At 42.8% G+C, this 128,503-nt stretch overlaps 2 protein-coding genes across 4 annotated transcripts; both read right to left on the bottom strand.

Annotated features, from left to right (window-relative positions):
- Positions 1–10,302: 10,302 nt before the first annotated feature.
- On the bottom strand, positions 10,303–49,163 carry CSRNP2 (cysteine and serine rich nuclear protein 2). 2 transcript variants are annotated; one of them, XM_069970318.1, is made up of 6 exons: positions 48,497–49,163; positions 35,407–35,474; positions 21,203–21,377; positions 17,766–18,025; positions 13,788–14,084; positions 10,303–12,931 (listed from the first exon to the last, which is right to left on the bottom strand). In XM_069970318.1, the coding sequence occupies exons 3-6, from the start codon at positions 21,360–21,362 to the stop codon at positions 12,089–12,091; spliced, it is 1,560 nt and encodes a 519-aa protein (XP_069826419.1). In that variant the 5' UTR covers positions 21,363–21,377; positions 35,407–35,474; positions 48,497–49,163; the 3' UTR covers positions 10,303–12,088. The 2 variants fall into 2 exon arrangements, with proteins under 2 accessions (XP_069826419.1, XP_069826418.1); XM_069970317.1 differs by lacking the exon at positions 35,407–35,474.
- Positions 49,164–53,427: 4,264 nt separating this feature from the next.
- Positions 53,428–114,901, bottom strand: TFCP2 (transcription factor CP2). 2 transcript variants are annotated; one of them, XM_069970314.1, is made up of 16 exons: positions 114,358–114,901; positions 100,736–100,887; positions 94,708–94,784; positions 92,711–92,816; positions 89,046–89,152; positions 87,342–87,494; positions 78,601–78,711; positions 77,266–77,354; positions 76,200–76,275; positions 71,013–71,063; positions 69,791–69,884; positions 67,390–67,480; positions 65,716–65,825; positions 63,750–63,892; positions 56,938–56,989; positions 53,428–54,953 (listed from the first exon to the last, which is right to left on the bottom strand). In XM_069970314.1, the coding sequence occupies exons 1-16, from the start codon at positions 114,477–114,479 to the stop codon at positions 54,916–54,918; spliced, it is 1,572 nt and encodes a 523-aa protein (XP_069826415.1). In that variant the 5' UTR covers positions 114,480–114,901; the 3' UTR covers positions 53,428–54,915. The 2 variants fall into 2 exon arrangements, with proteins under 2 accessions (XP_069826415.1, XP_069826417.1); XM_069970316.1 differs by lacking the exon at positions 71,013–71,063.
- Between the last annotated feature and the right edge of the window lie 13,602 nt (positions 114,902–128,503).

The following is a 128,503-nucleotide window of genomic DNA, read 5'->3' as shown; positions in this document are numbered from 1 at the left end:
TGGAAAACAGGGATAGAGCTTATGAATCCCTGTTTTCCAGGCGGTACTCGGGCTGTCTCCACCTTCCCCACAGAATGGGACGGCAGCGGGAATCAAATGACAAAGATTCGAGTTCAAACGAACCTGAAAATTGCTGATGTTCGATCATCTCTAATGTTAAGCATATTGGGCACTGCTCCAGGAAAAATTAAGGGGTATTTTTATGCCATCTGTTTACCTACCTTTGTTACGGGAGATGTCCTTCACTTGGTAGTAGCATATGCAGTTGCCATCTCTACTTTGTACAAAAACGTTGCACACATGTGGTTTCCTAGTATTCAGCACAGATTGAGCTAGCGTAGCAAGCATTGCTTTTTTCCTTTGCTTTCCAAAGGTCCTATTAGACCAGGGGTGGGGAACCTTTTCCATGTCGAGGGCCGATCGGGCATTAATAAAATAATTCGAGGGCCGCATACCATGCGTGGCAGTTAGTAGCGTGTTCGCAGCACCCGGGGCAAGGCAAAGTATTGTTCCCCTAGTGCCCCTGCTATTGTAGTTAACCCCAAGTGCCTGTCCCTTGTAGTCTAGTTAACCCCCCAGTCATGTACCTGGTAGCCTAGTTAACCCCCAGTGATGCCTTTGGTAGGCCTAGTTGACCCCCACCAGGCATGTTCCTGGTAGCTTAATTAAAACCCCAGTCATGTCCCTGGTAGCCTAGTTAACCCCCCCAGTCATGTCCCTGGTAGCCTAGTTAACCCCCAAATAAAAAAAATAAACATCCCACTCACCTTTCCTCCGCTTCCACGCTGTCCAGGTCCTCTTCTCTAGCCTGTGCCCTTCTTCTGTTGCAGGTGGTGCACAATGAAATGACGTCATCGCGTGTGGCCCGCAAGAGACGGAAGACGTGCGCCGCTCTAGTGGGGAAGGAGCCGGTACAGACAGCATCCTCCTGGCAGCTGTCACAGACACCGGAGGATGCTGTGTGCGCCGACTCCTTTCCCTCCAGTGCGGCGCATGTCACAGGGGAGCCGCAGGCCGCATCGGGAGGTCTCGGGGGTCGGATGCGGCCCGCGGGCCGGAGGTTCCCCACCCCTGTATTAGACAAAGCAACTTTTTGTTTTTGCTGATTAACAATCACAAATTAGCGCTTTTGGGAATGATGTGAAATTATTCAAAATAACACACAGAAAGATAAGCGTTAGTTACAGTGGTTACTAAGATCCCAGCAAAATAAGAAACGATGTGTACATACACAGAAGATTAGCAAATATTTAGCCAATCATTAACAATGATTTTAGGCTCGGCTTAAAAAAATGTGATCAACACACAAACGACTTTGATTACTGCCTACATACTCATGGAACAATTATCGCTTTAATTTAAAATATATAACTATTAGAGATGAGCGAACCGGGTTCGGGTTCGAGTCAATCTGAACCCGAACGTTCGGTATTTGATTAGCTGGAGCTGCTGAACTTGGATAAAGCTCTAAGGTTGTCTGGAAAACATGGATACAGCCAATGACTATATCCATGTTTTCCACATAACCTTAGGGCTTTATCCAAGTTCAGCAGCCACCGCTAATCAAATGCCGAACGTTCGGGTTTGGATCGACTCGAGCATGCTCGAGGTTCGCTCATCTCTAACTATTTAAACTTGATAATCGTCGTGTGTAATAGGGCTATTACACTTGCAGCCAAGCATGGGCTAAAGATGATAGATGCAACATATGTACACTTGTAAAACTGGCTGCATCACTGTCTCTCACACTGTGTTCACAGATGCAGACAAAGCTATCATTCTGCTCCTTTGTGGTTCTCCTGTTATCACTATATAAAACAGAAATTTTTTTTTAGACTGGAAAAAATACACCACATCCTGCAGGGCATACAGCAGCTGATAAGTACTGAAATACTTGTTTTTAAATGGATTTTATTTTTATTTTCTCCAGAGTACTCCTTTAATGTTTTTGTCCAATACATAACAGTTAAATCTCTTTGTGCTTTAGCTCTAATCATGGGTCTCCAAACTGTGGCCCTCCAGCTGTTGCAATACTAAATTTCATACATCATGCCTGGACAGTCAAATCCAGAGCTTTAGCTGGCCGGGCTTGATGGGAATTGTGGTTTTGCAACAGCTGGAGGGCCGCAGTTTGGAGACCCATGCTCTAGACTTTCCTGGCCATAGCCACGTTTAGCGGAAACAATGACAAATTGTAAAGTACAACCAGACAAAGCTGCTAGAGTTTGATCATAATTTTATTTTTACATTTAAATATTCTCTTAAATACAGAATTGTCACAATTCAGAAATCCTAAAAACGCAAATGAGAACGCGGGAAAAACATGGCAAGCTTTGGATTTTACATTGAAATGAAAAAAATGTGTACAGTTTAAAAAAAAAAAAAGCAAATTAGAGGAATGAAGAATGAGTTACACAAGTAAACAGGAGAGCCGGGGGTTTAGACTAAGCTAACACTACAAAATTAAATAGTTGTGACCTCATGTAAACAGAGTGAGTTTTACGCTAGATGCATTTAATAATGTCTCCCACAATGTGATGGCATGGGACATGCCCCATCATCTCAGACTACTGTAAGATCAGCAGGTGATCCCACTATGCAGACACCCGATGAGTAATAACCACAAATAAAAAAAAAAAAAAAAAAAAAAAAAAAAACATGAATCCCATGTGAAATTCTATGGATGTAGTTTGTACATTTCTGACCACCCTGCCCTTCTGTTCCGAGCTCACAGCACCAAGATAGAAGCCTCATAGAGTGGTCACATAAAATAATGTATTGATTTTCCAAGTATACATTTGTCTTTATATCTCATTCCTGCAATACATAGCAAAGTCTATACAGTATAATAGGATTCTTGCACGCTGCCCTAGCAACATAACATTCTTGTGTGCAAGTCATTTATCAATCCTTTACAGCACATTAAGGAGAACTTTGTTGTTTAATTCATCTTTTTCTTTTATTAAACAAATAGAGAGAACTTTAGTAACAGCTATTTCAAGTATAAGTCAGGCACACTGCATCACATACTGCCCGGACTGGTAGGTAGATGCCAGCAGGGGAGGTGTGATTTCACCCAAGTTTTTTTTTTTGCCAGGGTGGAGATTTATGTGGACAGTTCTTTCAACCCATGCTGATTAGTGTTGAGCCAACCTGCCAAACCCTCAGCATCTGACTCCTGCTGCCTAGAGAAAATGGATGTAGCCCAAGTGCTGACAGGAACCATCCAGCTTCTCTAGGCAGTGGGAGTCAAATGCCAAGTGTTCGGCCAAACCCAAACTTTCGGCAAGTTGACTCAACACTAATGCCGATATCTGATGCCTGCTTAAGGTGGCACCAGGGTGTCTCCTGTGCCATAAACCATTTTGGCTTGATCAAGGTGTGATCATTTATTGGATTGTCATCCATAAAGCAATGCAAATCTAGTCTACGGACAAAACTTCCCATTATATTACCACCCATTTCTTTCCATTTAAATTGCTATATAGAAAATTATTTACAGCCACCTTACGTAGCGATGGATTCACACCACGAATGTGAGTTCTGAGGCATGGATATGTCTGCATACGGTCAAATTCAGGTGTCAACATATCTGTGCACAAACCTGATTTTCTTCTATGTCCTGAACATAGCCAGTGCCTACATTCATTTCCCCTCATGTATAAAAGGTTTTTACATAAGCGAGTCTGAGTGGAAACTTGTATGTGTGTGGGAAATGACCCAAAAATAGTCACTAGGTGACTATATTCAGGACCCAGAAGTAAATAGGGTCCGTACCAGTTGGTGCACAGATAATTCAGTACCTGATTTTAACTGGATACCATCCATGCCTCAGATGCACATTGTAGTACAAACCCTGCCTAATAAAAAAAAAAAAAAAAAAGGGTTAATTTAAACCTAACATCACACGATGGCAATTAGTGTCTTGTTACATGTAAGTACAATTCTGCCAGGTCACAGATCCAACAGGATGCTTTGCAAGTGTTGCAGCTGGCACAGACAACAACCAGACCAATATTTTGCACCTTCCATTTATTTTATTTTTTTTAAAGGCTAAAGTAGTGCTGATGGGTTGTTACAGGTTTTTTCTGCCTGTCCACCTGCCCAGTTAATGCTTTAGAAGCTAGTAAAATATTTGTATAGAATTACACTTTGTAGTCTACTTGTTATCAACCCTATCTCCGCAAATAAAGTGTCCTAATGCCAGTACCGGCCAAATTAAATAAAGGGCTATGGCCAACAGCAAAACTCTTAGATGGGTTTGTAGCTGAGCGCACAGTATGTTGTCTTATAAAAAGCTAGGGAAAAGAAATAGCAGCTAAAAACTCTAAAAATACCAACTTTTCTCTATTTAATTGCTGTTGTAGAAGACCTGGTATCTACAAAACAGACCACATTATAGAGCCTATTTACAAACATGGTGTAAAGTAGACCCGACTCAGTTGCCCCTAGCAACCAATCACATTCCATTTTTTATTCCTCACAGACTCTTTAGAAAATGAAAGGTGGAATCTGATTGGTTGCTAGGGGCAACTGAGCCAGTTTCGCTTTACACCATGTTTAATAAATCTCCCCCGTGGAGCTTTCACCTCTGTCCAACACCTAAACTGAACAGCAGTACAAGCAGGACCCTGAGGCCTAATCTATAAATGGTATATCTAGTACCAAAATCAGGTAATTGTGTGTGGTGGTGCTAGGGCTGTGCTCTCTAGCCCAAGATGAAATATCACTGCTTTTTCTTTTATTAAAATAAGTGACTAGAGATGAGGGAATTTTCAGTACAAAAGAAGCAAATTGCCTTGTTGCTCAGCAATCTTAATTCGCTCATCTCTAGAAGTGACCAGTCTTTATGAATATTGCCTTGGCATAAATATCATTTATCTCAATCTGTTTGTGTAAAACATAGAACCCTAGAAACTAGAGATGAGCGAATTGACAGCATTACCAAAGCAAAGCGCTTCATTAGCTCTTCCAGTTTCCTAGGATTGGATTCAGCTTTTCCAGGCACCCGGACTGGAGCGGCACAGAGTTCAAAGGCAACAGGTGACTGCTCAGCTAATACTGTAAATTCATTCATGTCTACTAGAAACCCATAGCCAGACCCAAACCCAGAGCCATCACGCTATACCAAATCTAACCTTCATGCTTATTTTAATTACATATCAAGGAAGGTTTTTTTTTTTTTTTTAAAAGTGGACATTCTAAATCATAACTGGTCAATGCAGCAGGTGGCAGTACAATTAGATGCCTCTTACAGTGTTAAATTCGAGGTTGTTCTCTATGGTTGTCTTTTCAACTGGCCATAGAGCAAACTTCTTAACACTTTAGCCATATATAGTATACTACTTTGTATGCAGTTTAAATAGTACATCTATACCTAGATTATTAGACAGTACTAAGAACTTGTGATATCACTCAGGCACTTAGTAAGTTTGTAGCTCCTAGGGAGTAAATACTGTACGCTCAGTCTCCAACTTCAAAGGGACATAATCATTCTTATTACATGAAACAGAGCTGTGTTTGGTTAGGCCTTTACTACATTAGGATAATGTAACTAGTTTACCCACAGTCCCACCACATTGGGATCTCAGAATTTCTTTGTAGAACGTCAAGCAGCTCTGATATGCCTGTATCATACTACAGCTTTTACAATTGGAATCTACCATATATAAATCAAAAATAGATCTGAAACCTCTAGGGAATTCTAATAAAATGGGTTCTAGCCATAAGACAGCTATTTATGAGGTTTACAAGGAGCTGGTGCAATGTTATATAGTGGTCAGTTCAGTCTGTTCACCATCCAGTTCGACTAGTGAACTGGTTACACTTCATACTCATAGGACACTTCCATAACTGACCACAAGTTCCCTGCTCATTCCTCGGTCCCATTGAGACAAGAATGCCATACATGTAGTGCAGGAGCTCGCATTAGCTTTACCTAGTGCTGACTCATTCCTTCTTATACAGTCCACCATAGGCTGCAATTACTAGAATTCATGTAGCAATTCTATATTTTAACACCAACCTAGGGTGACCTGTGTCTGAATTGTCTAACTTTAGTAAGGAACCTCCCTTAAATAACAGTTCCAGTACCAGGAATGCTGAGCTGTTACTGTGCATATACTATAGCTCTTTTACTGTATGAGAGGCTGGGTTGTTTATAATACTATGTGAAATAGACCTATGACATGTAATTGGTAACATCCCGCATCACCATGGCACTAACAGTTCTACATATGTCCACGTCCTGGACTCGGCACTTCCATAGTCATAGGGCCCTATTCCACCAGACGATTATCGTTTGCATAATTGTTAACGATAAACGATCTCAAACGACCACTATTGCGAAAGACCTGAAATCGTTGACTCATTTCCATGGAACGATAATCGTTACTTATGATCGTATTTACGATTGTTTTTTCTTCGCTATTGCGTTCGTATCTACTGCGAACGACCGATGTCATATTCAATGCGAACGAGCAACAATAAAAATAGGTCCAGGTCTTATTAAGCGATCAACGATTTCTCGTTCGGTCGTTAGTCCTTAACTGCTATTCAAACGAACGATTATCGTTTAGAATCGAACGATTTAACGATAATCTGAACAATAATCGTTTGGTGGAATAGGGCCCATAGTTTAGGTCTCTTTCAAATGAGCATAATACAGTTGCATTTTGCCTCCTTATTACCACTGCAAGCATCATAGAGAACCATGCTGATATCAGTTTGAGTCCTTAGACCAGAGATTAGGTTAAGACTTGTGGCTATAATACGGAAGCAAACATGTGACCTTATTACATCAGTATGAAACAGACCTAATTCATAACCACCAAGAGCCTATAAAAACAAGATATAGGGGCTAGTTGAGGCAATATGCATTTCCCCCCAGAAATTGCAGCTTTACTAGTATATAGGGATCATATACCGACTCATACTGGAGTCCCATCAGGTTTCCAAACTTCTGGCAGCTAAAGAAGGGCGGTAGACTGCAATATCCTTGCCTTAAAAATACCAAGACCTATGACAGAAACCAAAACTGAAAATGGGTCCTAGTTACTGTAAAAATTGAAGCCATTGAAAAGTTACTCCCGACTAGAGAGATTAGTTGTATGCTTTGCCAAACCAAATTACAGTATTATGGGCCTAACCTCCAACTATACAGATCATCACTGCACACAGGGATCATGTGAAATACCTTCAAAGGATTTAACCCCTGATGGGCTCTTCTGTAACATAATTCAGAACTTGAGACCACTGAACAACCCTCTGGAGCAATGAAAGTAAAGGGGTTTTTCAATTTCAGATATTGATGGTGCTTTTAGTGCAGTTCTATGAACCAAAGTCAAAAGTGGATCCAACTGGAAAGAGTAGTACAAGTACTTTCTTTAAACTTCTTTTCACGCTTTTATCTATCTATTCTTGGCTTTGGATAAACAAGAAAAAAAAACTGCTGAGTAGTTAAAAAAAAAAATGCTGTATGAGATATTACCCAAAAAGACCACAGCCCTAGAGGATGGGTCCTGCCTACTGTCTGACAGTACAGCTGAAATAATTTTTTGTACATCAACATGACAATCTATACTGGTTACTAAAGTAAAGTTGGTAGCTGTAGACAGCTATATAAAAAGAGAAACCTCCAGATCAATAGCTCCCAGCTGCTAATACTTACACTCCCAGCTATGTCTTCTGCATCACAGATCAGGAGAGCTCACCTCCAGTCCCAAGTCCTGGAAACATACCAACTTTATCTCCTTCAGTAGTTAAGTGCATGAATTAAATCATCATTGTGACTGCCAAATCTGTGAATTATGCATACCTATAAAATAATGGCATGTGAAATACACCTCTGGACTACAGCCATAAGAAAATAGATACAGGGTGTACGGGTATATGATGCAGAATATGCCCTTGTACTAGAGGCCGAATAAATGGAGGACATTTGTATTTGCTTCCTTTTTAAAGGTCCTAATCTGACTTGCCTCCCCCACACAAAGAAAATAAAAATAGCCGCCTTCAAAAGCTACAATTAAGCTTTCCAGAACCTCCTCGCGGAATACATTAAAAAGATCATTTAAGGTCTGTTCTTGCCTAATCCCCCAAATGTTAAATAAATACATCTCAGACTGTGACACTCTTATTATGTTTTATGGTCTATTTGTGAAAGTTTTCTCTATGCAAGCCAAGCATAGGTGTCTTGTATAAATGGGCAGAGAGAACCCTATGAAAAAAAAACTACCATAGTCATAGTCAATGATGCAATATGCGACCACTGAGCAATACACAAAGCGCATTGAGACTTCAAATATGTTAGACATGGCACAAAACCATGGGCAGAACCCACACAGTAGCTGAGCACAATTAAAGGAACACTCAAAAAAATAATTGCAAGGCTCAAAGCTGCAAAGAACAGAGAGAAGGTGCACACTGCGTCCTCGTGCCCTGCACAAACTATCACACAGGGCATCCATTTTCCCTGGAGTGTTCCTTTAACAGACAATACTACCTAACAAAAGCATTTATTAATATACCACTTCTATCAACGGGAGTGCACATTAAGGGAATACTTCATGCTCTTTATTAACACTCTTTTCTTTATGTGACTACCAAACCCATTCTCTAGTTCCAGTTATTTTTCACATCTCTTTGGGAAGATGGACTGATTATTATTTAGTATAAGGCAAATAGGCAGGAAGCATAGACCCAAGGGGGGAATATAGATAGGAAATGATGCACCGGCAAAGAAATAAGACCTTGGGGTCTCCTGTTTTATAGGGGATCCTGAAGATGCCTAAAACTGTTTAAAGTATACATTATTTATTTTGTAGTGTGTATATATCTTGATATGACAAATGTGCATGTCTCTACTTAGAAAAGAAGGGATAAATAAGCTGTACCCATAGAAACATTAGCGTGACATTCAACACCTTAGAAGCCAATTTTCTACATCCACGCCTGCTTATGTCATAGGATGTGTTAGTGGAGTGTCATGTATATAAATGCTGCAGTGATCATGCTGGTTAAAGTCACAATGAAAACAAATAAATCCCTATTATAATACTTTATTCACGTACGTCACACATCCTACCCTGGTAACAGTGTAGTAGGAATATAGCAGTGTGCATCTGACTACTGAGGCATAGAGGGAGGGGGGTAGCGTGTGATATGATTGGGGGCATTATGGGTTTATTTTATTGGTGACTGAAGTTTTCCTTTAAAGGGAGCCCCTCATCACTGCCATGCTGCCTGAATATCAAGTCATCAGGATGGTCCTGGTTGGCTTTTCCCCACCCTGTCAGGCCTTGATTGTTAGAGCTTTCTCTATACCAAACAGACACCAATGTAGGCGAGCGGGGCAAAAAAAAGCCACAGGGGACTTTCCTGATAACTTGCAGTTTGGCCACAGCGAGAAAGTGATGACGGGTTCCCGTTAAAGGGGTTTTCCCACAAAGTATATATATATCTATATCTATATATATATATATATATATATATATATATATATATATATATATATATACACACACACATACATACACATATATATACACATGCACATATATTCTATATATATATATATATATATATATATATATATATATATATATATATATATATATATATATATATATATATATATCCATACTGTGCTTCTTCCCCTATGAATCTGATCACTTCCTGGTTTTAGCTCTCCAAACTGTGATCCTGCTGTTGCCATGCAATGGAGCACACACTTTTCAACAGTCGTACTTGCTTGCATAAACATGAGAAACAAGCAAGCAAGATGCAACTGAACAGAACATGTTTGGCCAACTTAGTGGGTGCCCTAAGACTGTCATAACTGATGCCTGAACAAGCAAGAGACATATGAACAAGTGACCTAGCTCAACGAAAACTCATGGTTTAGTTACATAATGTTTATATATGTATTGTAATTCCTAAGAGTTCATCTAACACTCTAGTACTGCTTCACTGTAGTGATATTTTTGAAAACGCACCGAACCCCCCTTGGCAATCCACAAGTTTGAAATAAGCTTAAAAATGATAAAATGTAACCTAAAAAAGAAATTAAAAACACAGAACGACCGAATTCTGAACCATCCTAGCTGTAGGTGGCAAGGTTTTATTAGCCAGTTTTAAACCGACCTAATAGGCTCATATAGATTCTATAACGTCAATTCTTAGATTTTGCCAATAAAGCTAGGACCATATGTTGGACTGACCAAAGAAACCCAATGCTTGGCTACTTGATTTTAAAAGTTTGCCAAAGTAAATAGAACAGGTCAATTACACTGTACAACAACATAAAAAAACAAATGCCAGTGGCACTTTATTTTGACAAGCAAATTCTCAAAATACCAGATTTGCTGTGTGACTCACCAATTTCAGGTAAATCCATTTTTTTTTTCAAAATAGCTGTCAGCTCAACACAAAGCAATACATTTCAAAATTTATGTAATTCATGTAATTTGGTTAAATTTGATGTGTCACTTTGTTGTAAAGATTTCTTTACTAGAACTATATATTTGTTGTAGAATGGCATTCTGTAAATGGCCTGCATAAATAAGTTACATCATGTGGTTATAGATTGATAGAACGAATCTCAAAAACTGGGCTGCAACATGTCACTTAAGCTCCACTTCCTCCATTCTCATCTTTCCTTTTTCCCAGAGAATGGAGGTGTCAGTGATATACAGTACACAGTAAGCGTTTTCACCAGAGTATTGCCAGAATGGAAAACGCATACAAGGGAAAGTGGAGCCCTGCCATGTTTGAGGACTTCTGCTGGAATTTACAGCATGATAAACCGCTTCATACAAAGGAAAGGCTAATTACAATTAAATTGCTATAAATTATATCTTCTGATTGTTAAACATCCATTGTAATCATCTGTGGGATCTATGATATTATGGTATATTTAGTGATTAGATGTGACTTGACGTTAAACATGTTTAGCAGGCCTTGTTAGTATGCATCAGATAATACCATAGTTCTTCATACAAGTTACAAAAAAGTAATGTGTTACAGCAAAACTAAATATAGATTTGGAATCAGCACGTTTCATTTAACAAAGAGAACCATAATCGGTCACAGTTTTTTTCCCCCCCCAAACTTAAAATTTGTTGTACAGTGTTATTAATACCTGGAAATAAATATTTTGTATCAATCAGTCTCTGATTTCATAATTTAACACAATTAAAAGTAAAAACCTATTTTCTTTAAAAAAAAAAAAAAAAAAAAAAAACGGACTCTACACATACTGCTTGTTTTACACATATGTTCCAACCCCTTTGTGAAATGGGGTCATTGCTTGAAATATATACGGCAAATCCATGTAGATAAAAGACAAGCACGTTAGAGAGCACAAAAAGTACAACTGTCCCCTTACATTGTCCAGGTGGAAAGATTAGCAGCTTCATTAAGTAGAAGAGAGTCTTGTAAGTTAGTTCTGTTTTAAAGACTTGCCTTAAAGTTAAAGTGCATCTGCACCGGGACTTGAAATTGTCAAAACTTTAAAACTGAAAAAAAAAGGCAGCTGAGCTCTCCATACAGTGAGACTTCTAACCCTACTCAATAGCACCATACTACCTGGGCATGTTTACTTCATTTACATATTAGGTTCCAATTATTATAATAGACATCAAAGGGTTGGATAGATTAGTTTATCCTAGAAGTCTGAAACAGGTAGACATTTCAAACTATTTTGGAACATAGATCTACATCTGCACAGCTGTTAATCTTAAAAAAAAAAAAAAAAAAGTTTACATTTATGGCAACCAGGTTTAATGTACCCAGAATAAATGGGTGAGAAACCAATGGGAAAATATTGCAACAAAACCCTATTAACCAAACCTATTCAAGGCCACGTATGCCGAAGCCTTTTACTGGTTTGGACAACAGGTTTCTTGAGTGTTACTTTTAAGTCATATTCAGTCTTGTGGAAGAAAATAAAAGAGGACCTTAGTAAAGGAGGCCTAATAAATAGATTTTTTTCACAGGTGCGCATAGGGTAGTAAGACAAGGGAGCAATGGGATTATAAGTGGAGGGGGAAACTTGGGAGTGGCTTGTGCAAAATGTTTGCCAAAAGTGTCAGGCGGTCAGGTTATTCTCTGCAGAAAAAGGCTGGCCTGACCAGGAGTTTTGGCTCACAGAATCTTCTCGCAGCTTCCCCCCTTCACTTATGCAGGTGACTATTGGCCTGTTAGTCTGAGATGCCAAGTCAGAGGAAATGCCCCCAGACTCAGAGGCTGGGTCCATCTCCTTAGAACAGGGAGTCATTATAGTGCAAACCTCAGTATTAACCTTTACAATGCCACTTGGTTCAGTGGCCTCTGAGTGAACAGATTCTGTCACATCGGACCCTGTGTCTAATCCTGTTGAATTATGATCATAAATGGACACCTCACTTCCATCAGTGTAATCCGGTGGTGTGGCTGGTCTCCCAGAGTCCTCATCAGTATAACAGAGGACAGAAGAGCTAGAAGATAACAAAACAGGATTCAAGGAGGAATGGCAGGTGGACGGAGGCAGTGAGATAGGAGTCTCCAAAAGACACACATCTAGAGACTCCACACTGGAATCCAGACTGAGACTAGAACCACTAGAAGCCTCATCACCCTCATCCAGGAGCCTCTGGCGCTCCTCCGCACTTTGCAGGTGTCTGACAGCAGCCTCATTTTCCAAGTGATAGTTCTCAGCAATAAATTCATGGAAGTCCTGTGTCTCCTGGTGAGGATGGACAGCAAGAGACGCATGAGGAAGCTCCTCTTCAAGGGGTTGAGGTCGTGGCTGCTGGCGCTTATTTTCCAGCTCAAGTTTCATGATAGTGTGTAGATAATGGGTCCGTACTCGTATAGGGTTAAATTCTATCCTGCCAGCTATATTACTGCAGCCATCCCGAGAACACCCACATGGAAAGGACATACGATCCACCTATTAGTGTAAGAACACCAGAGAAGAAACAAATGAAGGAACTGTATGAAAAAGCCTTTACGTTGATAAACAATTGTTTTAAAGCATATAACAAGAAATAAAACAAATAATGTATAATTAGTAGTAATTCTTTATGTTAAACATTACAAAATCTAAATGCAAGATAAACTAAAAATACTGGATTAAAGGGATACTCTGGCACTTAAACTTATAGAAAACAAATATTTTGTTCTCATCTCTGCATATTTCCCCAGTGTCGTCCTGCAGCATCTCCAGGTACCCCGCTGACCGCTGCTGCTACTTCCGAATCAAATTTGTCTCGGCAGTAAGAGTACCGTGGCCAGCGATCGTCTGAATGGGCTGTCACTGCCGAAATAAGTTTGCCTTGTACATGTCGGCTGACTGTTGTCTTCTATTACACCAAGAGATTATTGGCCGTAACAAGCGATAATTGCTTTATGTAATAGGGCCTTTAGGACTTACTTAAAAGGGAAAAATCTGCAAAAAAACATACCTGTAGACAGCATCAATGCCCGGTATAATGCCAAAATGACTTTGAAAAATCCCTGCTCTGTATGTAAACGCGGACCAACTAGTCATCTGAGTGTTGTCTATGTGCCAAGCAGTCACAGTTTTTCAAAGTACTTTTGCGGGTTGTACCAGGCAGGGACGCTGGCTACATGTATTTGCTTGGCTGTATACCCATTTTTTGCTGACTGAATCCCTTTAAGGCTCGTATGTGAAATTCAGCTTTTGTATCAGTTTTGAAGATGATGTGTGATTAGTTGTCATTGGCAAATCAAGAAACTTCCTGAGCACCAGAAAAAAACCACAAACACATAATGGTATTCCTCACCTGACATTTGATCCCAGCCTGACTGCATGGACAAGCTTCTGGGTCACAGAAGAGTCGACAATCACAGCCGCATTCCTCTCGGGAGAGACGGATGGCTCGGAGTTCCTGCTTCTCTTCAGCATCTATGCGATGGACACCAGCTGCTCGAAGCAGAGCTCTACGCCTCTTTGTTGGTAAAGGCTGAAGAAAGAAGTAATCGTCTACTTCGACATTGTCTACATCTATATCTTCATCCGAAACATCCTCCAAGGTGAGTCCTTCAGCTTCTTCTGACTCCACCGTACCATTTTTTGTCAGCTAAAAAGGAGAAGAAAATACCAGTCAAGTAGAGAAACAGTGAATAAAAAGCATTAACGTAACATTCCCACTTTAGAGCAGTTAGTTACTCTCACATATTCTATACATACTCACATAACTGATGCCAAACCTGTGGCCATAAGCCTTGAGGATGTAGCAGCAAATGTTCAAAGTTATAAGAAAGGTGGAAAAAGAAGAGTATTAAGGTATGTTCACACATGGGGTCGCAACACAAAAAGCAAGCCTACTCAGCTGGTTCTGCAAAGTCACAATGACTTCAATGCAGACGAGCACGTCTTTGCTCTCCCCCTCATCCCCAACTTTTAATGGCTGTCTTAGCTTGCAAAATGGTGGTGATCAGGGAGTATGGTGGATGGTGCTGAAAACATTTAAAGTGTCCCTGTCGTTAAAATTTTTATTGCAAAAATCAATAATACAAGCGATTTTAAGAAACTTTGTAATTGGATTTATTAGCCGAAAAATGAATTTTTATAATGAAAAAGCAGTTTGAAGCTCTCCCCCCCTGTCTTCATGGTTTTCCTATGGAGAAAGTAAAAGCAGCAAAACAGCAAAAGAGTTAATTTACATTCACATCCTGGGCTCTCTCCTTTGACAGGCACCATGGACCTCTCTAACCTCTAATTAGGGCTCTGAATAGCTCCCCCGCTGAGCAATCCTTTGTTCTCTGCTCTCTGCTGCCCGCTAATCTCACTCCTTCCCCCTCCCCTTTTCATAGACCAGACAGATCCGACTGATGAAAAAACAGTCGAGATTTCCTGATTCTGAGGAGTGGATGACAGAAAGGAGAGGAGGGGGGGCCTGGGAAAAAGCTTTTTACATGCAGGTAATGGCATATTTGGCTAATAAACCCAATTACAAAGTTTCTTAAAATCACCTGGACTATTGATTTCTGCAAAAATAATTTTAACGACAGTGAGCAAACACACTTTTACTGAACCTTTGCCTACAATTTCTGCACGCTGTAATGGTGATGCTTGAGTGATGCTCCTTTTTGTGTATTCTGCTTCCTTTAAGAAACTTGCAGATAAAATAAGAGACCTATTATTTCCACCCTAAGTGCTCGCAGACATTTCCACACCTTAAAGTTAAAAATAAGAAAATACATAACCTTCCTATACAATCAAACAGCCTGAATGGCTCCATGACATTTAAATGGTGTAGTGTACAGGGCGAGGATGATTACAAGAGACAAAGCAGGATTCTCCATGGGAAGGTTTCATCATGCAGGCCTTAGGGAATGAAGAGAACATTGAAGTAGTGGAGGAGCATGATGCAAGTGTAAAGCTTATACAGTAAAGGCAACCTAAAGCCATGACCAAGTGGCACAGCTAAATTTAGAGGTAAAGTCTGTAAAGTAATACGCTGTTAGACTGCAATTTCAGTGTGGTAAATGACCATGACCACATTCTTCCACAGTTATTCTGTTCTGCTGGACAGCACTAGTATATACATGAAATTATCACATTCCATAATCTGGTTATGAAAGTAGCCAAGCTATAAAAATTAATGGGGGTCCAAATCCTAGCACCCCAATCATTTGAAGAGACTGCAGCTCCTGTGTGCTGCTAGTTCAGGTACTTCCAATATTGCTCTAAGACCACAACTCTACTCTACCACAAAAGTAAAGGTCAGAAAAAGGTGGTCTTCTTTTGACTTTCTGTAGTAAAATAACAGAAAATTAAAAAAACTTCAAGACAAATGTAAAGCCAAAATGGAGTAAAGCATCACTAATTTTACTTGTGATAATACCTTAATGCTGAACGTTATCTCATTAACAAAAAGCAATAATTATTTGTAATTCAAAAACACTGACTGGCATTGACCTCGATAGGCTCCTACTTCATTTCAAACTGTGGTGGTGATATTAATGTTAAGAGGTTATTTATTAGGAGCCCTCACATTGTAGAGACATCACAGCGGCTCCCTGTACCTGCCTGTGGCATCAAGGAATACTATGTTTATTGTCTTTATTAAACCACACTAATAAAACAACAATACATTAACTTATTGCCCTCCATGTTACATAGACAAGCGCAGCTAAAGATGCCGTAATCTGTGAATAAATATAGGAACTAAAGGTGGTCATACACTTTTAATGATTGTTCAGCCATCAGTTATCAATCCCATCCTGTCCCAGTCCTCCCCTCCCAGGGGCGGAGGAGGAAATCAATCCTGTGCTCTCTATGGGGAGGGGTTGGTTGCAGCCAGAAAGCCTGTCAGCCCCACAAAAGTATGGGAGGCAGATACGGCCGACAAAAGTATAAGGTGTATGGGCACCTTAGACTGCCTGATGCTCGCTGTAAATTAGCACAAATCCTGTACACTGGCACTTGTTTATAAAGCCTATTGCAAGGTACAAGCAGTATGTGAGAAGGGCTGCACAAACAATCCCTAGAACGTTTGTGTGGCCCTTTGTTGTCAACATCCCCTATTACAAAGTAAGATGTGCTGCTGAAGAGCGGGTCGTTTTAACCTGTCAAAAAATCATTAGCCAACAACCATTTGCTTTTCTGTTGGCCCTGTTACACAGGTATTACATCACATCCATTCAAATTTATGAGCTGTGTGTGTAATGTAGGAAAGGTCCCCTAGAGAGATTATCTTGAGGTTCAAGACAAGTCACCACCATGCATCAACTCAGAATTCTCTAACAGAGTATATGACATAGGGTAGGTAAGTTCCGGCGGATTCCGTCGCTTGTACCCGCTTACAGTGGCGCACATATTCGCCCGTGCCATAGACACCATTTTATGGCTGGGCGGATTCCGGCCGCCGCCCAAAAAATTGCCATGTCAATTCTTTCGTTTGGTGGACGTCGGAATCCGCCCGGCCATAGATATGGTGTCTATAGCACGGGCAGATATGCGCGCTGCCATTAGCGGGTATGAGCGACGGAATCCACCGGAACTTATCCGCACAGATTCCGTAGTGTGAACCAACCCTTAGGCTATGTTCACACTACGTAAAGAGACCGGCTGTTCCGTGACCCGGCCGGGTCACGGAACGGCCCGTCTCTGCCCAGATCATCCCGGCCGGTACTTAAGTACTGGCCAGATGATCTTTCCGGCAGCAGTGTTCTGATGCGGGTGCATGAGCGCGCGCCGTATCAGAACTTCACTCGCTTCATTGTGTGAACTGATAGGTCAGTTATTTGCGGGTCCGCATGGGATTCCAGCCGGAGCGTATACGATGTGTATACGCTTCGGCCGGGATCCCATAGAACAAGAGGCAATGTTCACAGGCGCACTTTTACGTAGTGTGAACATAGCCTTAAAGTGTAAAACTCTTCAAAAACGTGAAGATGTTCTATTGCAGTGGTTCTCAACCTGAAGCCCTCTGGCTATTCCAAAACTACAATTCCCATCAAGCACAAAAAAACAAAAAATGCCAGGACACGATGGGAATTGTAGTTTTGCAACAGCTGGAGGGCTACAGGTTGTGCACGACTGGTCTAGAAATATATCTTACGGTCAGCTGAGGTTCTGTAATCTTTTTTTCAACTACAGTTTTTCTTTTCAGATGGTCTAAATGTCTTATGCCCATAATTCGGCCTACCAATTTACCAGGAAACATGGCACCACTTAGTCTTTTTTTCATACAACACCGCATTGTTTCTACCTTTTCAGTGAAGGTAGAAGCAATGAATAGTCAGTGACTCACCTTCATCTTCCTAGTGTGAAGTTTCTCCTCCTTCAGGTGCTCACGTAGTATTTCCCGATGTGTCACCTCTTGCTCCTGGGCAAACTCACACAGTGTGTACTTTCGCACAGAGTTGTGGTGCTGCGCCATTCCTAAGGAGCTACCACCCTGGCTTGGCACACTGGTGAATCCTTGGCGACGTGAAAAGTAATAGACGGTGACCTGGTCAAAACGGACATTCTTTTGTCTCAGAAGTTTCTGCCGCTTTAGGATGGATGTAGCTAAATGCAAAAAAAAAACAGCATAAATTTTAAGTCAACATTTTTAAATATTAAAATCAACTACAAGGGGTAGTCCACTCAAGAGCTAAAAAATTAAATGCTCCCGAAACCTAGCTGGTCCTTCTCATTAAGCCCCCTGGGTATTTTGAGCCATCTCCAGTGTTTCTAGCTGCCGCCATTCCTCAGGTCTATGATCCAGGAAACTACATCTTCCAGCATGCACTGCACCTCAGAGTGAAGTTTAAAGCGTCACTGTCGTGAATTTTTTTTTTTCAGAAATCAATAGTCCAGGCGATTTTAAGAAACTTTGTAATTGGGTTTATTAGCTGAAAAATGCATTTTTATCATGAAAAAGCAGTTTGAAGCTCTCCCTCCTGTCTTAATTGTTCTCCTACGGAGAGAGCTAAATAAAAGACCAAAACAGGACAACAAAGAGTTAATCTACAAATACCTCATCTCCTCTAACCATCAGCACTGACCTCTCTGACCTCTGATTACAGCTGTCACCCAGCTCAGTGCCTGTAATCCTTTGTTCTCAGCTTTCTGCTGTCCGCTTACTCCCTCCTCCCCCCTCCCCTCTCTATAGACCAGACTGGGTACGTCTGATGCAACAAGTCACAATTTCCTGATTTTTTGCAGTGGATGGACATCAGTGATGAAATGCTTCCAAGCACCCACACAGTCTGACATCAGTGATGAAATGCTTCCAAGCACCCACAGAGTCTGGATGCTTCTAACAGGGGGGATTCGTTTACAGGTAACAGAGTTTCACCAGTCCTATCTTGTAATCCAGGGGTGTCAAACTCTGGCCCTCCAGCTGTTAGAAAACTACAATTCCCATCATGCCTGGACAGCCAATGCTTTAGCTGTTCAGGCATGCTGGGAATTGTAGTTTTCTAACAGCTGGAGGGCCAGAGTTTGGCACCTATGCTGTAATCCTTCTGATTCCCACAGGGATGAATTCTCTCCCCATGTGGCAAATCTAGCTCCTGTGCTGTTTTCACATATATCTGTCTCTTCCTGTTTCTACCTCACACACAACAGGACCTTGCTTTCTTACTTTTACCTCACACACAACAGGACCTTGCTTCCTTTTATTTCACACAACACTGACTGGACTTCCTTTCTGATTCTTATTTGCCCCTTCTCTCCCAGCATGCACAGTTCTTACTGTTAACTCCCTTCTGCTGGACAACTGGCAATGTTGTGTGCTGGCACTACTGGCATTCTCTAACTGCCAGACAGAGGTAATTAACCCCTGACAGTGACAGCCACATATCTATCTACAAAGATAGATGAGAGAGAGAGAGAGGTGAAACAACTGTTTCCTTTCCCCTAGGATGCTTTTGAGTCTGTCACTGTTCTGTTGTTTGCCCACCCCTTGGCCAGGTGCTCACCGATTGGTGTGATGTCAGTGGTGGGCAGGATTAGAGATGGTGTTACTGCTTGCAGTTATAGAAGAGACTGAGTTAATGTGACTTTGGTCTCAGAAGGGAGGGGGAGGACAGAGGAGCAGAGACCATGTGGACCAGGAAGTGAGGATTTTCTGCAGCTTCAGGGTGTGAGTCAGGATGTGCTGCAGACAAACAGTCCAATTCATGTAATAGAACCCTATTACAAACAATCTTAGATTATGGGTAGGAATTCAACAGGTAAAATTTTCTTAAGTGGAGTACCCCTTTAATGTGAAAATCATCTTTTACTTTTAGATGAGATAGCTGGAAACAACAATTTACAAATGATAACTGATATACACTGGGACAAGGGGACAGGAAAGAAATCTGGATCTGGGAACTTTTAAGGTGTTGTACCAGAGCAGACATTTATGGCATATTGTTACCTTATCACCTCAGGGGGCCGATCTACTGAGGTCTGCATAGGCCAAATTGTTGACCAGCAATAATAACTGGCTCTCTATATGACCTTAGAAAAAAGCCATCAGGAGACTGTGGCACACTGCTGCCCCAGCAGTCATGAGAAGTGACATCAGTTGGACTATACAGACTCTGATGCTCTATGCCCGACAACCTCCTAATTGTCTCACACTGGTACAACCCTTAGCAAAAATGGAATCACCAATTTTTAGTTTTTTTATTTTCAGCAAATACATAAATCACAGCTATGAAAATGCTTGTTTAGTGTCACTTTCACATGGCAATATTATGTATTTGTAAGCCAAAAGCAGGAGTGGAATAAACAAAAAAAAAATAAAGATGAAGGTAAGATTTTCATCCTGATCGCACATGGGAGCCGACATTCCATTGATTTTCTGTGCCGTTTTAGTGCAACATAATTTTTTTACATTAATTAAGGAAGTTTGGTGTGCCCCTCCTCATGAATATGCAGAGGGCTGATGAATATTCATAAGAAGCTAATACAGCCCCTGGTGGGAGAGGAGGGGTAAAGTAACCACTCCCCAATTTTTAACTGCAGACTAATAAGCACCAAGCAATTCAGTACCTAATCTGGAAAAACAGATACCATTCAACCCAGATCATTTTCTTTCATTTGTATTGTGTCACAAATACAGTAGCTTAACATATAAGGGCAGAGATTCAATCATTTTCCTACCGGTTATGGGAACTTCCTGTTCTAATTACAGAAGAAAAGCCACTCAGGAACACAAACAGCTACTGGCAAGAGAAGCATGTGAAAGTTTTAATATTTGATGTGGTTAAAGGGGTTGTTCAGCTAAACAGTTTTTGTTTAAAATCAATTGGTTTCAGAACGTTATATAAATTTGTAAAGTACATCTTTTTAAAAATCTCCAGTCTTCTAGTACTTCTCAGCTGCTGTATGTCCTGCAGTAAGTGGTATATTCTTTCTAGTCTGACACGGTGCTCTCTGCTGCCACCTCTGTTCAAGACAGGAACTGTCCAGAGCAGTAGCAAATCCGCATAGAAAACCTCTTCTGCTCTGGCAGTTTCTGTCTTGGACAGAGGTGGCAGCAGAGAAACTGTCAGACTGGAAATAATACACCACTTCCTGCAGGACATACAGCAACTGATAAGTACTGGAAGACTTGAGATTTTTAAATAGATGTAAATGACTAATCTATATAACTTTCTGAAACCAGTTGATTTGAAAGAATATTTTTTTCCAGAGTACCCCTTTAATCATCATCCCAAAGACAAGCTGGTTATTTCACACAATAGAGAATTCTTCAGAACAACTTACGGATAAGTTCAGTGGTCGTAGGTGCATTAATGCTGTCACAGCTGTCTGCACTGTCGCTGTTTGAGATCTCATCGTCAGAATCTTTTGATGTAGAAATTGGCGAACCAGGATCTACTTCTTCAAACTTTCTTTTCAGGCTTCTGCTCGTCACAGCATCCATTTGTTTCGGGGTTGCCTTTTAGAAAGAAAAAAAAACAGTTTAAAACAGTTCAGAATTTAACGTCAGTAAACTACACGGTTACTTGTACACATTAAACTTCTATTTTGCTCTCTTTTTTCCCCTTTTTTCCCCCAGTTAATTTGTAATTCCGTGGCAGCGTTGCTAGGCAGCTTTACAAATTGGTTCTTTGTAAACATCAAAGTCAGGTCTCGCAGCAGCAGCAGCTTACAATAAAGGATTTTTATCAAGCTCGCTGACAAATTGCAATTAACAGCTGGTGCACATAATGTCAGGAAACTGAAGGCACATGATAGATTTCCTGCTCTATGTATGGACATAATCTGGATAACACTTCAGTGAAGTCTTAGTAGCATATATTTAAGTCAAGAGGGGGGATAAGTGAAATCACCAAAGGGCCCAGTCCTTCGTAGCTGTTAGACATAATGCTATAATTACTGCAGTCTGCTTAGATATAAAACACATTCAGAAAGCCTTTAGACCCTTCCACTTTTTTTTAGATTTAATGCTGAGGCTTTGTGGTAAAATAATGAGAATGTGGAAACAAAATTATAGACGTTTTACTAATTTATTAAAAACAAAAAAAATTCTAATATTTCATGGACATAAGTATTGAGACCCTTTTTCTATGACACTTGTAACGGCTCACAGCTGATAATCTATATTTAAACAAAAAAGGTACAAAAAATTCTGCTTTACTGAAAGATCCTAACAGCACAGTGGCCTCCATAAATTGGTACAACCAGGACACTTACTGAATAATGGGAAAGAATGTAGTAAGAGAGGTGACCAAGAACCCAATGGTCTTTCCAGCTGAGCTCCAAAGATACTGTGCGCAGATGAGGGAAAATTCCAGATGGTCAACCATCACTTCAGTATTTAATATAGGTTTTATGGCAGAGTCCCTCCTCAGATACATGAAAGCTCACCTGGAGTTTGCAAAACAAAAGGTCACCTGGCACTGCTCTTCACCTGCCCAATATAATCACTACAGAGAAGCATGATGGTGGCACTTTTTTTTTTTTTTTTGCACACTTTTTTTTGTTGCACAAGGCTGCAACATAAAATCTGAAAAAAAAGGGAAAAGGGACTAAAGGGTATAGTCAATCAACCTATAGGCCTATAGGCTAGCCTGTTAAAAGGCTTTGTGCATTATCTGGAAAGCAAGTACATTATCTGCTTATTATGAAAAAGCTGGGGTTGCTAGGCAGTAAATGGAAAGCTACCTGCTGTTCGACCATGAGGACTGGAAGCCAAGACAACCTCTCAGTGGGGGACAAATGCTGTGCTTGGCATTACCTCTGCCTAACTACTTACTAAATTAACATTTTTAAAAGAACAGTTCAGATAAGGTGGTGACTAGGCGGCCATTTTAATATTCCACTAGGTTCACAGTACTCCTAAACCCCACTCAATGGGATGGCCCACTAACAGAATATATAATCTGTACACAGGGTAAATATTGGATGTGTCTTTGCTAGAGGTCCTACTGCCACCAATTACAGGAACTGCTGTCCCAGAGTGCCCCTTGTGAATAAAGAACTGCATTCCCCGAGTGCGTTAGAGAACTGTGCTCCTCTAACGCCATTTGTAAAGTGAGCTGTAGTGCTCTTGTGGGAATCTTCTTTTCCACTCACCCACGTGAACACCAGCCGTGTTGCCTTTTTTACCTGTTTAATCTTTGTTGACAGAGTTGGCTTTCCTTCTCCCTTTACTTGTTATTTGATGCACTTTAGACCCTTTATGTAGTTCATCTTTTTTTTGTATATGTTATGTATTTACAGATATACATAATTATTATCAGATGTGCAATAATGATACGGCTATGTGTTCCCCTTTGTACCAGTAGGGGGCGAGTGGTGACACACTGTGCGGTATTTGAGCCAGGAGTGGAGTATGTGTTTTAAGTGTTTTTGAATGTTTTTGTCTCAATACAATTGTTAATAAAGCATATTGATATTTTTACATTATTGTGGTTGTGCAGTTCATATATACCTTTTTCCCTTTTGGTTGTTTGCAGCAGGTGGACTAGCACCCCCTTTTGGCTACCTGTGGTGTCCGTCTGAGCTTTTGGCGTTTGCGACTTGTGTGACCACTGTTCACTATGGGCCTGATGGAGATTGTACCGTCAGCTCCACAAACAGTGAAATGAATGGTTATCAAGCAGGTGCACGATGGCTCCATTCACACAGGAGACTCTCAGGCTACAGTTTTCTTGAACAGTGGAATCCCAGCGTGAAAAGCTGATAAATGCTGTTAGTTTCCATTATAGACAGATGCCATGACTCTAACCTAATAGTAATACACCATCAGTGATTTAGAATCTATTCATCTATGCTTGTATATGCAGAGGTTTATCACAGTCCATTATGGAGCAATTTATAGTGCATATATAATTTGCTGGAGCCTCTCTCTGCCTGCTTCATTGCAGCTATGTGTGTTATTCTCTTGCCTGCTTGCAGCTGCTTGCCTGGACCACACCTCCCCATCTAGTCATTTGGATTGGTTGCCAGGGAAACAGTCTTCCGTTTGTAAAGGCAGAATTCAGCGACCCCAGAATGGATGCGCGGGGCTGGGCCTGTCCTGACAAAAGCTCTGATAGGATTTTGTGAATCAGATATCTAGAATATAGATTTTACCTAGATATACTCTAGTCTTGAGAAATACAACTGAAGCCAAAACCTATTGAATTAACGTGACAGGCATTATCCGTGTGGCCAAATACTGATTTCATGTACATGCACAATACGTCACAGTACCAACCAAATTCCAAATAGGATATATATATATATATATATATATATATATATATATATATACACACACACATATAATATATTATATATATATATATTATATACACACATACACACACACACACACACACAGTGGTGCCTTGGATTATGAGCATAACTCGTTCCGGACCGTGCTTGTAATCCAAATCTCTCTTAAACCGAAGCAAATTTTCCCAGAAGGAATCATTGAAATGCGGATAAATGGTTCCACACTGCAAAAATAATAATTTTTAAAAAAAAAATCTAAATAACAGGTAAAACAAACATTTAGAAAGCTGGATATGTCATATGATAAGTTACTGTAGAGTACAGTATAGCCAAGAAGCATGTGGTGTATAATGTATAGTAAGGGCATAAGAATAAAAAAAGACCAGTTTGATGATACAGGATGGAACTGCAGATCCCCATAATGCAGGAGCGTAGTACAACAAGCTAGAATAGAGAAGCAGGGCTGCTGTCAGAGGTCTGTGTGGTCATATAATCACAATGAGGAAGGGGGGGGGGTGTTCAGCCTGGACCAATCAGGAAGTCAGAAACACAGAGCTGTGCAGGAGGCCAGTGACAGAAACTTTTCTATACAGCAGTGTGTATAGCTGAGTGTAAGTGCAGGGAATGGAGAGGATGGCAAACACCAGGGTTGACAGAGACTGCAAGAAGCATGAAGGAATGGGCAGCGGATATTTGGGCACATAAATGCAGCGCTCTCTGTCCAGGGAGAGAGAGATTACAGCTATGCAGAGATTACCTCCACAGTCTAGTTCCCTGATGTAAGCCCCAGCCTGAAGTTGATCTGCTATGATTTGGAAGGTGAGGGAGAGTTTCTGGGTCAGAGTACAGTGCTGTAGACCCCGCTATGCAGACCATGCCTCTCCCTGACTTTCCCTCCCACCCAGTACAGGGAGCTCTTAAACCAAAGCAATGCTCTTAAACCAAAATTTCGAAAACTGTGAGCTTCTTTTGCAAAATGCTCTCAATCCAAGTTACTCTTAAACCAATGTACCACTGTATAGCTTATCTTACCTTTCATTAGAACATGATTCATTTGATTTGATTTACAGTGGTAACTCAGATCTCGAACTTAATTGGTTCAGGAAGGCAGTTTGAGAACAGAGCAGTGTTTTCCTATAGAAAATATTGTAAATGTGTTTAATTGGTTCCAGCACCCACCAATAACTACCTACGATACTTACTTATGTATTACATTGAAAAGTGCCCAGTTTAATCACTACAGGACATTACAGAACAGCACTATATACTATACAATACTATATATACAAGAAACATTGAACAAAACCAGCAATTATAGCACATTAGTCACCAACTCCACTCATCCTTTACTGTATAGAGTCCCCCCATGCCAGCACTGTAATGTATGGGAGATGGTGGTGCACTGACTGTACTACTACTGTACTGTATAGGCACGCCAGCAGTCTTATACAGTACAGGGTGGGAGATGGTGGTGCACTGTGCTACTACTGTACTGTATATGCCCTCGAGCAGTCTTATATAGTACTGTACTGTATGTGAAGCCTCACCAGTGCTAAACTAACCAGGTACAATCCACCATCCACACTGGCAAATACGTTCACATACCGAGCAAAGTTTGAATTCTGAACGTTATTTCCAGGTAAATTTTCATTCAAATACCGTGGTATTACTGTACTTCAAGACTGGGTGCCCGAAAAAAAAAAAAAAGTGTCTGAGAATCGAGCAAGAGTTTGAGAACCAAAGCAAACTTTCCTTGAAGATACTGTTTGAATTCCGAGCAATTTGAGAAAAGAGGTAGCACTGTACTAAGAAACTGAGAAAGTCCTGATAAACTATGGCAGGGAAATATGTGTCCATTGGAACGTTCCATGTTAACACATTAAAAAAAAGTGTTTCAGACCACTGGAGTCCTTACTTGTAGCCATACCACCTAGTACACACAATGGGCATTTAATATCTCACTCTGCACAATAATCTGCTCCAAATCCACAATATTACAGTGACTTACAAGGGAAGCCCAGAAACTGAGAGGGGAAATACAGTCCTTGTATGGGTATGACCCCTGGTGGTTTCCTCTACACACCATCACACTTCTCTGCCAAGGATAAAGCATGGCTCCCAAGGGACATTGCTCCTTCTCAGCTCTATGTATGACACATGCAACACTCAAGTGGCATATATAGGGACACAAAGGCCATTTATATTTTGTTCATTTAAGACTGGGTCATATTTTCCAGTCTTTGGATTGAAAACATTTTATTCTTCTTCTGAATTTTATTTTTAAGGCAGTGACAAGCAAGACATTTTGCTTGATGATATTACAGTAGCAGTAAGGAAACCTGGCTAAGCACTCATTTGCAATTTACAGTAATTTTTTTTTTCTTTTTGTTACCATGCTTTAAAACAACGCTATACTTATCTGAAATCTAGGTCCAGTCTCCGGAAGGCAGATTTTTAGCCTTGTGCTGGTTGAAAAAAGAGACTAAATGCAAAGAGTCTCTGTCATCTGCACGCTTAGAGAGAGGGCAGTCATGTGAATGACAGACACATGAAGCCATGACTCTCTGTACTGGGCAGACTTCATGCGTTTCATCTCTTTTTGCAACCAGCACAAGACTAAAAAGCTGCCTTCATGAGACTGGACCTGGATTTCTTGTAAGTATTGATCTGTTTTATTGCATGATAACGTAAAAAAAAATTATTGCTAATTGCAAACTTGTTTTAATTCACATCCCCTGCTTGATGTAGATTTCAAAAGTTATAATGGCAGGGCTCATTTAAATTAATATAAATTATACAGTTCAATTATGAAAATGGACGAGGTTACTACAACGGCTAGGAAAATATTCCACTACAAGTAGAATCTAAAAAGGGTTTATTTTAAAGCACGACAGAGACACTCGTGCCATGTTTGTTTATTCAGCTCAGAAGTGTCTAGTACAATTTACTTAAACATTTGCATTTGTTTTTCATTTGTCCTGGTTTTCCAGTAGCCAGTTGTGAGACAGAAAACAAAAACAAATCTTGCAGTTTAATAGTGACATGGAACAAAAATTATTAATATGTTAAACTTGCTTTAAGCTATGTTCACACAACAATTCTCAACATTATTTGATACTCAAAGTATTGGCCGTTGTTTTGAGTATCAAATAACGGCTGTAGCATACTTTGGCGTCCGTTACAAAAATCTGTTTGAACAGCTTAAAATAACGGCTGCAAATTAACACAAACGTGAATTTGACAACATGAACATGAATTAAAGACATGAATATTAATTATTCAGTGCATTGTGTGAACTAACGGCCTTTGTTTCTGTAAACTTCAATGGAACTGAAGACAGAAAATGAACATTTTTAATTAAATTAGCGGACATTAACTCAATTTAAAAAAAAAAAAAAAAGTGTGTAAACATGGCCTTAACCAAGCTATTTTCTGATGGTACACTGCCTTTAACGGGGTACTCCAGTATAAGAAAAATGTATGTAAATTAGACTATCACCCCAAGATATACAACTTTCTAATATAATGTTATTACCAATAGTATTTGCTTCAGTAGTTTTTCAGCTTCTCTCCCCCATGTCAACGCATCATCTCTGATGTCACAGGAGTCTTGGCTGGATCTCCCACCCCCTGAGGGTGCCTTTACACAGAGATTTATCTGATAGATTTCTTAAGTCAAAGTCAGGAATGGATATGAAAAGTGGAGAAATCTCAGTCTTTTCTTTATGACCCTGGCTTTGGCTTAAAAAATCTGTCAGATAAATCTCTCTGTGTAAAGGCACCCTAGAACCAGATGTTGCAACTTCACTGAGTGAAATTAGGGCTATGTCCACACACATAGTTTCATTGCAGCACTGTGGCAATACTGCGTCTTTAAAAAAAATATGTAGTACTGCCACTACCAATCCCATTGGCACAAAAAATGACACATAAACAGTATATCTATGTTATAGGTAGCACTGGATAAAGACAAAAGATACTTCATCATAATACATAAGTGAAGAGGGGGGGGGGGAACAGAAAAAAATAAGTTCATTTTTTTTTTTTTGTACTTCATTCCAATATCAGCACAGGTAGTGAATACAGTGTGCTGTGTGGGACCACAAAGACGTGATGCAGTACACAATAAATCTGTAAAGTGTGCACAGAGCCTAGATGTTCTGCAACAGATTTGGGCGGTGAATGGGCAGGGTGGGGGAATGTGATGAATAGCTGAGGGAAAGCAATGCATTCTGGAACCTGTAGTACTGTGTACAACTGCTCAACCAAGTACAACCAGAAAATACAGAACTAAAACACCTAAAACAAATGGATTTTTTGGGGATCACACATTGTTATTACTGTATGGGCATCCCATCACTAGCTGACTTCTTTCAGTTATTATTATTATACTTATTATACTGATGTATACCTGGGACGCACAGCAATACGGTTGTGTGGACCCCTTCTAAGTTACATTAAGAAAGATTTAATAACCAATAACTCAATAAAATGGTGGCTATTGCCTGTAAAGCAGTATATTTGTTATACTTTTCTTGGATTTCCACAATACTAAAGTTATTTGGAGAAAATACAGCATTCACAGTATAAAGCTGGATTTCTTAAATTATACTGCCAAATGTATAAAATAAATTACATCCATGTGTGCATCATACAGCCATGAAACTAGGACTATAACCTGCAGGTGGTATATAGGGACAAATGGTTTCCAATATGTATCTAAATCTGATGAGGAATGGCCATCTACTTACACTGCCTGAGGGACGCACATGCTTCCCAATAAAGATGGAGTCCAGAATCCAGCTCATTAGGCAAACCAGATAGTTACACTATACAGTACTCTTCCAGAATTTCAATAGCTTACTGGAGAGCAAGAGCTACTTGACAAAATTAAAACACACACATATATGTTGCTAGTCAAGTTTGAAGGTTGTTTCATATTGCAGGTAACTGACTTATACATGTGTTTGGAATAGTGTATGATAGTATGCACCAACCTAATTGTTGCCCAAAGGCCTTTATCCATAAAACATATCTTGGATATTTAAGTCCAGGAATATCTTGGTGGCTACACTATTATAAATCCTATTTGTTTAATGTGGATAAGAAATACAAGGCTTTCAAAGATGACAAGCACACGTTTGCCAACACATGGCTTTAGGGGTTTCCACAGATCCCGAATTACATGTATTGTACTTGGTTGCTTCCTCTTTACTGAATGACCGTGGCTCGGGCTCCACTGTACTTCTGGCACGGAAGGTCATGAACCAGGAAGGTCAAAATGAAGAGAGCTACTGGCCCAACCCAGATGGGAAAGCAAACAGTCATAAGGCATTCTCCTATTATAGTTTCCCTAGTTACTCTATAAAAGACACTTGAGGCAAAAGAGCGTATATGCAAGGATAATACAACAATACATTATACACGCTCACTAGTTTATCGGGGTAAAATTAGATTTGATAAAATAATAGGAAAGCGGAGAGCCCTGGAGTATACACGACAACCTGCATGTGTGTACTCTCGTGATGCCAGCAGCTATAGCAGATGGGGAGAATTAACAAATTATGTAACGGCATCCAGCAAAAACAGCCAGGTCTGGCACCAGCAGCAACAGATTATCCTGTAGGTGGACGACAGATCCCAGCACAGCTTTCTTACTACATGTGCTGTCATTTCATTTTAAGTCAATCTAGGGGGTCCTGCCTAATCCCAAAGGAAGACATTGCTGACATCAGGATACAATGAAACTACCGATGGCTCATACGTGAATAAGGTGGGTATAGTAAAGGAAATCGGACACAGACATAACTATACAGCCTCTACATAATGTTGTATCACTCACGTGTTGCTAGGCAACATGGAGCTGGTGACTGGATGTATCTTCAGAAGGTTTGTGCAAGGACCTGGCACAGAAAGCTGTCAAGAGGATTCGTGACTGCGCATTTCATATACTAATGGCAAGACTGTTTTTTGTAAATTAACCCCTTAAAGGACATCGACAATTTTGCACTTATGTTTTTTCCCCCTTGAGTTTAAAAGGCCATAGTGCTTTCACTTTTTCACCTACAGACCCACGTGAGCTCCTATTTTTTGCAACATCAACTATATATATATATATATATAATTTTTTTTGAATAATATTTTATTCCAATAACAAGTAAACAGTGACAGCAGGACAAGTGGTCATAAGTAAAATATACAAAGATATGCACAGGTAGGTTCCAACAGAGAGGAAATATAAGTATAACATGCATTTTACCAAGAAATAGATCCTGAGATGGTACATTATCGTGTTGTCAGACTACTCAGGATGCAGCAAAAGAGGGGCATCTATAAACGACAATTAGAGAAGAGTCTCTGTAGTAAAATAGAGGCTATCTGTAGTTTTCGTTAGTATTAGTTTTGATCACTTTTTATTTAATTTTTTTCTGGGATGTGATAAAAAAAAAAACAGCAATTTTGTAAATTGCCAGGTTTTTGCACTTAGGCCAATTACCATGCCAGATCAGGAATGTGATAATTTCATAGCTCAGGCTGTGGGAGGACTGATCCAGCCACCGGACCACCAATGAATGGTAATCTAGGCCATTTAAATGGTCCGTGCTGGCTACTAGCAGCAATCCCCAATTGCTGATAGCAGCCGGGGGCCACCCAATATAGAGAGGAGTCATGTTGTGACCCCCCTCCCCCCAATATACCACCTTAACGGCACAAAGATGCAACTGTACATAAGGGTGCTGAATAGGGTTATTCAGTCTTAGGGGGGGAAAAATGGCCGATTTCTTCCAAAACCAGCAGTTTCCTGTCCACAGTTTGGGTGTAGTTTTACAGCTCAATTCCATTGATTTCAATGCCATTGAACTGTACTACTATACACAACTTGCAAGAAAGTAGCTGTGCTTTTTCTAATCCTGGTTAACTCTTGTTATTATTCGAATTTGCATTAAAGGTCTAGGAGAAATGTTTCTACATATAAAACTGTTCAGGGTGGTAAATAAAAAACAAAGAAAACCTGTACAGGAACTGCTCAGCCTGTCATTCCCAGACTGAGGCAGGTCACCTCTGTGGCAAGGGAGTAGCCAGGCAGGTATTTCCTATGTGTCAGGATAGAGCAATGGAAGGATGATATATGTGACTGGCACTAAACGAAGGTGAGAACAGGGTTTTTTGAACAACAATAAGAGTCCAGCCTGACTAACTACTGCAGTAAACATTCAGCTTGGAGTTACAGACCCATGGCTTATGGGGTATTACTAACTCCCCTATCCAGAGGATCGAAGATAATAAGCTGACTGGTGGGTGTGTGACCACCAAGACCCAAACTGAGGACAACTGTATAAAAAAAAAAAAAAAAAAGTGTAACAAGAAAGACAAAGATGAACAGCAAAGCCTTGGTGTATTGAGCCAGACTTACCTGCTTGTGTCTGAGAAACTGAACATACATTAGAGTCTGACAGAAAGGCACAATGCTGAACCCTTTTTTCACTGTCAAACTCCAGGCCGCCTGCACAGATCTCACATGAACTCATATCACCTCCATGTAGGAATGGATTGCTCACACCAAGAATCCCGGCTGTGCAAACTGTCACCAGATGGCACTTGTAAAAGCGGACCAAGTGAACCATAGCTTAACATAAAGGTTCAAAGTTCTTGCATGGATAATATATTGTTAAAAGTAAAACACTGAAATTTATATCCAATACAGACACTTTCCATTGCGGTTCTGCTTTTGTCAGAACAATATCCTATAGACAAAATCTCATGAACAAAGAAAAAACTCAGCTCACCATAGGTGGTTTGTTGTGTGATGGTGGACGTTCAGGCAGGAGCAAGTGGAGTAGTAGCGGGCCGCACCCGGTGATAATAGTAAGAAGGAGGAGAAGATCCACAGCGTCCAAAAAAAGTTTTGTTGTCTTTATTATGAGGCATATAAAAAGTTACAAAAGATAAAAACGTAGGCCTACGTTTTTATCTTTTGTAACTTTTTATATGCCTCATAATAAAGACAACAAAACTTTTTTTGGACGCTGTGGATCTTCTCCTCCTTCTTACTAATATCCTATAGACCATAAACTAAGCATTAAATGGGTATTCCAGAAACTAAAAGCTTGTATATATTCCAGGGAAAGCAAAGATATTTTTAAAATGCCATACTTGCCTATCACACCCTCTCAGGGCCCTCCTGTCACATCTATGGTTTTCTGGCTAAATGCTTAGGCCCCTACTTCCGAGATGTCTCATCCCCAAATGCACAGCCACTGCCTCTTTCCCCCCACTACCACATCATTCCCCACCCTTCCCTTAAGGTGTTGTCTACATCAACTCTCTCCACTCCATTACATTTCTCCCTACACCCCTGCAGCAAAAGAAGGTAAATAGAAGCCAGCAAAGGTACAATGTCCTGGTACCAGAAATCCCAGCTACTTTTTGTAAAAAGTTGTCCTGTGGCTGAGAAATTATAATTTTTTTAAATAAATAGATCGGAGCGGAGATGGCGGTGCCACGTTTTTTTTTTCTGAACAACCGCCCAAATCCCACGCACAGCACTGGTTTATACTAATCTGGCATGAAGCACTGGAGGTGGGCCCGCCGGCCCCCAGTGTGACCATTTCCCTCCCTCTGTGGGGGTTTCGCCACACCAGTGCTTCATGCCGGGTCGGCGCTTAGGAATAAATCAGTGCTGTGTGTGGGAATCTGGCAGCAGTTCCAAAAAAAAAAAAAAAAGACCGCAGCACCGGCATCCCCGCTAGATGTATCTAGTGGTACATTCGCTTAAACACTTTGAAAAGGGGTTGTCCTGTACTAAAAACCGAATCATTTGTACCAAAGTACCTAAGAGCACCATTCTCTCGCCAGTTAATCTGCTATTTGCAGTATCGCTAAAAGGTACATAGACAAACTACTCTTACGTGTGTAAAAGCTGAGGCTGTATGATAGTTGAAGAACTGTTAAAGGAGAAGTCTGTCAAAAATTTTTGTATTAAAGTATTGTATTCCCCCCCCCCCCAAAAAAAAAAAATTATATATATATATATATGCACAAATCACCAATATACACTTATTACGGGAAATGCTTATAAAATGTTTTTTTTCCCTGCACTTCCTAATGCATCAAGGCTTCACTTCCTGGACACTGAGGGACACAGGGCACTGGAGGGACAGTGAGCATTCCTCTGCCATCATCCTCTCCAGCAGCCACAGCCCGCACAGCTCTGGGAGTCGGGTCGTGACATCACCATTTTATCCAGGAAGTGACATCACCATTTTATCTAAGAAGTGAAGCCTTGGTGCAGTAGTAAGTGCAGGGAAAGAAACACTATGTGCATTTCCCGTAATAAGTGTATATTGGTGATTTGTAAAACTTTTGAAGGGCAATACAATACTTTAATAAAAAGTTTCACCAGACTTCTCCCTTAAGTTACAGTTGTTGCACAGAATCCTATTGTCAGATGTCAAACACCAGGAAGTATGTTCTAGCTGCTGTCATATTTCTGAGAAGGACCTTGTCATGTCACATTGTATGATGAAAGAGACTGCCCTCTGAGCAGCATTACCCGGACAGATTATTGACATTGAAGCCCCTTACACAACAATCATTTAGGCTGCACCCAAAGGTTCACCTAGTTTTATTGTGTAGTAAATTGTAGAATATGAGATAATCAGAGGGCGTATTGTTCCCCGAGATAATAAAAATGTCACAGGAAGACAAATTTACTGCAATCTAATTGCCTAGAAAGTATCAGCTCTATTATGTATGCATATAAGGGGGGCATGTCACTATTTATATCTATGTTATATCAAATACAGGCAATGGTGTAACTAGAAGGGTTACATGGGCACATTTGTGACCAGGGACATAGTTAAGGTAGCTTGGGAAAGCTTATCCATTTTGGCACTATTGTTGCATATTTTCTCTCAGGGAAACTTAGTACAGGAAAAATTAAAAGTAGATCTGCCATGTGTGGCTGTACCATTAAAGGGGAACTATCAGCAGGTTAGACTAATCTAACCTGACGGATAGCCTCTTATAGCATCGGGGAAGCTGTGGACCAGCGCTGAGGTGGAAAATAAGAAATATACCTTCATCCTCAGTCCCGGCGTTATAGGGAGCTATCAGCAGGTTAGATTGTTTTAACCTGCTGATAGTTCCACTTTATAGAGTATGAAAGGTGAAGGCTGACAATACCCCTTTGCTCACATATATTAGCACTGTATCACCTCAGGATGTAAAATAAATAAATAAAAACACACTTGTCATTAATAGTCATCACAAGTACATATTCATACATCTCTGATCCAGTATTTGTTGGAACATTCCAGAACATCAGCTCCTATAACTCATTTGCATAGTGTTGACTTGTAAACGCGTCAACAGCTTCCTCAGTGCCAAATCCCATTTAATTAGCCATCTCCTCATCTATTCTAAGCAAGTGCATCCAACTCTTTGATCCGGATACTCATTGTGACCAGGAAATTATCTGCCAAGGGGATGACTCTGCAGGGCTGCTCATCAGTGCATTGTGCCAAATATGACATCAGCAGTCAGTGACCAAGGAGAAGAAATCATTGCCGCTGCACTATAAGCACTGTCTGTTTAGGTCAATGAGAATTACCTTGCTATAAATTTATGACTACAAATGGGACTTTTTATGGATCATAAATTTTAATGGAATCTGTCAGTAGATTTTAACCTATGAAACCAGGGACAATGACAGATAAGTCACATGAAAACAGGTTGAAACATACCTTGGGTGCTGTTCATAGAGATCAGATGGCTCCAAATATGATCTATTGTCTGGTCATGTCAAGTGTCCTTAAAATATGGCCAATCCCCTGTAGTGCAACAGCTTCTCTTCTATAACTTTTGACAGGTTGGGTATTGCCTACATCATTGTGCATGCTACTGATATTACACAATAGATCAGACAGTAAAATTGCAAGGGGAAGGCACTGTTGTTCTGACGGAAGGAAATGCTCATTCAGTCCATTACTAGGGTGCCGACATTTTCATGCATTTCCTGAGAGACAAGGCCAGAAAGTGGTGACCAGCAGGGACTTGGTAAGTCTGAAATGCTGGCCCAATTATAGATGTCTGACAGCCCCTGCCAGTCTTACCAGCCCTCCTGACACATCTGTTTTGATAAATTATGTTCACTATAAAATAATTCCGGAACATTAACTCTTAGAATGCTACATTGTATCATAATTTTGTTAGTTCTCCTAGATATATATGAATAAACTCACATCAGGTAGTCTCCATTCTCCTTGTCAGCATTAGCATTCCCATCACATTGGATGTATATATTGAAAATCTGTCAAAAAAAGGTATGTCTATGTATAATCATTGGGTACAGGCAGCAGGAGTTTAATGTGTTGTACAGAGGCCCATTAAAACAAATGAGCCAGGCTGCCAGTCTGCCACAGTATATGTAGACAAGTTGTATACCTCCAATGTACCCTTGAAGCTTGGTGAGAACCAGGGGGGGGGGATTTGATAGGGGGGGTTGATAGGGGGGGGAAGTTGATAAGGGGGTGGGGGTCATTGCGACAAGGCGTGGCCTTCTCCTGCGCTTTCAGAGCAGGTGTAGAATTTTGTGCAATTCCTGCTCTAGGTACAGGGTCGTACTAAGATGTGTACCTCTAATTCTGCGTTTACACAGAGCGATAATTCGCCCAATCGAATGATTAACGATTTCGAAGGAACAATGTGTTTTTTATAACGATCAGCATTTAGATGGAACAATATATCGTTTGGAAAATTCGTTATTGCGATTGTTTTAAGATCGCTTAAGCCTATCTCACACGTAGGGTAAATCGTTGGAAGACTGTTTACACGAAGAGATCTGCAGATTTTTAGCGAACGACCAACAACGATTTGAGAACATGTTGACAGATTAAAAATGAACGATTTCTCGCTCATCGCTTGATCGTTCGCTGTGTTTACGCGAGCCGATTATCGCTCAATTGCGATCGTTATTGCGAAAATTCTAACGATAATCGCTCTGTGTAAACGCAGCATTAGTGTCCATTTACACAGAAAGATTATCTGCCAGGTTATCTGCCAAAGATTTGAAGCCAAAGCCAGAAACAGACTATAAACATAGATCAGGTCATAAAGGAAAGCCTGAGATTTCTACTCTCTTTGGCAGATAATCTTTCTGTGTAAATGGACCCTTAGTAAATCCGGTCAGGGAAAAGGGGCGGGGCTTTATTTAAAACCTGTACATCAGTCTTGATAAATGTCCCCCACAATGTCAGAAGGTGTGGAGACACATGCCAATGAATGAGAAGTACAACCCATGTGTAAGTTATTTCAAGCATTTACAGTAAAATAATAATTCTTTTGATCATATAGCGCCAATATTCTGCAGTGCTGTACAGAGCTTATCACTCATATTGTTCCCTGCCCCCTCACAATCTAAATTTAACTACCAGTATATTTTGGAGTGTGGGAGGAAACATGAAAAAAAACACACAAACTCCCCGAACCTCCACTGTGCATAATGTAACATGTAATAAAACAACCACCAAGTCAGGAGATCTGCAGAGTGGATCAGCAACAGATCTGATGAACTATGGGGCAAAACAGCGCAAAAAGGATTATGCCATTTGGAGAATAGTTAGGAAGTACACAGAGGATAGTTAAGAGCAGTTGTCAATCACTAATAAAAGGGTCAGCCAAAGTTCTAATCCAATAATGATAACTTTATATTATTATAAAGAGCTGTAATAATGTGATTTAATTAGTAATAACATTTCCATGAAAGTCCAACGCTTCCTGAGGGTGGGTTCACACTACGGAATCCGGGTGGATAAATTCCATCGTTCATACCCGCTCACGGCGGTGCGCCTTTCCGCCTGTGCCATAGACACCATTCTATGGCCGGGTGGATTCCACCTTCCACCGAAGAAACTGATATTCTTTCGGCGGACACCGGAATCGGCCCGGCCATAGAATGGTGTCTATGGAGCAGTGGTATATGAGCACCGCTGTGAGTGGGTACAAGCAATATAATCTGCCGAAATTTATCTGCACTGATTCCGTAGTGTGAACCCACCCTTAGTTGAGATGACACAGCCAGGCTCAGACTGTTCCACAACAGAAAAAGTTGAAGCCAACAGCATCCAAAGTTGAGAGAAATCTTCAATCACGCATTGTGAGTCAAAACGTCATATTTTTACTTGTGAGCCAATAAAGATCAACAAATCTTTATTGGCTCACAAGTAAAAATATGACGTTTCGACTCACAATGCCTGTTTGAAGATTTCTCTCAACTTTGGATGCTGTTTTTCCACTCTACATACCAGGCAGAGATAGTGGGTTACAGCGTGCATCCTCATTCGTTCATATCAAGGGACCGTCTAGTGCTGCTGGACTCTACACATATACTGAGTCCTTTGGTAGGCACTGGATTGCAGAGGACAACTGCATCCACTCCTATTGAGATCTATGAGGTTTGACTGTAGATTCATCCACTTGATCTAGTTTTCTCCAGAATTAACTTTGTTTCATTGCCTATGTGGGCAATGATATACATACATGTAGGGCTGGGCGATTAATCGAATTAATTCGATTAATCGTCCAGAACGTTGAAATCGATTTGATTTTTTGTGAAAATCGTAAATTCGATTTTCACAAAAAATCATTTCGGGCTGCGGTGCCGGGGAGGAGCTGAGAGAAGGGGGGTTGCAGTGCAGGCCGGCGGGAGAGCCGTAGAGGGGCGGTGTGGGTGAGCGGGGAGAAGATGCTGGGTGGCCAGGCTGGAGAGGGGCGGTGCAGTGCCGGCGGCCTCCAGCCACTGACAGCGCCGCCGCTGACCTGCCCCCGCCCCTTCCACTGAGCGTCCCACTCCCCTCCCGGCCAGATATGGAGGTCCCGGGTCTGTGGAGGAGGAGGCCGCAGGGACTACAGTAGGTGGTGATCGCGGCGCTGCTCGTCCTGGAGCTATACAGCGGGAACGGGGGGCTCGCTGCAGACCCCCGTTCCCGCTGTATAGCTCCGTGACCCGCAGCTATGCGATCACCACCTACTGTAGTCCCTGCGGCCTCCTCCTCCACAGACCCGGGACCTCCATATCTGGCCGGGAGGGGAGCGTGTGTGTGGAGGTGAGAGGAGGAGGAGATGTATGTGCCCTCCTGCTCCAATCACCTCCAGCTGCACCAGTCACCCCCCAGTCCCCTCAGTGTCCCCCCAATCCCCTCATTGTTCCCTCAGTGTCCCCCCCCAGTCCCCTTCAGTGTCCCCTCATTGTTCCCTCAGTGTCCCCCCCGTCCCCTTCAGTGTGTCAACCCCCAGTCCCCTTCAGTGTGTCCCCCCCAGTCCCCTCATTGTTCCCTCAGTGTCCCCCCCCGTCCCCTTCAGTGTGTCAACCCCCAGTCCCCTTCAGTGTCCCCCCCAGTCCCCTTCAGTGTCCCCTCATTGTTCCCTCAGTGTCCCCCCCCCCCGTCCCCTTCAGTGTGTCCCCCCCAGTCCCCTCAGTGTCCCCCCCCCCCGTCCCCTTCAGTGTGTCAACCCCCAGTCCCCTTCAGTGTCCCCCCCAGTCCCCTTCAGTGTGTCCCCCCAGTCCCCTCATTGTTCCCTCAGTGTCCCCCCCAATCCCCTCAGTGTTCCCTCAGTGTCCCCCCCAGTCCCCTTTAGTGTCCCCCCAGTCCCCTTTAGTGTCCCCCATTGTCCCTCCAGTCCCCTCAGTGTCCCCCCCAGTCCCCTCAGTGTCCCCCCAGTCCCCTCAGTGTCCCCCCAGTGTCCCCCCAGTCCCCTTTAGTGTCCCCCAGTGTCACCCCAGTCCCCTTTAGTGTCACCCCAGTCCCCTTTAGTGTCACCCCAGTCCCCTTTAGTGTCACCCCAGTCCCCTTTAGTGTCCCCCAGTGTCACCCCAGTCCCCTTTAGTGTCACCCCAGTGCCCTTTAGTGTCCCCCAGTGTCACCCCAGTCCCCTTTAGTGTCACCCCAGTCCCCTTTAGTGTCCCCCAGTGTCACCCCAGTCCCCTTTAGTGTCCCCCATTGTCCCTCCAGTCCCCCAGGGTCACCCCAGTCCCCTTTAGTGTCCCCCAGTCCCCTTTAGTGTCCCCCAGTGTCACCCCAGTCCCCTTTAGTGTCCCCCAGTCCCCTTTAGTGTCACCCCAGTCCCCTTCAGTTTTACCCCAGTCACCCCTCATCTATACCTGTACTACTACACCCCTTATCCACTATACCTCCACTCCTACACCCCCTATCCACTATACCTCCACTACTACACCCTACGTAGATGGAGGCACAAACATGATTTCCTATACTATATGGGGCCTCTGTTACACTGGAAATCAATACAGTTGTTGTCTAAAATATTAAAATAGTATCTGATGCTGCAGGGAGAAAATGTTCTGTTTATTTAGCAAAAAAGGAAAAAAAATCGAGATTTAAATCGAGAATCGTCAAAAATTTTTTTAAAAAAATCGAGATTTTATTTTTTGCCCATATCGCCCAGCCCTACATACATGTGTAGATGGTGGAGGGGCCCATAATATTCCATTCAACACTATGTAATTAAATATAGACTTCACTGGAAACAAATGTTCTGAGGGATATTGTTTTCCAGCACTTCTACTCAGGCCTCTAAAGGTTACATTACAACACTGTTCATGCATTGCTCCAGAAGTGCACAGGGAGCTTTTTGAAGTAAGGGTTAACCAAGGACATGTGCGCAATAACCTGCTGCAGAAATACGCTCCACTATTCCACAGCCAAGGATCCAGTTTCACTCCTGACTCAATAACATCCTGTCTTTTTATCCCTTTTGTGGCCTCCATGACACATAACTTCTCCTTTCTCCTGCTTTCCAAGCTCCAAAAGCAAAAACACAACCGCAATGATGGCCCTTATACACAGAAAAGCCGCAAAGAAAAATAAAACTAAACACAAATAGTTAAAATGGGACAGGTTTATTAAAGCAACTCCTGTAGTTTTATGTAACTGCATTAGAAAGAACATTCATGAACATTTATATATATCAGACTTCAGACATTGATAATACGGCCTGAGGGCCCTGCCTGACTACAGGTCTAATGACCAAAAACTGACAGAAACATAGATCCTAAAGATGTCATCTGTCAATTAAAGGGGTTGTCCAGCAAAAATCTTTTTCTTTCAAATCAACTGGTTACAGAAAATTATATAGATTTGTAATTTACTTCTATTTAAAAATCTCCAGTCTTCCAGTACTTACCAGCTGCTATATGTCCTGCAGGAAGTGGTGTTTTCTTTTCCGTCTGACACAGCGCTCTCTGCTGCCACCTCTGTGAGAGAGCAGAAGAGGTGTTCTATTAGGGATTTACTACTGCTCTGGACAGTTCCTGACATGGACAGAGATGTCAGCAAAGAGCACTGTGTCAGACTGAAAAGGAAACACCACTTCCTGCAGGAAGTTAATAAATATGGGAAGAGTTGAGATTTTTCAAAGAAAGTAAATTACAAACCTATATAAAACTTTCTAAAATCAGCCGATTTGAAAGAAAATGATTTTCACTGGATATCTCCTTTAAATTTTGGGCAGGCTGGGTGTTACTGCAAAGGGGTTATTAAAAAAAAATAAAAATAATCATACAATGTGATTTTCTGGAATTTCTTTTTTATAGATTCAGTCTCACAGATACTTGTGCAAAATTGGTAGCGTATCAAATATATATATATATATATATATTTTATATGTATATATCTCATGAGCAAGGCTCGGCCACAACCCTGAAACTCCATAGACAACTCTACAATGTATGCACCAACGCACATATCCGTTTACTAATAATGTGTTAATGATGGTTTCCTAATGAAACAACCATGCTAATAGGCAAATGCGTCACTGTCTAGGAGGCTGCTCAGCAGTTACTCATGACTCCTATGCCATGTTCTGCCCACATGATGACCTGGTTAGCATATCTCAAACCCTATTGACGAGTCATCAGCAAAAAAGGCTTCGGAAAGATAAAGAACTATTTATGTTAGCTTTTACCACAAGTTCAATTAGAAAGTTTTTAAGTATTACTTTTAAAAGGACAATACATTGAGCTGGCCTGACGATATGGCAAAGATCACTTTGCCAAGCTTCTAAAGTAGAGTTTTAGTAGTCTCGTTGTTTCTAGGTCAATGAGACTGCTGAAAGTCAGTACAACACTAGGCATTCATGTATCACGGGAAATGGAGGTAACAAAATGACGTGTATGTTTATAGATGATGAAGGCTCATTTATTAGCACTCCAAAGAACATCACTGGCCACTTCACAACTACAGCTACATCTCGCGGTCTTAAAGGGGTAGGAACACAGAGCCTGTAAGAGCGTCTCACAGGTGATGAAATGCAAGCTATAATATGAGCTGTATTTAGAAATTGGAGTCCCTAAGGCCGTTATTCTCAGTCAACATGTCAGGATGCATCTACATCACAGAAAAGCTGAGTCCATTGGAGTAGAATAGGAGTAATAGCCATCTATACATACACTGTTTGTATGAACTAGAATATTGCTGAAGGAACAGTACTGGTTTCTGACATAACAGAAATTTTTAGTGCAAAAATAACGTCTCTTATATCAGTTTTTCTCAACCGGTGGATACAAAATTGCAAAATTCTGGTGTACATGGTCATACCAATTCTGTCTGTTGGGTGGGATTTGGTCCCAGTTTTAGGCTATGTTCAGTTATGCAGACAGTGGCATCACACATTAAAGGGGTTGGCCACATTGTAGTAAAATTGTTCAGTGTACAGTATTAGTAATTGTACTCACTGTATATACTGACAGCAGCTCCCTGCTCTGTGGGGTTTCTGTTCATGAGATTGCTGACATGGAGGAGCATGTGACCAGGCCCCACCCCCAGTGTCCACCACTGAGCCTGCATATGTCTATGGAGGAAACAGGGGACAGGGCAGGGTCACATGCTCCTCCATGTCAGCCATTTTATGGACAGAAACACCACAGAGCAGGGCAGCCCAGCCTGGAGGAGGGGAGTCTGATTTTAGCTGTATGGAGTACACACAGGGAGCTGCTGTCAGTATATACAGTGAGTACACTTACTAATACTGAACACTTAACTATTCTACTATAAAATGGCCAAACTCTTTAAGTGTGACAAAATGGCATGTTCATGTAATGGTGGTTTTGCTATCTCTTTCTAGAACTGCCTTTAAATGACTTAAAGGGTAACCATAAAGTTTTGTGGCCGCACTGCTCCTTTTGCGCTACTGATGCAGACACACACCAGGTAGAGTTTTTCCAGCAGTGTTTTTGATTGCATTGCAAGTAATGCAATAAAAAGCATTGCTGGTTGAAATCCGTACCAGGCACACGGCAGCAGGATTTTTCACAGCGTAACATGCCACCCACAAGACTTTATAGTTACCCTTTAACATATGGTTTTCCTTTGGTCATTTTTTTGCCCAAGTGATATTAAAATGTTACAAAAAATGCAGGGACAGAGCACACCATAGAATGTACAGTAGCACCTTGGTTTAAGAGTAACTTGGATTGAGAGCATTTTGCAAGAGGAGCTCAAAGTTTTTCAAAATTGTGACTTGGTTTAAGAGCTCCCTGTACTGAGTGGGAGGATGAGTGGGAGAGGGGCATGGTCTGCATAGAGTGATCCACAGCACTGTACTCTTACCCAGGAAGTCTCCCTCACCTTCCAAATCATTGCAGATACACTTCAGGCTGGGGCTTACATCAGGGGACAGGACTGCGGAGGTAATCTCTTCATAGCAGTAACCCCTCTCTACAGAGAGTAGAGTGCTGCTATACTGTGCCCACATCTGCCCTGGTCATCCCTTCATGCACCCTGCAGTCTCTGTCAGCCCTTGTGTTTCCCATCCTCTCCATTACTGTACAGTAACTTATAATATCACATATTTAGCTGTTTCTAAATGTTTGTTTCATCTGTTTTACATGTTATTCAGAATAGGTGTGGAACCAATTATCTGCATTTTAATTATTTCTTATGAGAAAATTTGCTTTGCTTTAAGAGTGATTTGAATTACAAGCACGGTCCCAGAACGAATTATGCTCGCAATCCAAGGCACCACTGTATTTATGTAAGGCTTTGATTGTATATAAAATTAGACATCACAGTTTCTCGCAGATCCAAATCCCAAGGAAGCTCCTAGCAATACACTAGGGTATTTGAGTATTTTTGCCCTTTTGTCTGGAGGCTTTATTCCAAGTTTGTACTACCTTCATGGCAAACTTTGAAAAATATTTTGATTTTCCATCATGAAGCTTTTGTTTTTGTTTTGCAATGATTCTTTGTTTTATAACTTTTTGCAACATTTGTTTTATTTTACAAAGGCTTCCTTGGTTGATGTGGCATTAAACGATAAGTCTGGCGAAATGAAAAACTACAGTTCAGGCAGGGGGTGGGGGAACATAATTTATACTTACCAACCCCTGTGCCCCTGCAGTGCCGCATCACCAGCTGTCAGAACCCATTTTCTTCTGGATTCCAGCTACGTCACATCTCAGGGGAAGTACCTGACCTGGCTGATGGTTTGCCCACTCAGCCAGTCAGTGACTGCAACGGTGTCTTGCCCCAGTCAATGACAAGCTGAGCGCGCAATCCATCAGCCAGGTAGTGACGTGGCAGGAAAAAGAGCTGGAGGATGCCGGCGGGGGTCTGGAAGTGGTAATGCAGGGCCCCGTTGCCTGCACCATACTTTTTGATTTCAATACACTTCTTTAAAAGCAGCACACAAACCAATGGTAAAACCAAAACAAAAAAAGAACAAAATAAGTGACGCATGTCCGGTGTCAAGAACACTTTGTAATGCCTTGACCCCAAAACTGCATCAGCAAACTAGATTGTGTTCCTATTGTTCAGTGTACTGCGTTTACATTACATTTTATTCTCACATGCCTGGGATGCAGGATAGGATTGCTTAATACCACCTCAAAGGTCAGTTTAAAACAAGCACAAGCAATATTACATGCACCTTTTTGTGTATATATTACAGATGCAAGTTGTAGCCCGTTTGCGGGTCTGGTGTCCTGACCTGACAGCTATCAGTCTAAATAATCAGAAATGCGGTCAGGTCAGGGCTTGCATCTCTAATATGGATTCAAAAATGAGCAAGCAATACACTTGTGTGAAATCGGCCTGAGGAGCGGCATGCCCTCCAGCTGGCCCCTACACAGGTGATCATGAGGGTTTGTGAGCCTGGTTATTTTTTTTTATGGTTCTGAGTTGTAATATTGTTGTATATTTCATGTCCCATGGCTGTAGTTGTGGGTTTTTGGGACAAAAAGTGACAAAATTTAAATAAATAATAATAAATAAAAAAAAAAGGACAGACGGAATGAAATTACTCCACGGACACACCAGTACAACCCTATGGGATCCGTATTTTTGGGGTTCTCAGTCTTATTTGTAAGTCTTCAGTGCAACTTGTGTGTGGATTTGCACAAATGTATCAATGGCTGCTGCATGTAAAATCGCTAGTGCGCATGGGCCCTAGGCCTTGTTCACATCTAAAAATTCTAGTATAAAGATTTATGCCTGCAAAATTGCCACACAGATATATGGTGGCAAATCTGTAGCCAAAGGGCTAAAAAAAATTTTTAACTTTGGGGGAGATTTATTAAACATGCTGTAAAGTGAAACTGGCTCAGTTGCCCCTAGCAACCAATCAGATTCCTCCTTTCATTCCTCACAGACTCTTTGGAAATTGAAAGGTGGAATCTGATTGGTTGCTAGGGGCAACTGAGCCAGTCTCACTTTACACCATGTTTGATAAATCTCCCCCTATGATTCTCTTTGTGACCATATCTGGCCAACTTTACAACCATATCCATTTTGTCAGACAGAATAGCATGGTAAACCATACCATAAATTATACATTTTTTATAAACTCATATGTACCCACATCGTAGAACATTTTTATATGTGAATGAAAACCTTTGCAAGAAAACACAGGGGTCTTATTACTAACATTGCAATTTGGGTTTAGATGCAGTAGGGCTGCTAATGCTCTCCACAGCATCAATGCATGCACATCTAAGAATAGACTACAATTTCAAACTGACACCAATCTCAAAGTAAATTTACACACACACATATATATATATATATATATATATATATATATATATATATATATATATATATACACAAGCTGACAACAGTGCGGTTTTTGTATGCTAGCTTTCAGTGTCTTTCCTGGCACTTAACCTACCACAATTCCATTGTATAAAAAAAAATATATATAATGCATATAATATTTCTACTGCAATGTACGTTGTGTTCTTCAGTTACTATTACCAGAGTTGTACTGGCCCCAGAATTGTGGTGACATAATTCTTTCCCATGGTACTGATAGATGTAACAGTAATCGGTCTGCAATGCTGAATTTTCTATCTAAAACTAATAATTTGAGAACTTTAGAGAAGCCTTAGTGAGGGCATCTAATCAGCTAGTCTATGACCTAGCTTACATGGCACAACTGGCTTTATATTATATTTTATTATTATTCTGCATCGGCCTGGGCTGCTGTAAGGACAATACAGTTAGATGTTCGGTTATTTGCTAATGTCCACATATATTAAGTTACGTACAGGTGGATGTCATTACTCCGATGTAATGTATTTATACACAAGCCAATATACTGTGGACAAAGAATAGGAATAACTATCAGCAGAATCCATACATTCTATGAGAAAAGACACAAATCACATGGGGGCAGTGAAATTGTCCTCTTCCATCCTATACATTTAAGCCTTGGCACGCTTCCCAGACATATCTTAAATTCCAGAAGAGTATGATTTGAGGCCACATCTTAGAAGGACCACCGGTCAAGCAGAAACTGGTAACAATTGCTGCTTCCAATGCTGAAGGGGGAGGGGAACTGTTGTTTAACATAGACCAAAAACCATTACAAATATGGCAACTGGGGGGCAGCCTTCCAAGAAGTAGCTTATCTGGAGAAAAACAAATATGGGAACAACAAGTTTTGTTTCTCGATTTCCTATATACTGTGGATTGTGCTACAAAGTCACTAGGCCTCAGGAGCCCTTACAAAGCAAAAAAACTGACATACAGAGACTTGTCATAAGAAACCCCCATTTTGTAATACAGAGAATTGCTTATGCATGGCAAACCTGTCAATATTTATCAATCAGAATCCAAGAACAAAAATATTTACAATTCTACATTGTTGTTTATTAACAAATTAAACATCATCACCTTGAGGTGTCACATAAAGGTAACAGGCACCTCAGACTTTCTGATCTTCAAGATAAGCAAATGGGGGGCAGAAATGACAACACAGCTAGTGTCTGCAATAATAAGACAACAGATCTAGGAAGCTCCCAAATCAGCCCCCATCCCCATCATGTCCTGCACTTCACTGTGTCAGTCCAACTATTACTCAGGTCCCCTTGTGATCCTGGTTACACTTCAGGCAAAATACACAGAACCTTGGTGATTCATGGGAATTCTGACTCTTCTTAACCCTTGGAAACCCATATATATTACAGGTTTGTCCAGCTGTGGCAAGACTACAACTCTCAGCATGCCTGTTGGATAAAGCAATATATAATATATATATATATATTTTTTTTTTATCTCCCTACTAGGGTTCCCCAATCTGTGGCGCCTTCTAGTTGTTGCAGAACTACAGCTTCTTCCAGCATGTCCTGACTGCCACAGGTTGGAGGACATCAGGAGGTCCTTAATCACAAAGGCAGGCCCATTCCAAAGAGGTTCTGCAGTAGTTCAGATAGATATATATATATATATATATATATATATAGATAGATAGAGAGAGAGAGATATACTTCCTTTCCTAGCCTTTCCTCCACCACCAAGATCTGACAATTTATGTGTGAATTGCAGAAAAACAGCTGACAACCACCATGTCACTAGGCAGCACACTGACAACATGTGACGAATCAACCAAGTAATGTGTCATCATCCATGGAAGAATGACAGGCCAGTACAATGCACTGCTGGGGATGATAGGAGGGATGACAGGTCAGTACCATGCACTGCTGGGGATGACAGGTCAGTACCATGCACTGCTGGGGATGATAGGAGGAATGACGGGTCAGTACCATGCACTGCTGGGGATGATAGGAGGGATGACGGGTCAGTACCATGCACTGCTGGGGATGATAGGAGGGATGACGGGTCAGTACCATGCACTGCTGGGGATGATAGGAGGGATGACGGGTCAGTACCATGCACTGCTGGGGATGATAGGAGGGATGACGGGTCAGTACCATGCACTGCTGGGGATGATAGGAGGGATGACGGGTCAGTACCATGCACTGCTGGGAATGATAGGAGGGATGACGGGTCAGTACCATGCACTGCTGGGGATGATAGGAGGGATGACGGGTCAGTACCATGCACTGCTGGGGATGATAGGAGGGATGCGGGTCAGTACCATGCACTGCTGGGGATGATAGGAGGGATGACGGGTCAGTACCATGCACTGCTGGGGATGATAGGAGGGATGACGGGTCAGTACCATGCACTGCTGGGGATGATAGGAGGGATGACGGGTCAGTACCATGCACTGCTGGGGATGATAGGAGGGATGACGGGTCAGTACCATGCACTGCTGGGGATGATAGGAGGGATGACGGGTCAGTACCATGCACTGCTGGGGATGACAGGTCAGTACCATCCACTGCTGGGGATGACAGGTCAGTACCATGCACTGCTGGGGATGATAGGAGGGATGACAGGTCAGTACCATGCACTGCTGGGGATGATAGGAGGGATGACAGGTCAGTACCATGCACTGCTGGGGATGACAGGTCAGTACCATGCACTGCTGGGGATGACAGGTCAGTACCATGCACTGCTGGGGATGACAGGTCAGTACCATGCACTGCTGGGGATGACAGGTCAGTACCATGCACTGCTGGGGATGACAGGTCAGTACCATGCACTGCTGGGGATGACAGGTCAGTACCATGCACTGCTGGGGATGACAGGTCAGTACCATGCACTGCTGGGGATGACAGGTCAGTACCATGCACTGCTGGGGATGACAGGTCAGTACCATGCACTGCTGGGGATGACAGGTCGGTACCATGCACTGCTGGGGATGACAGGTCGGTACCATGCACTGCTGGGGATGACAGGTCAGTACCATGCACTGCTGGGGATGACAGGTCAGTACCATGCACTGCTGGGGATGACAGGTCAGTACCATGCACTGCTGGGGATGACAGGTCAGTACCATGCACTGCTGCTGCTATGGGGACGAGCCCAGCATTCCACACCGGGGATTTAAAGCCCCGTCCTTCCTGGTAGCCCTGCCCGTACAGAGGAGCCCGATCCCGGTTGATCGCTATATCCTGCTGCTGGGGTTACCTACTTTTTATAGGCGATCCTCCTCCTGGTCTGCTGTCCGGTGATCGCCCGATCTGATCGGCTGCCGTTTATCTCTTTTTTGAAGGGCGAGTCCTGATGATCGTACAGCAGGGGGGGCGGATGGTTGACTTTAAGGGGGGTCACGCCGCAGACGAATCACGAGCCGATGAGAGGGATCTATGGAGTGTGAGAACGGATCGGTACCGGTAGTGACAGGGAACGGATGACAAGAGCATTGGGTTATAGGGGGTTTAATCGAAGCCGGGGCGGAAGGGATCGGCTACATGCAAGCTGCGGGGGCCGGAGATGCCGCAGATCGCTGTAATGTCATCTCCCCGGCGGATGCTTACAGTCACACAGCACAGGGCGTTTATTGATTTATTTCAGTCGGGGGCATGGAGCGGCTGGTGCAGAGGACGGATGGGGAGTGTTTGGCCACGACCCGGCGTCACCTCAACAGAAAAGAACTGGGCGAAAGCGGCCTCGTCCTGCCCTGTCCGCCCCGGCTCGATACATCAGTAACAATGGGCTGAGAACGCTACAATGTATCCACTTATAGGCATTGTGACGTCACACAGCTTCCCGCGGCTCTCTGGGAAATGTAGTCCGGAGGGCGCAAGGCGTGACGGGAGATGCTGCAGTGTGTGGGAGGAGTCAAGGGTTATTAGGGAGTTGCGGGTGGATTATGGGCACTAAATTCTCTTTTGAGGGTTGAAACAGTGAGAGAAAAGTACGCGCCGCGGATACCGAGACCTTTATATAAGAAAAGCAGCACTGCCGTAAAGGATTAGCGCAGTTCTTCTACACAGGGGCGTTGCCATAACGCCAAGCTGCCAGGAAGTCTCGCGTGCTTTGGCCGCAGGCAGGCTAGGTGGTTGCTGTGGAGAAATGTTCGTCTTTTGTGTTGCGTTGAAGGCAGCGGCGGGTCACGTGACGCGCGGGGAAGCTGTGGATGTGGCGGAGGACCCCAGTCTCTGCTACCGCACAGTGTAGACGGGGCGCAAACCAGGGCAAGGTCTCTACCAAGATGGCTGATGGCTGATACTACTTCACCTGGAAGGGACTGTCAGTGCTAGAAAATGGCCCCCTAGAAATTCTCTATAATGTATGACTAGATGATGCTGTATAGCACTGCAGCCTGTATGTTATATAGGGAAAACAGCAGAAAACAGGAATTATGGCCAGAGACCACAAGTATGTAAATAAGGTGGAAGCACCAGGAGTCACCTCAGAAATACCACACTGCATTACATAGAATGGGTGGATTCATACTGAGGAATTCTCGTGGATAATGTCTGCGGAATTCCACCATCTGTCCGCACGCCTTTCCACAGGCTCCATAGACACCATTCTATAGGCCGGCATATTACGCTATACGCCGAAAGAAGTGACGTGACATGGAAGTAATACACCAGCCCATAGAATGGTGTCTATGGAGCCAGCGGAAAGGCGCGCGGACAGACAGCGAAATTCCACAGACATTATCCACAAGAATTTCTCAGTATGAACCCACCCAATGGGAGCAGCCAGTGGCATTGGAGTTTAGTTTCAAGTCACACAAAACTTTTCTTTCATAGACCAACATACAAAGTAACAACTGTAATAAAATTACACACCCAACATCATTGACTTTGAAATTCTAGAGCCAACCAAACCCCTCTTTGTACAGACACTTAAATAGAGATGAGCGAACCTGGAGCATACTCGAGCCGATCCGAACATTTGGCATGTGATTAGCAGTGGCTGCTGAACTTGGATAAAGCCCTAAGGCTACGTGGAAAACATGGATATAGTCATTGGCTGTATCCATGTTTTCTTGACAACCTTAGAGCTTTATCCAAGTTCAGCAGCCACCGCTAATCAAATACCGAACGTTCAGGTTCGGATCAACTCGAACCCGATTCGTTCATCTCTACACTTAAGTGTTACGGTCGTTTAATCAATAGTACAGGCGATTTTAAGAAACTTTGTAATTGGGCTTATTAGCCAAAAAAAGCATTTTTATCATGAAAAAAAAAAAAAACCATTTGACGCTCTCCCCCTGTCTTCATGGTTTTCTAGGGAGAGGGGAGGGGTGGAGGGAGATGAGGCACCAAAACAGGACAACAAAGAGTTAATGCACAGCTACATCACCAGCTATCTCCTCTGAAGTCAGCACTGACCTCTGAATACAGGCTTTCACACAGGTACCACTGTGTAATCCTTTGTTCTCTGCTGGTGATGTAATAGTCAAGATTACCTGATAATGAGGGGGGGGGGGGGGGGGACCTGGAAAGTCTATTTGAATGCAGATAATGGCATATTTGTCTACTAAACCCAATTACAAAGTTTCTTAAAATCGCCTGGACTATTAAAGGGGTAGTGCGGCGGTAAACAATTATTGACAGAACAACACACATTACAAAGTTATACAACTTTGTAATGTATGTTATGTCTGTGACCCCCTTCCAAACTGTGCTCAGCCAATCGTGGCTGAGCAGCCGATGACGCTGAAGAGGGCGGCCGGCACTCAGGACGCTTGGAGGGATTCGGCCCGGCCGTCCGAAGACGACATCGCAGACTGAAGATCGGAGACGAGTCGGCACGTGACAGGTATGTATAGCGCACCACACTTCCGGGTACACTGGTGGGGGTGGTGGGACACGGGGAAGGGGGCCATTCACAGACATAACATACATTACAAAGTTGTATAACTTTGTAATGTGTGTTATTCTGTGAATAATTGTTTACCGCCGCACTACCCCTTTAATTTCTGCAAGAAAAAAAAAAAAAAAAAACACGGCAATGACTCAGTATCTATGGAGAAGAAACACCAAAAAGGTAATGTGTGCCGCCTATTCCTAACAGCTACACTTTAAAGCAGGGATGGGAAACCTTCAGCCCTCTGGCTGTTACAAAACTACAATTCCCAGGCATGATGGAGGGCCAAAAGGTGTCCCATCCCTGCTTTGAAGGAAAACTAACATCGGCTTATATGACACTCACCTGCTGTTATGTTTCCTTGGACATCGAGAATGAAGGAAATTTTCTTCCCTTCATCCTCAGCACCGTTTTTATTAAATCTTCAGTTTTATTAATATAAAAATTAGGTGTTACTTCCACCCTCAGTCCGCTAAGGAGCATAGGGTCACACACTCTGCCTCAGTTTGGCAGTTTAAATGGTCAGTGTTCTATTAAAGGGGTACTCTGGCCAAGCTTACTTTGCTGTCAGACGTGTGTCGTCACAGCTATGACTATGTTCCAGCGCCACCACTCTACGCTGTGACGTCAGCTGCAGAGGGCGTCCCTTGCTTCAGGCTGTGCCACCCTCCTCTTCAGAGACAGCACTGTGCCATACTCCTGTGTACTACAAGCTAGAATGCTTCCTCCTTCCCAGCTTGACATGTGAAAGCAAAGACTCAAGCAGGCTCAGGTATGGGATGGGGAAGTAAGGATCTGTTGCAGCCTGGTGCACCTCAGGATTTTGGGAAAGCCTCTTTGACTCTATTATTAAAGAAGCAGTTCACAAAAAAAATTATTATTGACCCCCTTGGTAGGCACTGGCACGTATACTCGCCGCAGCTCATCGGTGTCCCGCGGCGCCGTTCAAATCCAGCGTGCTCTCACGTCAGCCTCTGCTGTGATTCCTCTTCTGTCTCCTGTGATAATACGCCAGAACTCGCATTTCAATGCATTCTCTATAGAAGCGTGTGAAGCGTGTGACTTCCAGCATTCAATCACAGGACAGAGAAGAAAAGTCCCTGCAGAGGCTGAAGTGAGCGCGCACCGCATTTGAACTGTGCCACGGGACTGGAACGAAGCCACGCCGCGGGACACCAATAAGCTGTGGTGAGTATACGTGCCAGCGCATACCGGAGGGGCCAATAATAATTTAAATAAAAGCATTTTTCTACATTATAGAAGCATTTATAAAAAGGTACCTTGTGTCTCCTGGCCCAAACAGCTATATAGCAGTGTAAGCAGTTTGCAATGTGAATTCACTTTACATTTTCTGAAAATGACTGCTTACACAAGGAAAAAAACCTCATTCATCCTTAAAGGCTGCATTCACACAGAGCATGGACATGGAATGCCTCTAATGGAGTACAGACAAAAAAAAAAAAACAGAAAGTGCAACAGCAACCCACAGGTGCAAGCGCTTACTGTATATACTCCCCCCAGTGTGCACACAATGTAGATATTTAAAAATGAGGACCTTAGCAAACTATTTGATCAAACAGAGTGTACCATGTCACCACGTTAATGATGGACTCAGTTACAAGCCTTCCACATCTGGGTTCTGTGTGAATGCAGCCTAAGAGTTCTGCTGCATATAGGCATGTGAATTGGTTCTATTAGAATTTCAATTAAGCTAATCCTCAATTTATTTTTCAGCACACAGATAAAATATGGAGCAGGCATTCTATACCAGGGGTGTCAAACTTGCAGCCCTCCAGCTGTTGCAAAATTACAATTTCATCAAGCCTGGACAGCAAAATCTTTGGCTGGCCAGGCATGATGGGAATTGTAGTTTTGCAGCAGCTGGAGGGCCACAGGTTTGACAACTGCGTTCAGTACAATGTTCATTCTTTAGAAAGGTTGCTGGAATCTTACAAACAGCTGTTAAATCGGCATTCGCTTACAGCTTGGCAGTCATGCATTACGTGGGGAGATGTACAGCCGTAATTTTTTTAAACCTGACAAAACGACTGGATCAGCAGATGAACCAGCACTCCTTTGTTGGCCAATTGTTGGCCCATTGCACAGGGCGATATCCTATGCAGATCTAGCTTCGTGCTGATGTCCAAGTAAAATGAAAAAAAAAAAAGGGAAGGTCACTAGATCTGCACTAGGACCCCTTCATTTTTAGATGGTGCCTGAGGACCAAATAAAGGGAATACGCCATGGACAATTCTAAACCTATACAAACAAATAATAATTGCTTTTAAGCCCAAGTTAAGTTTATCCATTTATTATGAAATACATTTCACTGTATTTAAAAGGTTAGCTGACAGGTAATAATCCGGTATTGGACTCTCTAAGCCATTCGCACTGTATTTCCATGCTTGTGATCAGTATAAGCAGATACTGGAAATAACTCACACAAAAAATACAAAGTGGCTCAAAAAAAATTGTTTGAAATAAAAGGAACACATCTTATCGCTACACTTTCATCCACACTCCACATATTCTCATGGATTTAGTCCTGATTCAGGTCCAAAGAAAGAAATGACACCTTTTATAACGCAGCAGGGTCTGGGGATTCTTGAAATGCCAGCAGTTTTTATTATAGGAGGTATTCACTGTCCCACAAGACTTGCAGAATGCCACAGATGCCTCTGGAAACAGAGGAGCAAATCTCTTGGAAATTTTATGCAACAATAACTGGAGAAAAAGTTACAAAAAGAAGGCTTAAAAAAGGAGATGAAAAAAATAAAATAAAAAAATACAATGACCAGAGGATCCAGTAGTAAGTTATCAGAAGGAAGGGAGGGGAAGATAAAAGGATACACTGACTGTTAGTTTTGTTGATCTGAGTCGCTTTGCGTTGGACTGGTCATTGGCCAAGTTTCATCAATACCTGTCCTACAAGCCGCTGCATGCAGGAACCTGGTGTATGTGTTTTGGGATAGCTGGTAGGACCGATAATGAATAAGATCACCAATACTTGAGATAATTGATCATCATTCATCTGATCAGGTACAGGAATGGTACGTGTCCTGCAGTCATAATAGACATCCTGTGGCGATTCATTAAAAAAAGGGGGGAAAAAAAAAAAAAAAAAAGTATAAAGTCAAGTAAAAATCTGAGGGCTTCAGAAGAACATGGACAGCTGGGGATGATGGCTGGTGTTACAAAAAGCATCATACAAAAAAGACACATGCTACATAAAAAAATACTAACCCCCTGACCATCTATATCAGACAGTACAGTGTGGTGGGGTAACCAATAACATACACCAATATGCTTCAAGAATATTGTATCCGCGTCTTCCAGCAGCCTGTGAGATCAGCTTAAAATGCTTGTGGGTTTTTTTTTTTTGTTTTTTTTTTAATCTTTTGTTAAGTATAAAAATGACGTTGCTAGCCAATGCATTGGTATGGCCAGTTCATATATTATCAAAGTTCATTGTTAAGGGGAACTGCTTGCCTTTGTGCAGACCAAACCTGATCCATACAAGATGTAAGCAGTTATATGCTCAATCGCTGCAATAATCTTTCTGTAATCGAATGAATGAAGGTTCGAGTCCGCACAAGCGGGCACAACTCGCCTGTCTCATTATGGAAGAAGAGAGGATGGCGTGATCTGCCAGTAATGTGGCACCACGCTGAAGAATTGTCTGTCTCTAGTGCATTCAAGTCTTGTGAGCCTATTGGAGAGCGCTGAGAGACCAGTTCTTTGTCTTCAGTGATGATTGGACAAGGTGGATCTCGTGCAGACCCTTTATTTTAAAATAATGTGGTAGCTATCGTTGGTTTCAGCTGTAACAAGAAAAATATTAAAATCAGAAGACAGAAATGCTTTAGCACTCAATATACCATTGACTATAAATACTTTGTATTAACCCCTTAGTGACTGGTCTATTTCAGGCCTTAGGGACCAAGCAATTTTCTTAGTTTTTTCATCATTGCCTTGTTGACATAGCAATATGAGAGCTTGTTTTTTTGTGAGCCAATTTATTTTTCTTTACAATGGCGTCATTTTGGGATTCATGTAGCTTATTAACTTTTATTACTCCTTTTTTTCCTTTGATAATGGAAAGATTTACACCATTAAGCTACGATTAGTGACCCCAAATCTATTTTTTTTTTCCTTTTCTTAAAGCGAATGTACCATTAGAGAAGCAATGCGGGTATTTTTTTTACACTACCAAGTTGGTGCCAGCCTCCTGGTGGCGCAGTCCTTTTTTTGAAATGCCGCCCAGTTCCCTCCCTAAATTTGTTACATAGAACAAATGTTAAAAAAATAAATAAATACAGGACACCTGTTGCCACATTTCATGAGCAATAGCTTTCTTATTTTTCTTTTGATGGGGAGCTGGGTGTGGGCTTGTTTTGCATAAAAATGACTTCTAGGACAGATACAAAATACAGCAATTATAGAACAGGTTGTGTTTTTTTATTTTTGTAGTGTTCACCACATTGTATAGATAACTTTATACATATTTGGCATCATTACATTTGTGATGACCCAAGCTATAAAAGGTTAATGTAAAATTTTTGTAAAAGGTTATCTCCTATATGATACCAACAAGTTAGTAAACCTAGGGAGGCCCAATAGTACTATGCAAACAAATGTATGAGGATTTCCGATGTTCCACAAATGCCCACTAGAGGTCTATTACTACGGTGACATTATACGCATTGCTTAAAGAGTCACTGTCGTATTTTTTTTTTTTTGCAGAAATCAATAGTCCAGGCGATTTTAAGAAACTTTGTAATTGGGTTTATTAGCCAAATCTGCCATTATCTGCATGTAAAAAGCCTTTTCCCAGGTCCCCCCCTCCTTCCTCTTTTTCATCCACTCTGAAAAATCTGAAAATTGTGACTTGTTGCATCAGACGTACCCTGTCTGCTCTAGGGAGAGGGGAGGGGGGAGGAGGAAGGAGGGAGTTAGCCGGCAGCAGAAAGCAGATAACAGGATTACAGGCACGGAGCTGGGTGACAGCTGTAATCCGAGCTCAGACAGGTCACTGGTGACTGTCACAGGAGATATCCCGTGAGGGATTTGTAGATTAACTCTTTGTTGTCCTGTTTTGGTCTTTTCTTTAGCTCTCTCCATAGGAGAACAATGAAGACAGGGGGGAGAGCTTCAAACTGCTTTTTCATGATAAAAATGCATTTTTCGGATAATAAACCCAATTACAAAGTTTCTTAAAATCGCCTGGACTATTGATTTCTGCAAAAAAAAAAAATCACGACAGTGACACTTTAACTTAGCTGTGGCAGTCTGAAAATTACAGGTAAAAATTAGTTGTCAGGCCACTAGACTGTTTAGTGGAGTATACAAGGCCCCAAAAACTTATCAAGGAATCAATACATGTTGTAAGCTGCTTTTCAACACACTTAGAAGTGGACCAGCATGGATTACGTAAAAACATTATAAATAAATGTCGAAACTTTGGAGAATCCCAGGTCCACTGTTTACAGGGGCACGAACCAACAAAAAATTTGTATTTCCACAAAATGATGAATGGATATAAACACAAAGCAGACCACCCAAGTGCAGAGTCAGGTTAGACACACTGTCCAGTCTTAACGTACAATTCGTATTCAATAATATTGGTGGGGAGGGGTGTTACAGCTAATCCGCTTTCTAATCATGTGTTCATAACTGAATAATGCTGAAATTCATAATTAAACTGACCACAAAATAATGAAAAGAGGCCCCCTAAGCACCTACATATACTGGAGGAAAGCTTCTACCTAACCAAATACACAGAACTCACAGAGGTCACTACCATACCTTTCATTGTATCCAACACAAAGCATGACTCGTCCTGAAAATTCTGAATCATCTAGTGAAGAAAGAAAACAAAATTTTAACAAAGACAAACATACAGGACTACCCCCTCCTGGGGGCAGCAATGCTTTATATACATAATATTTATTTACTCAATCAACAGGAAGCCGACCTCAATGAGATATACTAACCAGCTTTTTCAGTCCTTTATGCTTTTTTTTTTTTTTTATGGAGTTTGCGTGATTTTTTCAGAATAGCATGTTTAATGGCCATATTTCTTTGTTGCTGTTGTTAATATACCGAGTAATGTAACAGATTAAACCTTTTTTTTATTTTTTTATTTATTTAAGTGTCACTGTCATAACTTTCAAAATCTAAACAGTAGATGTGATATAAAGCAAGTCTGCAATATACATACTTTTTTAAGTTATCATGGAAAACACGGCACTTTGTTTTCTGGTGATTTTTTCTCAAAAAACAGGAAACAGTCAGAAAACAGGAAGTCCCAGGCTATCTGAGTGCTCACAGAGAGAAAGCAGTCATGTGATTGATGGACACATTGAGCCGTGACTCTGTACTGGCCGGAATTCCTGTTTTTTTCAACCAGAAAATCTGCCTTCTGGAGACCTGGACCTGGATTTCTGGTAAGTTCAGCTTTGTTTTACAGCATGATAACCAAAAAAACATAAGTGTAAATTGCAAACTTGCCTTATATCTAGGGCTGGGCGGTATAGCGTCAAAATACCGATACCGTCACTGGCGTCGGTTAACCGACCTCAACTCTGCCAGGACGGTATCTGCGGTATTCCCCCCCCCCCCCCCTCACCCGGCGGTCGCATGCTCTGCTCCCCTCAGATCTCCCTTGCTGATCCTCCGATTCACCTCCCAATTCCAGCCAGGGCGCACATATGCAAGGCAAGGTATGGAAGATCCTGCTGCGGGGGGGCTGAAGAGGAACACTCTGACCGGCTGCGCACAGGCGTGCTGTGTGCTCAGCGCTGCTGCTGCCGGGCGGCTCACTTCTCCTAGCTTCTCTGGAAGCTGCACAGTGAGCCCTGCCCCCTCCTCTCCCACACATACAGTGGCTTCAGGGGGTCAGCTATAGGTCGGCACATCCTGGCTCCCATGGGCACCGCACTCTGGCCCGCACAGGAATCCCCGACGCCCCGTTATCTTTCGATGTGTGACGCTCAGCCCGGGACACAGATATATGTGCTACAGCACTGAGTGACAGGGGCCGAGGATTCCTGTGCGGGAGACAGAGAGCGGTGCCGGTGGGAGCAAGGAGGTGCCGACCTATACCTGACCCCAACTGTATGTGCGGGAGAGGGGGGGGCAGGGCAGCATGTGACAGTGACTGGGGTAGAGAGAGATGGATATATAGGAGATAGATAAAGATGGATGGATAGATAGGAGTCCTATCTATCTATCTATCTATCTCCTATCTATCTATCTATCTATCCATCTATCTACTATCTATCTATCCAGTGTGTGTGTGTACATTATATATATATATATATATATATATAATATATTATATATATATATATATATATATATATATATATATATATATATATATATATATATATATATATAATATATATATATATATAATTAGACAGACAGGAGAGCCTAGTGCAAAACATCAGGGCGCAACTTTTCAGCGGCATCTCGCCACCATTTTCAAGGAGATAGATAGGAGATAGATAGATAGGAGATAGATAGGAGATAGAGTCCTATCTATCTCCTGTCTGTCTGTCTATCTATCTATCCTGTATAGATAGATATAGCTAACAATATAGGCAGCACACTAAACAAACTGTGGGTGCCAGCAGACGAATCCCAGACCTTTGACCAAGTCAGCTAGTAAAAAAATACTTTGCAGCACTCCGATGGTAATACAAACGTGAAAACGTGAATTTATTCCATATAACAATGTGCAGCAAACGTCACAAGTAATATATGACGTTTTGGCGTCTCCTATGCCATTTTCAAGTGCCACTTGAAAATGGCGTAGGAGATGCCAAAACATTGTGTATTACTTGTGAAGTTTGCTGCACATTGTTATATGGAATAAATTCACGTTTGTATTACCATTGGAAAATAGGGTTTTCAAAAGGGGTGTGGCTTTTAAAAGGGGCGTGTCATACTTATCGTTCAATTTATCGTTACCGCGACGACATGTATGATAAACCGCGATATTGATTTAGGCCATTATCGCCCAGCCCTACTTATATCACACCTACTGTTGATTTCGATTTTGAAAGTTATAACGACAGTGACACTTTAATATATTGACTTCAGGTGACTGGCAGCAGTAAGGCGTGACAAGGCCCCTTCTGCTGCCACCAACATTTGTGTTGGGAACTGCAAATCATTGAATCCCATGTTCAAAGAGTAGTACGATTGGTAATGGGAAAAACTTACAAAAGCAGTATACCTAAAGTGAATGTACCATCAGGTACATTTGCTTTAATTTGACCCACAGATAGATCGGCCCCAACGCGGGGAAGCTGGTGCCAGGGCCCATTTTTTGGACCGCGGCCCAGTTCCCGTGTACGGCACCGTTCTAGCCACGGGTACCGGGCCACTGGAGGTGGGCCGGCCCCAGTGGGCAGAATCCCCCATCCCTCTATGATGCGGCTCCGTTAGAATCGATGAAGCTACATAATATAGGGACCGGGGATTCCGCACACTGGGGGCCCGCCTCCAGCGCTTCAGCCCCGGCCTGATACCCATGGATGGAACGGCGCCGTACATGGGAACCGGGGCGCGGTTCAAAAAAAAAAAAAAAGGACTGTGGCATCGGCTTCCCCTCGTTGATGCCGATCTATCCGTGGGTTAAATTAAAGCGAATGTACCTGATGGTACTTTCGCTTTAAAAGAATACTTCAAAGACTAAATAATACATTGCTTTATTAAAGTTTTATTATCTTTTCTTTAATACCTTAGCCCCAGTTCCCATCCCCTGCTCTGTTCTGTTCTGTTCTAGTGCTTTTTAAATAGAGCAGGGTCCTGTTCCCCTCGTGTACTGTATATTCTTATATACAGTACCCAGGTGGGAGGCTACCCGACACAATAGCTGTCTGGCAGCCTCCACAGAGGGAGCAGTGACTGCTATCACTGATCATTCCGTTTCTAGCACAGTGAGCGATAACAGCGCAGTCACTGCACAGGAGGCAGCTGGGTACAGCAATCTTGTCGGACAGCCTCATGTTCACGTTTATTATTTGCGACCCGCATTACAAATACACTGCCTTTTGGCGCCGGAAGATGCGAGTTTACACCACTCATGTCTGTTCTCAGAGTAGGTATATTGGTACTTACATTTTCAGTGCTACAGATAATATAACAAATGCTAAATTTTTATAAATTGTGCAAAGCCACTCCCATCTGGACCACTCTTACTCATGGCAGATCATGCTGCCTTCAAAAGCTACAGCTCCATTCAACTTTGTGCTGGAATCCAGAGCTTCATGACTACATGATTCTAGTCTAATGTACCCCAAGCTGTTGCAAAACTACAAAACACAATGGGGAGATTTATCAAACATGGTGTAAAGTGAAACTGGCTCAGTTGCCCCTAGCAACCAATCAGATTCTACTTTCCATTCTTCACAGACTCTTTGGAAAATAAAAGGGGGAATCTGCGCCAGTTTCACTTTACACCATGTTTGATAAATCTCCCCCATTGTGCCATTCAGCGACGACCCTTTAGAGACAGCAGCAATGCTTCCCCTGTGAACAGGCTCTGCTTAAGATGAAAACTATTCCTGAAAACCCCTGAAACCATGGCAGGAATCTGACAGATTAGCATATAGGGTCCTGGTAAATGGCTTCAAGCTGACAAGCTGTTCCTTGAAGCCACTTGTTAAATACATATATACTCATTCAGGGGGCTAGGAATGCTAGGCAGTAGAGATGAGCGAATTTACTGTAACAAAGCATTATTTCTGTAATCCACTTATCAGCCTGCTTGCCTTCTAACTGACCGTGCTTTGCTTTATTACAGTAAATTCACTCATCTATACTAGAAAGGCGGCCATTCAGGTGTTGGGAATACTTGCCACCCAGCTTTCCCAGACTTCTGAACAGCTGCCAAGTTATTAATAGACATACATTCATACATGGCTGCACTACTAGGGAGGATGGCCATTTAAAGGTGCCTGGGAAAGCTGGGCTGTATTATTCTTGGGTACCACAACAGCTACCACCTCCAAGTTTCCCAGGCACTGAAAAGCAAGATCTGGGACACAAGAAGAATTTCTATAACAGACATTTAAAACAATTTTGATAACCCACCCCCTATGTTTTTCATGCTAAAGAGCAATACGAGAACTGAAAGCTTGGATATTAGGAAGCTGCTGACAGGTCCGCTTTAAGTGGAACAGACCACTTGCTACATTCTCCCATATTACCCACAGAGGGAGGTATACTGGTAATCAAGGTTAAAAGAGCGCCATAACCTCAGAAATAGAATTTTCTCCCTCTCTATGTGCATTTGTCATGCAGACTGTGATTTCAGAAGCGGACAGGATTATTATACAGTGGTCTGTCCATTAACAATGGCCTTAGGTTACAATATCATCAACATACATTGGTCATTCCTGGACCATTGTAACTTGAGACCAGACACAACATGCTACAAACTGCCCGGATCTGCGACAAGCGAATGGCTGAAACATTTGACTAATAAAAATGGGTATTTCACTGGTAAAACTCCTGTACTACTGAAATATATGCACAGACTGCCTGTCTAATAGCGCCTTTCTATAATTTAGCGCAGTACTACATGTTCTGTATATTTCAGGATGAGCTTCTCTTTTGGACACCAAAGACAATGTGACAATAAGACATCTCTACATAGATGTGATCTTTACATAGAGAAATAATTACAGCTTGCAACAACTCTCTATGACTTATAGGTATGGGCATGCTTTGTACATATTCTTTGTAAATTGTTCATATTTTCTCTTATTTTGGTGTCTTCAGATCCAATTACTAGTTTTCTAGAGAGTTTCAGTCTCAAGATGCAGTATTTTTAACATACAATGGTGGTCTTGGATCAGATTAATACAGTAACTTGAGAGATCACTGTAAGTGAATATAGTAATAGTATTGTTACTAAATGTTTCAATGCTTTCAGTTCTGCAGAAACCGTCAGACTTCTTACTCTGGAAATCTATTTTAAATGCATTTTTATAGTTTTTTTATGGTAAGGGTCAGAGAAACTTGCATAACACTTATGCATTCTACCTGTAGTACAGGAAAAAGGCTAACCAATAGGTGCATTACAGATGAGCGAGCGGCCCACGTAGCTTCATGTTCTCATGTAGTAACCCTAGAATTCAGACCCATTAGCAGAGTTTATGGCCATAAAATGGCTTTCAATCTAGATGGTTATTGTTTGCTCTCACAGCAGCCTCTCATGTGCTCCAAAAGGCACATATGTAATTGCTTTGTACTCTATGCACTAGTAAGGTTCATGGTCAAGAAGAATCAGATTACAGACTGCAGGGAAACAATATAAAAGTCTGTGTTTTGTCTTCTTGTAAATCCTCTTGTAAATGTACACAGATAAGACAGCAGCTTTATCTCCTAAAAGTTAAAACCCACATATCCAAGAATATCAAAAGTTTTAAACAAAAGTGGTGTGTAACCTGCTTGAAGCATGTGCTGCATTAGTCTCTAAAGGGCTCTAAAGGGACTAAATGACATGGCAGACTACATGAATGACATTTGGGATCTATAACATGCCGTGCAGACCACTATGGGGATAAATGCATGCTTATTTTCTTTGGGTATAGTGAGTTGAGTAAAGTTGCCCAAACACAAAAATTTCAGTGTGACCCACGAACTATGCTTCCTAACTCTCCCTTGACAAATGAAGTTAAAGAAAGATTTGGACATGCTGAATTTCACAGCAGATTCTTTTCTTCTCCCCACTGAAGTTGTATGGGGACCTTAAATTGATACTGTCAAAAGTTGTGATTAGTGGTGTCTCAGTGCCACCTATTACTAAATATAGCCAGGAGTGCCAAGTGCCAAGTTTTACCAAGATGGACTTCTATATAAACTCTGTGGGACCATCTCCTGTTGCAGACACAGAATGTGGAGTAGTAGTGCTGGGTGGTGTGCTTCTTCCTCCTAACAATCAGTGGGGGTCTGGTACACCAAATTTCTTTCCTTGACTGTAGAAGGGTGTTAAAGAACAATCACCCTCCAAATAAAAATGTAACATGCATTTTATTTTTACTAACAATGCAACTAAATGAGGCCTGCAAGGCCCAAAGAATAAAAAATGAAAATAAAATTGAGCAACTAAAGGATTAGCTATGTGAGCAGCCATATGTGCTAAAAGAAGCATAAAAGTTACAAACATGGTCAAGCAAAACACAAATTATAAGGGCTACATTTGCAAGGCACTGGTTGGTTTTCATTTGACAGATTGGCAGTTTCACTCCACTGAATCATCTGGTCTTACAGAAAAACTAGGAGGGCAGATTGTTACCTGCAAGGGAGAATTCACACTGGGAGGGAAAGCTGTGACTTCTACAGATCTTATCCACATGTTGTGGATTGTGGCATGGAGTTTAATTGATTCTTTGCTTAATCCCTTCTGCAGCCAGAGTAAAATCTGTACCATTATCCACATGTTATGCCTGTAGATTTTGCTGTGGATTCACTGTGAAGTCTGTTACAGAGGCTTAGCCTTAGGGTTAGGAATACAATTTTTATTTGACATGTACTGACAACTGGGAAAGGTACTGACAATCATGCGATAAGCTTTCTTCTGTGAGTGAATGACTTACCTCATCACTTATAAGAACATGTATGCCTGTGGGCCCCTGTTTGTAGATCTGATTAATTTGATGAGGAGAAATGTTGAAAAGTTGGGCAAGCTTTTCTGTTAATTCTAGAGACGTCAGCTCTTCCAGGTAGATGGCATGATACACTTTTGAGAAGAAAAAACAAACAAAAAAAAAAAACATTCAACTTAAAGTGAACCTGTTAGTTGCAATACACCTTAGCCATTAGGGCAACTAGACACATGGTACCTTTCAAATATCTGTCAGTGCTTTCAAAACATAGAAAAAGGTTTTTCTTCTTCAGTGAAATGTGTGAGAGCTCTTAATCTTATGAGGGCTGTAATATCTCCTCCCCTCCCATCTTGCAGCAAATCAGGAGCTTGGGAAAGCCTCCGACACTAAATATGTTTTTTCTATGTTCAGGAAACACAATCGGATATATGACAGATACAGGTCTTCTATTTAGCATTGTCCGCAGTTTGGAACGTGAATCGCATTTGATAAATTTACTTGGACAGTATTCTCAGCATTAAAATATAAATTATACACATAATGCCTTGGGTCACTTGTTAAAGGGAACCAATCACTTCCAAAATCGCTGTAAAGCTATTAAGCATTGCAAATACCTTATTGCACATACTGCGCAAACATATAACTATTACTTCTTGTCTCTCGAAAACATACCATCATTATCTCCCGCACTGTATGTAAATTAGGGAAAATTAGTCATTTGGGCGATCAATCTGTCCAAACTAGTCAGTCACTGGGCAAGTCTAGCTCTGTAATCATGCCTCCCTGGGCGTGATTACAGCGCCATATACTTGCGGCTTCAAAGGGAGGAGGGCTTGGACACTTGTAACTGCTGGAATACAGATGTAGGATCAGTAACAAGCGGTCCAGCTCACCTTCCTCTGATGCAGCAAGTATACAGCGCTGTAATCACGTCCAGAGAGAAGTGATTAGTCACAACCGTAACTAGTTTGGACAGGCAAACCACTCAAATGACTAGCTTGCCATAATTTCCATAGGGCGCAGGAGACTATCATAGTATGTTTTCGGGGCACCGCGACCAGGCACAGAGGGAATAGTTACGTTTAGGCAGTATGTGCAATATTGTATTAGCAATGTGTAACAGCTTTACAGCACTTTTGGACGTGACTGGTTCCTTAACCCGTTAAAGACAGAGGCAATTTCGATTTTTGCACTTCCGTTTTTTTCCTCCTTGTGCTTAAAACTCCATAGCACTTGCATTTTTTCACGTAGAAACCCACATGAGCCCTTATTTTTTGCGCCACTAATTGTACTTTGCAATGACAGGCTGAATTTTTTCATAAAGTATATTGCAAAACCAGAAAAAAAAAATAAATGTGTGGTGAAATTTGGGAAAAAAAACAAAAAAAACCGCATTGTTTATTTGGGGGGTATTTGTTTTTACGCCGTTCGCCTAAGGTAAAACTTACTTGTTATATATGCTCCTCAAGCCGTTATGATTACAATGATATGTAACATGTATAACTTTACTTTTATGTGACTTTTTGATCGCTTTTTATTACAATTTTTCTGAAATTGATGCGACCAAAAATGCGCAACTTTCCACTTTGGGATTTAATCACGCTTACGCCGTTTATCGTGCTAGATCAGGAATGAAATAAATTAATAATTTGGGCGATTACACACGCTGTGATACCAAACATGTTTATTTATTATTTATAATATGGAAAAACTTGCCCCCAAGTTATGAAAGGATGGACGGATGGACCAGGAGGCAAAGCTTCAGAAGGCTGCTGAACAAGGCAGAAGTAACCTAATGCTATAAGTGTATGTCATTTACTGTACTAAAAAAAAACAAAAAAAAAAAAACTGTCAAAATGGCTAGAAGCTATGCCATATTAACACTTGCACTGTAGCAAATAACTGACATTGGCACTTCGTCATCTCAGCACCATCATAGAATTCATTTAGTAGTTACCATAAAAAGCACCGTTTCCTTGCTCCCCATTCTCATGTTTCTGCTGCTGATGCTCCCTTAGCTGCTGTGACTCTTGGCAGACATAAATTGTGAGCCTTGGCCGTACCACCCTAGTAAGTAGAGAGAACAGAGGATTTCATGATATACAAACTAACCTGCAGTACATTTCCTCTAATCTAATGAACTGGTCATCAGTTTATTTAGCCTTGGAGAAGTCTTCAATTTTCTGGAGAATTCTGTGAAGTGACTCTGTGGTCTCCTAGGACTCTGACTCCAAACATGTCCAACAAAGTGAAAGTCTAATAGCACCTTAATGGAGTATCCAATGCTGGCCACACAATCAAATTGAAGTGGATGCACGCTGGTTGGCCCACAATCCTTGTTGTAGGCACTATAAACTTGTAGCACAAAGGGAAATCCAACAGCATATCATGAATTTACTTACATGAAAGTACAGAAGAGCATTTTGCTTCGACCCTCTTTGTCAGGTATACAATATAGGCATACAGTGAAGGTATACAGTATATGTGCAACAGAAAAACCACAAGCTATGGGGTGAGGGAATGGGAAGTAGGGAGGCGAATCATTAATTAAAAAAAAAAGTAGGTAAAAAATGGGTACAAATCTGGTTAGTACAACAGTGTATCCAGTGACACTGGTAAACAATGAAACAAAAATCAAAATATAGACATAAAGCTCTCTCGGGCCAACGACACTATGTGGAAAACCCTGTGCAGGTAAATATGTATGAGGTCAGATCAGGCCTAACGGGATCCTGTACAATACATAAATCAATCAATCAATCAATAGCATAGAACTGTATTCACCAGGGTTTACATGCATCTAGCAAGAGAGAAGGAGAAATCCCTGCAGGGGTATCCAGACACCGGAGCGGGGCTCTCTCTGTCTGTAGAGCGAGAGAGCTTGATGTCACTGGCAATGTGATGTGACCCAATAAAAAATCTGAGCGAAGAGGCCCAATAGTTGTCACAAAGATTATCTAAACAAAACCACTGCGCCATCATAGATGTACTGGTTGCGAGATGTGAATGTCAGAGCACAGTGTGTGCAGCTATAAGACCGAGCACAGAGTTTGGAGTATGTATTGTACAGGATCACATTAGGCCTGATTTGACCTCATAGATTTACCTGCACAGGGTTTTCCATGTATCACTGGATACACGGTTGTACTAAGCGGATTTGTACCTTTTTAAGACGTAAGGGTCGAAACATGGCTCTTCTGTACCCTCTTATGTCAATAAGTACACGCTGTGTTAATCATGGAAGCTGTTTGATTTCCCTTTATGCTCCAAACACGTCCAGGGAATTGGAGCACATTTTGAAAACAGAATGACTTTTTTAACACTAAATATGCCAATGGCTGACTTTAGTATGAAGAGAAAGCGGAACTTGATGACCCCTGCAATGCTAAAGAGTCCGGGCAAAAAATAAAAAATTCCTGCTAGGCAGTAACACGCTATCATTAAAAAGCTGCACTGATTTCCCAGTTACAAGGCCTTTCCAGTCCAGTTTCTTAGCACTATTTACAGATAGGTACCATATGACAAAAAGACATAGGCTCAAACCACATACTGCCAAGTACCTTAAGTTTCTGTGAAGTTATAACTATAGAAAAAAAAACACTCTAAAAAAGGTACAAGGACACCCGCTCACCTTCCTTTCAGTGCATTAAAGAGCCGGATCCCATCAGCAGGTCCACAGATCTGAATTACATCATCCCTGGTAAGCTTTAATAAATCTGCACCTGAAACAAACGGAAAATGTTATGTTGGCTTAGCATCATCTGTGGCTACAAATCTCAGTACAGGTCCTCAATTTAAGTGGTAAAAAGGTAAAGGATCCATAATGTACAACTCCTAAAATCTATACAAAAAGGTCTAAAAATCCATAAATAAACCAAGACAACCTAAAACTATGCCACTGGTTGGTTAGGTCATGAGTTTATACAACGCCACCTAGTATCCCCATGAAATGCATTTAGGATGCTGGGTTTATTAAGGATATTTTTATATATTTCAGGCATTCCACATAACAGATCCCATACCTTTATTTCTTATGTTTTATTAAAGGGGTTGTCCAGTGACTATCCCTTTTTCTTTTGTTACTTTTGTAATCTGTCAATTGTTTCCAACAGTCCCACTAACAGTCCCATTACACCAACAGATTATCTGACAGATTTTTTTGAGCCAAACCCAGGAATGGACTATACACAGAAAACAAGTAATAAAAGGAAAGACTGAGATTTCTCCTCTTTTCAAATCCATTCCTGGCTTTGGCTTAAAAAAATCTGTCAGATAATCTGCCGGTGTAATAGGGCCCTAAGGGGGGCAAAAAGGGTTGTGACAACCCCTAGGAGGATAATCTCTCACACCTAAACTCATGTATATAGAAGTCTGGCAATGTGGAGCTCTCCATCCTATTGGCTTGCTACTCTGTCCTTTGTGTAAGTACTTCCTCTGAACGATAACAGGGAAGTTAAGTATTTCCCTCATTCTAGTGACAAACAACCTCCCAAATATCTGCACCTTGATAATTAAGGTTTTGGAAGGTGGGCACACATGGAGGAGATGACCAATAATTGTGCCATGTAGAATTCCGATCATCACTTCTGATGATCAGTGGCAGGCAACATTTCTCCCAGCAGAGTTGGGACATCTCAGACATTCACTGTCCAAGAGCCATCTGTCCATGTATAGCAAGCTTAGGCCCCGTTCCCACTGAGCAAAGGTAGCGGAATTCCGCAACGGAATTGTCCACCGCGGAATGCCGTTAGACATGTTCATTCTTCAGCGCCTACAGAGCAGGAGCGCGCGCCTCCCATAGACTCCCATTATAAGCGGGAGGCTAACGGCATTCCGCGGCAAAGTGGAACTGTCCCCTCTAAACTGCATGCAACTAAATTGTAACTAGGAAAATCATATCACACTTGAAAGGATAGAGTAAGGGTGACCTCTGTGCAGCAGACGCATGTCTTCCTAGGCCTAGCTTTTCTTTCTACATAAGCGGCCTTAATGTTGCACAGGGAATTTCTCCTAACAGTAAGGAACAATTTCCAGTAGTACAACCAGAATATTATCCCTGTAGCACAACTATTGTTAACTCGCCAGCCTAAGCCCGAGGAAGAACGGACACAAAAATAGAATAAAATAAAGTGCTGTGGTTTGTGAGGCTTAACACAGAAATAAAACAAGAGAATATAAAGTCTAGAAGTGTAGAAAGAGATTTGGTTGGATCTGCTAAGCAAATGTGTATCCCAAAGCTGGATAGCTCCATGACTGTGTATACTAAGGGGGAAAAAAAGCTGAGCACAAGAAAACTATTGGGTTATTTTCTCTCAAAGCAAAGGTAGACCAAATGGATAGTCACTGGATGCTGAACTCTAGAAAGGAAAGGATAAAAAGGACTGTTCCTATTAAAATACAAAATATGCCCATCTACTGGATACAGACTGTAGGCTGTAGTAAAATGAATGAATGAATAAATAAATAAAATGTTATGCATTTGCTAATCTGTTCAGTAGATGTATTACTCTCTGTGGTTCTGGTCTTATACAAGCAGAATATGCTGTCATTGTACATATGACATGCTGCTGCCACCAGCTCAGAGCTGCAGCACAAAGCTAGAGTAAATTAAAATAGAGTGCCATTCTTATCACATGTTGTAGGATGTCCAGCATATAGGGTACAGCAAGTCCTGCTGTACCCTATATGCTGCAGGAAGTGCTGAGCATGACATTTCCTGGTGTATTCTGAAAACCAATGTCATCTGCTTTACAGTTCCCTTCAATTCTAGGTACAGGGGGAAAATGTGGCCAGTGTTCGGGCAGCTACGACCTACAGGAGTCGCCTTTGCTTACAATAGAAGCAGCCTTAGGATCATTTCAATGTTTGCCTTTCTACACAGAATGCAATATTTTTCCATGCTCAGCCATTTTCACCCATGTGGGAGATTAGTATACACTAGTATATGGAGCTGGGGAGGGAGAGAAAGTAGGTTGCAGGTTGAGGGAATGTGAAACAGCACTGCATTTACACTTTTTCTCCTAGGGAGTTACCTGAGAAATTTGTGAATAGCCGCGAGAATGCAGCAAATCTATTTCTATGTAGCCACTGTTGTGCCTCCTGAGGGGTTGATGTAGGCAAGAGGTTCTACAAGAGAAATGCATAAAGAGAGCTCCACAAAACTCCATTCTGTACATTAGGTAACAAATCAGTGTCTCACTGAGAAGGGCATTTCCTCTTCTAGAAGACTGTAACCTGCAATGAGGTTCTTGTGTGTAACACCTTTAGGCTGCAGTCTCTCACAGCATTTTTTATTTTTATACTAACACTGCAAGCTTTAAAGGAGCACTCCCCTTTTTCTTTTTTTCAAATTAACTGGTCAGAAAGTAAGAGAAATTTGTAAATTATATCCATTACAAAGTCTCAATCCTTTAAGTAGTCATCAGCTGCCATTTGCTTTAAAATTGGGGGGTGCTCTCTTTCCCGCCTGATATGGTGCTCACTGCTGCCACTGCTGTTTGTCTCAGGAACAGGAGAGGTTTTCTAGGAGGATTTGCTACACGGAGAGAGGTGGCAACAATGAGCACCATTGCTGGAAAATATACACCACTTCCTGTAGAGATAACTACTTGAAGGATTGACATTTATTAATAGAATTGACTAAATTTGTATAAATTTCTGACACCAGTTCATTTGAAAAAAATGTTTTCCCAGCGAGTACCCCTTTTAAGCCAATACTAAGGCCACATTCACATATCCGTGGTCCAGCCCATAGCAGCGGACCCTCAAGTACAGACAGGACCGCAGATGTCAGCAACCTTTTTAAGGGGGCTCGGACCCCTTCATTCAAGAAAGGGGATCGGTGCAGATGCGGGTCATATTATGGCTCACCAGCATTTTTTGTGCGGACGTGTGCATGGGACAAGGTACAGATGTGTGTATGGGGCCATAGAAATGAATGGGTCCGCATCTGTCCATATTTTTTTACGGATTTGTGAAAGAATTCAGAAGGAATGGAAAATCTAATGAAAGGACTTCTACTACATGTGCTTCTGGCTTTGAATTAAAAACTGCAGTTGTATTTAACCAACCAAAAAAAAAACACTGAGGAAAAAAATGCTGTGTGTGACAGACGCCTTACCGGTTCTTGCTGAATGTAATATGCAATATGTGTCCAATAACCTAGACTAGTATTTAAGCACAGAACTGAGCAAAGCCCCAACAGCCCCAACAATGCTGGCGTCTAAGTATACAGACACATACATAAATACATACATGTACAGTATGCGTGCCTGCTTCTCTGGACACATTCTGCCAAGCTGTGCCCTACAAGGCAGAGGAAAGATTAGCAATTCTTACACATGAACACTACTAGGGCATGGGGACTGGTATTTAGCTGCTTAAACAAAATGTTTCTGACCAGTTGGCGAAGATGAGACAAATAATAAACCCACTTTTAAAAAGGTTAAAGCGATCAGGCCCATACAGTTTTAGACTAGCGATAGGTATATTCTAGAGTTAATTTTATATTTAAAAGGGCTCAGGGCAAGATGATATAGGGGGAAAAAAAAACAAAAGCAAAAACTGTACTCCTCTGCTACTGATGCCTCAACTGTGTTGGTCTCTGGTGTCTAGCTCTTCCTGCTCTCCCCTCAAAATAAGGGAAATGCACATTCAACTGACCATTGGCTAATTGGTTGAGCAGGCATGTACTATTTATTAAGAGGAAAGCAAGAAGCGGCACTGGTGGGGGATCAAAGACAGGCGAGTACAGTTATTTCTTTTATCATCCCAGCTTTAACCCCTTTAGGGTGCCTTCACACGTACCGTATCGCTGCGTTTGTATCGCTGCGTTTGTATCGCTGCGTTTGTATCGCTGCGTTTGTATCGCTGCGTTTGTATCGCTGCGTTTGTATCGCTGCGTTTGTATCGCTGCGTTTGTATCGCTGCGTTTGTATCGCTGCGTTTGTATCGCTGCGTTTGTATCGCTGCGTTTGTATCGCTGCGTTTGTATCGCTGCGTTTGTATCGCTGCGTTTGTATCGCTGCGTTTGTATCGCTGCGTTTGTATCGCTGCGTTTGTATCGCTGCGTTTGTATCGCTGCGTTTGTATCGCTGCGTTTGTATCGCTGCGTTTGTATCGCTGCGTTTGTATCGCTGCGTTTGTATCGCTGCGTTTGTATCGCTGCGTTTGTATCGCTGCGTTTGTATCGCTGCGTTTGTATCGCTGCGTTTGTATCGCTGCGTTTGTATCGCTGCGTTTGTATCGCTGCGTTTGTATCGCTGCGTTTGTATCGCTGCGTTTGTATCGCTGCGTTTGTATCGCTGCGTTTGTATCGCTGCGTTTGTATCGCTGCGTTTGTATCGCTGCGTTTGTATCGCTGCGTTTGTATCGCTGCGTTTGTATCGCTGCGTTTGTATCGCTGCGTTTGTATCGCTGCGTTTGTATCGCTGCGTTTGTATCGCTGCGTTTGTATCGCTGCGTTTGTATCGCTGCGTTTGTATCGCTGCGTTTGTATCGCTGCGTTTGTATCGCTGCGTTTGTATCGCTGCGTTTGTATCGCTGCGTTTGTATCGCTGCGTTTGTATCGCTGCGTTTGTATCGCTGCGTTTGTATCGCTGCGTTTGTATCGCTGCGATTTTTACATGCGAGTTTTGATTTTTACATGAAAATCATGTGAAAATCAAAACTCGCATGTAAAAATCGCACCAAACACGCGGTGATAAAAACGCAGCGTTAAATACGCAGCGATACGGTACGTGTAAAGGCACCCTAAAATATAAAATTAAGTCTCTGGAATATGCTTTTAACCAAACATCAGGATTGTAATCCTGCTATAAACAGTACCTGTAAATACACAAGGGGTACTAGAATCTCTTACACATGTAAATATATTAGGGGGTGGTAGGTAGGGATGGTCCGAACCCGCCGAGGTTCGTGTTCGGCTGAACCCGAACGCTCGAAATCGGATTCCCGCTGTCTGCCCGCTCCGTGCAGCGGGCGGATACAGTGGGAGGACCGCCTGGAAAACTGGGATACAGCCTATGGCTGTATCCCAGTTTTCCAGGCGGTCCTCCCGCTGGATCCGCCCCCGGTGCACGGAGAGGGCAGACAGCGGGAATCATTGCGGAGGGTTCAGGTTCAGACCATCCCTAGTGGTAGGGGCTCAACCAATACTACATATTTGAGTTAAAGAAATAACCTACAGTACTAAACAGAAAACATTTCTTAAAAGGGAAAGTCCAGCCGTATTTAAAATCCAGTGACTGGAGCAGCGTCCCGCCCCAGTCACTGACCCGTAGAGCGCCCAGTCCAACAGCCAGGTCATGATGTGTCAGCGCCGGAGATTCTGGAGCCCGGCAATGGTCCCGAAGTTGATCCAGCCGCTCACCATGGGGAGAGGTAACTTCATACTCGTGATCAAAATTCCCCACTGCGGGCTGCCAGATTTTAAAAACGGACGGACTTCTCCTTTAACAGAAGAAAGATCTTTGTCCACATACAGTCATATGAAAAAGTTTGGGCACCCCTATTAATCTTAATTTTTAGTTATCAAAATTTGGTTTTTTGCAACAGCTATTTCAGTTTGATACATCTAATAACTGATGGACACAATATTTTAGGACTGAAATGAGGTTTATTGTACTAACAGAAAATGTGCGATATGCATTCAAACTAAATTTGACAGGTGCAAAAGTATGGGCACCTCAACAGAAAAGAGACAATATTATTTAGTAGATCCTCCTTTTGCAAAAATCACAGCCTCTAGTCACTTCCTGTAGGTTTGAATGAGTTCCTGAATCCTGGATGATGGTATTTTTGACCATTCCCCTAACAAAACAATTCCAGTTAAGTTTTATGGTCTGCCGAGCATGGACAGCCCGCTTCAAATCATCCCACCAATATTCAATGATATTCAGGTCTGGGGACTGGGAGGGCCATTCCAGAACATAGGCATTGTTCAGAGCAACAAGGACAGAGTAGATTTGGAGTGGTGTTTTGGATCATTGTCTTGCTAAAATATTCATTCCCGACATAACTTCAACTTCGTCACTGATTCTTGAACATTATTCTCAAGAATCTGCAGATACCGAGTGGAATCCATGCGACCCTCAACTTTAAGAAGATTCCCGGTGCCGGCATTGGCCACACAGCCCCTAAGCATGATGGAACCTCCACCAAATTTTTCAGTGGGTAGCAAGTGTTTTTCTTGGAATGCTGTGTGTTTTTTTTGGGCCGCCATGCATAACGCCTTTTTGTATGACCAAACAACTTAATCTTTGTTTTATCAGTCCACAGGACCTTCTTCCAAAATGACACTGGCTTGTCCAAATGTGCTTTTCCATAGCTCAGGCGACTTGTGTGGCGTGCTTGCAGAAACGGCTTATTTCTCATCACTCTCCCATACAGCTTCTCCTTGTACAAAGTGCGCTGTATTGTTGACCAATACACAGTGACACCATTTGCAGCAAGATGATGCTGCCGGTCTTTGGAGGTGGTCTGTGGATTGTCCTTGACTGTTCTCACCATTCTTCTTCTCCGTCTTTCTGATATTTTTCTTGGCCTGCCACTTCTGGGCTTAAAGGGAACCAATCACATGAAAAATCGATATGAAGGCAATAATATGTGCTTATACCCCCTCTAACACACTTCCCACACATGTATCTATAGCAGCTGTCCCTGCCCCACACACCCCAAAATCACACTTTGATCTTGTCCCCGCTGTAGCCAGCACAAGCCACAGCAGTGTTATTCTTTTGCTGGTGGCTACACAAGGGTTACAATCCTTCATTCCAGGACGCTCCTATCCCCCCTCTGGTGCCGGTCTGTCTCTCTCCCTGACATCCAGCGATGCTGTCAGAGAGGGAGATAAGAGGAGTGCCGCAGCCACACAGGAGGAGGACGGGTCATAGGAGAGGAGGGGGCCGCTGCTGTCACAGGACATGGTGCAGCACAAAAGCACATGTGGAAGGAGAGGGGAGAGGGGGGATAGGAGCGTCCCGAAATGAAGGATTGTAACCCTTGTGTAACCACCAGCAAAAGAATAACACTGCTGTGGCTTGTGCTGGCTTCAGCTGGGCTAAGATCCTTCATACAGAGAGGCTGAGTACAGCAGCAGCAGCCTGTATGAGAGGCCGGGTCACACATACACAGTGCAGGGAGGATAGGCAGCCGCTGTGCTGTATCTCAGTTACACAGTCCCAGGCCCCGCCCCCTATGATGATGCAGCAGTGACAGGGGCTGTGTATGACGCCCATAGAGGCGTGATTACAGCGATACCCCGCCCCCCGAGGCCGTGACTACTTGATCTGAACAAACGCCCACATGACTACCTTCCTGGGATTTGCATACAGCGGGGACAAGATCAAAGTGTGATTTTGGGGTGTGTGGGGCAGGGACAGCTGCTGTAGATACATGTGTGGGAAGTGTGTTAGAGGGGGTATAAGCACAGATTATTGCCTTTATATTGATTTTTCATGTAATTGGTTTCCTTTAACAAGAACTGTCCATGTGGTCTTCCATTCTCTTACTATGTTCCTCACAGTGGAAACTGACAGGTTTAATCTCTGAGACAACTTTTTGAACCCTTACCTTGAACAACAATCTTTGTTTTCAGATCATTTGAGAGTTGTTTTGAGGAGTCCATGATGCCACTCTTCAGAGGAGATTCAAATAGGAGAACAACTTGCAAATGGCCACCTTAAATACCTGTTCTCATGATTGAATACACCTGGCTATGAAGTTCAAAGCTCAATGAGGTTACCAAACCAATTTAGTGCTTCAGTAATGGTGCATTTAAACAGAAAGATTTATCTGACAGATCTTGGAAGCCAAAGCCAGGAACAGACTATAAACAGAGAACAGGTCATAAAGGAAAGACTGAGATTTCTCCTATTTTCAAATCCATTCCTGGCTTTGGCTTAAAAAAAAAACTGTCAGATAAATCGCTCTGTGTAAATGCTCCCCAAGTCAGTAATAAGTAGTTAGGAGTATTCAAATCAAGAAAATGATAAGGGTACCCATACTTTTGCACCTGTCAAATTTTGTTTGAATGCATATCGCATTTTCTGTACAATAAACCTCATTTCAATCCTGAAATATTACTGTGTCCATCAGTTATTAGATATATCAAACTGAAATAGCTGTTGCAAAAACCCAAATTTTGATAACTAAAAATGATTAATAGGGGGACCCAAACTTTTTCATATGACTATGTATTACAGTAAAAAAAACAAAGCTTCTTTATTTTATCATCAGCAAGCTAGCAGTCCTGCTGTTCTGCGTGAGCAATCCAACCTTGTAATGGCATTATATAAGGCCTACACAATGGTGCTACTGGACTACACATAGGCTTGGACAAAGGCACAGCATTAAAAGGTCTCAATTTTGAAACTACACTGTACCACTGATGCAGCGTACAAGGGTAGGAATAATAAAATAGTAGAAAAAAAAAATAAGTACCTGAACAGAGGTCATTCCCGCACTTACATCAATGATGGGGGCGGGGGGTTCAGGTTGGTGATTTGGAGAACCATTACTAGAAAACAAAAAGCTTTCCTTGTAGATTACTGAAAGTAGATCTGGCCATCACTGATAAATAACATTCCATAAGCCAACATTTAAATAAAAACGTAAAAAATAGACATTTTTTAACATGCAGCCACAGTAATTTTCTTAAAGAGAATGTACCATCAGGCTTCCCAATGCCGGCGCCGTTCGACTCATGTGCGATTTTAAAGATTGTACCTGATGGTACATTCTATTTAAGTTGTTCTATTACTGACCAAAAGTATTCCATAATTGGAGCAGGATGTGTGGTATTTGCCATAAAGCGATCATGAAACAGTATTACAGAACTCGAGAAGGCTTAAAGACCGACAATAAATAAATCTACTGGGGATGATCAATAAAACTGTACAATTCCTAAACAGTGGAAACTTAGACTAAATAGTGGCTCAGGTTGTTAGGGCTAGATCGATGCTCGCTTACTGAGCAGATTACAAAGCTCGATGATCGGGCAACAGTGGTGTGAAAGCAGACTGCTTCATCATCTATACTTGGAGACCGATCGAGGACCATGTGGCGGTGGAGCAGCATAGTTATAATAAACAGGCAAACAGTGAGGACATTCCCAGTAAGTGCCTTATCATGAACATTACTGTAAGTCTTACAAAAAGTGTGTAGAGTATGTGTACAAAAATGTGCACCAAAATGGCCACTTCCAGATATACCATGTCCCCTTGTCAAATGAGGTGTAAAAACTTCTAACACATGTGGGTCTGGCCATGTAAAACTAAAGCAAGTCTTTGGTGCAGGTAGTTTTCTCTCTAATTATTCTATGATAGCACTACAGCACATAGTAGGCATAGAGGGGAATACTGTGAACTGTGGGTATATGAATCCTACAATCCACATTGTAACTATAGGATATAGATATATATGTTTTTATATTAGCATATATTTCCAATCTAACAGTTTCTCCTTTACAGCATAGTTTTTTTTGGAAGAAAAGCAGGAGACAACTTACCCTTCGCCAATTGTAAAACTATTGTGGGAACTGTTAAATCCAGGGGAGGGAGCATTTGGGACATATGTGATCTCAGGCCACGGAGAGCACTGTAAACAACAGAGATCCAATACAATGAAAAACATTTTCACAATTGGAGCCATTCCTTTATCAATTGCTCATGGACATTTACACCCGAGGGATACAAATCCTGGGCACCATCATCACAGGACTGGGACAGATTTTTATGAAACTGAAATAAACAATGAATGACAGCAAACAGATTCTGAAGAACTGATACAGAAAGTATAACTTCATTATTAGAGATGAGCAAACCTGGAGCATGCTCGAGTCGATCCGAACCCGAACTTTCGGCATTTGATTAGCGGTGGCTGCTGAAGTTGGATACAGCCCTAAGGCTATGTGGAAAACTTGGATATAGTCATTGGCTGTATCCATGTTTTCCAGACAAGCTTAGGGCTTTATCCAAGTTCAGCAGCCCTTGCTAATCAAATGCCGATGGTTCGGGTTGGGATGGACTCGAACCCGAACCCGATTCGCTCATCTCTATTTTATTTGTAAAAAAAAAAAAAAAAAAATCTCTATGGCTGCCATTATGATAGCCCATAATTGATTGTAAAGTGGAGGGAACTGGTTATCAATTTCATGCGTGTACCAGGTGCACAGAACAACAGCATTTAGCATTTTTAACAGCATTTAGTAACATGCTTTACAGCAAGACTCAGATGACAAAAGACAGTCTGTCCTCGTAATGAGAATGTGAAACATTACAGCTAGTGCTATTGCCTCCTCTATCTACTGGTGTTACATGATGCTGTAATGCTGTACAGATTACTTTACAGCAGCCTCCTCTTATCACCACAGACAGGAAGTGGCAGCTTTGTTTTATCCCCAGTGGTGAGAGAAAAAAAATTGAAAAAATTAAAAATTAGGAAAAATGTCACCAAAGACATTAAAACAGTAAGTCATTTTCTGATGACACATTCTCCAATATGGTCAGATGGCCACAGAGACCTAACAGGGATTACCATGATAACTTGGGGTTGAGGCAATATGAAACATTGTTTGTGGGCAAATTCTGTATAGTGTTGATTATCTATGTTTCACTGTGTGGTTAGTTATAGCCTTCCCCTCAAAGTAGTTTAGGTGATTTATTAGCAAAACTTGTTCTTTGTTGAACCTAACCAATGTACCAATCTTTAGGGCCATAAAAATCCATTAGACGGCCTTTGGCTTAACACTCCCAATATCTTTCCTGTCTTTGGATGCTGAATGCTAATGAACTGGAACAGCACTGTGGCAATATTGCTGTATAGGAAACAATAGGCCATTCACCTCTGTTAAAATAGTGGTCTCGTAGGAAGGCTGATATTTCTCCTTCTCCTGTGGTGTTCGTTTTTCCATCTTTTCTCGGTCGGTTTTCTGTTTTCGGTCTGCTCCTTTAGGCTACAAGAGTGTTAAAGCAAAATACCATTAAACACTACAATTTCTTCTATTGATAGTATTGCTGTTAAGAAAACAATTGAGGACAACAACTAGATGGGGCAGCAGTGACAGCCCTCTCGGTATATACATGTAAATATAGTCTTTTATGGACTAAATAAGTATGGATGTTTACATCGGGAATTTGATTACGTCCCTGACTATTTGATAATCCAGAATACATTGATACAGTGACTGTTTATTTTTTTGTAAATTCATTTTAATGCAAAGTTAGTGATCAGGTTTGTCAGCCCTGCAGCTTAGGAAATTGTAAGTAGGCTCAATGGTTGAAATCATTTCCAAAGCTGGTTCACAGCGTTAGGATCTGTAAAGCAACTAAATTAACACACACGCTTTAAATTAATAACTCCAGGCACGCCAAATGAATTCCTCAAGGAACTGCTAACACTGTCCTTGACCCAAGGTCGCTGCAGCCCTCAGGAGTACAAATATCTTAAACTTAAGACACGCACAGAAAGTTCTTAAAGCAACAGGCACTGGTGTTAGACATGCAGCGACTGTATGAATGTAAAGTGAAAGTATAACAACTGCTACCTCATACGTGTTCTATTAAGAAGGTTGCAAAATGAAAGGTGTCCTTCACAGTGACAAAACATGGTGTGTCCATATTAAAAAAAAAAAAAATCACTGCAAGACTTCAATTCTTCCCCATAATAAAAAGTTACAATTTCCCTGACATGATACGAGGGTTGAATTATGTGGATATATAAGGAAGGCGATACAAATATGGCATACGTGACTGCAAACACACCCTAAAATGCCTTCCCTGGCCTTCTCCCCCAGGTGCCGTGACCTAATATAATAGGTATATTAAATCCCTCACTGAGACAACATTGCTCCCTGGGATTCTGACCTCAATATAGATTTATCCTTGCAACATTGGCCCCATTGCCTTGATATGGTGACTAAGGGAAGTCTCCCTTAGGCCTCACTCACACATCTGTAGTGCAACTGCAATCCATATTTTTTACAGATCAGCAAAAATGGGAAGTTGTATTTTTTGCGTTACATCCATATGTCCACAAGAAATGTAAGTCCCATAGACTTCTATTGGCTAACTGTCCTGTAATTGTGTGACCCACTAGGAGGACATGATATTATATATTTTATGTATGTATGTATGTATGTATGTATATATATATATTTTTTTTTTTTTTTTTTAGAAACTATGGATAGTGTAAATAGCTTAACAGAAATGAATGGGCCCTAAATTTTGCAGATTGCAATTATGGACAAATTAATGTAATGCAGTCAAAGTTTTACAAAGGGCTTTTGAGAGATCAGTCCCCCTGGCAGACATTTCAGACACTTTACCAAGGGGGCAGACAGTTTAGATTTTTAACCCCTTAAGGACAGAGCCTGAAATGGCCTTAATGACAGAGACAAATTTTATGAATATGACCTGTGTCACTTTAGTCATTAATAACTTCGGGATGCTTTTACCTATCCGGCTGATTCTGAGATTCTTTTCTCGTGACATATTGTACTTTACATTTCTGGTAAATTGGAGTCGATACTCATAACAAATCTTTATGAAAAAAACCCAAATAATGTGAAAAAATGTGAAAAAATGCATTTTTCCAACTTTGAAACTTTTTTGCTTATACAGAAAGTGGTTATACCACATAAATTATATATTAAATAGCATTAGCAACATGTCTACTTTATGTTGGCAGCATTTATTAAACTATCTTTCATTTTTTTTAGACAATAGGAAGCTTAAAACATTAGCAGCAAATTTCCAAATTTTCAGTAAAATTTCAAAATCAGATATTTTTAGGGACCTGTTCAGGTTTAAAGTGTATTTGAGGGGCCTGTATGTTAGAAAGCCCCACAAAGCACCCCATTTCAGAAACTGCACCCCCCAAACTCTGCAAAAGCATATCCAGAAAGTGTTTTAACCCTTTAGGGGACTCAGAAATAAAAGCTAAGTGTGTAAGGAATGTAAAAATTTTAATTTTCTGTGCAGAAATTTTATTGTAATCCAATATTTTTCATAATTATAAACCTATTACCAGAGAAATGCACCCCAATAATTATTGTCCCGTTTCTGCAGTTTATAGAAATACCCCATATGTGACCCTATTGCACTATTTGACGCAACCACAAGCCTCAGATATAAGGGAGCGCCTAGTGATTTTCAACGCCTCCGTTATATTTGGTCATTTTTGACTGTACCACTTCAGGTTGGCAGAGGCTCTGGGGTGCCAAAACCTAAAAAACACCCCTAAAGGGACACCATTTAGAAAACTACACCCCTCAAGGAATGTAACAAGGGGTGCAGTGAGCATCTGGACCCCACAGGTGCTTCACAGATTTTCCGAACAATATGGCGTGAAAAAAGAAAAATTTATTTTTTTACACTAAAACGTTGTTCTAGCCTTCAATTTTTCATTTTCTTAAAGGGATAAGAGGCAAAAAAAGACACAAAATGTGTAGCGCAGTTTCTCCCGAGTACGGAAATACCCCACATGTGGCGATAAAGTGCCAAGGGGGCGCAGGACGAGCCTCCAAAGGGAAGGAGCGCCAATTGGCTTTTGGAAGCTGAATTTCACTGAAAAGGATTTCAAGCGCCATGTCGCATTTACAGAGCCCTCGTGCTGCCAAGACACTGGAAATCCCCCACAAGTGACCCCATTCTGGAAACTACACCCCTCAAGGAATCTAACAAGGGGGGCAGTGAGCATATGGACCCCACTGGTGACGGGCACAAATGTGGAACAATGTGACGTAAAAGTAAAAAATTTCATTTTTTCACTTTCATGGCACAAATGTGCCCGTCATCAAGGGGTCCATATCCTCACTGCACCCCTTGTTAGATTCCTTGAGGGGTGCAGTTTCCAGAATGGGGTCACTTGTGGGGGGTTTCCAGTGTTTTGGCAGCACGAGGGCTCTGTAAATGCGACATGGCGTTCATCATCCATTCTAGCCAAATCCAACCTCCAAAATCCAAATGGCGCTCCTTCCCTTGGGAGGCTTGCCCTGCGCCCACATGGCGCTTTATGTTCACATGTGGGGTATTTACGGACTCGGGGGAAATTGCTCTACACATTGTTTTTTTTTCCTCTTTTAACCCCTTGTGAAAATGATAAATTCAAGGCTAAACCAACATTATAGTGTAAAAAATGTAATATTTCATTTTCACGCCACATTGTTCCACATTTGTGCCCGTCACCAGTGGGGTCCATATGCTCACTACACCCCTTGTTACATTCCCTGAGGGGTGCAGTTTCCATAATGGGGTCACTTGTGGGGGGTTTCAACTGTCTTGGCAACACAGGGGCCTTTTGAATGCAACATGGCCCCTCGAAATCCATTCCATCCAAATCCAGCCTTCAAAAACCAAATGGCGCTCCGTCCCTTCGGAGGCTTACCCTGCACCCGCATGGCGCTTTATGTACACATGTGGGGTATTTCCGTACTCAGGAGAAATTGCGCTACACATTAAATGTTTTTTTTTATCTTTTAACCCCCTTGTGAAAATGAAAAAATCATGACAAGATTAATGATTTAGAGTAAAAAATTTACAAAAATTACACTAAATGTTGGTCTAGCCTTGATTTTTTTCCATTTCCACAAGGGGTTAAAAAAGAAAATGAACACAAAACGTGTAGGGTAGTTTCCCCTGAGTACGAAAATACCCCACATGTGGGCATAATGTGCCATGTGGGCACAGGGCAAGTCACCAAAGGGACAGAGCGCCATTTAGAGGCTGGAATGGAGGATAGAGGCCATGTCGCAATTACAAAGCTCCTGTGCTGCCAGGACAGTAGAAACCCCCGACAAGTGACTCCATTCTGGGAACTACACCCCATAAGGAATCTAACAAGGGGTGCAGTGAGGATATGGACCCCACTGGTGACGGGCACTTACGTAGAACATGTGCCGAGAAAATAAAAAACACAATTTTTTTCATTTTCACGTCCCAAATGTGGCCGTCACCAGGGGGCCATATCCCTGCTGCCCCCCTTGTTAGATTCCTTATCGGGTGTAGTTTCCAGAATGGGGTCACTTGTGGGGGGTTTCTACTGTCCTGGCCGCACAGAGGCTTTGTAATTGCATCATGGCATCCTCTAATGGGAATGGGGGTCATACCTACTTAGCTGGGGAAAAGGGACAATTCGAATTTATTTGGGGGTATTAGGGCAATTATTAGTTTATAAGGTTGGAAATGACAGGTGTCCATCAAATTCAACCTGTGTTGATCCAGAGGAAGGCAAAAACCCCTCGTGAGGCAGACAGTAGCCTCATCACAGGGGAAAATTCCTTCCCGACTCCATAATGGCGATCAGAATAATCCCTGGATCAACGTGACCCCTGAAATAGGAATAAGGGACAGAATTTAGATAATGTAGAACTCCAATGACGTGTGGTGCGCCTTGGAGCGATCCAGTATGCAGAGGCCGGGGGGGATCAGGACAGGCATCACACTGGAAAATGGCGTCCTTTCTGATCCCCCTGTTACGCCACACTCTACACTTCTTCTGGGGTCTCCTGTTCTCCAGTGTGGGGGACGTCACCTGGAAAATGTTGTCCTGGTGCGATACGGGGTCCTTCATATCCAGAAGCGCTGGGTCCGCTCCATGGCTGCTAAACATTAGGGCTTTATTACTGCTTCTGATATGTTCGGATCGTGCCGGAAGCTACAGGGCAGCGAGGGACCAGAAGAGGGGGCGCTGGTATAAAAGTTATCCCCGTACAGGTGGTGACCTTTATCCAGCAGTGGGAAGATCAGTTCCCGGACGATCTTCCCACTTGTTCCGAGGATGGGGGGGGGGAGGGGGCATCTGGGGCTGGATTCGGGTGTCCCTTCCTACATATACTCTAAGGGTACGTGCACACTGCGGAATCGCGACAGATAACCCTTCGTGCATTCCGCAGCTGGCACCCGCCAGCTGACTAATGCAGGCGCACGTCTCCGTCCGTGTCAGACTCCATTCTATGCATGGGCGGATTCCGCTCTCCGTCCAACGTGTTCATTCTTTGGACGGACGATGGAATCCGCCCATGCATAACATGGAGTCTATGACACGGGTGGAGACATGCGCCCGCATCAGTCCGCCGGCGGGTGCCAGCTGCGGAATGCACAAAGAGTTATCCTTTGCCATTCCGCAGTGTGCACGTACCCTAAATCTGTAAGTGTACCCTGAGGTACGCTCACACAGTTTGTAGAATTTTACGCCATACCGTGATCTCTTATTGGGACGGTACTGGCGGAAAAGACGTGTCTGGGGGGCAGTGTACGCTACGCTACCCCCAGACACGTCACTGGATGATGAGGATGAATGGAGGAAAGAAGGATCCCCCCATTCATCCTCACTGGCTGTTTCGGTGTCGGAGGCAATAACGTATCCCCCTGACGCCGAAAACACCCTGGGGGCCATCTTTATATGGGGATTGGTATATGGGGTATGTAGTGGTGTAGTGTCAAACTTTATTCAATGTAGTGTGGTGTAATGTACTGTTTTTTTACAGTAAGTATAAAAAAAAAAACCTACGCCAACAAAGGAGTTGCTGATAAATGCCGCACTTGTGCGGCACTTATAAGCAGACCGTGGCAGTAGAATATAGAAAAAAAACACCCTACGCCAAAAAGGAGGAGTTGCTGATTAGCAGCGCACTTTCGTGCGATGCTGATCAACACTCAGCGGCGATAGGGTGCGGGAAATAGAAAAAAAAAAAATTTTGAAAAAAAAAAACAAAAAACTTTTTCTACATTCTGAACATCCCTGTAGCTGCTGATAAGTGTATTACACATATCAGCCGCTAGAGGGCAGCAGAGCGCAAAATACGGAAAAAGCCGACGCTGGAGCCGAAAATAGCCGAGAGAAGCCGAACGTGGCGTCACGGAGGAAGCCGAAGACCCGAACGAAGACGAGGACGCCGCGAACCCGGAAGACGCCGATCAGGAGCCCGGGACAGGTGCGTAATGTACAAATACCTGCTCTGGACCCCTCGGCTACCTAGCTGAGGGGTCCAGGGCAGGTATTTACTATTTTGTGGGACTCTGATCGCCGTGCCACCGGCCCGATCGCCGTGAACGGCCGGCCGGTCGTTCACGGCGATCGGGCCGGTGGCACGGTGACCACCATTACTTTTTACAGTAATGGCGGTCGGTGCAGTCCTCGGACAGCACCGACCGCCATTTTTTTCCGGGTCATCGATGACCCGGAAAGGTTCCGATCGCCGCTATTGGCTGATCTGAATTGATCAGCCTATAGCGGCGATCGTAAGCACAGGGGGTGTTAACCACGCGGGGAAACATCGGGCGTACCTATACGCCCATTTGCGTTAAAGCCCACCCTGCGGGGGCGTATGGGTACGCCCGATGTCGTTAAGGGGTTAAGGCCTGACCCTATTGTCTACAGAGATACACCACAGCTTGAGCTGTCTGGCTGTGGCTTACCCTTCCCCTCCTCACAGAGTACACATGAACATTCAGCTAACCGTGTATGGCCACCCTTACTTTCAGAGAAGACAGCTTGCAGCCTGCCAATGACTTGGATATGAGGTTGGTATTTTAATGCTGTCAGCCTAAAGAACTTCTGACAAAAATAGATAGGTATAAGCCATTACTGAGGCCTCATTCACACACCTACTTTAGTAGCATATGGTGGATCAACTGAGCTCAAAGACCTTGAAAAGGCATCAAGCCAGAATGTGAAATGGCCGTTGGCTGTAACTTCCACTATGTGTTGGCCTTTTGCCTCAATAAAGAAGCCACAAGTGTATTTGGCAAGTGCCATGCTCCTCATTTCTGCAATGGCATATGACATTTTATTGGACATTCCAATATGCTTATTCTTTTCCCTTTAATTATCATAAAAATACATCTAACATGAGAGTTTATAGCATTTTTTTCCTGTAACATCTATATGGGGCCTTGTCTACTTATTTAGTGTCTATTTGTCTACTGACAAAGGGGGGGGGCACTATCACACTTAAACCTTGAAGCAATAAAGCAATGCTAGCTCTTTCTTTCTACAGAGATCCGTATTCAAGGTCATGTCAAGGACTTTACTGCCTGAAAATTACATATTAGACAAGATTCTTCTGAACACACCCAAGAAACTTGGTAAGCCACTGCCACTTTGCTATAGCATAAATGAAGCATTGGCTGGTGGAAGATAGGCTCTTCTTACAGATTCTCGTATATAGAATCCATTTACTACAAGCCAAGAGTAGCTGAGGTTTCACAACTGGGAGAATTGCCATCTATATTTAAATGAAGGAAACTACCTGAGGCACAACAAGCTGAGGTCTGGCAAGAGGAGAGAGTCTGTAGCAGAATAGCAGTCAAACCAGTTGTTGCCATTCAGATTGCCGAAATTCCTAGAATGAGCTATTGTGTGCAGAGATAGTTGAGCCCATAAACGTGATCAGAGCAAAGGGTGACCACTTAAGTATAACATTTGTTTTCTCTTTGAATTAAATTGGATAGAAATCCACAGGGTCTTTTTGCCCACCATTCAGCAATAACACTTAAAGGATCATTCCCCAATTCTCTAAAGCATCTTAAAATCAGAGAATGGGATGTAGAATCCACATTTGCTGTTTTAGTTGTTTTACACATCTCGCTGACATCCTGCAGAACTTTACCAGTATGTCCGTTTCCGTTGCGTATTGTTTGCACATTTAATTACAGATTTTCCACATGGAAAAGCCTTCCTGTGAATAACCCAGAGACCAACCGCAAAATCTACAATTTTGCTTTACCTTTTTGCATAATGAACAGACAAGTTCATAAAATATCAAGATTTGCCTTACAGATCACCCTGCAGACTGCCTGCAGAACTTCTCTGCAGCAAATCGGCCCTGTGTGAACCTCACCTAAAAAAACACGTCAATGAAAGTAATTGCCTTAATGGGGTATAGCCATCTCATAAACCATTGGCATATTTCTAGCGGCACAAGCTTAGCAGTGCAGCCCCTTCTTTGTTTTTTATTGCACAGCAGCACTCGCAGCCCAACTGACTTGAATAGAGATGTGCTTCAGGTCCCCTGCACAGGCTGGGCACGGTAAGGGAGAAGTCTGTATTGCTGTATAAGCCCCCTGACCCTTTCTTTCTCAAGATCAGAGGTTAGACCTCCAACAATCAAAGAAATTCCATATCCTAGCAATTGTCCCTTTCAAAAGAAAAGCCCAAATTATTGTCTGGAATTTCGGCCTATTTTGAGTACAAGCAGACGTATTATCTGATCTAAGGGTGCGTTCACACAGCACATTTGAAGTTGCAGATTCAAAGCAAATCTGCATCTTCAGATCTGTGACACCGAATCTGCTACGGAACTGCACATGTGAATGCACCCTAAAGAGGGAAATAATAAATTGCTAGAATATATTGGTAGCAAAGGTGTACATCTGGCACCCTAAAAGACTTTCCCTCGATAAACAAGAGCAGAAGACACACAACACTGCCTTATTATAGCAATGTAAAGGATATGTAAATTGGATACATACAGATTTCTGCCCAAAGTTGTCATTTAAATGTTCTCAAAGCAGCAAACACGAAACACACCAAAGAGATGTAAATGTTCTCTTTAGTAGCTGCAGGGTACAAAAACTAACTTACCTTGAACACTTTGATCTGACAGCTGGCTGAGTGTAGGTGCTCTGTATACTCTCCACTCTCATTCTCTTTGAAAGTATCAATTTGGATTCGGAAAGGTACACCTTTCTCACCCCCATGCTTTCTCATAGTAAATTCTGTACTAATGCAATGAACCTATTGATACAAAAGACAGTACAATGGTAAATATCCTTAACCAGTTCACCCCCATTCATTACGAGATGCTCCAAACTGCCGACACTGTTAGATGGCTGCTAAGCCAAGGAGACACATGATACCTTTCATGTATTAGCATATATCAGTCCATGCCTCCAGAACATAGAAAAATGCTTTTTATTTTTCTATGCCAAGTGTCAAAGCCGCTGAATTGCTGGAGGCCGTAACACCTCCTTGTTTGCCCCTCTATCTTTAATTGATTGAAAGCTGGCTGGTAACAGCGCCCCAAGCTTGGTCAGGGGTGGGAGGGGAAGCTAGGAAAGATTCCAGTTTGCAGCAGTAAAGCAGCTTGAGAAAGTGTCTGACACCATGCTTCAGAAAATTTAAGTATTTTTCTACATTCTGAAAGCACAGACAGAAATATGAAATGGTACCATGTGACTCCTTACATCTAACAGTGTAAGTCAGTTTACAACTTGAAGATTCACTTTATAGTAAATACAGATTTAAAGTTTCTTTTGTTTTGTTCAGTTATTTAAATATCATTTTATCTGTTATAAATAAAGCTATTTATGTTTATATTAACATACTTTTACTTTATTGGAGGTGAAATATATATATATTTTTTTTTACAAATGTGCTATTTGTAAAAATCATGAAGCCAAAATAACTTCAAATTGTGCTCCCTTTCTGTTACTATCTTCCTTCAGCTGTTGCAAAACTACAATTTGTAGTTTTGCAGCAGCTGGAGGTCCGACGGTTCCCCATCCCTGATATAAGAGCTATGGTTGGGCCTTTTTTTTTAATTCTTTTATTTTTTTACACACACACACACACACACACACACTATATATATTTATTTATATTATTTTTGTCTTCACTTTACATGGTCTTTTATTTTACATACTGCGCCCTCCATAAGGGACATTTTAACATTACAGTAATATACTTTAATTGTCCGTTTCCCCAGTAACTGAGACTGACTTATTTGCTCTGGGGAAAATACAGTCCCAGACAGTCGCTGCAGAACCTGTCATTATGCTGCCTGAACCACTACTCATCGAGGCTGCTCTTTGCCCAAGACCTATCCCTATACCCAAAGAGGAAAAGACCTATCAAAGCTGATAGGTGAGAAGTCTTTTGGGAGCACACTCATGACTCGTAAATCAGGTAGCATAAATGCTATGATGGTTCCCTTTAAAAAGAGCGAACGAGGCAACAACTCCCTTTCTCAGGGCCTACTATAACTCTAGGATACATAGGAACACAAGTTCTGTAGAGCAACATGGTTTTGGTACCAGTTTTTGACTCAGGGTAATGGAGGCAGGAGTTCCTCTTCTACAATGTCCACATAATACATGTCCACCAATAACTCTATGACATTATGTACACCGGCTGCAAATGTTATGATCGTAAAATAAATATGCAAAAATAAGACAATGTGAATTTTGTTTGGACAGGCCGTTTTTTTCAACCTAAATTTGACATACCCACTGAGGACACTTCAGACAACCAAAAGTTCTAGACAAAATCCAATAAAATTCTCCTTACCTGTATAAAGACAGATGTCCTCTTAGCAGGATCCCACAGAAATTCAACAGTGTTCAACTGTGTCGGATTTGCTCTTGGGTCAATAATACCCACAGACATAGGGACATCTAGAAATTTTTGGAGAGAAGGGAATAAAAATACCTTTAAAGTGACACTGTCACCCCCCTTTTTGCATTCTGACTTCTCTACACAGGTGTAAAAGGTAAATTTAGCAGTTTTCATACCTTATTTTTTTATCACACATCATGGTGCTTGATCGAATAAAAAGTGATCTTTTATCAACTGCAGATTGTGCTAAATGGGCGGGGCTTCGCCGCAACAGTGCTACTTAGCCTCACCCACAGCGCCACCATTGGTCCCGCCCCTTCACGACATCATAGGCCCCGCACCCTCTGACCAACAGGCTGGAACAGGCTGGCCTAAAAGGTTTAGACCCCACCCCCTTTAGGCCGGCCAATACCGATGGGCATCTGGGGCGGAGCCTATGTGCCGATGAAGCCACGGAGGGGCGGGGCTAAGTGGCACTGATGCCATGAAGCCCCGTCCACTTAGCACAATCTGCAGTTGATAGAAGATCACTTTTTACTGGAACAAGCACCATGATGCATGATATAAAATAAGATATGACTGCTAAATGCTAAACTTACCCTTTACACCTGTGTTGCGAAGTCAGAATCCAAAAAGGTACATTCACACATACAGGATCTGATGTGGATTTGGAGATGCAGATATTAATGTAATTCACTTTCCAAACGGCAGACACTGGTAGAAAGCTGTTAGAGCAAGGAGACACCTTGTACCTTTCATATATATATCTGTCTTACATAACACATAAAAATGTTTTTAAAGAGGATGTACCATCCTCTAGAATAGAGCCGCGGTTCAGAAAACTGACCACGGCACAGGCTTCCCCGTGACGGCGCAGTTCAATCCATGGATCATATTAAAGAGGATGTACCTGATGGTACATCCTCTTTAAAAACATTTTTATGTTTTATGTAAGACAGATGTATATATGAAAGGTACAATGTGTCTCCTTGCTCTAACTGTCTAACAGCTTTCTACCAGTGTCTGCCGTTTGGAGACACATTGTACCTTTCATATATACATCTGTCTTACATAAACACATAAAAATGTTTTAAAGAGGATGTACCATCAGGTACATCCTCTTTAATATGATCTATGGATAGAACGGCGCCGTCACGGGGAAGCCTGTGCCGTGGTCATGTGACTGTGACTGCAGCCTGGCCCCCATCCCCCACAGCGTCTCCCAGCTCACAGAGGCCCATAACCCCGTCCCCTCCCCCGACGGAGACAACAGTAGTGTGATCCTCCGCTCTACCTGCTTCTCCTCATGGGCAGAGACATCCTCCACTACTACTGCAGTGTGACTGTGAGTATATCTATCTCTGTCTGTGTATGTTAGTGCTCTGTGTGGTAGGACAACAACTCCCAGCATGCTCCTTTGTGGCTCTGTGTGGTAGGACAACAACTCCCAGCATGCTCCTGTGTGACACTGTGTGGTGGGACAACAACTCCCAGCATGCTCCTTTGTGGCTCTGTGTGGTGGGACAACAACTCCCAGCATGCTCCTTTGTGGCTCTGTGTGGTAGGACAACAACCCCCAGCATACTCCTGTGTGGCAGGACAACAACTCCCAGCATACTCCTATGTGGCTCTGTGTGGTAGAACAACAACTCCCAGCATAATCCTATGTGGCTCTGTGTGGTAGGACAACAACTCCCAGCATGTTCCTGTGTGGCTCTGTGTGGTAGGACAACAACTCCCAGCATGTTCCTGTGCGGCTCAAGTAGGACAACAACAACTCCCAGTGGTGGGTATGTGTGGTGTGTATGTGTATATGTGACTGTATGTGTGTCTGTGTTTGCAGGATATATATACTGTGTGTCTGTGTAGGCAGTATATACACTGTGGGAGAGATTAATCAAACATGGTGTAAAGTGAAACTGGATCAGTTGCCCCTAGCAACCAATGAGATTCCACCTTTCATTTTCCAATGAGTCTGTGAGGAATGAAAGGTGGAATCTGATTGGTTACCGGGGGCGACTGAGCCAGTTTCACTTTACACCATGTTTGATGAATCTCCCCCGTGTGTCTGTATGTGTATATGTGACTGTATCTGTCTGTGTAAGCAGTATATACAGTGCGTGTCTCCAAGAGATAGGCTTGGGATGGGCTACAATTAGCCGGGGGGGGGGGGGGGGGGGGGGGGGGAGGCGCCAAAAGAATATTCTGCACAGGGCGCCATCTACCCTAAGGCCGGCCCTGGATGTACCCGATTGTAAATCCTCTTTAATCTCCAGTGCAAAGTGTCAAAGACGTGTTCCATAGCACCTTAAGTGCCGAGGACTAGAGCACCTCCCTGCTCCCCCTCCCATCCCTGACCCTGCCTGACTAAAGGCCCTATTCCACCAACAGATCTGACAGATTATCTGCCAAAGATTTGAAGCCAAACCCAGGAGTGGATTGAAAAGAGGAGAAATCCAGTCTTTCCTTTATGACCTGTTCTGTTTATAGTCTGTTCCTGGGTTTGGCTTCAAATCTTTGGCAGATAATCTGTCGTCAGATCTGTTGGTGGAATAGGGCCTTAACAATCAGCAGGAGGCTAAGCCCAGCTTCTAGCTTGTTCCTGCACTGGGTGTATAAACTGTGCACAGGGGTGTGATTTAGAAGCATGGATCAGTTTCCAGCATTATGATGCAACTTTTTGGTGTGGCTGCACTTAGCACACCATTGATGAATTTCCCTGTGTACATATAGAAACTTGAATGTTATTTTAAAGCTCCTTGCTCAGTAGACAATGTTACAGTTTCCAACCGTAAAATACAACTTCCTAATTCACACAGAGACCAAGGGTGGTATTACACGGGCCGAGCAGGGCCCGATAATACCTGTAAACGAGCAGCGATCTGCTAGATCGTTGCTCGTTTACTGGGCCTATTACACGGCCCGATAATCGTTTGACAAGAGCTGCAAGGACATCGTTACCGATGTCCTTGCAGCCCTTGCTAAACTGGCATACATTACCCATCCACGTTCCAGGGCTGCTCCTGCCGTCCACTTCTCCCGGGGGTCCCGCGCGCTCTCTAGCGTCACAGCAGCCTGTCAGCTGGTAGGCCGCTCAGCCAATCACAGGCCGGGACCGCCGCGGCCTGTGATTGGCTGAGCGGCCTATCAGCTGACAGGCCTCTGTGACGCTAGAGCGCGCGCGGGACGCAGGGAGAAGCGGACGGCAGGAGCAGCCCTGGAACGTGGATGGGTAATGTATATCGTTAGTCGCCGGCCACGCACCGCTATTACACGCAGCGGTGCGCGGTCGGCGCCCGACGAAAATAGGTTCTAAACTTTATCAACGATCAGCCGATGATCGTTGTCATCGGCTGATCGTTGCATTTATTACACGGAGCGATAATCGGCCGAATCGGGACAATTCGGCCGATTATCGTTCCGTGTAATACCACCCCAAGGCTGTGTTTACATCTGCGTCAAAACCTCCATTGCCAGATCTGACAGGAAGAACAGAGCTGCACATGGTTTACTCTCAAAACATCAGTAAAGTGCTAGAATAGCCCATACTAAACAAGAGTGCTTTATTAATACATTGATGCTAATATATGATATGCTGCTTGCGCATTTCTTTTTACCAATGTCAAGTATTCTGTCTCCAGGCCTGTTCCACCGCCAACCTTCCAGTTGCTGATGCTCTGTGTACTGCAGGCGCCGGTCATGAAACACCACTCTAAAGATGCTCTGCAAGAGAAAAAAGGAGGATACTAAAAAAAAAAATACAGGGCTCTCAGCATTAGGCTCACGCTAAAAAGTCCCTGTATCTGCACCTATTTCCACCCCCTCACCAACACACAGATACACGCACACACGCACATATATATTAACCCAAAAAAATCTGCCCAGGAGATCCCCGAAGCTCTCCCGGGCAGCCGAGCATCACATCGGAGAAGCTTGGAAATGCTCGGCTGCAGGGAGAGCTTCAGGAGAACGGCAGAGGCTTCGGGGACTTCAGGCACCTCTGCTATTCTCCCGAAGCTCTTCCGGCAGCAGAGCATGAACATGAGGGGAGATGAGCAGCTACCAGGAGGAGCTGCCGGAATTGGTGACAGGTGAGTTTGTTTTTTTCAGTGGGGGGCCCTGCAGCCATGGGGAGTCAGGTGGTGCAGGGGTTCCTGCCTCAGTTAACCCTTTGCTGACTGCAGCAGGGCTCCAGCTGGTAAACCCTGCTGTGGTCAGGCAGGGGTTAACATTTTCCAGCGTTTAATACGATCCCCTGAAAATCTTCTTAAAAGTAAGGGTCGTATTCCACGGGCTGAGCAGGACCCGATCAATGATGTAAACAAGCGTCGATCTGCTAGATCGCTGCTTGTTTACTGGGCCTATTTCACACCCCATTGAGAGTTGAGAGAGGGCTGCAGGGACATCGTTACCGATGTCCTTGCAGCCCATGCACCATACATTACCTAGCAGGACTTCTCCTCCGCGGGTCCCGCGGTGCAGCATCAACTCCGGTGGTCCTGGTCTGTGATTGGCTGAATGGTCTGACAGCTCAGTCAGGCCACTCTGGAGCTGCTGATGCTGTGCTGCGGGACCCGGGGAAGAAGATGGAGCGGAGGAGAAGGCCTGCCAGGTAATGTATGGTGCTTCAAATCGTTGGTCGTCCGCCACGCACCGCTATTCTACCGTAGCGATGCACAGTGGGGGACCAATGATTTTAGGTCTGGTCCTAAATAAACGATCAGCAGATGACACAATCATTGGCTGATCGTTTTCTCTATTCCACGAGCAATAATCGGCCGAATCAGACAATTATCGCTCCCGTGGAATAGGGACCTAAGAGGTAAACTTATACGCTGGAAAATACTGTATACACAGACACAATTAACCAATTATACATCAAAATCTGTCCGTCTTCAAGTCCTCTAGTTATTTTTCCAATGGTATTTTTGTATATAAATCGACACTCCACTGTATTCTAACCGTGGTGTGCTCAAGGTCAATCAATATGAAGAGAAGCAATTTAGTCAATTTAGTCATTTTTTCATGCACTTATTTACTTATGTAGCAGTTAAAATAGTAATTTAACACAGATTATTGTAACATTTGCTTTCTAAAATGAATGCCAAAGATTGAAAAATGGTGAATGAAGTAATGTGCCCATAAGCTCCATCTTAGACTGTATGGTTATATTGCTAGCAGATGAGAACTAAATGTTCAAAAAGAACTCAAGGAAGGAAATAAAAACAAATTCTTATAAAGATGTAAACTTAACAGACAATGTTCCGCATTTGTATTTCTTTATTGAATTATATTAAATAACTTTGTCCCTCTTTGTACTCACACTATTTTCCTTCCCAGGATTGTTCCTGGTGTATATCAGTTTGGGATTTATATTGTAAAATGGAAACTTATATTGTAAGATGTAAGCGTCACTTAGACATCCTACAGATGCACCAGTACAGTTAGAAAATCTGGTGCACCTTTAGACTGTCTAGTCTAGGTTTCCAACATCATTTAATTGGCTTACACTTACACAAAAACACGTGCCAAAATTTGGAGCATTTTGGTGCACTTATGCGCCAGCCCCTTTCAATGAATCCATACTTTACTCACATGTGGAGAGAATACTTACCTTAACTAGCTTGCCAGTCAATTCAGGTAATTCTCCTAGTTTTCTATTGTCCAACATCCTGATTTCATAGGACTGTCCTGTAAAGGAACACACAGTTTATAATTCGCTAAAATTTTATCTGGGAAATGACTAGAAACATTCTAAATGCAAAAATGGAAGTAACAAAGCAGTAAATGGACTCTCTTTACAAGTTATATTGGGGGCAAAATGGACAAATGCCCAGGACAAATGCCGAAAAGCTCTAGTAGGGCTGGTATCACACACAGTTTTTAAAACCAATACTAAAAGTGAATTTAACCCCTTAGCGACCCATGACGTATCTGATACGTCATGGTGCCACGGGGGGTGTTCAGAGCGGGGTCCTGCCGGGACCCCTCTCTGAACGTCGCTGATCCCGGCTGTGCCTCTATTAGCCGGGCAGTGCAGCCGGGCAGTGCCTCTATTAGCCGCAACGGCAACGGGACCTGCGCCGGCTAATAGAGGCACTGCCTGACAGCTGCACTTAGATGCTGTGCTCTCCCTGTCCCTGGTGTCTAGTGGGACGGATCTCCCCCCCGCAATGCGATCGCAGGGGGGAGATCCGTTCTTCTGCCCGTGCCGGGCCTCAGCGTCGGAATGACACTGATCCCCGCTCGGCAATAGATTGCTATGGCCTGCAGCAGGCCATAGCAATCTATGACTGATCTGATCGATCTTTGCTGTGTATATACACAGCATTGATCTCTATGAGAGATCAGTGCTGTTTATATTCAAGTCCCCCAGGGGGACTTCTAGTTAAAGTAAAAATAAAAGTAAAAGTGTTTTTTTATTAATAAAAAATCCCCTCCCCCATTAAAAGTCTAAATCACCCCCCTATTCCCATTTTATAAATATAAATAAACAAATAAACATATTTAGTATCGCCGCGCGCGTAATTGCCCGAACTATAAATTAATCACATTCCTGATCTCGTACGGTAAATGGCGTAAGCGCAAAAAATTCCAAAGTGCAAAATTGCGCATTTTTGGTCCCATCAAATCCAGAAAAAATGTAATAAAAAGCGATCAAAAAGTCGCATATGTGCAATCAAGGTACCGATAGAAAGAAAACATCATGGCGCAAAAAGTGACACCTCACACAGCCCCATAGACCAAAGGATAAAAGCGCTATAAGCCTGGGAATAGAGCGATTTTAAGGAACATATATTTGTTAACAATGGTTTGAATTTTTTACAAGCCATCAGATAATATAAAAGTTGTACATGTTACATATCGCTGTAATCTTAACGACTTGAGGAACATATATAAGAAGTCAGTTTTACCATAGGGCGAACGGCTTAAATGCAAAACTCCCCGAAATCAAAACAAATTCCTTTTATTTTTTCAAAATAATATGTTTTGGAAAAATAATGCCTGTCATTGCAAAGTACAATTGGTTTCGCAAAAAAATAAGGGCTCATGTGGGTCTCTAGGTGAAAAAGTGCAAGCGCTATGGACTTTTAAACAAAGTGGAAAAAGCAAAAGAGCAAAAACGAAAATTGGCTTTCACCTTAAAGGACAACTCCGGCGAAAAAATTTTTTGGCTTATTTAACACACATTACAAAGTTATATAACTTTGTAATGTGGTTAAATACCCGGTCTGGCCCCCTTCCCCCACTTTCCAACCCCGACCCCCCACCCCGGAAGTTAAAGAATATATACATTACCTATTACGGTCGTCACGGTCCTCTTCTCTAGTGTCGAGTGACGTCAGAGCTGGGGGGCGGTCCGGGTCTTCTTCCTCCTCGGCGTCTTCATTGAGAGTGAATGGGAGAGAAAAGGCTGCTGGTGCACATGCGCACCAGCAGCCTTTTCATTGGCGGGAGCGCATCACATGGCTTCCAGCTTGCTCAGCCCTGATTGGCTGAGCTTGTTGGAAGCCATGTGATGCGCTCCAGCCAATGAAAAGGCTGTCGGTGCGCAAGCGCACTGGCAGCCTTTTCTCTCTCATGGACCCGGAAGCAAGAGACATCGCTGGACGGCGGAGGCAGGTGCCGGTGAGGCGGACGGCGGGCTAATGGAGTGGCGATCGTCACCGGAGGGATGGTGAGTATGGTGTCTGTGTGTGTCTGTGTTTTTTTTTTGGGGGGGGTCCCGCCGGAGTTGTCCTTTAAACAAAATGAGACAACTACAAGAAGGACGTCTACATATACTTTTTGCTGAATCCATGTCTGGCGTTGACTCAAAAACTGCACATATCATTCCAGCCTAAAATGAATAAAATTAAAGGAAAGCTTCTAGCAACCCATTATATTATGTTATAATGAAAACAGACTTTTTTTTTTGCAAACTTGTTTTTATTTTCATTTCCATAAACAAAATAGGTACAGAAGGTATGGATTATGTGAACCTACAGACTGATGCATCAAGGCATAAAGGTTCAAACAGCTTGTACACATGCAGCAGCCCTGGAACGTGGATAGGTATTGTATATGGTTAAGCAAGGGCTGCAAGGACATCGGTAACGATGTCCCTGCAGCCCTTGTTTAACGATTATCGGGCCGTGTAATAGGTCCAGTAAACAGGCGACGATCTAGCAGATCGCTGCTCGTTTACAGGTATTATCAGGCCCCCATCGGCCCGTGTAATACCACCCTAAGTGGTGATGGGGTAGACAACTGTTTTAAAGGGCAAGTAGACGTTCACATGATTAGACATAAATGATGCAAGTCCCACCTCAGGACCTTGTACTTAAAGCGACTCTGTACCCACAATCTGACCCCCCCTAAACCACTTGTACCTAGGGATAGAGATTTTTAATCCAAGATCTGTCCTGGGGTTTGTTCAGCAGGTGACGCAGTTATTGTTCTAAAAAACAACTTTTAAACTTGCAGCCCCATGCCCAACGGGAGTATCTGTGCCTTAACTTAGCACCACCCCTCCGTCCCTCCTCCCCACCCTCTTCATCATTAGGAATGTTACTGGAGACATTCTAAGCCCCGGCCATTGGGCACAGGACTGCCAGTTTAGAAGTAGTTTTTAGGACAATAACTGCATCACCTGCCTCAGGGACCCCAAGACAGATCTTGGATTAAAAGCAGCTATCCGAAGGTACAAGTAGTTTGGGGGGGAAAATCCTCTTTAACTTAATTTGCTAATCATGTTATCAGTAGGATTCCTATAGACTACTGAACCCTTAGCAGAGGCTTGACACGGTGTGATCTCCTCTCCTGCAATCTCCTATAACACAGGCAGATAGGGCTGATGATTTGTAAGAAGGGCCTGATCAGCTGATGAATAAGCATTTGCTCGTTCTCTCTAGCCCTATTACACGGGCCTTAAGGCTTCCTTTACACTTACCATAGTGTTTATTTTTTTTCATTCCATGCTCTAAAAAAAGTGTCACAAAAAACTTCACTTTGTTTTTCCCCTCCCATAGCAGTGTGTATTAGTACAAGTGGTTTTCTTTCCAGTTGCATCTCTCATTACAAGTCACGTACAGTAAGTCTTTGATCATGTGATTCAAGGATTTCATTTGAAGAATGTGAAAAATGTAAAACAAACCACCATAAAAACTGCACATTTATATTTACACATGCAGCCTTTAAACCTATAGAGATCTACAGAAGAAAAAAGCTGTTCTATCCCCCCCCGGCTACTGCTGCTGCAAATGTCCAGGTGATGACCTCTTCGGTGCACAAAGGTGTCTGTATTGAGAGATTTCTCAGCTACTCTCTTAACTATGATTGACAGCTTTTCTGACTGGACGCTAGAAATGGCAATCATACATAAGGCTGGACCAGAAAGCTCTCAAAGCAGAAAGAAAGAAGGGGTGCTGGCAGTTTTGGTAGCTTAAAATTGCTGACAAATTCCCTTTAAAATTTACCTATACTGTACTGTCTGATGCAGAATCATTGCTGAAAATCCCACCACGTTTACACGTCGCCTTGGGGTCCCATAAATACTACAGTGTTTGCCTGTCGGGACATACTACAGGCAACATAGGACAGTATGTCAACACTTAACCCCCAGTGATCTAAAGCAGAGATTATGAGCACGTACATTAGTAGCAGAGGTGAAAGTCTCAGCATATGGGAGAGGTAATATATCATACGCTAAAGAATTCACTTTACACATAATGCCTAACAGACCATGATCCCCAGGAAAGAAAGAATGTGACAGATCCTGATGGGGAGTTCTTCCATCATAACATATGTACGCACAAGACTGACTCTGCTACAAAGTAAGTCACTTATATGGCAAGACATGAAGAAACCAGCCTACAGGATTCCCCTTCATCAAAGCATTCACACCTCATTGCTAGTATATGAAAACTACAGATCTTAATAGGATCCAGCACATGCTGAAAGACTTCCCCATAATCTATTATATAATAGACTTATAGTTACAGGAACTGCGGGAGCTGATGACAAACTTCACTCGGCCAATGGGATCAGCAAGATACACTGATCAGCCATTAGATTACAAAAACCAAGAGGTGACATACGTAGCTTTGATTATCTACGCCAAGGTCATCTGGTTTGTTGGCATCAGGAAGAAAAAGGCAAGTGTAAGGCAAGTGACTGAGGGCCAAACTGTGATTGCCAGACCACTGTACTACAAAAAGTATTCTGAAGCTAGGCAACCTATGAACCAGCAACAAGACTGAGGCTGCCCTACAGGTAAAACCAAGCCATTCTCTTATTATTTATCCCCCCTGATGGAACTGTATAGTCATTACTACTCTCTACTCTTTATTCCCCCAAATTATCTAACAAATAATAATCACAGTGCCAGACTCCTCGTGAGCTCCTACTAATGGTGATTCTCCCCACACCATGATGTCATATACATTATACTGGGTCAGCACCAGACGGAGGGGAGGAGATGGTGTCTTACTATATCTGGTACTGACACAGTAATGATGACTGCTGGAAGGAGAGGAGGAAGATTTACAGGTCAGGAATGTATTGCAAGAATGCTTCTCCCAGGGAGGGGGATGTGTGGTGGTGTACTGCATGGGATGTGTGGGCACGGGAGGTCCAGCAAGCACAATGCCAGCAAACTACACACAGCGTTTGGGTCCTATTAGACAAAGCAATTTTTCATTTTCACCAATTAAAGATGAACGATTGCAAACAGGCGCTTTTAGGAACAACCTGGAATCATTCTCCATATTACATGGAATAATAGTAATTACTTATGAAATACTGACATGTGAAGGATTAACAATGATTTTAAGATCAGCTCAAAAGATGCCATCAACGACTTATGAACAAATTTTCGATTTAATGATTTTTCACACAATAATCTTTCCGTGTAATAGGGAACCTGAACAACCTGAACAGGGCACCAAGAGGATGCCCGAAAATGTCAGGATAGCAGAAACACCTAATGGTAGACGGAACACTGGGGCATTTTAATTTTTATATGAAAAAGACAGGTATGCTTTTTCATATTCAGGCAACCATGCACTTTTTTAGCTGTCAGTTGAATATTCACTAATTCATTCAGCTGAAATCTACCTTCCACTGCCCCATCTATATGAATGCTGTGTTTGGGAAAACTGCAGCTAGACATCTCTGGGCAGCAGGATATCTCCACACTGGCCACAAATAAGACAGCTGCTGGCTGGCTTGATCGCTCCATTCACATACACAACCAGCCAAGTGACTTACATCCAAGAGAACAAAAGTACTAGCCAGGTAAAAGCCAACACTCCCCTCCTTATCTACCCTGACATCAACCGTCAGGGCAGAGTTGGAAAACCAGATGGTTGGCTGAATTTGCCAAAGTTAGTATGGCCAGCTTAAAAAAAAAAAAAAAAAAAAGAAGATCAGGGATGTACGGTTCACCAATAGTGGGTAAGCAAAAACATAGGGGTATCAAGCAAAAACAAATTTAAATTTATAACAATATTGTTCTGTAGTATATTGGTCTTTACTAGAAGGGTGGAAATACTTAAACATTTGTTCATCTGGCTATACCCAAGAATAAATGTCAAACTGTTTGCTAGGTTTGGTGAGCAAGCATATAAAATATACAGCCAAGATAGCTGCAGAATAATCACCTTGATTAAGATAGGTAAGGGTCTCTTCATGGAGCTTCACTGCGGGGGAGGTAGCCGTACACAGCACATACTGGAAAGGTAAGATCTTATTTTCACTTTCAGAAGGTAGACTTGACTCTTCTTGCTTGAAAATAGGCAGGGCAAGTACATCACTGAAAGAAAAGAAAAAAAGATTAGAAAACTGGCAGATGGAACAATAAAGATCCAAGCAAGGGAAGTACTTTAAGGGTATGTTCACACTAAGCAAAATCAGCGGAATTCCCGACACAGAATTCTGCAGATTTTACTCGGTGTGAACATGCCCTAATATATATGCCTCAGGACACTGAACTGGTATAATTGTGGCTCTAATTAAACGTAGGGGGTCTTAGGGGTCCTTTCTGTAAAACCAGCACAGAGACACAGCTAGAACTTATAGGCTAACAAGAAAACACCTCAAAAGGCAATAGTCATCGATTTTATTTTACTTATTTTTTTTTTTGTTATCTTACCCTGAAGTAAAGGACACACCTTCACAAGGGGAAACTGTGAGATACAGTTTGCAACAATGTGCTGTAAAATTGCCCTTTGGTGCAACCAATAGACAGTATGAGGTGTCTAGAAATGTAGCAGATGTATAAAATGGCCAGTCTAATAAACTTTTAATTATTATGGAACTCCCTCATTAGAAGCCATGTATACAGCTAAATCACTCCACAAACTATTGGCCCTATTCCACGGGCAGTCTAGTGGAGCAAACGAGCGCTCTGTATTGTAATGTCCATACTTCCGAACGCTCCCACAGACTTCTACGAGGGCATCCATGATGGAATGCCAGGCAAAAATAGGACAGGTTCTATAAGTCCTCCTTCACATGTCAGGAAAATCTGTATTTCGTATCAGGAAGACCAGATACATTTTCTGACACAGGGTTTTATTGGGCATGGCAACCCTTCAGAGCTGTTTCTGAAAGTCGTCCCATCCAGAAAATAGGTCAAGAAATTATAGAACCTGTCCTATTCCATCACAGATAGAAATACTGACATTTTATAGGGAAAGAGACCTTATTTCTTGACCTACTTTCCGGAACGGACACCCTACTGGAAAAATCCTTAAGTGTAACCACACCAAATAGAACCCAATGCGCCAAGAAGTCTACAGTATGTGTAAATGGGGCCTAAGGGCCCTATTACACCAACAGATTATCTAACAGATTTTTTTCAAGCCAAAGCCAGGAATGGATTTAAAAAGAGGAGAAATCTGTTTTCATTTATAACCTGATCTTTGTTTACAGTCCATTCTGTGCGATAATCTATTGGTGTAATAGGGCCCAAATACTTTATCACATTAACCTGGGTGGCTGAAGCATTGCAGCAGTTATTATACATTCTAAAGTCTTGATGCCATGGTACAATTATTCTACTGGATACCTTGGTAAAGATTAAAGCCGGGATGGGGAACCTGTGGCCCTCCACCTATAAACTATAATCCCAATCATGCCTGGACAGCTAAAGCTTTTGAAGCCCAGGCATGATGGGAATTGTAGTTTTGTAACAGCTGGAGGGTCTCATGCGCCCCATCCCTGGGTTGAAGGGTATGTGTTCCTTATTTTCAAACCAGTGGAAACAAGATTTAGTCAGTTAACTATGAAAGTTTCATTTTTTTTAGTTTTCACAAAACACATTTCACACTTTTTTGTTTATTCCCCCCACCACCACCGCCCAGGGCAAATACATCCGCTACAGAGAAGAAGATACTTAACTGAATTGGAAACAGATCCCATCACCCACTTACTATGGGTGGGTTCACACTACGGAATTCTCGTGGACAATGTTTGCGGAATTCCGTCAGCTGTCCGCCCGCACTTTTCCTCCGGCCCCATAGACACCATTCTATGGGCCGGCGTATTCCGCGACCGCTAAAAGAAGTGACATGACACTTCTTTCAGCGTATAGAGGAATACGCCGGCCCATAGAATGGTGTCTATGGGGCCGGCGGAAAGGCGCCCAAATGTGCGGGCGGACAGCTGACGGAATTAAGGCCCTATTCCACGGGTTGTTTAGAGGAGCAATATCGTTCGTATTCGGCCGATATCGGCCGCTACGAACGATATTCGTCCCGTGGAATAGAGTTCAATGATCAGCCGACATCGTTCATGTCGGCTGATCGTTGCAGTCGCTTGTTTTTCAACATGTTGAAAAACAAGCGACTGATATAGCAGCGATCTGCTGCCGTCGCTCCGTTGAATAGGAGCATCGGCAGCAGGCGCTGCTATATCCTATGGGCTGCCCGGACGATCAGCGATCCCCCGGGCAGCCCCCCCAGCAGCTCCCAGCCGCCCCCTCCCGCACTCACCTGCTCGCTGCAGCGAGCAGGGAACGAGGAGCAAACGAGCGCTAATAGCGCTCGTTTGCTCCTCCAAACGACTCGTGGAGAATTCGCGAGAATTCCATAGTGTGAACCCGCCCTAAATGTGTAAGCGGTGTATAATTCATGTGGCGGGTGATGAGAAGATCACATAGAGGCTCTGACTGCACAAGACAACAGATAGGAAACAGGCTTCTTAGATATAATAACTACTCTTCTAAAGTTACAGGCTACGTGCTCTCAGCTTTACATTCTCCTGGGAGAACAAATTAGCATGCTTGAAAAATCTAATGAAAACATTTACACTACCTACTTCTTTTTCTTGAATCCACTCATGATCCTAGCTTAAATAAAAAAAATACTGATCCAATACTGACGTGTGAATGAGGAGGCCTCAGCATACACATGTATGCTATGTAAGTGAAAGGGACTAAGCGGCAACACCAACAAAACACCAATTTGTAGTCATCTAGGTTGCATGACCAATAAAGACAATAAAGTTGCCTGGCTGAAAGGGATTATCCAGCAAAAAACTCTTTCAAATCATCTGGTTTCAGAAAGTTATATAGATTTGTAATTCCCAGAAGTATGGGGAAGTCTTCCCATACTTATCAGCTGCTATAGGTCCAGCAGGAAACATTTTAATTTCAGTCTGGCATTTCTGTCCGAGACAGGAACTGTCCAGAACAGTAGCAAATCCCCATAGAAAACCTTTCTTGCTCTGGCAATTCCTGTCTTGGCCAGAGATGTCAGCAGAGAGCACTGTGTCAGACCAAAATAGAACAATATTTCCTACAGGACATACAGTAGCTGATAAGTATGGGAAGACTTGAGATTTTTTAAAAAGTAGTAAATTACAAATCTATATAATTTTCGGAAACCAGTTGATATGAAAGAAAAAGATTTTCGCTGGAAAACACCTTTAAAGCACTAGCAGTATCCAGTGGAGGGGCTGAAAAATGATCTGTGCACAGAGCTCAGGACACTTAAGAGTCATTCACATGTCTGTACACAGACTGTTCAGCGGACTCTTATGCTGCGTTTACAAGGAACGATTATCGTTCGAATTTTCGCTATAACGATCGCATTTGAGCGATAATCGTTCCGCGTAAACACAGAAAACGATCAAGCGACGAGCGAAAAATGGTTCATTTTGATCTTTCAACATGTTAAAAAATCTTTGTTGGCTAAAAATTTGCAGATCGTTTCGTGTAAATAGTCAAAGATTCACCCTATGTAAAAGATGGGCTTAAGCGATCTTAAAAACGATCGTAATATCGATTTTTCTAACGATTTATTCATCTAAACACTGATCGTTATAAAAACCAAATCGTTGCTTCAAAATCGTTAAAACGATCGATTGGGCGAATTATCGCTTCGTGTAAACGTAGCATTAGGTCAAGTTGTTAGTTTTATTTAACCAATTGTCTGCTTCCAGCAATGCTGGGTGATGGAGCTGTGCACCAAAATCAATGAGTTAATATATTGTTTTAGAATTAAAGGCGTAGCCCAGGAACCGGAGTAAAATCCCTATTACACGAAACAATTATTGGCTGCATTCGTCCGATGTTGGCTATTACGGCTGATAACAGTCTTGTGTAATAGAACACAACGATCAGCCGACATGAACGATGTCGGCTGATCGTTGCAGTCATTTGTCTTTCAACATGTTGAAAGACAAACGACTCAAAGCAACGGCGGCAGCAGACCGCTCCCCCCTCCCCAAGACAGCCATGCATAGATTGGTAACCTTTCCTTCTGGAGCATTGTCCGTTTTGGCTACAATCCTCAATCAGGTTTTAAAGCTTCTACTCAAATACACACTTGAAAAAAAAGAGAGCTACTTTTAGAAAGTGTTATCCGAGAGCGGATTTGCATATTCTCCACTCTTTACTAAATAATCTTTCATTAATAAGTTACATTGTAATTGTACCAAATAGAAAATGTACCTGTACGTCAGGGAAAAAAGGTTTTCACACCATGATACCATTCCATACAAAAGGAGGCGAGATGATCAAGCACATCCACACATCATGAGACCTCGGAGGTTCAGATCTAATCGGAGACTATGTATTATCCAAGTACACAAAAAAGGTGACCTGCATTACTACAAAGCCAAAATCGGAATTGTCTATGCTACTAAGTGTTCATGCCAAGACTTCGTAGCTCACAGTGATATCATCCCAAACAGAACAGAGATGAAAAAAAAAAAAAATGTCTGTGGTTGAAATAAAAAGGGTTACCCAGGCAAATTGTGCCACCAAAGCTAAACATAAGATCAATCAGAAGAAACCATGCGTGACTGTCCAGCTATTAGTGACACAGCCCACACTAGGATGCCGGGCAGCAACAAATAAACTTGGCACTTTGAAGATATAGCTGTGGGCAGACAACAAATGAGCATGGCAGAAATACAAATTATCCATCGCCAACAACAAAAACACAAATATCCAGCAAGATACCACAAGACCAGTCCTGAAATAACCGGTCACCATCATCCAAACAATGGCACAAGACACTGCATGACTGTACATTCTGTGCGCTAGAAAGAAGAACAAAGGGAAAAAATATATCATCCACAAAGGCCAATTACTTACAAAGCAAAACAGACCCACCGAAGATTGCTGTATGTCTTGGCTGTTTGGCCAATAACCGCTTCATGTAATAAAAGGCAATGATCACCTGACATGCACAATGTCGGCTGATCGTAGTCTTTTTATATGTTGAAAGACCAACGACTAAGGGCCCTATTCCACCAGCCGATTATCGTTCAGCTTATCGTTAAAATTGTTCGAATCTAAACAATAATTGTTAGTTTGAATAGCAGTTAACGACTAACGACCGAACGAGAAATCGTTGAGCGTTTAATAAGACCTGGACCTATTTTTATTGTTGCTCGTTCGCAAATCGTTCGCATTGAATAAGAAGTCGTTTGGTCGTTCGCAGTAGTGACGAACGTAATAGCGACGACAAGACAACCGCAAGAACGATCATAAGTAACGATTATCTTTCTATGTAAATGGGTGAACGATTTCAGGTCTTTCGTAATAGCGGTTGTTTGGATTGTTTATCGTTAACGATTATGCGAACGATAATCGTGCCGTGGAATAGGGCCCTAAGGGTCCATTTACACAGAAAGATTATCTGACAGATTATCTGCCAAAGATTTGAAGCCAAAGCCAGGAATGGATTTAAAAAGAGGACATCTCAGTGTTTCCTATATGACCTGATCTCTCTTTATAGTCTGTTCCTAGCTTTGGCTTCAAATCTTTGGCAGATAATCTTTCTGTGTAAATAGACCCTAAGATAGAAAGCATCCGGTACCATCACTCCATATAACAGAAGTGGTGGCAGAAGACCGCCACTATCTCCTATGGCTCCCCACACAATCTAAAGATCATCCCTGGAGCCCCTTCCGCAGCTCCCCACACTCCTCCCCCCCCAGACACTCCTTTAGCCGCTTGCTGTTGACACGGGTAATGGCGTCAAAGCCAAACACAGTCCGCTATACACAAATGTGTGTCAGCAGATCTAATCAATGCTGTTACATGGGACCATTAGGTAAAGAAGCGCTCCTAGGATCGTGCCTTGTGCAGGTTCTGTGGATGATACCAATCCTCTATATACACACACACACACACCGGTCATCCCGATGGAGACATGAAGTCAGTTGCATATGTCAAACTAGATTTGGCCTACATTAGGTCACTTGCAGTTTTTGATGGTCTCAAGACCCGCAGTCAAAGCTGCCAACATTGCATGCAGACTTTGGCAACTACACAGCAGACAGTACGAGCCCTCATGGAAAGACATCCAGTCCTGTCATTTAGCTGATAAAGCAGACTGGTTCACCTCAGGGAACTCCCATCTGCAGTCACTGTTTTTGTAAGATAGTCTGGGCTAAGCTACCATGGATCAGAGAAAGAAAGCTTTGCATTCCTTTACTTTCATAGAACTTCTCTTAAAGGGGTATTCACCACTGGGAAGAACCCACTTAACACTGCACAAAAAGATAAATATTGTAATTTATATAGATTTTTCAATATGCAGTGTAAAGAACTGTCCAGGCCTTAAAGTTTGGACTGAGTTGCTACTGGTTACTGCCTACTGTAGTTGTGGTATTACAGGAGGCACAGCAGTCACTGAATTCCAGCACTAGATTCCCACTGAAGGTTCAGAGCAGGCATGAGTGTTAAAAGGGAATCTGTCACCTTCGTATCAGGAAGAATATATAAATGATGCCTTTCTATTGCTAAAGGCCATTTGCAGCGTAATAAAATTGCATTTTATAGTGGAAGCTGAAGAGCCACAGAAGCGATGCTGAGCCACAGCATACACGCCTCTTCCCTCCCACACCCTTGCTTTCTGACCGCCATACAAAACTTATAATGCGTTTAAACAGTTTTTTATCCGACAGATTTTTGAAGCCAAAGCCAGGAATGGATTTGAGAAGAGAAATCTCAGTTTTTCCTTTATGACCTGTTCTCTCTTTATAGTCCGTCCCTGGCTTTGGCTTGAATAATCTGTCACATGAATCTCTGTGTTAACACACTATGAGCCTCCAGTCCTGTCCATCAGTTAGTCATAGCAGGGAGAGGTGGGGGAGGAGGCACACGTGCTGTGCTGTGATTTCTGTGGCACTTCTGCTTCAACAGAGAAATGCAATTTTATAACTCTGCAAATAGCCATCAGCAAAGACAAAGGCATCATTTATATCATCTCCCTATCACTAACTGCCTGTGTCTGCACTTCTGTACCCAATACGTAGGTGACAGATTCCCTTTAAAAGTGCTCTGCCAATAGGTACAATACAATAGGGGTCATGTGACTAGCTTTGCTAGACCACTCATTTTACCCTCTGTAGTGAAAGACAATACCAGAGCCACAGGGGCCAGGAAAAGAAAAATAAAGAAACATAGTGAAAAACAAGGAACGTGCAGCTGACAAGCATCTACAAGTTAAAGGAGAAGTCCAGCCTCAGGGTTTTATTAGTATTATTTTTTTTTTATCAGCACTAAATTACCTCTTCCTAGAGACCACGATGCACCATCTGACCGGCCCCAGGACCCCCACCGGAAGGCAACCCCCGCCCCCCCCCCCCCCCGGTCACACGTACAGGATCTGCAGCAGATTTGATGGCGCAGATTTGAAGTTGCAGATTGAAAGCAAATCTACAGCTTCAAATCTGCGCCAACAAATCTGATGCGGATCCTGTACGCGTGACCGCACTCTTATGGTCCTTTTACACGGAACGATTATCGTTCGAATTTGCACGATAACGATCCAATTCGAACGATAATCGTACGCGTAAACGCAGCGAAGGATCAAACGACGAGCGAGAAATTGTTCATTTTGTGAGGGGTGAGGTGGGGTGGTACTGGAACTAAGGGCAGGAAATGCCCCAGAAGCAATGCCAATCCGGAGGAGCTGTCCATACCGCACTTCTACTAAATTTATTTCAAACCTAAAAAAGTATTTTCTCTGGCTATACACCCAGGTACACACAACAAAAATTTACTTGTCAGCCAAATGTCTAACCGGAGGAACAACTTCGAATACTCCCAATGGTTGACACGACATGAAGGAATATCTGTACTGTAAACACCAAATTTACAGAACGCCTTCTGATTTCATAATGTTTGTTATGGAAACAAAACGATGGAGATTTACCGGGACTCTGAAGACTAAAGCTTCTTACAGACAGGAGACAATACAGCTCAGTGTGCCAATCCCACCATATACAACCATATATACACTCCCCAACAATTCAAGTACTATGGCAGTGGCAGCTATGGTAAGCTATAATCTGTAAAGCAGGCACTACGCAGCACAGTTCTCCATTGTTTAATATCCCTATGCAGGTTGACTATTTAGGACAGTTGTCCATTGTATATATAATTATCCAGGTTTGGGAGATGACTGGCTCCCAGACACTTCTGGTACCACTTATCTCGGGGGAAGGGTACTTCAGCCCCTATAGACTGCAGGGTATCTATACTATCTGCTCAAAAATGTTTACTAAGCGCAGCCATCTGAGAGCTGAACATACGCAAGAAAGTCTTCATTCTGTGGAGACAGGACAAACGTTCTTGATTGGGAAACAGTTTGTGCTTAAGGGCCGTATGACACCAAAAGACATCTGACAGATTTTTATAACCAAAGCCAGGAATGGATTTGAAAAGAGAAGAAATCTTATTCTTTCCTTTATGACCTGATCTCTGTCAATAGCCTGTTCCTGGTTTTGGTTGCAAAAAATCTGCCAGATATCTGTTGGTCTTATAGAGGCCTAAGGTCGTTAAACAGGTCGATTATCGACAAGGAGAACTGCCAGAAATGCTCCTTTAGCTAATAATCGGCTCGTGTAAAAGAGCGATCAGCCATGGAGCAGGGAAAACGGCAGCACCTCAGCCGATTGCATCTTTTATGCAGGTGGTAAAATTTATCACTATTGGCCGCAAAGTAAATGGGATGTGCGGCTGACAGTAATACAGTTAAATGGCCGCACGAACTATACAGTGGTCGTTCGTGTGGCCCTTCCACGTGATTCATACTGCCTTCTAAGGGTACTCTAAGGGACTATAAACAGAGAACATGTCAAAGATAAGACCGAGATTTCTCTTTTCAAATCCATTCCTGGCTTTGGCTGAAAAATCTGTAAAATAATCTGTCAGACATCTTTTGCTGTATTAAGGCCTTTGATGAAGTAAAATAGCGGTCAACCTGTAGATAAGAGGACAAGATATGTTAAATAAAGGTCTGTAAAATCCCGACTTGCGACAAACTTAGGGTCCTAACAATAAACGATCGCAAACGAGATTTTTTATCGTTAACTTGAAGTCATTCACCATATTACACAGAACGATAATTGTTAGATACGATCATTACTACGATAGTTATTGCGATCCTTACTATGATCGTTTACGATCCCAGCAAAACAATGAACAATGTGCAATTACACTGAACAATTAGTGAACAAATGCGGAACTACAGCGAACGAGTGTGGAATTAAAGAGAACGATTAGCGAACAATTAACGATAACTTTAGGTTCAGATCTGAATCAACGACATACAAATGATTTTTTGATCGTTGCCTGCAATTACACAGAACAATTATCGTTTAAATTCGAACGATATAACGATTTTTCACATGATAATCGTCCCGTGTAATAGGACTCTTAGAGTAAATTTGGCTTTTTCCAACAAGAAAAAGCCAAGAAGTCAGAGACAGGTCCACTTTAAAGGCTTTTGATCTCACTCAATATTACTGTTTCCGTTTTATGTTTTCCTCAAAATGGTGATCATAGTAGCTGCTGTAAGGAGGGAGCGGCCTAGCTCCTGAGTATCAGGTTACTTTACAAGGGGTGGGATCCTGGCATCAATGTGTGAATGCACCATTACTGATATTTTTGTGTGTGTAACACTGTAGCTCTACAGCCATCAGTCTGATGTGAGTGTGACACAAGCAACCCTGAACCAGATGTCTGCACATATTTTTCTAGGCCATAAACGAGCATCAGCATTACTTCCAGTCTGATGAGCGCCTCACAGACAGGGTAACTACGGGCTCAGCGCAGGTCAGAGGATAATGCTAATAAACCACCATGGTAACAAAGACCAAGGTTCCCCCTTGGATGCGGAAGCAATGAATAAGTATGGGTTGCATATAGGTTTGTGCTTGTATATTAGGCTCATGTGACCCATTCTGTGCCCCCCCCCCCCCCCAAACATTCTACATCTGCGAATGATTTAGGATCTGCAGGAGGTGACAGGCACTCTGTAAACTGTTACACTATTCTACCAGAATACTCTCAACTAATCATTATATTTCTGCAAAGAAAAGTCACTCAGATACAAATCGGTGGTATGACGTCAAAGAGCTAAGGGAGTGTGCAGAGATTTCACAATGCCTATAGGCCGGCCTGGGAGCTCAGTATTCCAGGTGAAATAGAATTAAGATATGGCCCCATAGGCCCACCAACTCCCAAGGCAATCTAAAGGCTGTAGGACACAGCAAAGGGTAGATTTATGGAAGAATAAATAGCTGTGGCTTGGGGCAGGTAATATTCACTGTGGAATACAATTACAGGATTCAATTTTACAAATCTCATTCACAAGTGGTAGAGATTTTCCGCATGTGGTTCGATACAGTAAGAACATGGATTTGATGTGTTATGATGAATTTGATGAGACACACAAAAAGACAACACAAATCTGCAAGTGACAAGGCTGTAAGTTACCTCCTGATCTGCAACAAAATCTGAGAATCTCAAAAACACTTTTTCTTTCTTCTTCTTAGATTCCACAGAAAAACCCACAACAACAAAAATACACCAGATCTGCCTGTTCTACGGGCCTCCCTGGTCATTGTTGTGAGTTGCTGCAGAGATCATAAGCAAGATTTCAGCCCCGTGCAGACTAACCTTCAAAAGGGGCCTTCTCTATGCACCAGAGATGTTATTGGTTTACTATGTATACAGAACACTGGGACAGATGCAGCAATACAATGACAACCCAGAAACAAGTTCTACTGAGTCTTCCATTAACTTACAAGACACCTTCACCTAAGAACAAAAATTACTGTTAATGGGACTACGAATAGGGAAAAATAAGGGTCCATTTACAAAGAAAGATTATCTGCCAAATTATCTGCCAAAGCTTTGAAGCCAAAGCCAGGAATGGATTTGAAAAGAGGAGAAATCTCAGGCTTTCCTTTATGACTTGATCTCTGTTTATAGTCTGTTCCTGGCTTTGGCTTCAAATGTTTGGCAGATAATCTGTGTAAATGGACCCTTAGACATGATGCTTTAGAGTTGCATCCACTGCCAATGTCGTCAGCAATTTAAACAGGCCTAAAGGAAAGGAAACATGGAGTAGTGGCCTATAGTGAGGTAGCGACGTTCTCTCTTCCCAAATAACTTTGGAAATTAAGAGCTCGACCTGATCAGTTGCTTTGGGCTACCATACACTGCCTCTGATGAACAGGCCCCAATATCCACATTAGAACAAGTGTAGACAAATTACTACAGATATCAGAATACAGCAGGTAGTTGACAGCTGCTCGTTCATTCAGCCGACAGCTTTTTTTCCCTGACCGCTCAATAGGCACAGGTGCTCGGCCCAAGGAGGAGACAAAGAGAAGGAGATATAGGACACTCGGGCTGACGTGTACAGGCAGTATCACAGCAGCCCAAGAGCCTGACAATAAGAACAAAGACGTCCCACAATGTTATCAGCTGGCAGCACATGTCTAGAACTGGCTACATATAGCCCAAGACTTATCCAGCCTGGCCTTTGATCTAAGGCACCAGTCACACCATGTAGTCTGCACATTGCTGGGACCTGTCGGTCACCTGTTAGAAGTATGCACATGTACACCGCATCATGTTCACAGCAGGCTTATTGGAGTTTAATGGACCAATTGTAGTCCACTAGTAACTATGTTGAGTCCAATTCCTGACTCAACATAGTTTTGCAGGACTAGGGCTGAATGTCCCACACAAAGTATGGGGCCTCCTGCTGACCGCAAAACCACTGACCTGCTGGCACAGACAACCCATGAGTATCACCCACAAACAGAAGTATTGGAGCCTGGGCCCCTGGCAAATGCATAGAATCCACAGTCCTGTGCATTGGCCCAGAGAATAACGTTGGCAGTTGCAGATCTTTTCTTAGTCATGTCCAAGCAGATGGGACACACAGTCACCATTAGGTTAGGGCTACACAAGGATTTTGGCTGATGCACAGGTCAAGCAGACCAAACTTCTGTGATCTTGTGGCTGCGGCCCAACAGTGGCAACAAATAAATCCATTTTGGATCATGGATTTCTCACGACTATCAGGTCATTGTTAAGGTTACTAGGGGGGTAAGCTGCAACACTGCATGATGGACAGTGCGATATAGCAATCTGGTACCACAACTTGTTGTGACCAAAATTATTGTGTAACCTTGCTATGACCAGGAAATGCAATGACACACGACTATTTACATCAGCACACCTATTATAGGATAAGCAACCAACATGCATGTGGATGGCCTTGTGTGTCAAATCCACTGTACTGTGTTGGGATTTCTACCATTAGAAAACAACAACACTTGTCTATGGGCTATATCTGGTATTGCTGTTCAAGTGAACGGGGCTCAGCACTGAGAGGGTGTCATATGTGGAAATAAAAGCCTGATTTGTACCTCAGAAGAAGACAACTACCCAAGTGCAGTGGTGGCCAGACACACCAGTCACCTCCAAGGACTCCAGCTACAAACCTCTAAACATGGTGACAAGTGTCATCTATTACAATATACTGGAAATATGTGTGATGAATGATACAGACCAGGAACCTGACCCCTACAGGTCTATAAGGAACTGTATGTAGAGGCCCATTAATATGCAGGATGAAACATTGCAGGGCATAGAGGATAATGGGATAATGGGAGACCTCAAAAGTTGTGCAAAGTTCATCTAAAGAGCCCCTTGAAATACGAGCAGAGATCTGATTGGTTGCTACAGCATTTCAGTTCCCCATAGTAATCCATCATATCATACATCCTTACTCCTCAACCTTCTCAGCAGCTGCAAGACTACAACTCCTATCATGCTCCAGCTATCCAATGCCTATATTGTTATATTCCACCAGTGTTGCCCATCCGGTAGCTCTTTAGCAGCTGCAAAACTACAACTCCCAGCATGCTCCAGCTGTCACCCATTTCTTTGGATTACAGAGAACCAATATTCCACAACCTGTAGCTTTCCAGCTATTACAAAACTACAACTCCCAGCATGCACCATCTGCCTACCAATGTTACTGTATGATAGTGGACTAGCCTTCCCCATCCTGAGACTCCCCAGCTCTTGCTAAACTACAACTCCCAGCATGCACCATCTGCCTACCAATGTTACTGTATGATAGTGGACTAGCCTTCCCCATAATGAGACTCCCCAGCTCTTGCTAAACTACAACTCCCAGCATGCTACAGCCACCTATGATATTCTCATATTATAGTAGATTAATCTGAGTTCTTGCAAACCTATAACTCCCAGCATGCTCCTGTGCTATTACAGCAGACCACAACACCCATCATCTGGCTCACCAGCTGTTACTAACACTCCCAGCATAGTCCAGCAGCCCAGCCATACTGTATTACTGGAATATGGCAGAGCTCCCCATCTGTCACACAACTACAACCCTCAGCATGCCCTCCAGCCTTCCGTGTTGGGAGTTGTAGTTGTGTAATCCCCTCCTGTGTCAGTAGCAGGAGGCCAGCCCCCTCCGCCATGTACCTCATACTGTAGGCGCCAGCACCCAGCTCCTGCCCGATCCCGGATAAGCTGGCATCAAAGTCTTGCACCAGTCCGGACTCGATGACTTCATCGGCGAGCGGTAGCTTCAGTGCCCAGGCCATGCTTGTAGTCGGGGTCGCGCTCCTGCACCAAGGCTGCTCAGTCCTCAGGATTCCGGGCACACAGGGACACAACGGGTCTACAGCACGCAGTCCTTCCTGCCCCCGGTGCACGCGATACTATGCCGGCTGCGGGAGGAGGACATGCCAGGGCTCCCCGGGAACGCTACATGGACAGCTATGTAGCTTCCTAGGAGATCATGGTGGGCGCTGGGGGAGGCATCACAAGGAAAGCCGCACTGTGCCTGAGAAGAAGCCTCCCCGGTACACCGCGTGCCCAGCGCTCATGGACCTGTAACGGGGGGGCGGACGGGCTCCCGCAGGACACAGGTGAGGCGCCTCAACAAGGCAACATGGAGGAAGAAGCAGCGGCTGCGACGGCCGACACGACGCACAGCGTGACGTCAGCAGGAGACACCGCCTTCTCGGCAGCGGCCAGCCAATCAGAGGCCGCTCACAAACACCCCACAGGGTAGGCTGGCAGGCTGCCTGCACACTGTACTAGCGGGGCGGCAGTGAGTGGGCGGGGCTATCTGGCGGAACTTGTCCCTGATTGGAGGGTCAGGAGCATGTGCGGGCTGGGGAGCTCGCCGTGTGACGTAATTAGATGTCACACGGGAAGTGGAGTGTGTGCGGGGAGTTATTACATAAGAGCACACTCCCTGCCGGCCGCGCTGCAGTCTCTGCACGTCATGTACGTGTGCTGCTCCCGGGGCAGGCAGCGGAGTGTTACTGATCACCGGGTCCGTACTGCAGCAGCCAGAGACTCCAATACAGCGATAGTAGAGAAGCTGACGGTGGGCTGTGACCATGGACAGATGTGCCCCACATGGATGACAGCAGCTTATCGCTACCTAGAAATAACATGGCTCATCTGGCCGCTATACTCAGACTAACAGGGTCCACGGAAAGCAGTGTAATACTGTGTGATACTGTGTGCGCAGAATTATTGGGTAAATGAGGATTTTGATCCTTTTTATACATGTGTTACTGTATAGGCTTGAAAGCCAACTACTAATTTAGTAAATCAGGTGATGTATTGAGGAGGTGTGGTCTAATGACATTATCACCCTATATAAGGCGTGCTTAATTGTTAAGCAACTTCCTTTCCTTTGGTAAAATGGGTCAGAAGAGAGATTTGATCAACTCTGAAAAGTCAAAAATTGTGAGATGTCTTGCAGAGGGATGCAGCAGTCTTAAAATCACCAAACTTTTGAAGCGTGATCACTGAACAATCAATCATTTCATGGCAAATAGCCAACAGGGCATGTGGGGGAAAAAGGCGCAAAATAACTGCCCATGAATTGAGGAAAATTAAGGGTGAAGATGCCATTAGCCACCAGTTTTGCCGTATTTCAGAGCTGCAATGTTACTGGAGTATCAAAAATCACAAGGTGTGATACTCAGGGACATGGCCAAGGTAAGGAAGGCTGAAAAAACGAGAAACAGAAGATTAAATGTCAAGACTGCGCCAAGAAATATTAAAGTGAATGTACCAGTATGGACTGGTATCACCAAAGATGACCTTGTGGGACCTTTTTCGGGTTGAGGTTGGAGTGAAGTTTAACTCCCAGACCTACTGCCAGTTTCTGGAAGATTCCTTCTTCAAGCAGTGGTACAGGAAGTCGTCGGCATTGTTCAAGAAAAACGTGATTTTCATGTAGGACAATGCGCCATCACATGCATCCATATTGCCCAGCTTGGCTGGCCAGTAAAGGTCTAAAAGATGAAAAATAATGACATGGAGAACCTGTGGTCCCTCATAAAAAGTGAGATCTACAGGGAGGGAAAACAGTACACCTCTAGTAAACAACTGACAATCTTCGAATGAAAGGCTTTTAGTTTTTGAATGTCAAATATTTATTTCTAAAGTTTCTGTTGCTATATTGGTTTACCTGGTAAAATAAATAAAATGAGATGGGGCTATACTTGGTTTTTATTAGGTTGCCTAATAATTCTGCACAGTAAGGGTGGGTTCACACTACGGAATTCTCGCGGATAAACTCTGCGGAATTCCGCAGTATGTCCGCACCCAGGGCAGCGTGCCTTTCCGCCGGCTCCATAGACACCATTCTATGGGCCGGCGTATAAAACAAGACCAGTGAGATTTAAAAAATAGGGATTTTACAGACTGCCACAGGGATGCTGGTGGCGCAGTCCTTTTTTTTTAACTGTCTTCCGGTTCCTAGGCAGAGCATCGGTTTGTTACCGAGCACTGTCTTGGCATGAAGCCTCCTCCCCTCTTTGACGAGACTCCATTATAATCAATGGAGCTGCGTCACAGAGGGGAGATTGTCATAATGGGAGTCAGTGGGTCAGCCCCCAGTGCTTCATGCCCGGTAATAGACCGGTGCCATGCATGGGAACCGAACAGCAATTCAATAAAAGTGCCACACCACCAGCATCTCTGTGCTGGCGCCGGTCTGTTCATGTAAAAAACAAAAAAGCAATGTGCCCAGTGGTTCATTCGTCTTAATACCAAAAGTGGTTGTAGAGTTAAGGGGTCTATCCATTGCATGTAGTATAGGTTAACCTGAAGGGCTTGTCAAGCAAGAGATGGAGGCAAGTTTGCTAAATTAATGTATTTGCAATAATATTTAAAGCGACTCTGTACCGACAATCTGACCCCACCAAACCGCTTGTACCTTTGGATAGCTGCTTTTAATCCAAGATCTGTCCTGGGGTCCATTTGTCAGGTGATGCAGTCATTGTCCTAAAAAACAACTTTTAAACTGGCAGCCCCGTGCCCAATGGGCGTGGCCTATATTGTGTATGCATTAGGCTGGCACAACCTCTCTGTCTCTCCTCCCCCCCCCCCCCCCTCCTCATCCAGGCTCCAGGCAGATTGCCTCCTATTCGTCAGCCGTGTGAATACTGAACATGGGCTGGATTGTTAATCACCTGTGCAATGTTCAGACAGGAGTAAATGTTTCAGTGGCATTCCTAATGATGAGGAGGGACGGATTGGTGGTGCAAAGTTAGGGCACAGATACTCCCGTTTGGCACGGGCTGCAAGGTTAAAAGTTGTTTTTTAGGACAATAACTGCATCACCTGCCGAAAGGATCCCAGGACAGATCTTGGATTAAAAGCAGCTGTCTGAAGGTACAAGCGGTTAAAGAAGGGTCAGATTGTGGGTACAGAGTCGCTTTACAATTTGTTAGTTAAAGGGAAATTTGTACTCACTACTGCCCTCAGTGCACTAAAACACCTAATTAACATAATGATTACAGGAGAACTACAGACTACAAGAAAAATGCACCCAGCATGAAGGTAAGAGACTTACCTTCATCCTCCACACCCTGTGTGCTACAGGGAGCCATCATTAGGGTAGATACTTCTACCCTGAATACTTTACCCCTTCACGCTCCGGCCTGCTTCTGTGGCTCTCGGCTCCCCAACGTCGCGCTCAGCCAATCAGTGCATTGTCGCACCGCTGCCACTGATTGGATGAGTGGAACGTCACAGAGAAAAACTATACCTAGGGTTTGGAGATTTAGACCTCAGCAATTTAATTTGTAAGCTACAAAATTAATCTGCAAGCTACAATTCAGCTGTTAGGTCAAGGAGACACATGGTTCCTGTCATATATCCGTCTGTGTTTCCAGAACATATAAAAATGCTTGTATTCTTCAATGCAAAGAGTGAAAGAGGCTTTCTTAAGCTCCTGAAATGCTGAGAACTGGAATGCCTCCCCTTCCGATCCCTATCCTTGCTGGATTGACAGTCAGCTGAAAGCTGAGCCCCAAGCTGGGATGCGAGTGCAGCATCAGAAGAACCATATGGGCACATGAATTCCAGAGGAAGGCAAAAAATCCTATGAGGCAGATAACAATTGCCCCATTGCAGGGAAAAAATTCCTTCCTGACTCCAATGGCAATCAGAATAATCCCTGGATCAACGCATCACCAGAAATCTAATGCCCATAACTTGTAATATTATATTTTTCAAGAAAAGCATCCAGGTTTCCGTTAAACGTATTTAATGAATCGGCCATGACAACATTTTGTGGCAGAGAGTTCCACAGTCTCACTGCTAGTACAGTTAGTACAGTAAAGAATCCACGTCTGTGCTGTGCTACGGGGCTGTATGGGGCATAATTCTTTGCACCATGATCTCTAGTTTTTATTAGTACCATATTTGTGAGGATTGGATGCATTGATTACTTTTAATATTTTTTTTTTATATAAGATGTTATTAAAAAAACCATCATCAATTCTAGTGTTTTTTACTACTTTTTGTTTACACCGTTCACTGTGCGGGAATATTATTGTTTTTAATTTTATTTTAATAGATCAGACAATTACGCACGCTACAGTATATAATACGTTTATTTACTTGTTTATTTTTATATGTTTTATTTATAAAATGGGAAAGGGGGATGGTTTAAACTTTTATTGGGGGAGAGAGTTATGGCATTCTTTAAAAAAAAAAATATTATTTTACACTTTTTAAGTCCCCCTAGGGGACGTTAACATTTTTACATTAGTTCAGAAACACTGATCTTTGCTATGCCAAAGCATAACATTGATCAGTGTTATCTGCGAACAATGCTTAGAGCCTGCCTATGGCAGACTCTATGCACTGATTGGCCATCTGACTGCTGGGAGGAAGGTAAGGAACCTCCGGCAGTCATATAGAACGATCGGAATCGCCGCATTATACTGAGGGGATCCCAATCAGACAGTGTGCACCTCCTGTCCTGTAAATGTTGTGATTGTGGCTGATAGCAGCCGGTCAGCTCCTGGGCTCACTTCATAGCGCCGCTGGACCCACAGGCATACCGGTGCATCATGAGTCCTTAAAGTGACTGTACCACCAGGCCCAGGCTGAAGCACTGGAGGCGGCCCGACCCACCCTTAGTAGGAGGAAACCCTAGCCCTTCTATGATAGGGTTCCATTGATTCTAATGGAGTCACGTAATGGAGGGGCTGGAGTTTCCTCCCACTAAGGGTGGGTCGGCCCGCCTCCAGTGCTTCAGCCTGGGCCTGGTGGTACAGTCACTTTAAGTTACAGGTTCCAATGATGTATAGGTACGTCATGGGTCCTTAAGGAGTTAAAGGGGTACTCCAGCAATTTTTTCTTTCTTTCAAATCAACTGGTTTCGGAAAGTTATAGAGATTTGGAAATTACTTCTTTTAAAAATATCTTAAAGGGGTTATCCAGCGCTACAAAAACACTGCCACTTTTGCACCACTCTTGTCTCCAGTTAAGATGTGGTTTGCAATTAATCTCTATTTACTTCAATGGAACTGAGTTGCAAAACCCCACCCAAACTGGAGACAAGAGTGGTGAAAAAGTGACCATGTTTTTGTAGTGCTGGATAACACCTTTAAAGCGACTCTGTACCCACAATCTGATCAGTTATTGTCCTAAAAAAATACTCCCTCCCTGTGCTGGTAATGTCCCCCCTCCCTCTCTCCCACACCCCTGCCCGGTCCTATTACACTTGCTGCAGTGGGGTGAGCGTTACTTATCTGACACTCACCCCAACTAGCCGCCCGTCTCCCCCTCTGCCCAGTCCCGGCGGGTTGAGTGCTCCTGCACCGCCCCATATCTAAACCCTCTGCCTGGACCCTTGCACGAGGGACCGGGTGGAGGGTGAGCGCTCATCCACCTCCTCATCCCCCCCAATCTGCCCCCCCTTCAATAGAACCCGCCGACCGGCCCCGTGCAGAGCGCTCACCCGCCACCCCGTCCCTGCGAGGTGAGCGCTGATGCACCTCTTTCTAAGCAGCTGTACCTTCTTCTCAAGCAGCTTTCTTCATCGTGCACAGGACCAGGCGGAGGGTGAGCGCTGAGATGAAACAATCTGAGCCAGTCTCAGCGCTCACCTGCCGCAGATTGGGGAAGATGAGGAGGTGCATGAGCGCTCACCCCGCTGGGACGGGGCGGCGGGTGAGCGCTCTGCACGGGGCCGGGCGGAGGGTTTAGATGAGGGGCAGCAAGTTAGGGGGTGGTGCAGGAGCACTCACCCCACCGGGACTGGGCAGAGGGTGAGCGCTCCTGCATGAGACCGGGCAGAGGGAGACGGGTGGCTAGTTGGGGTGAGCGTCAGATGAGTAATGCTCACCCCACTGCAGCAAGTGTAGGACCAGGCAGGGGGGTGGGAGAGAGGGAAGGGGAACATTACCAGCACAGGGAGGGAGGGAGAATAGACGTCTATTCTAATGCTACACTTTTACATGCGCCCCCTGCTGGTGCATACACTTGAGACGTGATGTCACATTTTTTTGAGGAAGTGAGCCTGCCTGACCTACTAAAGTGAGGGAAATATCAGAATATGTGCATTTCCCATAATTAGTGTATATAAGGGATTTGTATAACTTTCTTTGTGTAACAACATATTTAAAAATACATTTTGCCCGGAGTACCCCTTTAAAGCCCATGCCAAACGGGAGTATCTGTGCCCTAACTTTGCACAACCTCTCTGTCCTTCCTTCCTCTTCATCATTAGAAATGCTCCAGGCAGATTGCCTCCTATTCCCCACCTGTGGCAGCCTGGCACATGGACTGGATTGTTAAGGACCTGTGCAATGTTCAGCATGGAGAAATTGTTCCAGTGGCATTCCTAATGATGAAGAGGGTGGGGAGGAGGGACGGAGGGGTGGCACGGGCTGCAAGTTTTAAAGTATTTTTTTAGGACAATAACTGCATCACCTGCCGAACGGATCACAGGACAGATCTTGGATTAAAAGCAGCTATCCGAAGGTACAAATGGTTTGGGGGGCGGGGGGTCAGATTGTGGGTACAGAGTCGCTTTAAGTCTTTCAATACTTTACAGCTGCTGTTTGTCCTGCATAAAGTTGTGTTTCCATCCCAGTCTGACACAGTGCTCTCTGCTGCCACCTCTGTCCATGTCAGGAACTATCTAGAGCAGTAGTAAATCCCCATAGAAAACCTCTCCTGCACCAGACAGTTCCTGACATGGACAGAGGAAGCAGCAGAGAGCACTAAGCCAGACCGGGAAGGAAACACCACTTCCTGCAGGACATACAGTACAAGTCCTGAGATTTTTAAATTGAAGTAATTTACAAATCTTTCTGAAACCAGTTAATTTGAAAGAAAAAAAAAAATCATTCGAGTACCCCTTTAAATGAAATTTCTCTCTAGCACATTTTTCTAGATACTGTGAATAGAGCTTTCAGGTGAATTCACCAGATTCCAATCAAAATTTGTTTGCAGCAGATAACATTGCACTGGTTTGTGAAGATTTGTTTGTAAATTAATAATTTGTCCTCTCTACATGTAAAGTGGTGCAATTGTCACACTGGATCACTGGGGACAGTGATTGGCTGTAGCATCCTGTGCACAGTGATGTCAGAGTAGTGGTAATGGCTTAGGAGTGCCTGAAGCAGTGGCGGAACTACCGCCATAGCAGCCGTAGCCGTTTCTATGGGGCCCGGCGACTAGGTCAGCCTGGGTGATGTCCCCAGGTTAGCCGTTTAGGACGTTTGTCCTGACACTAGCTAACCAGGGGAGAGTAGTTTGCGCATAGAAGCCGGTTCCACACAGGGCCTGGAATCACTGACACCTGTACAGAGTAAAGAGAGAGGCAGATAACCATCCGCACTCCCCCCTCCCTCTCTCCCCCGGTCACTGTGGGGCAGCGCTGATTGGAGGAGAGACTCCTCTTCTTCTGCAATCTGTCTGCACGGAGGATCCTCTGACGGATCACCTCTGACCCTTTCCTGCCGAACCTCAGACAGACAGCAATGTTTGTGAGTACATACTGTCACTGAAGGGGGGGGGGCATGGTGGCTGCTTACACACAACTATTGTCAGCAGCATCAGTGTGGAGTTTTACTTACAGGAATTGTAACAGCGTAGGACTACAGCTGCCAATGTGGCCTGCTGTTTCTGCCCCCAAAGGCTCAAATGAGGCACAGGCTGCATAGACAAACTACTCTAGGAGTTGTGGTCCCACGTCTATATACAAAGCTACCCTGTAACTGCAGCTCCTGCAGAACTGAAGAGCTCATCCCTATGCATACTAATAGTCTTTCATGTATATGAATTTGAATTGTCCCATTTTATTTTATTTTATTTTTTAAATAGGGGGGGGAATTAAAATTGTAAAAGATAATAAATTTTTGTATCACCACATGTGGAAATCTCCATTGTATGAAAATAGGACAGTATTCAGATCCTGGGTGGTGAATATCATACTCAGGACCAGAATTATATTTTTTTTATGGCCAAATCAAATTTTATAAAACCTTGAATAAGAAGGTTATCCAGTCACAGTATGGTGGTATTGGTCAGGTCTGGTATAGCGGTGTTATCCAGTCACAGTATGGCGGTATTGGTCAGGTCTGGTGTGTTGGTGTTATCCAGTCACAGTATGGCGGTATTGGTCAGGTCTGTTATGGCAGTGTTATCCAGTCACAGTATGGTGGTATTGGTCAGGTCTGGTATGGCGGTGTTATCCAGTCACAGTATGGTGGTATTGGTCAGGTCTGTTATGGCGGTGTTATATAGACACAGTATGTGATATTGGTCAGGAGTGGTGTGTTGGTGTTATCTAGTCACAGTATGGTGGTATTGGTCAGGTCTGGTATGGCGGTGTTATCCAGTCACAGTATGGTGGTATTGGTCAGGTCTGGTATGGCAGTGTTATCCAGTCACAGTATGGTGGTATTGGTCAGGTCTGTTATGGCGGTGTTATATAGTCACAGTATGGTGATATTGGTCAGGAGTGGTTTGTTGGTGTTATCAAGTCACAGTATGGTGGTATTGGTCAGGTCTGGTATGGCGGTGTTATCCAGTCACAGTATGGTGGTATAGGTCAGGTCTGGTGTGGTGTTATCCAGTCACAGTATAGTGGTATTGGTCAGGTCTGGTATGGCGGTGTTATCCAGTCACAGTATGGCGGTATTGGTTAGGTCTGGTGTGGCAGTGTTATCCAGTCACAGTATGGCGGTATTGGTCAGGTCTGGTGTGGTGGTGTTATCCAGTCACAGTATGGCGGTATCAGGTCTAGTGTGGCAGTGTTATCCAGTCACAGTATGGCGGTATTGTTCAGGTCTGTTATGGCGGAGTTATCCAGTCACAGTATGGTGGTATCAAATCTGGTATGGTGGTATTATCCAGTCACAGTATGGTTGTGTCACATCTGGTATGCTGGTATCAGATCTGGTATGGCAGTGTTATACAGTCACAGTATGGTTGTATCAGGTCTGGTATGGTGGTATTCAGTCAACGTATGGCGGTGTTATATAGTCACAGTATAGTTGTATCAGGTCTGGTATGGTGGTATTATCCAGTCACAGTATGGTGGTATCAGGACTGGTATGGTGCTGTTATACAGTCACAGTATGGCAGTATCAGGTCTGCTATGTCATTGTTATACAGTAACAGTATGGTGGTATCAGATCTGGTATGGCTGAATATGTTAAATGTGCATTGTCTGAAGCTATTACCTACCAATCCTGTGATGAGAATCCCCACAGATAATATGCAGATCATATAGAAAAACAGATTCAGACAATGCATGTGGCCAAAACCATGCATCCATTTCTTCCCCAGAAGTCGTGTGCTGTTACCAGGATTATTGGCCATACGGCTATTGGGTACATGGGGGTTTTGGTTGGAGTTGCATTTGGTCACGCAAATGTGGGAACATAGCCAAAGACTGATCAATTATCAATATGATTGTTTATAAAGTAGTAAATCATGATGATAATTGGGGAGTGAAAAGGGACATCTTTAGGTTTAGTGCAGGAGCTATCAATACATAGACGTAGGTGTACGTGTGCAGGTCCCCTCTGCTCTGCCGTACTTGCATGTACATTTGGGGGGGTGGGCAGAGTCGGAGCTCCAGGCACCATTATAGAGGACTGACTGGGCATTTCTGGGGGTGGGGGCATTAAAAAGTTTGCTATGGGGCCCAGCCATTTCTAGTTACGCCCATGGCCGTAAGGGATGGCTATACTTTTTTGCCCACTTCCAATCTCAGCCCCCTGCCAATTAGGTTATTAAAGAAAACCCCTTAATAAATAACTACTCCATTTTTTTTTGTTTAAGGTAGTGCCTGACTCAAAAGTGAATGTGACAATGTACAAAGGTTGGTGACCTTTGTCCTGTAGGCATTACATTGTAACTGTGACTAGAGCTTAACTTGTTCCCATCCATCAAGATATGTGCTCTTTATCAGCAGATCGCTCAATATCTTAACATTTTTGTCTCTGCAAAACTGGGAAGTCAGGAAGAACTGGTCATTCAGGAAAATAATATTTGGTAAAGTAAAAATTCTTTAAATTTGGTGATTAAAGCTTAAATCAATGGACTATCACAAAGACAAATGGTTGATAGAAATACATTTTATTTACTAATAAATAGCTTCTTTAACTCCTTTACTGACAACCTATTTAGCTAGGGGTTCCCAGGTGATCCCTATTCCATTAAAGCACTGTATAGATAATAGGACCCATGGGAGTAACAAGTGCCTAGCTCATCAGCTTATTTCATAAATATTTGCACTGTGCATACTCATATGCATTTCTGTTCTGTTTGACACCTTTGATAGCATATGAGATCCATGCTGTTTTGTTGCAATTTCATTCTACTTCCAAAATATGTAGTAAGATCCTCTGTAGCAGCCTAGGCCACTTCCCCTACGCACCTTCATGCAGTATTTCTGGCTTCCTTACAACCAAATTAAAAAAAGTTACGTTCATGTTTTCATTGACTGGCAGCAGTAAGGGTGCTGCCACCTGTGGCTGTGTCGGTAACTGCAGGGCTTCAAAAGCCCTAGTCCTGGCATTACATTTCTTTAACCTTCCATTGTCACAGGGATGTGTCTGTGACTTTGGTAGCGCCTGCACAACACAGCCTTTGGTTGCCACTTTATCTTCAGGCTGACTGCCACTGTTGGTCATTCTGGAGGAGGTAGGTTGGCGGCCTGAAGATACAGTGGTGGCCAGACAGCAGGGCAGATTGAGGCTGTGCGGGGCTGGTACTAACAGTGTCACAGACACACCTCTGTGACACTGTCAGCCTTAAATAAAGGTGCTTTTTACATAAGGATGCCGGATAACACAGCATCGCCAAAGGTATGTATGCAATGCTCCTGTTATCAGTGTCTGGAAACTGGCAGCACAGATATATGTATATCCTTACTGTCAGTTTCCCTTTAATGGGAAACTAACAGCAGGTTAGAAGCATCTAACCTGCTAATATGTCCCTATAGCGTATAAACACTGAGGATGAAGGTAATTTTCTTCCCTTGATCCTCAGCGCTTGTAGTTTAGAAGTGTAGAAAATGGTACTACCACCGTCTTAATAAATATACGTTCAGTTATGTAGTGTCGGCTGATTTCTGGCTATTTTTCATTGGACGATTATTGGCTGAATGAGACGCTCAACCAATCTTTGGTAAAGCAAACAGCATTCATCTTTTAGAAGCCTTTTTATAAATGAAAGAAGCAATCTGATTGGTTGCTAATCAGCAACTTCCCCTCTGCACAAGGTTTGATTTGTTAAACAGCCTGAACCAGTATGATAAACATAGTGCAATCTTACATTGTCTAGGCTAAATATACAGTTGCAGAAAGTATGGGCCTATGGACCAGATTTATCACAGCATATACAATAGAAACTGGTGTAAACTACCCATAGCAACCAATCCCAGCTCAGCTTTAATTTTACCACAACTGAAAGCTAAGCTGTGTTATGTTGCCCGAGGAAGTTTACACCGGTTTCTATTTGCATGTTGCTGTGTTGAATAAGTGATAAACACCACGTTATGTTTATGTGAGGTGAACACTGGCTGCGAAGGTGCCCAGGAGTGGTCCAATGCACTACAGTAGGGAAACTCACCGCCAAAATGAACCAGAGGACTAACACATGTGTCTAACACAACAGTTTAGCAAACCCCTTATGGGGGTCTGAAGCAGACAGATGGTCACTGCACCTCTTAACAAAAAGTTATATTGACAGAAAAGGCCTCAATTTTTTATAATAGTATTAGAATTGGACCTCCACTGACTGCAAATGACAGGCTCCAATGAGTCAAGTTTTCTGCTCCATTGAACGGATGGACATCAGGCAACAGATGGCAAATCAGGCAAGAAACAGAAAGCAAACACTCTGTAACCACTGTTACCACCACTGCTGGTGGTGCCAGTGCGATGGGCTATGGGATGTCTTTGTAGCTTTCTCTAGGCCACTCATTCATGTGAAATACACTTAACCGTTCTATGTACAAATTCATACACCCATACATGCTGATTGTCTTCCCTGGGATGGATGGGATCTTCTAGCAAAATAATGTGAATGCCTGATGTAGGCTGACCGCCTCAGACCTGGTCCTCCCTGCTCCTCCACTGTACTGCTTGCTGTGTCCACCAGCGTCCTCGCTCCTCTCGGCCACTGCTGCAATGCTACCTTCGTCCACTAGGGAGTGCCCGCTGCTGCACATCTCAGATTTCAAGAGCCAATATGTCTCCACCTATATCGGCCTTCCACCAATCCTTTGTTACCTGCATCTATCTGGCTTTGCTCTTGTTTCTCCTTACCTGAGTGTTGTTGGATCCTTGTGTTACTGAGCAAAGATGTTGTTAGTCCAGTATTCCATGTATCCTGACCAGTGCTTGTTCCTTGGATTACACTTGCCTGCTTGACCTTTTCTTTACCCTTTGCCTCTCCTGTTGCCAATTTGGAGTGTCTGACTTGCATCTAAAGTCACCAGCCTTTAGGCATCAGGCATCTAAAGTCGCCTGATCTTTTGACTAAGGTGTTGTCTGGTTCTTTGCAACAGCCACTATCCACACTAGGGCCGCACTTGTGGAGCAATCTGTTACCCTCTAGCAGTAGAAGTCCAGCTTCCGCATCCTTGAGCTGGATAAAGGATGAAGACATAAAGGGGACTAAAGACTCTGCTCCCTGTTTTGGCCCAAAGCTGAATCAGTTTGGTAGCACAGCAGGTCCGCATTCACTACCAAAACATCCAAGTACTACCCCTTGCCCCTAATCCCCAGACCTGAACCCAACTGAACATCTGTGAGATCACGTTGATAGTCATTTTCTGCTTTATTGATCCTCCCTCACACACCTACAGCAGCTGTGGGATGCACTGCAGTCATTGCACTGGCTCCAGATACTATGAATACCAGGACCTTATTGAGTCCCTCCCAGCCCATCTGCTATCTGTCCAGCACATGGCAATTATTCTGGATATTAAGCTGGTGGTTAAGGGGTAATTCAGCGCTACAAAAACATGGCCACTTTTCCCCCTCTCTTGTCTCCACATTGGGTGGGGTTTCAAACTCAGTTCCATTGAAGTAAATGGAGCTTAATTGCAAATCACACCTAAACTGGAGACAAGAGAGGGGGAAAAGTGGCCATGTTTTTTTAGTGCTGGATAACCCTTTTATAATAACGTGAGTCTCTAAAATAGTCTATTTTCAGAATGCTCATACATTTGAAATGTTTCATTTCACAAAATGCATAAATTTTAGACATATTTAGCTTCATGAGACAACTGCTTAAAAGGGTAGAAGCTTAAATTTTGTTCTAGGTGTATTCCCCCCTCAGGTTGTGCTACGTTCTTTATTTCTCTATAGTAGACGACCAACTTTGTGGTTTCCCCCTTTGCAGGAACATTTGAGGAATTCTTCATCTATACTGGAATGCTGGGTTTCAACTGTTAAACACTTTTCTTTCCAGAGAAATAAGTCACCTTTATAGAGCTGTCTAGCTGTGGCTTACCCCTTCTCTTTCCACATGAGAACACATGAAAGTACACCTCCCCCAAAACAACCAATCTGATGGTGCCTGGACCTACTGCTCAGCACTTCATAGTCTCCATCTTGACAAAAGGAAGCAAAAGTGCCTTCTCAGCCAATCAGTAGCCACATTGGTAAACCTCTTTACCCACTGATCGGCTGAGTGATCACTTCCTTCCTTGTATCGAGACTATGCACTGTCAGACAGGAGGGGGATCTGGGCAGATGAGTTGTTTTTATTTTTGTACCCCAGCCTGGCCATGTTTAACTAAAAAAAATTCCTTTAAATGTGTTCACTTTCC

The sequence above is a fragment of the Dendropsophus ebraccatus genome, chromosome 5 (genome assembly GCF_027789765.1).
Source record: "Dendropsophus ebraccatus isolate aDenEbr1 chromosome 5, aDenEbr1.pat, whole genome shotgun sequence".
In the NCBI taxonomy this organism is placed as follows: domain Eukaryota; kingdom Metazoa; phylum Chordata; class Amphibia; order Anura; family Hylidae; genus Dendropsophus; species Dendropsophus ebraccatus.
Note: the sequence above shows the minus strand (reverse complement) of the source record. Positions and strands in the feature narration are given on the sequence as shown.

What these genes read in the sequence shown, in the direction of transcription:
- CSRNP2 (XM_069970318.1), bottom strand. Translation starts at nt 21,362, where the DNA reads ATGGATGCTGTGACGAGCAGAAGCCTGAAAAGAAAGTTTGAAGAAGTA. An exon ending in TACGACCACTGAACTTATCC is followed by an intron (nt 18,026 to 21,202) that starts GTAAGTTGTTCT and finishes TTTTGCATTTAG; the next exon opens with CTACATCCATCCTAAAGCGG. An exon ending in AGGCTGGGATCAAATGTCAG is followed by an intron (nt 12,932 to 13,787) that starts GTGAGGAATACC and finishes TTACACTAATAG; the next exon opens with GTGGATCGTATGTCCTTTCC.
- TFCP2 (XM_069970314.1), bottom strand. Translation starts at nt 114,479, where the DNA reads ATGGCCTGGGCACTGAAGCTACCGCTCGCCGATGAAGTCATCGAGTCC. An exon ending in CCTTACCTATCTTAATCAAG is followed by an intron (nt 94,785 to 100,735) that starts GTGATTATTCTG and finishes GTTCCTTTACAG; the next exon opens with GACAGTCCTATGAAATCAGG. An exon ending in GGACATCTGTCTTTATACAG is followed by an intron (nt 87,495 to 89,045) that starts GTAAGGAGAATT and finishes TTGTATCAATAG; the next exon opens with GTTCATTGCATTAGTACAGA.